Genomic DNA, 115,956 nt, shown 5'->3' with positions numbered 1-115,956 from the left:
GAACTTTAACCAATTAAAACTGCACGTGTGCTGCCAGGGGTGTTTGACACCCGCCGCACAAGCCGTACTTATCTCTCAGGAATAAGAAAAGTCGCCGCTCCTAATCACTCCCTGCTTACACGGCCGTATAAACACTGGATTAGCACTTGGCAAAGGCAAAAGGGCAGATGAGTCATTCATCCCTCGTACCTGCATCATCACAGGACAAATTGCATCAACGCACACCGCTATAACTCTGTGCAAAGGCACCAATCCTAAAAACCAACGTTTATACACAGAGAAAGTAGCATGAGAAATCAGGACCCGTTCTGCTAACCAGGGAAACATTATCACAGGAGAACTGCAGGAACTTTACCGTTTATCACAATTAGCCATATGATGCATCAGTTCTTAAGTTATTACAAGATTCTGAAAAGCACATTTAGCAGGTAGACTTGCATTATTATTACGAGCACACCCTATGCCATGTGGGAAAGTGTAACGGCGCTACCTGTGGCTGAATCTTGCAGCCACGTCTTTAAGAGATTATACATATTTATGAGGGCAACGTGCAACCCTTTAATCCACCATGAAATCAACTGTCTGATCACTTTATCTAATTAAAATGGGTTAGGTTGTGTGCACGGAATAGGATTTGTTAAATTATCTTCTTTTAAATCAGATTTTCTTTTTTTATTTTGTCTTACTTGGTGTGTGGAAATGATCAACGCACAATTTTGATCAACTCAATGTGCAAAATGTGATGTTCCTGAAAGATCAAACACGTGCTGCTAAAATGCATAAGTAATAGCTATACAGATTTTACTGACAGCTGTACATCAATTGTCAAATCCACAAATGCCACCGTATCTCTTAGCCCTGTTTTGATCTCGTTCGTAGTTTTTGCAAAATTGAATCCAAATGAATGATTCTTACTTGTTTCTATTATTTCTGTAAGGAAATCTGTTGTTTGGGACACTGATTTCTATTTTTGTAACTGACCTTATTTGAAGGTTTTCTTTCTATATGTTTCTGACTTGTGGATTGTGAACAATGACTTAATTAAACACCTTGAATGATCTCAATAATTTGTCTGTGTCCTTTATTGTATGTATTTATGTGCATCAGTTCAGATTTTTGCATGGATATTTGATGCAGACTGAATCTTGACATGTTCATAGCTGAGCACTGGTTCGATCAGGCTGGAAAATCACCTTAAATGATGACAAAACCAGTTTAGATTGGAATGGATTGTTTTACCCGGTATGTTTACTATTTCTTTGCTCATTAGACTATTTTGTACCATAGCTCAAATCACTCGTCTATCTTCTATGCAGAGCATTATTGGTGTGGCATAGTTTCTGCCTATAGAGAGTTTCCCAAATCTATGAGATTCCATGATGGTTAAATTTCTTTAAAAAATATTTTGCTGCTATTGAGGTGGGATATGGGTGAGGTTAGGCACAGGTTTGGTGGTTTATGAAGGTTTAAGGGTGGGCTAAGTTGTAAGGTATATACTGAAAAAAAATTACAAAAATGCAAGACAGAATAATTTTCACTAGTAGTTTCAGACTTAGATCCAGATGTATGTTGTTTACAAGTAATCAGCCGTGCGTTACTGCATAGTAACCTAATCACATATGAGTAATTGTAACTACTATAATAGCTGGAAAAGTTGTAGTTTCCAATGGCTTAATGGCTGCATTAATGAGTTCACGCAGTTCCTACAGTAGATCAACAGAAGAGCACAATGGCTTTCTAATAGCAGCGGTCATAGCAGGAATGGTAATTATAATAGAAAGGCTAATGAACTCTCATGAATTAAAGATTAAAACTGATAGGCATCTCTATTAGTTGAATTAGCTTTCCTGCAAGAGCATTTTCTTCCACATTTGGTGGTTAATTTGAAGCATCAAGCATCATGTGAGTCATTGTGCATATGTGACATAAGATAGTCAGTGTCCTTTTTATTTTATTATACATGTCTGTGTGTTTCATGTCAACCCCCTTCTACTGCCCACAGTCACGTGGTTGCGAGCTGGGATTGAGGGCCTGTTGCCACGGCGATAAATCAGGCAGTAATATCACTAAGCGCTACAGGGATTATTGTGCGGACAGATGGGTGAGAGAGAGCATCACTTCCTAAGAGTTCGAGCAGAGATCACGGCAAACTCCGCCGACACACGCTGTCATAATCGTTAGAATCATCACCTGCAGCCGCATACATCATCTGATCTCCCACAGTGTAAGTAAATGTCACTATAATCATCTTTGATTAGTATCATTATTAATGACCATAATTATACATTTGAAACACTGAGAAACCACTTGGAAGTTCAGATTATCATTTCAAAAGCCAACATGAGCACTCATGTGCTATGTAAAGCATGCTCCACTTGTAGCATGGCACAGCTATCAATAAATTGTGTATGTGGAGCAGTGAAATTATTATGAGTTCAGTAATGACATGTACATGCACTCTGCTTTCAGATACTGATGACCTCTATTTGACAAATCCGTGAGCAAGAGAAATGGCTTCAGTTGGCAGAACAGCTCTCTTCCGGGTTGAGGTGGCAGGCTTTGCCTGACTGCTCATATTTTCAGGACTAATAGATGGACAGATTATAGATGAAAAGGAAAGAGGTTTGCACTCTACTGAAGACTGAAGAGAAGAGAGAGGCTAAAAAAAAGTGTAAAGAGTGTATTTTTTTCCATGTTAAAATGCTTTCTCCTATATGCAGAGAATATGTAAAGCCTGACATAAAAATAAATAGTTTGACAAATCTTTTCTTTTATTAAACAGTTTGTATAAAATATTAAAAACGTCAATAGTTCAACAATTCAAAGCTTAATAGTTTTTACTGTGGGGTAACGCAATGCAATGATGATTGAGAGATGTACAAATAAGTGGTCTTCAAAAACAGGTTTTATGTCTCTTTAACACATTGTTGCACCTGCATATCCACTAACTATTAAAGTGTTAGTACAGTATTAGAAGACTGGGTTAGGGGTCAAATAAGTTGACATGTACTTGCAAAGTTGCTTATAGTCAGTAGAATATCTGTTGGGAGACAATCACAATTAAGAGTTAGCAGATATTAATCTGACAGCCTACTAATACTCTATTGAGAGTTTGTTGACATGTAAGTGCAAGGTTACTTATTGTCAACAGAATGCCCAAAAGGGACCATTAAAATAAAATGTTACCCAAAAACCTGATCACATGCATGGATAATCAAGTAAACCTTAGTTGCTTCAGTCCAGGAAGTGTTTATCTTGAAATATTGTTAAAAATATAAAATCTATTCCTAGTTTACTTCATAAAAATAATTTATAAAATGTTAACTTTAAAATAAAAGTCTTTACGTTTGGGGTGGGAGTCTGTTTGTTTTGCCAACGAAAGACAGAAGGAGTGTTCTGGAAACCTGTTTGAAAACAGTAATTATTATGGGCACTAGCAGCACAGAAATTGCATACATCACCTGAGGGAATATTTCTGTCAGTCCTCTGTCGTATGTGTCATGTGTTCCTGCCTCTTGTGTCCTTATTTAGTTTGTTTCTTGTCCTTGTCTAGTGTGATTATTGGTTAATTCTTGTCTAGCCGTGTTTGTTTAATTGTCTGATTTACCTGAGTATATTAGTCCTGTCTGTTGTGTTAGATTTAGTCTGGTCTACTCGTTACACCCCGGTGTTCCTGTCTGTGTCTGCCTTGCCGTGATGTCTTCATTAAAGACATATTATTTGAGTTACATCCTCGTCTCCGTGTTCCTTGTTCCTCCCTGCTGTGTGCACCGTGACAATTTCATGTTCAGTAAAGTTTTTTGGACAGCATCATGTGACGTGTAATTAAGTTGATGTTTTTTGAGCACGTTTCAGGGTTAATCGTAAGTCTGAGTTGACAGTGAAGGCTTATTATGTCTGTTACATATACCTTTTCTGTTCACTCAGGATTTTATCTTGAGTTTATGGCTGTTCACTGGGTTCTATATCATATTCCTAAGTGCTATATCATTTTCAGCATCATTTAGTTGTGTATGTTAGTTTCTGGAAAACAATGAAATTGCCTCTTTGTGGATAACTTTAGCACCGTGATGGCGTGAGACAACAAAGGGAGTGAAAAACAAACGTACACAGGATAAATAGAGAAAGGGTCAACAAAGGGACCGAGCTACATGAAGACAAACTTAAAAATAGGTGGCAGGCATAAATAATAATAGAGATGGAACAATAAGAAGCTGAGAGATTTAGAAAGACAGACACTGAGAGAGAAGTGGATTTAGACAGAAAGAACTGCAGTTTGAAAGAGATTAAAACAACACAGCTGCAGCTGCAAAATGGATTTTATTGGCTTTCTTCCAAAACCAGTGAGCTGCCTCATCGCCTACTGCCATAGACAGCTGTCTATCATAACTAAAATGGCATCTCATAAGTGACTGATTTGGAATACTTTGCAGGCAGCAACTGTAATTTTTTAATGTACATTTCTTTATTGGTGTACATTTAATCTACTTTGTCTATCATTTTGGATCATTTGATCTTGCAGTGCATGCTGATATTGCTTTTTTATTAAGAAAACATTTGATGCTACCTTAAAATTTAGCCGAAACAATGTCCCTTTTAACATTTTGGAACAACCTTCATGTTGAGAGTGAGCCTATGATGTCTTCAAACGCTGCATTAGTGAGATGAGTGGTAATAGCTGCAGTGAACTACCGAACATGCCAATCAAAAGCAGTGTAGCATGCCACTCGTGCCTCACACACATGTACACTTCCCCCAGTCTGGCAGCTTGGCAGCAACACTATCACACGACACTGTGCTGTGGCCATGTTTGGCCTGCAACCCTGCCCACACATGCAGAGCGGAACCACAGTGTGCAGTGGGCACGCCAAGACCCGGGTCACTCCACGTCACCATCTCCAAAGCCCTGAGCCCTCAATATAGTCACAGTGACAGCCGTAGCAGAGAGGACACACAGGCTCTCCTGACAAGACTATCCCTCCCAGTCTAACACACACACACACACACACACGGTTATGTAATCCTGCCACATGCAGCCTGCACTTTTTAAGCCGGTCTTGACTCCTGGCTTGGTTCAGTATTCTGTGTTCTTCTGACAGTATTAACTTACATTGTCTAATAATGACTAGTTTATCCCAGAGAGACTGAGAATTACGCAGACAACAGAATAATATTCTACATAAAGTAACATTATGCAACATAATATGCTACATAAAGTAGTAAACTCTTAATATAAACACATGGTAAGAATGTGGTATAATTAAAAACTTTGCTTTGCATGACTGGTATGCAAAGCAAAGAAATTAAATGAAAATTAATTTAATGATTTTAAATATTTTATGGGCTGAATTCAAGTAAAGTGGACCATTTAGCTTCCATGTGTTTATTTATCTTGTTCTAAATTTTACCACTGCCTAATATTTGAAGTTTTATCAAATATGTATTTTGTGTACCATATGCAAATAAAACTATATTAATATTGCTGTAATGTAATTCGGCTGGATTCATTCTGGCGGGTTTGATCTGCTCTTCTCCCCACTCAGTCCCTGCATTGCTTCCTGGATCGATGAACAGCAGAACAACAGAAACATACTGCTGCCAACACCAAAAAAAATGTGGAGAATGAATGAAAGAATGAATGAATCATTCAATGAATGAATGAATCAATCAATCAATCAAACAATATCTAAATATCTTCCTCTTATGTGGCTTTGCTACAAACTTTAGTGAGTCAAAAAACATTGCATTTAACAAATTTAAACTGTAATACATTTTCATTCAATTGTAAATAACATTACATTCAGTTTGGGAACTCAGTTTTTTAAGTATATAATTTCCATTTCCTTTCAAGCGTAGGCCTACTTGTTCACAAGGGAATGCACTGATTAATTATAATTGGGAGCATTTTCAATGTAGTATTAATTATTCGTTTTGCTTTTTTTTTTTTTAGCTAATTGCTTTAGTAGCATTTTCATATAATATTTTTACCAGGTAAACCAAAGAAGTTTCATAGAAGTTTTGTATAGAAGTTTCAGTGTGCAGGTTCCTGAAATGAACCCAATTTAACTTTGAACAAAATATATATCTTGCCATTAAAAAATAGTTTAAAAGAAGTCTTTATGTAAGAGAAAATGTATGACATTGACTGTATTTAACTCAGTCAGTCATGACCATATGTTGACCATCAGCTGTTATCCTTCCCCATTGAAGTCATTCTCTCAGGAGGACCAGCAACAGTTGAGACAAGGCCAACATGTCCTGTGTGAACATAGCCTAGGAGCTTTTCTGTTCACCTGTCACATCATTCATACTTACTTGAAAATCTAACCAATGAGCAATGACACTAATTATAGTGAACATGACTTTTTTTTTTTAATAGATATTTCAAAAGAGAACAGGGGTATAAAGTAAAAAAAACAAAAAAAAAACACTGCTATTTACCTAAGCATCTGGACTTAGCTTATTATAAAATGCAGGAAAAATCCCTTTTTAACACTGAAAAGGGAATCCATAATCAGATACCAGAACACCACCTAGAAACTACCAATAAAGTCAGAGCAACCACCCTAGAAACCACATTGGACCACAAAACCAGTTATAAGGGTCTTTTTTTTTTTTTGAAGATTTATACATCAAAGCTGAATAAATAAGCTTTCCATTGATGTTAGGATAGGACAATATTTGGCTGAGATACAACTATTTGAAAATGTGGAATCTGAGGGTGCAAAAAAAAAAAAAAACATTGAAAAAAATAGCCTTTAAAGTTGTCCAAATGAAGTTCTTAAGCATATTACTAATCAAAAATTAAGTTTTGATATATTTTTGGTAGGACATTTACAAAATATCTTTATGGAACATGATCTTTACTTAATATCCTAATGATTTTTGGCATAAAAGAAAAATGGATAATTTTGGACCCATACAATGTATTGATGGCTATTGCTACAAACACACCTGTGCTACAATATATACAAATGTACAAATATACCTAGAATTGTAGCGGTGAGAATTGCACAGAAAAAAAGCTCTACTCTGTTACAGTTTGGTTCCTGTTTGCCCATATTTGGTTTTGTTCCGGTTCTTCTCATTAGTTCATTATTTGTCTATCATCGTTAAGTCTTCTCACCTGTGTTCATCTAGTTTGCTAATTAGTTTCTACGTCTTTATAAGCCTTTAGTTTCTTGAGTTTCATTGTCCAGTCTTAAAGTAATGTAATATCATTTGTAACTTTTGGAAACGTTTGTTCGCTGCTCTTCATCATTAAAACTTCAATCCGTCGAATTCCTGTGTCCCCCTAGTTATTTAGATTTCACTACTCAACACAGAAATAGTGGGACAAAAACCATGTAATTTAACATCACCTATATTGGACAGAGAGTAATTACATAGTTAAATAAACATGACTTTTGTGTGGACGCAACATTCATCCATAAAGCCAAACTTATAATCACAGATGGTTTCAACTTCAACTATTGTTATGATTATCATCTTATTTCTCCGTTGAAAAATTCCAGAGTTATCTATGTACAGATTTATTGTTGAACTAATGTAATGACAAACTCCACATTTGCCTTTAGAGAAAGTGCATGAAAGCTTTCCATGACGACAGACATCAGACTCTGACATTTATTGCTGTTCTTTTAAAGTTTGCAGCAATGTATCCTGACTGCCCTCATAATCAGGCCACAAGAGAGACTTTTTTCATTCACAGTGTTTACAGTAGACTCATCATATGGACACATGGAAGGTAAGGAGTGCAGTTTTTTAAAGAATATTTTCTCCTATCCCAGTTTAAGTAAACTATTTATAGTTTGGCCTCATGAAGAGCATAAACACAGTGGCCCTGGTTCTTTCCAAACATTGCTCTGTTTGTTTGAGCACTCTGACATGTCAACTTCTGGCACGTTGAAACGTTTCTAACTCCACTACATCATTCAATAGTGTGACATTAGTTTAGTGTGATAGGACAGCATTTCTAGGAACATTCTACTTTTTGTTTCATCAGTTAGTGATGAGGTGCGATACACTACATTAAAACAGTTTAACCACCAAATGTATTCACCAGAAAACTCACAGTGCAACAGATTATGTGGTTATTTGGATATTTGTACTAAAGGAAAAGAACTAAAATTAGCAAATGGAGATTTACAAATTTTACACTAGGCTTGCAACACAGTAACCAGAAACTGAATGTTATCATAATTCAAAGTACTGTCAAGGTACTGAATTGTATTGTATTGAAATTTGAAGCATGTGTGCATATTTAGTGCATATTATTATTTGGATAATCCTGGGTTGGAAAATAGTTTGGGGGCAAACATCTGCAGTTCTACTGTAAAAATAATATAAATTTTTAAATTTGAATAAATCACTGGCATATCACACAGCGATCTAAAATTTTGCATGCATATTCAAATGTATGCATAATAATCATATGCAGATTTTATATAAATACTGCATTGTTGGATGGATTTCAAGCCAAAAGCATTTATTGGAAATACATTTTTAATTAAAAGGGTGGCATTATGCATAAATGTACTGCAGGCCAAAGTAGTTGTTTGCTCTTTGACAGCACTATAAAAATCTAATTACATACGATAAAAAATAAGATAAACCAATAAACAGCAAAAAAATGTCTACACCTAATATTACTGTCAGTCCTCTGCCCTGAGTCTTGTGTTCCTGCCTCTTGTGTCCTTATTTGGTTTGTTTCCTGTCCTCGTTAAGTGTGATTATTAGTTCATTCTTGTCCAGCTGTGTTTTAGTAATTATCTATGATTACAGAAGACCAAACCTAAACTGTAAGCGGCGCCCCTTCACCTTGTTTTGCTAGTTTTTTAAAAAGTTTTTATTTGTTCCTGTTTGTTCTGTCTGTCACACGGCATGGAAGTCGCCACTCGTCATCCTGCCTTGGCCCACTGCAAGTCGGCGTGGGAGTTCGGCAGGATCGCCGCCAGTGCCGCCGTCCTCGGCTCTCCCAAGCCCGCCAGCCCACTAGCAAGTTCCTGTGGATCCAGTCCACACATCAAGGCCAGGAGTGCTGTGCCATGTCCCCGGAGTCATGGATTTTTAGTCTTGTTGAGCCCACAGGAACATTTTAATTTACCTTGTAGTGTCGGTCTTGTCCACGGAGACTTGTCGGGGGCTAGCCTCCTGTCGCTGAGGTGGAAGCGGTTGCTGAGGGACCCTGTGAGGGCCCCTGACTCCTTGTCATGCCCAGAAGAAAACTCAGCTTCCAAACCTAGTCCAGGAGGGCTTCCTGTTCCTGTGGGCAGTCCTGTTCTTGTTTGTCTAGCCCCGGAGGGCGCCTGATACCCTGTAGCTGCCCCATGGATTTTTTTTGGGGTAGAAGGGTTCCAGCTGTAGTGGCCGGGCCGAGTGGAATGAGGAACGTTCTGTCTGTTCCGCTCTGGAGGCACCCGTCCTGTAAGCCTGTCCATGTGTCTCCAGAGCACCCACCCCCCTCTCCCCGGTGGTACTGTTATGGCGTGGGACGCGCTTCCGGGAGGAGGGAGTTATGTCAGTCATCTGTCATGTGTCTTGTGTTCCCGCCTCTTGTGTCCTTATTTGGTTTATTTCCTGTCCTCGTTAAGTGTGATTATTAGTTAATTCTTGTCCAGCTGTGTTTTAGTAATTATCTATAATTATCCCTTGTATTAAGTCCTGTCTCTTCTGTCAGATTTTGTCTGGTCTACTTGTTACTCCCTGGTGTTTCTGTGTGTCAGCCCTGCCATGCCTTGTTTGGATTTATTAAAGACTGTTATTTTGAGTTTATCCTCGTCTGCGTGTTCCTCATTCATCCTTGCTGTGTAATGTTCACTCATCAATTTAGTGAGCTCGGGGAATGATTTTTGCCAATTTTCTTACTTGACTCTTTATATGAGTTGTGAGTGGTTCACATATGGGGTAACAAGTGTACAGTTTTTCATCTGTCATGTAGCTTTCTGCCCCACTGTCATAATAACAGTCTCTCTGTTCCAGCAGAAATAACCACAGTCCACATGTACTGCAGAGGCGCTCTTATATTGTGCTGTCTGATCCTTGAGTGATCAGCTATATTATAAATATAACACATGTATAGCAGAGCTTCATGTCACATTTCACTGATCTGGCATAACATTTAAACCACTTACAGGTGAAGTGAATAATATTGATTATATCGTTGCAATGCCCACCAGTCAAGGGGTGGGATTTATTAGGCAACAAGTTAATAGACAGTTCTTGAACTTCATGTGTTGGAATCAGGAGACTTTGCCAAGGACCAAATATTAATGGCTAGACAAATGCATAAATGGATATTTAAAATGTCTTGTGGGGTGTTCCTGGTATGCAGTGGTTAGTACCTACCAAAAGTGGTGCAAGAAAGGGCATTCGGGTGAACTGGTGTCAGGGTCATGAGTGCCCAAGGTTCACCTATACACATATGGGGCGCAAAGACTAGCCTGGCCCAACTATGGATGTTATGCTGGGAAACCTTGGATCCTGGCAATAATGTTACTCTGACATGTACCACCTACCTAAAGACCACATACACCCCTTCATGTGTGTTCCTTGATGGCAGTGGCCTTTTTCAGCTGGGTAATGCATTCTGCAAAAATTTGTTTTAAGGAACATGACGAGTTCAGGGTGTTGCCTTCGCCTCCAAATTTCCCAGATATCAATAGGATTGAGCATCTATAAGATATGCTGGACCAAAAAATCCGATCCATGGAGGCCCCACCTAACAACTTGCCAGAATTCCTTGTTGAAAAAAACAGCATATGCTGCTTAGGTATGTTTTGAAGCATGGCTGCTGGTTTAAGCTGGTCCTTAGCTGGTCATGTGCTGGTCCTAAGTAACTAGCTCCTGCTCAGGACCAGCTAAAACCAGCTCATGACCAGCAGCCATGCTTCAAAACATACCAGCATATGCTGTTTTTTTCAATAGGGTTAAAGGATCAGCTGCTAATTGCATGGTGCCAGAAACCACAGCACATAAGGGGACCTACACGATATTAGGCATGAGGTTTTAATGTTGTGGCTGATAGGGCATTGATTTTTAATTTCGGTCCTGGTGCTGCATTGCTCTGGACAATTTGTATGTCTCCCTTATCAGACACACTGAAAGCAGCATTTCGGCTTTTCTGTCTTTGATACCCCACAATCCTGTGCATTGAATTCTGTGACAGTTGAGCTAAAAAAATAAAAATGGTGTCTGAAAGGTTGGTGGTTAATTTGTGTGTAAATGTAGGTTTTTGACCAACTTTTTCCACTTTTGATGTCATTTCCAGCAGAAAGTATTGTAGTAATTAAATATTCACTTAGTTATCACCAAGGCTCTCTCTGTTTTACTGAAGATCATTGAGCTATCATGCTGCCTATCATGCTGAAGTACCTTTAGTGCACAAAAACTGCCTGCAAAATCATTGTCTAAGGCATCAAGTCAGCTGCCTAAGCTTTCAGACGCAGCCACTCAGTTCAGTTCATGGAGTACTCTTCTAATGAGCTGATTATCTGAATCAATCTGATCTTAACAGAGGCATACTAAATGTGCAGAGCTGTGGGGTGTCAGGAACAGAATTGAGAAGCTCTGATAAAGGGTAAGTTGTCACAATCTAAACCTGCTGTCTTAACCTGCCGCTTCCACAAAATATGTAAAAAACACTGTTACCACCTTCACTGCACGACAAATTTGAAATGAATTGCCGATTCAAGTGTTCAACTGCTTAATTTAAGAAATTATAAACAAAACAATGTAGAAAAAAATCAAGAGATATGTAATTAAGGAAAATGTGATTAATCAATTGTATAAAATTATAACATTTTAAACTAATAAACTTTTAGAAGTTCTAATAAATAAGACATTTTTGTTTATACTTTTTCTTGTTGATTTAAAGAAATTGAAGACCCACTTTATGTTCTCAATCTTACTGTTTGTAAGGTGTAGCCTACATATATTTGAAAAGACCTGCATGTAAATATATTTATATTATGTTCTTTAATTGCATCTATAATTATACTGTTGACCCTACTATACCCTCAAACCCACCTTTAAACCTAACCACAAGACAAAACCTGTCCCTAACCTTAACTGTTTCCCAACACAACACGAGTACATTTATGTAAGTACTTTATCTCTTTCTAAGAAGACATTACATTTAAAATTAAACATTTATATAATGTTACATAAAGTATGATTACTTCCATTTCAAATAAAAAATTGCATAAGTTTTATTATGCATTCTACTGGTTGACTACATTTATATTCATTTAGCTAATGCTTTTCTCCAAAAATACTTTAAAATGAAAGTTGTATAGATTACCCAAAAATGAAAAACTGCTGAAAATGTACTCACCAAGCATTCCTTGACTTTTGCAGAAGAATCTGGTGTTTATTGCAGGTACTGGTCAGCAATCATCTGTCCAGTCACTGGGATTGAGTTTCTGGAGCACAGCACCATCTCTTGATCAGCTTTGGCGATGTTGAGTTTCCTTACACTGACCCTGTTGTCCCAAAGGTTAGAGTGACTTTAAAAATTCCTGATTAGAATATATTCACAGGGGAATTTTAATTTATCCAGAAGAGATTTCTGTTTGTTCTTCCTCTCCTGGAACTCTTGAACACCCTTGTACTGCTGTGATTTTACCTCAATATTTTGGGTGGATGTTTTCAATTAGCTTTCAGTGAAAAAGTCTAATATTTATGCTGTAGTAATAGAAAATACCCTGTTTTTAAAAATACACTGAATTCCCTGTTTTCCCTGTTCCCGGTAAAGTAGGTTTGACTACTTTAGTCATTTCCATGAGTACAAATCTTAATGTTTAAGCATATGAAGAAATGATTGATTCAGTCAGTGTGGAAGAACTTGACTGGTCTGCATAAAGCAAAGTCCTAATCTCAAGTTCTTCCACACTGACTGAATCAATCATTTATTTTTTAACCTTATACACAGAGGCACTGTCATGTTAGAATAGAAAAAGGTCCTGTCCAAACTGTTGCTATAAAATTAGAAGCACACAATTCCCTAGAATATCATTATATGCTTAAACATTAAGATTTGTACTCATGGAAATTACTAGTGAGTACAAAGATTCATGTAGGAGGGAATCGGCCTCTCACTCTTTTCTTCAAAACTGCCTATAGTGGTTTGGTCATTTTCAAGTTAGATGATTTGTCTGGCCAGGGCAAATGTTGAAGCTCATCTGGGTGCTTCAGCTGTCCATGTATTATAATCACAACACCATATTTTATGCATCTTAGCATTGGTGCCATTAGAATTTTAGAAGTTGCAGATCTTTCATGGATGTTGTTCTCTGTTCTCGTTTTTTGTGGAAATAGGGTATTCAAGATGAGAAATTGAAATTTGCTGTCCTTTTGCTGCAGTAGTTGTTGTTTGGACACAATCCTGCTTAGTGTTCGATGGGTTGCTATCACTGAGTTTCGGTTTTTGCCCATTATTCTTTTTTTGCTTGATGATGTCTTGCTGTGCTTTGTGCACACAGTCTGTTCTTCTTAAAACACCAAACAACTGAGCTGTTAAGGTTATGCTCCTGCTAAATGTGATTTGCCATTTTTGGAAGTCTGACAAGGCACCTGTTTCACCCCATGGCCTGAACATAACTTATAATAGACTCATATTCAACCTAGAGAGTATGGACAATGAAAAGACAAATAAATATAAATACTAGTGCTGTCAAACGATTAATCGCTATTAATCACATCCAAAGTTTTTGTTTACATAATATATGTATGTGAACTGTGTATATTTATTATGTGTATATATAAATACACACGCATGCAAGTATATTTCAGAAAAATATGTTATGTGTATATATATATATATTAAATATATTTATTTATAATATAAATTATATGAATATAAATATAGACATGTAAATATTTTCAAAATATTTACTATAGTGTGTGTATTTACACAATAAATATACACAGAACACACATATTATGCAAGCAAAAACTTTTATTTTGGATGCGATTAATTGCGATTAGTCGTTTGACAGCACTACTAAAAACATTTTTCACTGCAGCATATAAAAATGAAATTTACCCCTCATTATTTTCACATTATGTACCATGATAATACCATATGTGTGCCATCATACAGCCTTCTGTATTCACTCTACAGTTTCAAATACTGTATTATATTTCTAAATTTCATCTAGAATATTGATGCTGATAGCTGGATATGCATTTTCACTTGTGTGTCCTTAAGGGACCAGAAATTGTTTATCTTTTTTAGTATCAGCATGTTGTAAATGATCTTTATGGCTTTATGTTTTCCAACTGTCTCTTTCGAAAGTCTCAGCCATGAAAAGATGTTCATCTCACACCTGTGCTGCTGTTGCTGTCAGGAGGGCTTTGAGTTCAGGTGCTGCAACTCCATCTGTCTTCACCAGGTTCTTATTAAAACTCAGTCACTACTTCTATGATGTGGAGAACATTTTGGATTGGAACGCCTGGTTGAGGTCACAATTCATAAAATTCATGGTATTTTTATTTTCCAGAACCATATGAACCCCCACTTTTATATGTCATTGATCCTAAAATGTTAATGGACTCATTCAGCTTCTTACTACCTACTGGATTGCCTAAAGAGTTTAGGTAGACATTGTTAAATTGCCTCCATCGCGGAATGCTTGTGTCTCTACAGATTTGCTGGCCAGTCCGAATGGTTTCGTCCAGACTCTAGAGGAAGATTCAGCTATGACTTCATGAGCACACCTCATGCACAAATAGAGGAAGTGGATCTGAGTGGCACTCTAATAAACCATAATGGACTTGAAAACCTTGGTAATCTACGATTGTTGTATTTAAATATACATTTGTTGCATGAACTACCATGCGTCTCCAGATGACTAGGCCTTTGACCGGTCAAGTCCTTATTTGTATTTGCCGCCCAGCCAAATTATGTTCTTGTCCCCATCTCGTCTGTCACAACTCATTTTGTGCGCTCCAAATCAAACCCATGCAAAATGAAGTTTTTTCTGTGCCCCTTCTGTAGATTCTGTTTTCTAAAAAATAGATTCTAATAAATGTCCTGAGATAGTATGATATCCTTGACCTCTCCTGGAGCATTGCTTATTTGCTTTGAAAGCATCTCATAATTTCATTGCAGTTTTGGTGAACAATATAGAAATAGACTGAAATATGCTACACACGTCCTGAAAAGTGAAGCCAAACATTCTGATCACCCCATGGTGGCTTTATATACGGCAAATCCCCCTCTCTCTCCATGTAACGAATGGGATGTGAGCCAAACTAAAAATAACCAAATGACAAGTAATTATTTTAACTTTTTTTTTTTTTTTCATTTTAGGTAGTTTTTATCTTCCGTATCACTGATGTATGTTCAGATGTCCAATTTTCTAATAAGTTTGTTTTATTTGATGCTATAAAAACAGTGTGGTGTCATGGTTGTGTGTGGGAGAATGGGCAGGACCTTCATACCGAAGTGTTACCTTATGATCACTAATGCTCAGACTATGGGTCCAAATGACATCATCAGTGCAAAAGGCCATTTGGAGGACATTTTGGCTTCATTTTTCTACGTTGTTCATCTTTTTTTGCAGTCTATCCATAGATCACAGAAAAGCATTCCCTGAATCTTAACAGAAAACAAAACCTATGATAAATAATTGTTCACACAGCTGCCACTAAAACATGTTGGTGAGGTGTAATTTGTTGTCTCTTCTCAGTGAAACAGAATAAACTTCAGACTCTTTCTCTGCGAGGATGTCCTGAAGTGGATGACTGGTTCCTTGCATGTCTACATGTCTTTGGAGAAAGTCTGCTGGAGTTAGACCTGTCCCACTGCTCTCATGTCACTTTGGGAGGCCTCAGGTCTTTACTTGTGTCTTATATATGCATTATCTGGACAAACTCGATTTTTGTTTTCAGGGCGACAAATAACCCAAACATACATTGTATGTTTTTAAAAATCTCATATTCTGTGTTATTTTTGTCCCTCCACCTTAAAACCTCAGAAAGCTAGAGCGGCTGGACATTTCCGGCCTTCCACGGCTGCAGAATCCAGGCCTGGTACGGATTCTATTGGAGGAAATGCTGCCGCACTGCCAGGTCACTGGAGCTGAATACGAGCAGGGCCTGATCCAGCCAGACAGCCCAGAGCAAACAGAGGACCATCACGAAGCTTCCACACACACTGGACTTAGACATAAACTATGGGCTGCTGACAGTGGAGATTCTATATTATTGTTCGTTAAAGTGCTGTGCTCATGTATAGGCTATGTTTCTGTTTTTACTATGTAAAATACATTGTATTTGATCATTGACACAATAAATATTTGTTTAATATGCAAGTTGAGCTTGTATACTTAAATTTGATTTATTAAATATAAACTAACCAGGGGTTCTCAACTCTGGCCCTCTTGATCAAGGTTGGAGATAAACTCTGCAGGAAAGTGGACCTCGAGGGCCAAAGTTGAGCACCCCTGAACTATACTATGCTACCATTAAAAAAAAAAAAAAAAAAAAAAAAGCAGGTGACCGGTGTTAAATCTGATTAGTCAGAGAGAGTAAATCCTGTAATCCTTTTTATGGAGGTGTGAGGATATTGAATCTAAGTGTTAGAAAGACTGATGCACATACACGGGAAATGTAGATGAAGAAACCTGACTTAAGGTAATGTTTTTCCATTATGCGAATATGTAAACAATTTATTTTCTTATTTTCAATATTAGTCTTAAAACCTGACATTATTTTTTCTTAAACTGTTGCATTAGCATTGCCTTGAAAATGTTGTACAAAGTTTCCACCCGGAAGATTTGAGCTACAAAGTGTAGAGAAATATTACGTAGTAGAAATAATACAGAAGTGTGTCTAATGGCCATTTTTCAGAAAACCCGAACTGGGCCAGCATTAGAGGTCCGGAAGGTGTCTAATCGGTCAGATGATAAATAAACTTCCTGGTTTTTTACATTTACCCCCGGTTTCACAGACCAGATTTAAGCCTAATCCAAGACTAAAATGTAAATCTGAGCTGTTTCAACTGAAAGAAGACTGATCTTAAAATATATCAGTGCCTTTTTGTCTCAAGATGCACACCAGCAATGTTCATAAAAATGACTTAAATGTCCTAATTGAACTATGGCTTAATCCTGGTTTAGTCTAAGCCCTGTCTGTGAAACCGGGCCCTAGTTAATTTTGCTATTTTAACTTTAGTGTCATTCAGTAACATATTTAAGACTGCCACAGCACTGACCGCAATGCATTATCATGCGATACCTGTTACTTTTCTCATCGCTGTCAGCAAGAACCAATCACAGTCGTTTGTAATCGCTGGGGAACATGTTTTTTTTTAAACAATTTTATAGACATTGCAACAGCGGATTTTTATTTGCATACCAGGTACCAGTACATGGAGGCATTTAAATGAATATACGATTAAGCCTATACGTTTCTCCTGTAAAATAAAAATCGTCCTTTGATTTGAATGTGACTCAACGGAGGACTCGGCTCTCTGAGCCTCTATAGCGCCCCTCGAGGAACATTAACATTAGCCACCCAATGAAATATTAGCGACGCACACAAGCAATTGCCCCTTTAATAAAACACTGTTGTTGTCATCTCTTAACTTTGTGTTTTGAGATTTTTAGTACTGTTTGAAAGCGGATAGATGTCTGAAGGTAGTTTTATGCTTGTGCATTTGTTTATGTGGGTGTTATTATCAGTTAGCCTTTAGCAGAAGCTAATTGTGTATTGGAAGTTCTTCCACTGTTTATGTGACTGATATTAGCTATTATGACATTCACATTAGTGTGATATGTGTTATTTTGTGCTGTAGAGGTATCTAAAAGAGCAGAAGAGGAGGCTGACACACCAGATCTCGAGGTAAATAAAATACAATTGTGAGTAAATTTTATAACAGAAATACACAGACGTCTATAGATATAAACATTACACGTAATTATGTGCATAACATCAGACACACATTAGACTTATCATGGACATGTACCAGTAAAACCATTGTATTTGTGAGACTTTCACAAAGCTAATACCATGCTTTGTTTAGATTTTTTTGAACTTGGACCATGGAAGTGACATTGTATTCTATGTATTTATCAAAATAACCATTTGACGTAATAGTACGTTATTATTTAAAATCTAAAATGGCAATAGAATAATAATGGCATATTAATACAATTATTTAATAAAAATACTCCAACCTGTGCCAATAATTTTAAAAAGGCCACATTTTAGATTATATATTAGCTTGTTCTAGTGATTTTTACCCCCTCGGCAGTATTTTTATTTTTTTTCCCACAAAACAAATGTATGCATAGGAAATGAATGTTACATGAGATATAAACACAACACATGTAAATGTAGTAAACATCCACCATGTTCAGCACACAGTAAGCCACCACTTTGTGTATATGTCAAAATGAAAAGTATTATTTTGTTACATTTTTCTGCAGGCTCAGTCTGACGACAGCAGCGACGAGGGTGACGCTTCAGGAGACACTGAGAGTATGTGTCAAATAGTCCGTCTTAAAGTACATTTAAAGAAATCATGTGATCTAAGCTGAAGTTAGATGTGCTCTTTTTCAGTGGATTTCCTGCGCAGTCTCTTCTCACGCACTCTTGGCCTGAGTCCTGGAGAGAAAGTCTTGGATGAGCTGACCCTGGATGCGGTCGCCCGCTATATCCTTAGTGGCAAATGTGAGTTAACTTCTCAGATGAGTCCAGCCTTTAAAAGTGTGTTCAATGTTAAAATACTTTATTATATATTTAATTCAATATGAACAGTCAGCTGCAAAAAAAAAAAACATTTATAGGTTTGCTTCCTGTGTAAACACTGTGATGTTGGCAACATATTGCACCTTTATGCAGTTATTTTTGAGTCAACTTAGTGAGATGCCTATCGGTAAGTTGGATGTGTCTGACTGTCTCAACAGGCAAGAACATTATCTGTATGGTTGGAGCTGGAATATCTACATGTAAGTAGATCACTTACCATAAAATGCATTTTTATTAAACTAAGCACATTGCTTTTTAAATAGATTTTATCTTATTTTTCCTTTTATATTTAAAGACTTATATTTTTATATGGTCCTGACTATTATTATTATTATATAGCACTTTTCGTGTTTGTTGCCATCTTATGATAAATCGCAGTTTTCCTCAGCTGTAAGTCACTTTGAATAAAAGCATCTGCCAAATGAATAAATGTAAATATTATGGCTTTAATGTGTAATTATTGTTTCATATATTACACTATTAATTAACCTGTAGTCTCTTCCTCATTTAGCTGCTGGCATCCCAGATTTCCGCTCTCCTGGCACTGGTCTATATGCTAATTTGCAGAAATACAATCTGCCTTACCCAGAGGCCATCTTTCAGATCGACTATTTTAAGGTCTGATTGTCATTCTGAAGACAATCATATGTCTCATTATTTGTCATCTAAGAAGACAGCAGCCAAATTTGTCTTTCTCTCTTTCTAGAAACATCCAGAGCCCTTTTTTGCTCTAGCCCGAGAACTCTACCCAGGACAGTTTAAGGTAATATATGAATCTTTTTCTGACTTTCATGGGTCACCAATGAAATTCTGTTAGAAATTAAATCAAACCAAAAGTCAGAAATGAACAACTAATGCATATTTAATTTGCCAGCATAGAACATACATGCGTTTCTAACAAAAGAGTTACGTGAAATGCATACAGAATTTACAGAAATGCTGGCAAACCCTCCACTGTGTTATGCCACATTCCCTTATTATTTATTTCACACATATTACATGCTCTTCTTTGTCTTGTCATGAGTTTGATAAGGCACCACATACAAATAATGACACATGTAATACTGTGTTTGTCTGTTACATGCTCTTTGGTTTCTTCAGCCAACAGTGTGTCACTATTTCTTGAGGATGCTGAAGGACAAAGGTCTACTGACTCGATGTTACTCTCAGGTAAGATACTGTTTTATGTCACTTTATGCTATTATTGAAAAATAATTATTGTACATGTATTTTATAACATGTAATTACTTCATATAATACAATTATTATTGTTATTTTTTAAGAATATCGATACTTTAGAGAGAGTTGCAGGTCTGGAAGGAGAGGACCTGATTGAAGCTCATGGTACATTTCACACCTCTCACTGTGTGAGCTTGCTGTGTCGTAAGGAGTACTCCATGGACTGGATGAAAAGTACAGTATTGAACGCTGACATTTCTCTGTGCTTTCTGTTTTAAATGAGATGTGGGAATATAGTTAACTATTCACATTTCGTGTTTTTGACTCGCAGATCAAATTTTCTCTGAAGATATTACTAAGTGTGATTCCTGTGGGAGCCTGGTAAAACCTGGTAAGAGAAATTACTTCTAAGAATAAAAGTAATTGCACTCTTTTCATCAGAAAGTTTAAAAGAAGTAAGAACTCACGTTGTGTCAATCATGTTTACACACTGCCTCCGAAACTTTTATCTGTCATAAAAAATTCGGATCAGGTTTGATTTTCTGTGTTTTCGCATCCACAGCAAGCATTTTGATAGGAAAGGATGACGAATACGAAAAAAAATGAAAATTGCATACAAAAATTTCGGACACAGTTATTCTTCCAACCTTAAGAATAATGTATGATTCGAATTAAAATTTGAGTAATTTTGGCTTCAAGGTCTAGTTCACCTAAAAATGATGTAATTTCAAAGTATGATTTTCTTTCTTCCTTAAAACACAAAAGATTGTTACAACCGCTAGGGGTCAGCCGTAACAGGAAAAGGAAGAGAATCTCAATATCAGAGAGATGCTTATTTACAAATAAAGGGTTTAGCGACCGGGACAGACAAGGCCTTTTTAACACACTACACTTCCTAAATCAAAATTATAGAAAACAAAATACAGTTTCAACTTACCTGACTCCCTAAATCAAAAATAATGTGAAAAGGTATTTCAAAACCCCTACATCCCTTAACTAGCCAAAACGTATTTACAAGTCTGTAGCCAACAAGTCAAAAATCGGAATACAAAATCGTAGTCAATCAGGCGTGGGTCAAGGAAATAAGGAATATCGCAGATTGGAGACACAAGCACTATCACAAAATTACAATCACACTCACAATCTCAAACTATATACAGTCTCTCTGGTAAGACACTCAAAAACTTGAATGAACAACGTCGGCAAAACGCAAAGCAATGTACTACGAAGTCACACACGATGGCATAATGCTGGCCCAGGTTGAGTGTTTGGGGCAGTCCTTATATCTGGGTCAGGTGACAAGGAGAACCAGTCCCAGCCTTCAATTATCTCAAGGAGCCACCCATGTGAAACACAAACATGCACATACACATACAGAACACAAACAACGAACAAATGACTTGGGCTCATAACAAGATATATTGCAGAATCTCAAGAGTTGCTCTATATAGAGTTGCATAAATATAAAATATACAATAAAGGAAGTCCATACCGGCTATATAAGAGAATTTATAGTCTTCTGAAACTACAGTATATAGTGAAAGTGACGTGACATACGGCCAAGTATGGTGACCCATACTCGGAATTCGTGCTCTGCATTTAACCCATCCAAAGTGCACACACACAGCAGTGAACACACACACACACACACCGTGAACACACACCCGGAGCAGTGGGCAGCCATTTATGCTGCAGCGCCCGGGGAGCAGTTGGGGGTTCGGTGCCTTGCTCAAGGGCACCTCAGTCGTGGTATTGAGGGTGGAGAGAGCGCTGGACATTCACTCCCCCCACCTACAATCCCTGCCGGCCTGAGACTCGAACCCGCAACCTTTGGATTACGAGTCCAACTCTCTAACCATTACGCCACGATATACGCTGACAATCAGTCCAAAGTTCATTCCATCATTAAATTGATTTCATTTGTGACTAGCCTGTACTTCTATTATGATGATTTTAGCCTTTTGGTGGATGCATTTCTTCTTTTTTTTTTAGATATTGTGTTTTTTGGGGAGAATCTACCTGCCCGATTCTTCACTACCATGAAAATGGTGAGGATTCAGCTGTTAAGGTCAAACTTTCCTTTCAGTCGGTCCACGTTCCCAGTGGTACTATCATTCTATCATTCTACTGCAGGACTTTCCTCGATGTGACCTCCTCATCATAATGGGCACATCCCTGCAGGTTCAACCATTCGCATCACTAGTCAATAGGTAAGATATTCTAAAGATGTCTTTACGTATCCTTTGGGCCCCACAAAATCTTAAGATTACTTCTCATTTTCTGTGCTGATTCTGGAGAAAATGCTGTGGAATTGATGTAAATAAGGTAAAAGAACTGGATATTTTGTACTATTTAAACTATATTTAACATGTATTGCAATGATTCTGCACAAAATATGTAGGCCTGTGATTATGAAGTTTTTTTATATATATCTCTGACTCATTGTCTCATCTGCAGAGTGTCAAACAGCTGTCCTAGACTACTCATCAATTTGGAGAAAACTGGACAGGTCTGTAGCTGAATCAATGTTTAATCATTATAAACATTTTAATAAAACAAATACATTTTAGAGTTACATTTTTGCATTGTTTCTTTCCCAAACAGTCAGAATTTGGCATGGGGTTATTTGCTTTTGGAGGAGGAATGGATTTTGACTCCGACAAAGCCTACAGGTGAGGCCTCCAAGCAATGTATTGTTAAACAGTTTGGTTTCTTTAGGCCTATTCACAGGCATTATGAATTGCTGACCAAAAAAGAACACCAAAACTATTTAAACTCATCCTGACATGATACTGATTTGGCAAATGGCACACATTTACATTACTATTTACTGTATATAACAGGATGCTGAACTTAGTTACATTGTTATGAATGTAGCTCTGTTAACAACAAATCAATTATTCAATAATTTGATCAGTTTTATCTGAAATATATAAAATATTGTGTGAAAGGCCCAAGTGTGCAAACGCCTATCGTTAAAATAATTTGCAATCAATGTAATGCATCGTAAGTGAATAAAATGTTCAAAAAACTTCCAAACTTTAAAAATGGTGTGAATATTCGTACAGGTGTTAGTGGGGTTTGAGAAGATTGTATTGATTTGTATTAATCGTTCACAGAGATGTGGCTCACCTGAGCACCTGTGATGATGGCTGCTTGGCTCTCGCTGAACTGCTGGGCTGGAAAGTAAATACAGGCATATTCACACACAGATCATTTCAGACACTTTTAAGGTGTTACATGTACTTACTATTATAATAACAATTAATTTTGCATAATTGCATGCAAGTAACCCTAGGCCAAACCCTAATCCTAACCATATAGACCCTTTTAGGGCTGACGTCACAGTTACGTCACAGCGCTAGCTGGAGGCGAAACAAAGAGGAAACTGGAGGCGGCCAATTCAAACCAGTGCAGATTCGGCTATATAAGGAGCTTAAAATATAATCTTGCTGTGATGTTGGGTGCCAGAATCGATGTAGTAGAGGCTTCAATTTGAAATTTTAACGCATACCTGCTGCCTCTGCCAGACAAACCCTCGACAGCTGTGCCGAAACGAGATTAAACGAGCGGACTGGACCGAAACCACTGTCAAAAATGCTCGCGTTTACTGCGCACACTTATCAGAAAAGGTTCATAATAAGTAATGTTATTGTCTTTTGTTGTTATGGGCGCGTCTAAAGATTTCTAATGGATCTCACCACTATGTCATGTGTGAAATAATGTATGTGTGTAAAACAACAAACTAAAGATTTATATGCTTAAGTCATGTGTAATTGTATATACATTGTTGTGATTAATTGTGGCTGGAATAATAATGTAACGTTAGCTGTAGTTGCCTGTTGAAATTTAAATATATACATCTTCACGACTAGATAGACACGGTGAGTTTGTCTTTACGATACAGGTTAGATGTGAGTCACTCAACCGGAGGGAATCCTGTCAGAGCGACCATCCTTTGAGTAAAAGCATGTGCGGGTTGGCAAATCTGGTTTCGTCTGTTAAAGTTAACCTTTTCAAATAACAATCGCGGTCCCGGACAGTGAGTGACCTTACATATGCATGTAAAATCGGAATTTCTCCAGTTATTGTTAAAAAAAACGAACTAACAAACTTCATAGCTAGCATTAGTGATGTGGTCAGTGGAATCTTTCTGCCTCCAGCTAAGCTCCGCCCACAGAAAAACATCACAATGTTTACTAACAGAAAAAGGGTCTATAGTAAGTACATGTAGTTAATTAATATTACTCCGTATATATAATTACACTGTAACAAGGACACCTTCAAATAAAGTGTAACCTTTTATTTAAATCGGTAATATACAGGTCCTTTTCAAAAAATTAGCATATTGTGATAAAGTTCATTATTTTCTGTAATGTACTGATAAACATTAGACTTTCATATATTTTAGATTCATTACAACACAACTGAAGTAGTTCAAGCCTTTTATTGTTTTAATATTGATGATTTTGGCATACAGCTCATGAAAACCCAAAATTCCTATCTCAAAAAATTAGCATATTTCATCCGACCAATAAAAGAAAAGTGTTTTTAATACAAAAAAAGTCAACCTTCAAATAATTATGTTCAGTTATGCACTCAATACTTGGTCGGGAATCCTTTTGCAGAAATGACTGCTTCAATGCGGCGTGGCATGGAGGCAATCAGCCTGTGGCACTGCTGAGGTGTTATGGAGGCCCAGGATGCTTCGATAGCGGCCTTAAGCTCATCCAGAGTGTTGGGTCTTGCGTCTCTCAACTTTCTCTTCACAATATCCCACAGATTCTCTATGGGGTTCAGGTCAGGAGAGTTGGCAGGCCAATTGAGCACAGTAATACCATGGTCAGTAAACCATTTACCAGTGGTTTTGGCACTGTGAGCAGGTGCCAGGTCGTGCTGAAAAATGAAATCTTCATCTCCATAAAGCTTTTCAGCAGATGGAAGTATGAAGTGCTCCAAAATCTCCTGATAGCTAGCTGCATTGACCCTGCCCTTGATAAAACACAGTGGACCAACACCAGCATCACTGACTGTGGGTACTTGACACTGGACTTCAGGCATTTTGGCATTTCCCTCTCCCCAGTCTTCCTCCAGACTCTGGCACCTTGATTTCCGAATGACATGCAAAATTTCATCCGAAAAAAGTACTTTGGACCACTGAGCAACAGTCCAGTGCTGCTTCTCTGTAGCCCAGGTCAGGCGCTTCTGCCGCTGTTTCTGGTTCAAAAGTGGCTTGACCTGGGGAATGCGGCACCTGTAGCCCATTTCCTGCACACGCCTGTACACGGTGGCTCTGGATGTTTCTACTCCAGACTCAGTCCACTGCTTCCGCAGGTCCCCCAAGGTCTGGAATCGGTCCTTCTCCACAATCTTCCTCAGGGTCCGGTCACCTCTTCTCGTTGTGCTGCGTTTTCTGCCACACTTTTTCCTTCCCACAGACTTCCCACTGAGGTGCCTTGATACAGCACTCTGGGAACAGCCTATTCGTTCAGAAATTTCTTTCTGTGTCTTACCCTCTTGCTTGAGGGTGTCAATGATGGCCTTCTGGACAGCAGTCAGGTCGGCAGTCTTACCCATGATTGCGGTTTTGAGTAATGAACCAGGCTGGGAGTTTTTAAAAGCCTCAGGAATCTTTTGCAGGTGTTTAGAGTTAATTAGTTGATTCAGATGATTAGGTTAATAGCTCGTTTAGAGAACCTTTTCATGATATGCTAATTTTTTGAGATAGGAATTTTGGGTTTTCATGAGCTGTATGCCAAAATCATCAATATTAAAACAATAAAAGGCTTGAACTACTTCAGTTGTGTTGTAATGAATCTAAAATATTTGAAAGTCTAATGTTTATCAGTACATTACAGAAAATAATGAACTTTATCACAATATGCTAATTTTTTGAAAAGGACCTGTATATGTTTTCCCTTTCTTGAACTGTGTTTGTTGCATGAGATGTCACCACTCTCGTTTCAGGCAGAGCTGGAAGAGATGGTGAAGCGTGAACATGCTTTAATTGACAGCAAAGATGCTAAAAACAAAGACAAGGAAGCCAATCAGAGCTCCAGAAGCACTGGGGCAGAGGCTGGAATGAGTGACAAGACAGAATAACCAATCACAGCATGAAGAGGCTGTCTATGTAATTCACTCCACGTCTCGAAGCTTAGACAGGAACAGCGAGACAGACAGGAAACACTCTTGCAGGAACATGGTGTTATGCTTGGGCCTTGAGGCGGCTTTGATTAAAACAAAAGTTTGTGAAACACAACTATGAATAACAGTGCTTTAAATGTAATATTTTAAAGTTTAACTTTTAACTTATTACACTTTATGCTTTATCATATGGCTCTCACTTTATCCTGCATAAAACAGATTCTCACTACTATAATGCACCTGCAAGTTTTTCTCATAATTGTGATTTGCTTTTAAATTAAGTTAAATTACAGAAAAGCACAAAAGGATGTACAACAAATGCTACTATGCTGTATAAATACTTTATTCTTGCATTTTGCGCATTATGATAAAGATAATTTACAAAAAAATCCTGCTTAATTTTTACCCGGTTTCATGAGATTAACCATAATAACTAATGATGGTTTACGATCTTTTGTCTGACCTAAGATTTATTTTCTTTGTGCAATCATTTGTAGATTTTAGTATAATGTTAAATTTTTCAAAGGGTTAATGAATGTTTATTTTAATGAATTAATAATGATCTCTGCATTATACCAACTATTATAATATATTTTTTTTTTAGGTTTATTCATTCTCCGTTGCTTATTTTTGGTTTGGAATGATATCTACACCTATGGCTCAATTGTGTAAGAGGAAGTTGGCCTAACAGTGTTTTACAGCGTTACAAAATATGATATCTGATTGAGCCCAATGCAACCTTATGTGAAGAAACCAGAATGAAAGATGAAACCTTCAAGAGTTTTTGTACTGTGTATGCATGTGGTGTGATTGTCAAAAGGCATTCAAATTATAAAAAAAAAAAAAAAATGATGATTTATTCCTGGATGCTGATTAGTCAATATAGCATTCCAGCCATGCTAATACTGTATATATCTGTATATAGTAAATAACAGCTGTTCCCCTAGTGGTTATGTATATGACTGCATAACACACAGGTCAACTAGTAACCTGTTCATATGTCAGGTCCTTCACTTTGTAGTATGAAGTATGACACTATATTAATTTGCTTACCTGATGCTTTGAAAAAAAAAAAAAAAGATTGTGTAGTTTGTATGTTCATTTGTCTTGCTTTATTTTTAGGAACACTTGTTAGCTTTTCTCACTAAAATGTCATGTTAGCCTGCTATATTTCCAGTGTGATGAAACTATCTGCTTAAAACAACCTTTGTGATCATTAGTAGGCTACTAGATTATAGACAGCACTGAAATGTTACAGTTCTCAAACATTTATTGAAACCTGTTAACCTTTATAGATGGCTATGGGTTTGACCTTAATTAGAGTCAGTATGGATTTTATTTTAAGAGGAAATTCAGTGAGGAACAACGGGTAACTCTTCCCTTTAGCTCAGTTATTAGCAGAACTTATGTTCTCATAAAAAGAAAAGGGGGTTTAACTGCTGGCTAGACTAAAATGGAACCGTTCTGAACTGAGCTGCGTGATACTGTTACATATGAAAGTAACACTCGTTTAGCTAGAATCTTTCTGCTGTATGTGGCGTCCTACTTGTATCATTGTCAAGTTTTCACTGTGAGGTTTACCACAACCATGAATATGGGTGGAGCTTATGGCGTGAGACACAAAAAGCATCATCAAGAGTACTGTCACTTTTGAGCTCAAACTGAACTTTAATGTGACTGAAATTGATGCTTTGAACATTTCATACATCACAGGAGCGAAAGTGAATCTCACTGTTGGCGTCGTGAAGTACAGGACAGATTCGTAATGAGGAGTGTCAATAACCTCACACGTGAACCTGCAGTGTGTGGAGGTGTTTGGAGCAGCTTTCAGAGATGCTCAGGCTTTTCTTCTTGTAGGAGGACATTTTGAAGACACCACATGTGAGTTCAGCTCTGACTTCTGTTTGCATCATTACAAGTGAGTTACCTGTTCTTGAGACATGGGCCAAAATAGGCTTTAGAAGTGGAAAAAAAATAAGAAATAACGTGTACTCTATGTAGCCATAGCCTATCAAGGCATTATGATGTTCAGAGGTATTTACATGCTTCCATTTTCTACAGAACTGTTTGAGGTAAAAATAAAAAATAAATATTTACATTAAACATGGAGTATAATAAACTGAGAAGATGGGCTCTCTCAAACGGTCAGTTCCAATTTATGACAACTGAACTGACAGTTCAAGGTGATGACAAAATTGTTATATTTTGCATATGATACTCAAAAGATAATCCAATACAGAAACCCTAGACCAGAGATAAACTAATACAAACAGATAAAGGCCTACATATAAAAGAAAACAAAATTAATTTGATGTTTTGACAAGTCATGTCAATATTATTTGTATAGTGCTTTTAACAATGCAAATTGTGTCAAAGCCAGGCCCGGCTCCAGATATGAGATGGAAGGATGGGCCGGGAGATTTATTGTGAAATTATTATTATTTAAAATAACTGCTTTCTATTTATATATATGTTATAATGTAATTTATTCCTGTGATTTCAAAGCTTAATTTTTAGCATCATAACTCCAGTCACATGATCCTTTAAATCATTCTAATATTCTGATTTGATTATTATGTTGAAAACAGCTGAGTAGATTTCTTTTTCAGATTTCTCTGATGAATAGGATATTCAGAAGAGCAGCATTTTTCTGAAATACAAATCTTTTGTAACATTATAAATGTATTTTTCGTCACTTTTGATCAATTTAAAGCATCCTTGCTAAATAAAAGTATTAATTTCTATACTTTCTCCCCCTCCCCTAACTCCAAGCTTTTGAATGGTATAATCAGGGCTTGACATTAACTTTTTTGCTCACCGGCCACTGTGGCTAGTGGATTTCCAAAAATACTAGCCACTTAGCATTTTCACTGGCCACAATTTTGTTGTTGGGAAATTACATTTTATACGACTTAATACTGCATACAAAAATGTATTTAAATTGATTTCCAGGTCATTTTTGACCTATTTAAAGGACATTTTTCCCTAACCGTATTAAATGCATGCATCATCTTTCATATCAAATTCTTACATTTTTTCAATAATTTCACTTAATATAGTAAGATAATATAGGGCTGTTACCAATCATATGAAATCAGTATCTACAAAATCGATCTTTCCACTGCAGAAGAAACAGAAGTGACTGGAGCGGGATTCAGTTGCATTTACACAGACAGTTCAATGTAGCTGAAATATAGCACAAATGCATTTACACTGCATGCAAAATTATAAGAGCATAAATAATGTTGCGAGCTCGGTGTTTTAAAATATATATTTTTTAATATACAAATATGAAATGTTGGAAAAAATGCAAAGATAAGCTACTATGAAAGTAAACCAGTAGGTGGCAGAAAGTGACTGTTTTAATTAATGAGTCATTGAAGCATGCCTTCAATAATGATTCGTTCAGACAGCTGATTCATTCAAGAATGAAGCAAGTGCCTGCATGGACCACTGAATCATTGAATCGTGAGCTTCAACTGGCGCGACCTTGTTGTTACTGATTATCCATTATTAATCGCCGTTTACACCAAATGTAATAAAATCAGAACCATTCTCTCCGAAATTTCGGTGCAGTTAGATGTTTTAATCAGATTAGTTGTCCGGTCGGGCGAGTAAAATTCTCTTCTTTCACTTGCCCCTTCAAAAAATCTACTTGTTCCGGACAAACATTATTGTCGAGCTCTGTTACTGTATAGGGGAGAGTGGTTGACAGTTGCAACACTTTTTGCATTTCGTTTAGTTTTTAAGAAACTGTTTGCATTAGAAAGCCAGAATTTTAATACAATAAAGCAACATCAGTCGGCTACTCACCCACATTGCTTTAACACGTGCACATATGATTATATACACACAATTTATACTTGAATAGACAAAGTCCAATGTTGCAACTGACCCCCAACAGGGGACGGCTGCAACAGTCCACAGGGGCAATTGCAACATTCATTAGAATGTAATTAAAACCATTCTTAAATATCATTTTACAGGTTCTTTATTTTATTTGTGCATAGACATGGTCTTTAATAAGTTAAATTGGCAGTATAAAAACAAAGAATAGTAAATGGAAGAAAAAAGAATTCAAGTAACATGTAACAACCTTGTCTTGGTTAATTATGACAATACATTTGAACTGTAAAATAATAATTTAATCAGAATCAAGACACTAAAACTTAATAATAGCCTACTTCTGTTAACATCTGTGAAAGGTTACTGAACTAAGGCCAGTTGCATGAACTTAGTCACTGTCTTAAGAACTAGTTTGACCAAGTAGCAGTTAAACGAGTGTATCAATGTTGTGGTAAGGGACAGCATGTTGGGACGGTTGCAACAACATGTTGCAACTGTCCCCACCCTTGATAGCCGTGATAAAACTTGGTATAATAGCTTGACACAATATCTTTGACATGTGCTAGCTATGCCTATTAGAAGCTAAGAAAACACAGATATAAATCATATGTTCTTACCAATGCTTCACGCAAACAACTTAGTATGACAAAAAAATCTGATGATTAAAAAAAAAAATACAGCTCACTCAAATACTGAGGTACCAAACCATTCAGAGCCTTATTAGCAAGATCTTAAAATGTATACGATGTTTAATAGGGAGCCAGTGCAGTGTAGACAGAACCGGGCTAATGTGGTCATACTTCATGGTTCTAGTAAGAATTATTGCTGCTGCATTTTGAACCAGCTGGAGTTTGTTTATTAAACGTGCAGAGCAACCACCCAATAAAGCATTACAATAATCTAGCCTCAAGGTCATGAATGCATGAATTAATGCATTTGACATTGAGAGCATAGGTCGTAATTTAGATATATTTTTAAGATGGAAAAATGCAGTTTTACAAATGCTAGAAACATGTTTTTCGAAGTAAAGATTGCCATCAAAAAGTATGCCTAGGTTCCTAACTGATGATGAAGAATTTACAGAGCAGCCATCAAGTATTAGACAGTTGATCTAGGTTATTACATGCAAAAGTCTTTGGTCCAATAATTAACACCTGTTTTTTCAGTTGTTGATATCAACTATACATTCCGTTAGTTTTGCAAATTGGTAAGTTTCATCAGGTCGCGAAGAAATATAGAGCTGGGTATCATCAGCATAACAGTGAAAGCTAACACCATGTTTCCTAATGATATCTCCCAAGGGTAACATGTAAAGCGTGAAAAGTAAGGGGCCAAGTACTGAGCCTTGAGGCTCATACTGTACTTGTGATTGGTATGATACCTCTTCATTTACTGCCACAAATTGATGGCGGTCAGATAAGTACAATTTGAACCATGCCAGTGCACTTCCTCTAATGCCAACATAATTTTCTAGTCTATTTCAATCAAGATCCAGTAGCACTAATAGAGAGATACAACCACGATCAGACGATAAAAGCTGGTCATTTGTAACTCAAATGAGAGCAGTCTCAGTACTATGATATGGTCTAAAACCTGACTGGAAATCCTCACATATATCAAGGAACATAGTTGTGATGATACTACCTTTTCTAATATCTTTTGTCCCAGAAAATGTAATTTAAATTCAGACAACTTACTGTATATCTCAGAATGACATAATTGTGACATAAATATGTTGAACTTAGATTAATACGCATTTTAATTGACTTTAAGTATTAAGTTGTGTTGTAACGATGCACAATTTTATTACTTTGACATTAATGTAATAATTGTCAGAATTCTGAAAATCAAATTAGCATTTCTAATTTTTAAAGTGGATATGTTGCTATTTTAATACCAACAGAAAGTAAAATTCTGAGACAAATTATTAAAGAATCAGATAACTTTTTATTCACTGGTACTATTTATGTATCATGAAATATTGGCTAGAGTTCATACTGCGTGCTAATTTAACCATTCATACATGATCCATCCACAGTATTATTATACTATATTATTATAATTGATAAATAGCAATAATGAGTAACAATGTGTTCCCAAATGCTTGATAATTTGTTTAATGTTCAACAAGTTGGAAAGGATTTTATTTATTTATTATTATTAACATTTGTTTTGGGTCACAGCATGCTGACCATCTACTTTTAAAGCTGCTCATCAAAAATGAAACTCCTTCATATTAAAAAAAAACAAAAAAAAACGGACGTTAGATTTCACCACTGATAAAAACACTTTAGCTGTTAACAAAGAACTGTGACAAAGAAAGAGTGAACGTAAAATACAAATGAAAGGATGTGGGGTTGGAGAGAAACCATATTTCTTCATTTCCTTTGTTTCTCTATTTCTAAATTTCAACAGGGTTGCAGCCACACAGCTAAAATGGAAGAGCTTATAACAGAACAGATTTCCTGAACAGGTCCATCGCTATTCTGTTGGACCAATGATGATGAAAGAATCAAAAGATGAATTCACAACCAGTGAGAACAGGTGAGAGAGAACAAGGATACACTCTTCAGTAAATGTAATCACCATTTTATTCCATGTGCATTTTTAAAATAATTTTCTTCAATAACATGATTTAACACTTTTTTATCAATAGAGAAAATGCTGCTAGCACGGTACCCAATGGGGTCTCCAAAGATGAGATAAAACTCCTGAGTCTGCTGAAAGGTTTACGGTTGTGTCAGGATGCGTGGGCTCCCAAAAGCCCCTGGGACAGTCATGGAGCTCACGCCGCTCTGTGGGGCAGACCTGCTGGGGTGGGTGCCTTCCTTTTTATCGGTGCTTACTAATTAAGTCATTTAACTGTTTCAGCAGTATTCCAGTAAACCCTGATGTTGTCAGTAATAAAAAAATAAAGTAGTTTTAGTTAAATATGAAAATAAAATTACTTGAAATTACTCATAATTCAATAATTTAACTTTTTTGTTTTCAAATTCCATCAAATCTAGTCTTACTGAGGCTGGGGGATAGACATAAGTAGTCGTAGAGCATAACTCATGCCTACTGTGGATACAAAAATAGGACCCTAAGAATTATTACATTTTAATTTATATTATTTTGTAAAACGATATTGTGGGAAGTCACTGTTCCCTTTGGCGTTTCCCTGTTTAATATAAGCCATTTCTTTGTCTATGTGCATAGTGGAAGCATAGTTTTAGTGCACTATTAGGAAGAAGTTTATTCAGCAATTGATTTACGATAGAGGCTGTCATAATTTCCTGGTTATACCTGTGCTGTAAAACAATTATCTTTTCATTTTAAAGCTAACTTATATATAAAACTAACGCTTTGATAAACCTGTAATAATTATATAGGCTATTTTAGAGCTGTTGGGGTGGACTTTGAGGGAAACTGGACACATACAGTACATTCAGAAAGTATTCAGACCCCCTTCACTTTTTTCAATTTTATGTTATGTTGCAGCCTGATAAATGTAAAAAAAAAAAAAAAAAAAAAAAAATTAATCTACACTCCGTACCTCATAATGACGAAGTGAAAACAGAATTTTAGAAATGTTTGTAAATTTATTAAAAAGAAAAAAAACTGAAATATCACATTTACATAAGTATTACATAAGTATAAGCAACAACACTTGAAATTTAGCTCAGGTGCCTCCCATTTCTCTTGATCATTGCTGAGATGTTTCTACAGCATGACTGGAGTTCACCTGTGGTAAATTAAATTGACTGGACATGATTTGGAAAGACACACCTCTCTATAAAAGGCCTCACAGTTGACAGTGCATATCAGAGTGAAAACCAAGCCATGAGGTCAAAGGAACTGCCTGCAGAGCTCAGAGACAGGATTCTATCGAGGTACAGATCTGGCTACAAAAGGCTACAAAAAAAATTCTGCTGCACTGAAGGTTCCCAAGAGCACAGTGGCTTCCATAATTCTCAAATGGAAGAAGTTTGGCACAACCAGGACTCTTCCAAGATCTGGTCGCCCAGCCAAACTGAGCAATTGATGGAGAAGAGCCTTGTCTACTGTAGATTGGTGACCAAGAGCCTGATGGTCACTGTAGTTGAGCTCCATGATCATATATGCAGATGGGAGAAACCTACAGAAGCACAAACATCACTGCAGCACTCCACCAATCTGGACTTTTGGCGGTTTGGCCAAACTCAATCCTCTCCTCAGTGAAGACACATGAAAACACACTTGGAATTTGCAAGACAGCACCTAAAGGACCCTCAGACTCTGAGAAACAAGATTATCTGGTCTGATAAACCTCAATTCTAAGCATCGTGTTAGAAGGAAAACAGTTCTGCTCATCACCTGCAGAGTACCATCCCAAAAGTAAAGTGTGCTGGTAGCAGCCTCATGCTGTGGGGCTGTTTTTCAGCAGCAGGAACTGGGACACTGGTCAGGGTTGAAGGAAAGCTGAACGGAGTCAAGTCAAGTCACGTCACTATTATTTGTATAACGCTTTTAACAATGCAAATTGTGTCAAAGCAGCTTTACATCAGCTTGATATAAAGCTGGGTGGCTTTACATCAGCTTTACAGTATTTAGACGGGGAAATAGTTTGTTGAAATAGTGTCATTCTCCTCTGGCCAGACAAAATCAGCAGTTTAAATCTAGACTAAAGCAGAATCAGATTGTGTAAAGGACTCATCTGGTTCCTGTGGTCTTGTCCCAATGGCCGTCTAGGAAACAGGGTCTTCACTGAGGATCAGTCCCTGGGGCTCATCTAGTTGTCCTGATCTCCGCTGACATTCAGGGCTGTAGAGGTCATCTCTAGGTGCTGATCTACCATCTGATCTGGATACAGTCTGGATCTGGGTGGCTACGGTGATCTTGGAATAAGAAAGAAACAGACTAATATTAGCATAGACGCCATTCTTCTAACGATGCAACAAGTACATCGGTTGTTTTGGGAAGTGTTCCCGGTTCCGGTTGACCTAATTAATGCAGCCTAACAATCCTTTAATGGATTTGAATTATAGGAATGCGATAGTGTATTATGTGTAAGCTAGGTTAAAGAGATGGGTCTTTAATCTAGATTTAAACTGACAGAGTGTGTCTTCTTCCCAAACAGTGTTAGGTAGATTGTTCCAGAGTTTGGGCACTAAATAGGAAAACGATCTCCCGCCGCAGTTGATTTTGATATTCTAGGTATTATCAAATGGTCAGAGTTTTGAGATTGCAGCGGACATAAAGGACTATAATGCAGTAAGAGCTCACTCAAATACTGAGGTACCAAACCAGTCAAGGCCTTATAGGTAATTAGCAAGATCTTAAAATGTATACGATGTTTAATAGGGAGCCAGTGCAGTGTTGACAGAACCAGGCTAATGTGGTCATACTTCCTCTTTCTAGTAAGCTAGCTGAGCAAAGTACAGAGATATCCTCAATGAAAACCTGTTCCACAGCAGTCAGGACTGTAGACAGGGCCGAAGGTTCACCTTCCAACATGACAATGACCCTAAGCACACAACCAAGGCAACACTGGAGTGGCTTAGGGACAACTCTGTGAATCCTCTAGTGACCCAGCCAGGGCCCTGACTTGAACCCTAACGAACATCTCTGGAGAGACCTGAAAATGGCTGTCCATCAACGGTCCCCATTCAATCTGAACGAGCTTGAGAGGATTTGCAAAGAAGAACGGCAGAAAATTCCCCAATCCAGGTGTGCAAAGCTTTTTGCGTCATACTCAAAAAGACTCGAGGCTGTAATTGCTGCACTGTACTGAGTAAAGGTTCTGAATACTTATGTAAATTTGACATTTCTAAAATTCTGTTTTCACTTTGTCATTATGAGGTACGGAGTGTAGAGTAATAAGATAATAAGATAAAAATGAATTTAAACATTTGTACACTGTAAAAAATTGCTGTAAAATGTACAGTAACTTGCTGGCAATTTTGGTTGCCAGTAAGACTGTAAATTTTACTGTAAATCAATCATTTCAATTGTACTGTAAACTCTTGTATGCTGTAAAATTGTGAACTTGTACTGCTATACATACATTTTACAGTAAATTGGAGCATTTGTTGTGAAATTCAATTCACTAAATGAACTACAATTGAGATTTTTCACTGCTGTGATAGTGTGTAAACATTTTGGTTAACATTTCATTTGAGTCCACTGAGAAGAAATATTTCTTAGTATAAAACTGCAAATACTTAATGTGTCATAGTAAAATGACTAAAAACATGACTTTAATGCAAATCATTGAAGTTCATCGTCAGCTATAGCTATATGCTGTTTGTGGAGTTGTTTAATCAGATCTTGAGGGATTTAAGGTTGTCTTTTATTTCAGTTGATTTCATCTAAGGCTGTGGCTGAAGTCAGTTCTAGTTCTTGTGTTTCTCTTTCATTCAGTGATTTTTCTTGTTTGCTGTTCATCTCTGCAGCACAATCATCACTTAATTAATCACAGAATTATCTATAAGGAGAGTATATATTTAGCTGAAATGTATTATTTTGCACAAGACAGATCTGTTCATTTAGTTTTGTGGGTCACCATTGTGCTGGAGAGCAGAGCTCAGTCAATGCAAAGTCTGTGCTTCAGTCAATGATGAGCTGCAAACACTGATGTTCTGCTGCTTTATTTAAAGGAAGTAACTGTAGATTTGCTGATGCAGTGTAATGTCAGGCTGCATCATAACAAAACTGAAAAAAAGTGAAGGGGGTCTGAATATTTTCTGAATGCACTGTACGTCATTTGCCCTTGCATGTAGTTGCATACACAGGAAATAACACTGTGGAGAGGTCAGAAAGCTGAAAGTTTGTTACAAAAAAAAAAGTAACTTTCCTGCTCAGATTATACAGGTCCTTCTCAAAAAATTAGCATATTGTGATAAAGTTCATTATTTTCTGTAATGTACTGATAAACATTAGACTTTCATATATTTTAGATTCATTACAACACAACTGAAGTAGTTCAAGCCTTTTATTGTTTTAATATTGATGATTTTGGCATACAGCTCATGAAAACCCCAAATTCCTATCTCAAAAAATTAGCATATCATGAAAAGGTTCTCTAAACGAGCTATTAACCTAATCATCTGAATCAACTAATTAACTCTAAACACCTGCAAAAGATTCATGAGGCTTTTAAAAACTCCCAGCCTGGTTCATTACTCAAAACCGCAATCATGGGTAAGACTGCCGACCTGACTGCTGTCCAGAAGGCCATCATTGACACCCTCAAGCAAGAGGGTAAGACACAGAAAGAAATTTCTGAACGAATAGGCTGTTCCCAGAGTGCTGTATCAAGGCACCTCAGTGGGAAGTCTGTGGGAAGGAAAAAGTGTGGCAGAAAACGCAGCACAACGAGAAGAGGTGACCGGACCCTGAGGAAGATTGTGGAGAAGGACCGATTCCAGACCTTGGGGGACCTGCGGAAGCAGTGGACTGAGTCTGGAGTAGAAACATCCAGAGCCACCGTGTACAGGCGTGTGCAGGAAATGGGCTACAGGTGCCGCATTCCCCAGGTCAAGCCACTTTTGAACCAGAAACAGCGGCAGAAGCGCCTGACCTGGGCTACAGAGAAGCAGCACTGGACTGTTGCTCAGTGGTCCAAAGTACTTTTTTCGGATGAAAGCAAATTTTGCATGTCATTCGGAAATCAAGGTGCCAGAGTCTGGAGGAAGACTGGGGAGAGGGAAATGCCAAAATGCCTGAAGTCCAGTGTCAAGTACCCACAGTCAGTGATGGTCTGGGGTGCCATGTCAGCTGCTGGTGTTGGTCCACTGTGTTTTATCAAGGGCAGGGTCAATGCAGCTAGCTATCAGGAGATTTTGGAGCACTTCATGCTTCCATCTGCTGAAAAGCTTTATGCAGATGAAGATTTCATTTTTCAGCACCACCTGGCACCTGCTCACAGTGCCAAAACCACTGGTAAATGGTTTACTGACCATGGTATTACTGTGCTCAATTGGCCTGCCAACTCTCCTGACCTGAACCCCATAGAGAATCTGTGGGATATTGTGAAGAGAAAGTTGAGAGACGCAAGACCCAACACTCTGGGTGAGCTTAAGGCCGCTATCGAAGCATCCTGGGCCTCCATAACACCTCAGCAGTGCCACAGGCTGATTGCCTCCATGCCACGCCGCATTGAAGCAGTCATTTCTGCAAAAGGATTCCCGACCAAGTATTGAGTGCATAAATGAACATAATGGCCATTCTTTTATTGGTCGGATGAAATATGCAAATTTTTTGAGATTGGGGGGAGATCCTGGGGAATGCGGCACCTGTAGCCCATTTCCTGCACACGCCTGTACACGGTGGCTCTGGATGTTTCTACTCCAGACTCAGTCCACTGCTTCCGCAGGTCCCCCAAGGTCTGGAATCGGTCCTTCTCCACAATCTTCCTCAGGGTCCGGTCACCTCTTCTCGTTGTGCTGCGTTTTCTGCCACACTTTTTCCTTCCCACAGACTTCCCACTGAGGTGCCTTGATACAGCACTCTGGGAACAGCCTATTCGTTCAGAAATTTCTTTCTGTGTCTTACCCTCTTGCTTGAGGGTGTCAATGATGGCCTTCTGGACAGCAGTCAGGTCGGCAGTCTTACCCATGATTGCGGTTTTGAGTGATGAACCAGGCTGGGAGTTTTTAAAAGCCTCAGGAATCTTTTGCAGGTGTTTAGAGTTAATTAGTTGATTCAGATGATTAGGTTAATAGCTTGTTTAGAGAACCTTTTCATGATATGCTAATTTTTTGAGATAGGAATTTGGGGTTTTCATGAGCTGTATGCCAAAATCATCAATATTAAAACAATAAAAGGCTTGAACTACTTCAGTTGTGTTGTAATGAATCTAAAATATATGAAAGTCTAATGTTTATCAGTACATTACAGAAAATAAGTAACTTTATCACAATATGCTAATTTTTTGAGAAGGACCTGTATAATTGTCAGTCCTCTGTCGTGTCTGTCATGTGTTCCCGCCGCATGTTTCCTTATTTGGTTTGTTTCCTGTCCTTGTTAAATGTTATCATTAGTTAATTTTTGTCCAGCCGTGTTCGTCTCATTATCTATGATTTACCTGTTTATTTATAGTCCTGTCTGTTCAATTTGACTTCGTCTGGTCTACTCGTTAACCCCGGTGTGTGATGTCCGTGTCTGCCTTGCCTTGTCCTGTCCTGATGTCTGAAGTAAAGTTTATTGTTTGAGTTACACCCTCGTCTGCGTGTTCCTGTTCCTCCCTCGTGTGTGCACCGTGACAATAATATTACAAACTGGTATTTCTTATCATATTGTTTTAATTTATTATAGTTTTCATAAACACTCTGGTCTGTAGCACAAATAGTTTTACCATTTACTGTACTTTCTTCTAGTTCATTATCTACAGCGGCTAATGAATCGGAAGTCTTGCACATTACATCACAGAAAATAGCTTTAGCATATTAGAGGTCCTATATTTGTACACGGTGCGTCAAACCACATTCTTCCGTGCAGACGATGATTGCCAAGCCATGTTCTTTCAGAAGACGCATGCAATTTTATTATCATATTTTTTTTATCACTAGAGGGACTGAAGTTACATGGTTTAGCTTTACACCAATTAAATTAATATGTTATGTATGTTTAATATGTTATTGAAATTACTGAAGGAATTGTTCACCTGAAATAAAAAAAATTCGGAATATTTACTAACCCTCAGGCCATCCAAGATGTAGATAAAAACATATTTATACAGTCCATCACTTGCCATGCTGTGAAGTAAAAAGCTGCATGTTAATAAGAATCCAATCGTCCTCAAAGTAGCAACGTTAAACCGTTGCTACTGACCAAAATATGACTCCATACTCCATAATATGCTTCCTACAGTCCATCCCCTGTTGTCTTCTCACATCAAAATATGCTGTACCAACATATTTGTTTTTTGCTTGTAAATGGTGCATATTTCTCTCTTGATTCTTTCCCTGTAGAAAGCAATATTAATAGAGGACCAAAAGTAATGGTCTGAATTTAAAAAATGTCTTGATGGATTTGTTTATTACAAATATGCAGCTTTTCATGTCACACGACGTGAGTTGATGGACTGGAGTCATGTCAATTACTTGGATTACTTGGATAACTCTCATTCTGACAGCACTATTCACTGCAGAGGATCAGTTGTTGAGCAAATTATATAATGCTAAATTTCTCCAAATCTGTTTTGATAAAGAACTAAACTCCATCTTCGATGACCAGAGTAAATTTTAAGCAAATGTTTATTTTTGGTTGAACTTTTCCTTAAGGGTTGGCAGTGTACAGGCTAACTAGCACCATTAACTGAAGTTCTTGTCTAGTGTTTTCTGCAGAATAAAAACTGCCGTTATGTTGCAGATATTTGCAGCAGTAGAGTTAGATAAGCTTGCATAAAGGATGACTGCAAGAGCACTTAAAGAGAGCCAAAGTGGTGGTGTAATATAAGATAATCACTTCCACAAACTATGGAATAGGTCTTTATTTATGTTGGTGTTATCTAGCTGTATAGAATTTTACTTTGGTGTGTGTTTTTGCTGGTATAATGCTCATTTGTGTCTTTAAAAATAATGATGAAAAAATACAAAGATTACATAATATGAAAATAAATAATCAAAAGATTTTTGAATAAAGTGTACAAGAATCTAATAATAATAACTTTTTACAGAAGTGTTGACATATGTTGAAAGTCTATGTGTGTGTAACTTTATTTCTCTCCACATTTCAAAACCATGAAATACAGGTGCATCTCAAATTAGAATGTCATGGAAAAGTTCATTTATTTCAGTAATTCAACTCAAATTGTGAAACTCGTGTAATAAATAAATTCAATGCACACAGACTGAAGTAGTTTAAGTCTTTGGTTCTTTTAATTGTGATGATTTAGGCTCACATTTAACAAAAACAATCTCAACAAATTAGAATACTTCATAAGACCAATAAAAAAAAAACATTTTTAGTGAATTGTTGGCCTTCTGGAAAGTATATTCATTCACTGTACCTTGACTCAGTACTTGGTAGGGGCTCCTTTTGCTTTAATTACTCCCTCAATTCGGCGTGGCATGGAGGTGATCAGCCTGTGGCACTGCTGAGGTGGTATGGAAGCCCAGGTTGCTTTGATAGCGGCCTTCAGGTCATCTGCATTGTTGGGTCTGGTGTCTCTCATCTTCCTCTTGACAATACCACATAGATTCTCTATGGGGTTCAGGTCAGGCGAGTTTGCTGGCCAATCAAGCACAGTAACACCATGGTCATTGAACCAGCTTTAGGTACCTTTGACAGTGTGGGCAGGTGCCAAGTCCTGCTGGAAAATGAAATCAGCATCTCCATAAAGCTTGTCAGCAGAAGGAAGCATGAAGTGCTCTAAAATTTCCTGGTAGATGGCTGCATTGACTGTGGACTTCAGAAAACACAGTGGACCAACACCAGCAGATGACATGGCAGCCCAAATCATCACTGACTGTGGAAACTTCACACTGGACTTCAAGCAACATGGATTCTGTGCCTCTCCACTCTTCCTCCAGACTCTGGGGCCTTGATTTCCAAATTAAATGCATAATTTACTTTCATCTGAAAAGAGGACTTTGGACCATTGAGCAACAGTCCAGTTCTTTTTCTCCACAGCCCAGGTAAGATGTTTCTAACCTTGTTTCTGTTTCAGAAGTGGCTTGGTAGCCCTTTTCCTGAAGACGTCTGAGCGTAGTGACTCTTGATTCACTGACTCCAGTCCACTCCTTGTGAAGCTCTCACAAGTGTTTGAATCAGCTTTGCTTGACAGTATTCTCAAGCTTGCAGTCATCCCTGTTGCTTTGCACCTTTTCCTACCCAAATTCTTCCTTCCAGTCAACTTTGCATTTAATATGCTTTGATACAGCACTCTGTGAACAGCTACACCTTTCAGTAATGACCCTCTGTGACTTACCCTCTTTGTGGAGGGCGTCAATGTTCGTCTTCTGGATCATTGCCAAGTCAGCAGTCTTCTCCATTATTGTGGTTTCAAAGAACAAGAGATACTCGGAATTTATACTGTATGGATGGTCATTAATTGAAACTCAAATGCAAATATTCTAATGTTTTGAGATACTGATTTTTGACTTTCATCAGCTATAAGCTCTAATCATCAAAATTAAAACAAAAAACATTTGAAATATTTTACTTTACATGCAATGAATCTAAAATATATGAAAGTTTAACTTTTTGAAATAACTTACAAGAAAAAATGAACTTTTTCACGACATTCTAATTTATTGAGATGCACCTGTAGGCTTTCATATTTACACTCTATACAACTAGTGAGTGATGTCAACTATTAAAGGTCTCATTTCACTTCCTTTGTGGTCGTTGTAAAGGAGCAAAATGAAATGCGATTTTTATATTTAGAATTTGAATGAAAAGGTAGCTACTGTGTATATGTTAGAAGCTTATCCATAATAGGTTTTAATAAACTAAATAAATGCTAATAACTAAAGTAGTTTTCACGGTCATCTATATTTAAAATGTTTTTTTTTGGCACCTAACTTTTGTGTGCACGGACTTCCTCTTGTAAGAGTGTTTACCCACAAAGTGAGCATTTCCTTGAATTCAGTGGTTGTTGTATCGCTTATTCAAGTGAGTGCTTTTAGAAAAATATGACAATGATACATTATTCTCCATGATATTTTGATCCTCAGTGCTCTTCGCATAACAGCGAAATGACTTGAAGTTAAATAACTGTTCCTTTACACAGAGTTTCCTGGTGGTCCAAGACTCTTTGTCTCAAGACCAGCTTCTGTGTGTGTCTGTGGGGGACAGAGGGGAGCCGGTCAAAGAATTCGCTATCTTAACCACTGGAACAGGTACCAAAAAGTCTTTTCATCCTTGATTGCTGCTCAGATATGCTATACCCAAGTTTGCAATCACAAGTCAGAATTTAACATGAACTCAAGCATTTTTCATGATCAACATGTTCTCATGACATTGTCAACTCCTAAAAGATCAAATTATCTGAGCTATGCTGTCCACATTTTATAACTGCATACTATTACTGTCCAGTTGTTGTTTTTTGTCCTTTTTTAAGTTTATTTATTTAGATTTTTATGAGACGTGGGCAAGTTTCCTGACACATGAAAGAGCAACCTCAGAGCTTTTTTTTGTTTTTGTTTTTGCAAGGAAATGAATGAGCATAGGCATAGTCAGTCATAATGCAATTCTAAAGCATGCACGTTTTCTACATTTTCTGTTACAAACTGACATGGGAAGTGCAGTATGGGAATAGTCCATGCAATGTAGGCTACATGAGATGCTTGTGCAAGGTTCAGTGAACTCTTCTGCACAGTAGTTTGTTCTCTATTTGTGCATGCTGATAAAAGTCACATCCTGAACCCTACAGTCTTCCTATTTCCTCATTACATTTGTGTACTTTTGAAGTTCATGACTAGTCCAGTTTCTCTCTATTACTCATAGTGCTATAGTCTGACTTAGCGAGTTCTCTTGTCTTTTTGTTTTTCTTTCATAGGTCTTTGCTTGATGGCATCACACCTGGCTTTCCCTGATCTCTTTCAACTGCTGCACTTCTACACAGTGAGCAGGTGGGGATGAGTTATTTTTATCCAGCAGCTATTGATAAGGAAGCACGTCTGTTTATCTTGGTAACAGGATGTTATCACAGGAAACTTTGTGCACCCCTGTGTTAGATAGTGAATTATATTAAATCTTCTATGCATTGAAAAAAAAAAAAAAACTGCTAACCTGCAACGATTCCACGCATAAAAATGTTTTTTTTTGTATAAATTCATGTATATAGGTTGGCTCAATCATGTTAAATAATATTTTTTTAGATGTTTAATCTGTTTGTTTCCATTGCATTAAGCTTGTAATTTGGCACAAGATTAAACTTTTAATTGTTAAATTAAATAAATATTTGAAGCTTATTAAACCTAATTGAAAGTTTGTTTGTTGGTATAAAGGTTGTATTAAGGTTGGATCAGTGGTGTTAAATAATATTTATGTTTTTGCTTTATTAAAAATAGTTACTTTTGAAGTTACTTTGATCTGACGATATAAATAATGCTAAATCATTTAAATAATGTGTTTTTGTATTATCTGATATTTGCTACACATAATTTTCTCTCAGGGATGTTTTGCCTGTCTGTTTATTGGTTCCCTCATGGGTTTACACCCTTAAAAGTCTACCAGATCATCTTGTTCCTCTGCTTGGTCCAAGTTAGTACTTGCCCTGTCATTCACTAATATTCTCTGTACTACACTACAATTCTGCTCTTATGCAAATCAGACTCTGAATTCCAGTGATTTGTGTGTTTGACCTTTAGAGACCTGGCTGTGTCCCTCTTCAGATCCGCTGATTAGCAGTATGACTCCAGAAACACAAGACATAGCAGAAACGCCAGAAACAGTCATGTGCACTATACAGGTGAGACAGACCCTCCGAGTCAGAGATCTCTGCTATACTTCTTGTTTTCAATTTTATAATATTTGTTCAGTATTAAATATATATATATGTAACAGCATCATTCAGAACTGATTGTGCTTAGTAATTCTAATTTCAGAATTTTTAATTGGGGTATTACAAAAAGCAGACTACTGTACCTATAAAGATACTGGTTCTTGCCCATGTTTTGTTTTAAGTATTGAACTTGTTTTAGAGAAACTTACTAATCATTTGAGAAACATAATTGGTATCACTTTATCTTAGAGTGTTCTTGTTTAATGTTACATCTACTTTCTATAGAAACTATACCTTTAAAGTAAGTTCATGTTATCAATTTATATTATTTGTGTTATTATACTGTAACAAGGACGTCTCAAAATAAAGTGTAACCAAATATTTACACATCTTAGACTGTCTGGTTCACATGAATTTTAATGTGTATCATATAGATTATTCACTGAAAGATGATCATGTACCTGAGCTGCAACAACCCATTTCCAGGATTTTAGATAGAAACGTCAAGTTAGAAATTGGACGGAAATTATCAAACTTATTTGGATCAGCACCTGGCTTCTTGAGTACAGGAGTTATTAATGCAGTTTTGAATGTATAGGGAACAGTTCCAGAAATAAGAGAAGAATGAATGATAAATCAGTGATAAAAAGCGACAAAACTGACAGGCAAATTTTAACTAGTTGGGTTGGACATGGATCTAATTGGCAGGTGGTTGATTTAGATATCTGAATAACTGAAGTTATCTCATCTACTGTAGGAAGCTGAAAAATAGAGAGAATGGAGTTAAATGGCTGTGTAACACTAAAATGAGAAGAACTGACTAGATCTGAAACCAACAAAGACTGATGAATATTTTCTGTTTTTGCACTAAAGAAAGTCAGGAAGGCAATGCATAGTTCAACTGAGAACAAATGTGATGGCAGAGAATCTGGAGGCTTTAAAATATCATTCATCACAGAAAAAAAAGTTCTAGCATTACCTTCACTAGACGTGATCAAATTTGAGTAATAATCAGAATTAGCTGAATTTTCAAATGTTCAGCATACATCTGTTTGTGAACAACTAGTCTAGTGTTAATGTACAAGCGCTCCAAACGGCGACCTTGAGCTTTTAGCTTACGTAAATCAGGAGTGTACCAAGGAGCAGAATTACCAAAAGAAACAGATCTGGATTTCAGTGGTGCATGAATGTCAAGAAGTGACTGCAGCACATCATTATAGTGAAGTACCAGTTCATCTGTAGAATGGTCTTTATTGGAGAGGGTGACAAGTCCTTCCATAAATGCCGTTCAGTCATGACAACTCTCAGAGGGATTGGCATGGTTATGTACATGACAATGTTCATGTATTTTGGTCTTGGCGGAATAGATCTACTAAGTTTCTGCTGCGGCAGAGCAAGTACCGAGACTTGTGATCCACATGTACTATCTATGTGTCTCTGGGCTACCACGCCGACCGGCTTAACACTAGTGGCCTATGGCTATGTGAGCATTGGCTACCACACCGACCGGCTTAACGATAGTGGCCTACAACTATGTGTGCCTGGGCTACCACGCTGACTGGCTTAACTCTAATTAGACGCACACTATGTGTAATGTTAATTAACAAAATGGATATACGTTGCAATCTGATAGATAAGACCCCAGCATCCATCTGAGCAAATATCATAATTTAGTCATTTGATATCTGCTGTTACTTTCTACACGTCATCAGTCCCAGAGGCAGCGTTACAGCTCGTTAATTCATGTTCGTGCAATGATGAGGCGGACAAAGTTAGCCGATGCACGCCATTTACTCTCTGCTGTAGATAAAAGTTATCAGGGTTAGAGTGCACAAAACTCCTGGGTGGACTTACATGAATGAACTGAAATAAAAGCAGAACGTTCTTTCTCCGTTTTCTGAACTACACAGCAGCTATCGCACACATCACACGAGCACATTTCTCCAAACTACACTACCCATAATGCATTGCATTCAGGACTACATCAACCATAGGTGTAAGCAATAACTTTTAATTCCCTTCTTCCGCAACACTGTCATTGATATGACTGCAATAACTTCTGACGCTGTGTGCAGCTGAAATCAACCACACACTTATCACAATGAAAATCACGATGATACACAATGATAAGCGCGTGCTTCTGACGCTGCGTGCAGCTGAAATCAACCACACATTTATCACAATGAAACCTTAGAAATAGCGAACGTGAACATTGAGAATACCCCAATGCATATGGTGAACCCCAATTAAAATGCATACACAAGAATGCTTATTTTCATGTCTGTTACTAGGTGTGTCCTCAGAGCGATTACATGCTCTAAACTTCCTTTGCTCTAGCTTTATGCTAAATGCTGCTGCTAATATGCTTAATATTTCGCTGCTGCATATGAATCAAACTGCTAACATGACACTTAGTTTAAACTTGTTTATGGTTGCTCATTTTATAGTGATGTTACGTTCAACACTGAAGCTCCGAAGCTTGTATCAAAATAACAACACATTTCACATTGAAGCAGTGTATCGGAGCTTGATTCGTTTTGCAAAAAGCACATGATCTATGAAGTCCGAAGCTTCATTCACCTGAAAACCACGTGACTGCTTCAGTATCTGGTTTAAATGAAGCAAACCTCAGCGCCATTTCCTTTACATTATATGACATTATAATGTGTTAGCGTTACTTTTTTTAAATTGTAATTTATACATTAAGCTCAAATGAACTTTGCCCATTAAACAGGCTAAGGACTGAGGCAGAGTTAAATTAGACAGTTTAGATCATAGATTGAATTAATGAATTTATGTTTCATTTATTTTACTTATTTTAGTGGCAGTACACTGACACGAATGACCTTGACAATGACCATTATTTAAATACAATAAAATAAAGAATCATTTGTAGAACCAGATGTGAAACCAACATCTTTAATGGAACACAACCCTTTGGAAGTTGATATTCATTTTTATGACCAATAGATGGCCACAGCATGAGCCGTTTTGAAAAAGCTTTGAGTAATGAACCTTTTTCTAATACAATTGTGTTGAAAGCATCGCTGGTTCAGAACGCTTCACTTCGCCATCACTATCATTTTGTATTCAATTAGGCAGACCACGCGAATATACACAGCAATATGGATTAAAAGAGCATTCACTTATCTTAGATGTTGATTTCAGCTGTTCTGAAGTGTGCTGCCAAACTACTACAGCAAACAAATGCCGGGTATTTGAATATTGAGCAGTGAGCTCATCGGCTACTGATGCAGGAGAAAACCAATCAGCTGTGCCATGTGATAATGATGTCATTAGGTCAGATTGAGTTAGACCTATCGGACTGCACCATCTAGAGTTTCATGCCAGAACTCTTTATATATATCAATGTTCTTAATATTCCAGAATGAAACGGTACGAGGTTGATTACACTTGGACAACATTAAGCAGGCTTTAAAGGATACCAGCAAATGATCAGAAAAGGATAAATCAGAAGCCGTGCAACTAGTAGTACCAAAAAATCCCTTTGTGTAAGCATTACTTTCATGATCAACATGTATATTAAAATCTCCAACCACAATCACAGGGGATAGAGAACAAATGAAAGTTAAAAAGGTAGAAAAGTCTTGATGATCTTCGGTGGATGGTAAACATGAACAAGTACAGTCGGAACTGGACCATTAATCTGTACAACCATAGACTCAAATGAAGTGAATTCAGCCAGTCGGCCTTCCACTTCTGTTTGAAATGACTGCAAGACCTCCGCCGTGACCTGACGCGTGGGGCTTACAGATGTAAACATATCCCGGAGGGGTAGACTGATTAAGATGTGCAAAGTCATCTTTAAGCTGCCAAGTCTCAGTTAAACAAAAAAAGTGAATAAATGTGAATATTTGCGAATAAAGCACCATTTTCATCCAGTGAGTTGAAGAGAACAAAATCTTCACTTCCTGATTAACTTGCGCTAAATATCACAAAGAAAATTTTATTTGCTGCAGTAAGTAATAATAATTCTAGTATACAATAAATTACGCGCTTTAGAGCATGCAGGTGATACACGGTCGTGTTATCTTATTTTCAGAGCCTGCTGTTTGGGAAAACAGTTCTGGGAGTTAATTATAACGAAGCACTTTGGCGAGACTTTGCTCAAGCATTTTAGAATGACAAAACTAGCATTTTAGATGCTATGCAATGAGATCAGTCTATTGGTTGGACATATCACAAAGTCATATGTCTTTTTTGATGCACATTAAGGAAGTTTATGTGCATGTTTTCTTACCGGATAAGAAATGTATTCTACTTAGTTGAGTGCAGAAGTTTTTATGCACATTTTTTGAATTTATGCCCATCTTTCCTTTTCCATCCAGCCTTTTTTACGCGATATCCCAAAATGCACATAAAAATAGGTGGATGGAAACAGCTACTGACAATAAGTTATCAAAAGGTTGTAATCCGCCAAATCAGTTTGTAGGCAAAAAAACTTTGTTTGGATGTGGTCTACAATGACTTGTTGAACTTATTGGACTTTAATTTATTTAATTTGTCCAAACATTAATTTATGGTGCTTTTTAATGTAAGAAAATCCCCAAACCTGTATAGCAAGGTTTTTGAAATGTATCACCGTAACTAATGTATCTATTAGGATTCTAATCTTTTATTATTTGCGACTATATTCTATGTGTGGGAGGCAAGACCTTGAAATTATTTCTGCTTGTTGGTAGGTTACAGCTGCCAGTGGTGCCATGTGCTTCATCAATCCCTTGTACCTTCAAGAGCATGGTGATGATTGGCTTACTCATTCTTCAGCCAGCACAGTCAGTCTTCCAATGAACTTGAGGCGAGAGAAGCGGTTAAGTACCACGAGAGCATGGGCAGGGAGAGGACTCAAACAGAGGTCATCTACACTATCCGACGACAACTCTAGCAGCTTTGACCATGACAGAGGTAGTGGCTGTCTTTTATTTCTGTCAGCTATCTTTTACTTCTATACTTTAAGGGATAGTCGTGGCCTAATGGATAGAGAGTTGGACTTGTAACCTGAAGGTTGTGGGTTCGAGTCTCAGGTCCGGCAGGGATTGTAGGTGGGGGGAGTGAATAACCAACACTCTCCACCCTCAATACCACGACTGAGACCCTTGAGCAAGGCACCGAACCCCCAACTGCCCCCGGGCGCCACAGCATTGGCTGCCCACTGCTCCGGGTGTATGTTCACTACTGTGTGTACACTTGGATGGGTTAAATGCAGAGTACAAATTCCGAGTATGGGTCACTATACTTGGCCACACACCGCTCCCCCTTTCCTTTCAGTTTTATTTTCAGTTTTCTAATCTTTTCATGTTTGTCATTTTTATAAACTTTTATTTTTTAGTTTAAATATTTCTATTTAGCTTTAATTTATTTCAATTTTTGTTTTGGTAATTGTATTACTGCAACTTAAAACTTATTTTATTTAAGTTTGTTTCCAAGGCACATTCCTATAATTTAAGTTTTTGAAATTTAATGTGAGACACTACAAACAACAACACTGTTTTTGAATCTATTTTTGAAAAATCTTGTGCATCTGTCACATATCTTTAAAGCCTGTTTGCTCAGAATGCTATTTTTCTCCTGCACTGACCCAAAAATCTCCACTTTAGTAGCACTTGTATGTTGGTAGTATTTTCTTATTTGTGGAGTGAAAAAAGAAAGAAAAAATACATATAAAATGCCCCATCTGTAGAAACCTTTAACTCTAATACCCCAGGTTTAAAAAAATTAACTTCCATAATATACTTAAAGTGCTCTATTTTTACACACTAATTTTGTACTTAATATACTAAAAATTATACTTTTGTACTTCTTAAGATCAACTAAGTGTACTCAACTTTGCTATTTTGGGACACCACGAATATGAACCAAATTTGTGCTTTCTCAATTCAAGTCACCTTTATTTATATAGCGCTTTTAACAATACAGATTGTGTCAAAGCAACTTTCCAATGTCAAAATAGGAAAATAGTGTGTCAATAATGTAAAATGACAAGATTAAACTCTCAATTTTCAGCTAAAGGCATTTCATTATTGAATTCAACGATGTCATCGTCCAGCTCAGTTCAGTTTAAACAGTATCTGTGCAATCAAGTCGAAGATATCGCTGGAAATTAAGTGTCCCCAACTAAGCAAGCCATTGGCGACAGCGGCAAGGAACCAAAACTCCATCGTGACAGAATGGAGAAAAAAACCTTGGGAGACACCAGGCTCAGTCGGGGGGCCAGTTCTCCTCTGGCCAAACAAACCAGCAGTTTGTTCCAACTGCAGCACAGTCAGATTGTGTAAAGGACTCATCTGGTTCCTGAGGTCTTGTCCCGATGGCCATCTAGGTGACAAGGTCTTCACTGCGGATCTGTCTCTGGGGCTCATCTAGGTGTCCTGATCTCCGCTGACATTCAGGGCTGTAGAGGTCGTCTCTAGGTGCTGATCCACCATTTGATCTGGATACAGTCTGGATCAGGTGGCTACGGTGACCTCGGAATAAGAAAGAAACAGACTAATATTAGAGTAGATGCCATTCGTTTTACGATGTAACAAGTACATCGGGTGTTATGGGATGTGTTCCCGGTTCTGGTTGACCTAATTAATGCAGCCTAACAATCCTTTAACGGATTTGAATATTAGAAGCGTATTAGTGCGTTATGTACACCAGGTTAAAGAGATGCATGGGTCTTTAATCTAGATTTAAACTGACAGAGTGTGTCTGCCTCCCGAACAGTGTTAGGTAGATTGTTCCAGAGTTTGGGCGCTAAATAAGAAAAGGATCTGTCGCTGATTGATTTAGTTGATTTTGATATTATAGTTATTATCAAATGGCCAGAGTTTTGAGAACGTAATGGACGTGGAGGACTATAATGCGATAAGAGCTTGCTCAAGTATTGAGGAGCTAAACCATTCAAGGCTTTATAAGTAATTAACAAGATTTTAAAATCTATACAATGTTTAATAGGGAGCCAGTGCAGTGTTGACAGAACCGGGCTAATGTGGTCATACTTCCTGGTTCTAGTAAGAACTCTAGCTGCTGCATTTTGAACCAGCTGGAGTTTGTTTATTAAGCGTGCAGAACAACCACCCAATAAAGCATTACAATAAACTAACCTTGAGGTCATACATGCATGAATTAACATTTATGCATTTGACTTTGATAGCATAGGTCTCAATTTAGATATATTTTTAAGATGAAAAAATGCAGTTTTACAAATGCCAGAAACATGACTGTCAAAGGAAAGATTGCTATCAAATAGCACATCTAGGTTCCTAACTGATGACAAAGAATTTACAGAGCAGCAGTCAAGTGTTAGGCAGTGTTCTAAGTTATTACATGTGGTGGTTTTAGGTCCGATAATTAACACTTCTGTTTTTTCAGAATTTATCCAGTTTTTTATATCGACTATGCATTCCATTAGTTTGTCGATTTGGTGTGTTTCGCCGGGCCGCGAAGAAATATGGAGCTGAGTATCATCAGCATAACAGTGAAAGCTAATAATTGAAAGGATCTATGACTTCTGGAAGCACCTCTTTTAGTAGTTTAGATGGAATAGGGTCTAACATACATGTTGTTGGTTTAGATGATTTAACAAGTTTATACAATTCTTCCTCTCCTATAGTAGAGAATGAGTGGAATTGTTCCTCAGGGGATCTATATCTGATGCGATACTGTAGCTGACGACTGCATGGTTACAATTGTATCTCTAATAGTATCTATCTTGGACGTAAAATAGTTCATAAAGTCATTACTGCTGTGCTGTTGGGAAATATCAACACCTGCTGATACTTTATTTTTTGTTAATTTAGCCACTGTATTGAATAAATACCTGGGGTTATGTTTGTTTTCTTCTAAAAGATGAAAAGTAATCAGATCTAGCAGTTTTTAATGCTTTTCTGTAGGATAGGGTACTTTCCTGCCAAGCAATATGAAATACCTCTAGTTTTGTTTTCATCCAGCTGCGCTCCATTTTCCGGGCTGCTCTCTTTAGGGTGCGAGTGTGCTCATTATACCACAGTGTTGGACTCTTTTCCTTAATCTTCCTTAAGCGTGAAGGAGCAGCTGTATCTAAAGTGCTAGAAAAGTGAGAGTCAATAGTTTCTGTTACATCATCACGTTTTTCTGCGCTGTTGGATATGCTGAGGAATTGAGATAAATCAGAAAGATTATTTACAAAGCAGTCTTTTGTGCTAGAAGTGATGATTCTACCATACTTGTAACAAGGAGCAGAATTTACCATTTTTGCTATATAGAGTTTACACAAGACTAGATAATGATCTGAGATATCATCACTTTGCTGCAGAATTTCAATACCATTAACATCAACTCAATGTGACAATATTAAATCTAGAGTATTATTTCGACAATGAGTAGGTCCTGAGACATGTTGTCTAACCCCAATAGAGTTCAGAATGTCTATGAATGCTGATCCTGATGCATCTTTTTCATTATCAACGTGGATATTAAAATCGCCAACGATGAAGACTTTATCTGCAGCCAGCACTAACTCTGATAGAAAATCAGCAAATTCTTTAATATAGTCTGAATGGAAGCGGTTCATTTTTATAACAGTAATCTTGGGGGGTAGACTCGTTTCAAATAATGTATTCATCTGGTTTTAGCCAGGTTTCTGTCAAACAGAGCACATCTAGGTTATGATCATATCATTTACAAAAAGCGCTTTCGTAGAAAGAGACCTGATAGTCAGTAAGCCAAGCTTTATCATTTGTTTCTCTGTATTATATACATTTTTTATTTGTTGAACGTCAATTAAATTGTTACTCTTAAACTGGTTTGGACGTTTTTTTGTATTTTCTAGTTCGGGGAACAGACACAGTCTCTATAGTGTGATATCTAGGTGAAAGAGTCTCTATGTGCTGAAAATTAGCTAACTTCTGTGACGTGAGGCGGCTAGCAGATGGTCGGTTTAGCCAGTCTGTCTGCTTCCTGACCCGGGCCCCAGTTAGTCAAGTACGAACTCTTAAGACTATGTGCCATATTTCTAGAGAGAAGAGCAGCACCACTGCAGTAGGAATGAAGGTCTGCCTCAAAATCTCGTCCAATTGTCTATAAAACCTATGTTATTCTGCGGGCACCACTTAGACATCCAGCCATTGAGTGACGACAGTCTGCTATGAATCTCATCACCCCGGTAAGCAGGGAGGGGACCAGAGCATATTACATTGTCTGACATCGTATTTGCAATCTATCTCTGTTTTTAAAAAAGTTATTTAGTTACCACTTGTAGTCATGGTGTCCCAAAATAGCACAGTTGAGTACACTTAGTTGAACTTAAGTTTATCTTAAGAAGTACTAAAGTATAATTTTTAGCATATTAAGTACATAATTAGTGCACAAAAAAAGAGCACTTTAAGTACATTATGGAAGTGTAGTTTTTTAATCTGGGATGTCAACAAAATAAAACAAGAATTTTGAACCTGGCTTCATCGAATGTTCAGATTTTTTTGCAATTTAATGCATATTTAATTATATATGTATAAATATATGTTCTTAATGTAATCAATCAACTGGAGATTTTTTTTTACCCCATTCGCCTGCGGTGTCTTGCTTTAAGTTTTTCATTAAATATTTATATTTTAAATCATTTTAGTTAAGAATAATAACATTGATTTCAAGTAGCCAACATGTAATATTTATGTACAGCATCAGGATCTTTTGATAAAAAGTCAGATCTCAGTTAGATAGTGTTTTGTGGGTTAATGTCTTTGTTTCTTCTTGAAGGATCATTTGAGAAGAATCCAGACTCTCCAGCTACCCCAGGTGGAGTTGTGCTTCGAAGGGCGAGTGGCGCCAGCAAGGAAGACTCCATAAAAAGAGCAAGTGTTGACTCCATTCAAAGCCCTCTCCCTCAGTCACCACACCGTGTGTCGTGGATAGAAGACAAGATATGGCTGAACTCGTCACTTCCTTCCTCTCTGCTTCAACCGCCCGGCTTAGAGCTGGACTCGCTGTCAGTCAGCAGTATAGAGGAGGAGTCTGAACCAGCTTTAAGCCCCTCCCCATCCCTGCCTTCTCCCCGCTTCCATCTGGCAGATAAGATGAAGAACCGCCTCTCTGCCGTGGGTCAGGCTCTAGGTGGACTTGTTTCGCCACAGCGAAGACTGAGTAAACGTGTTCAGGAGATGGCGGAACGGAGGGGTGGGGCTTTTGCAGAGGCTGTCAGGGGATTTGTTGAGCAAACTCTTGCAAGCAGGGTCAGTCCTGGAGTGACCTGCACTGAGATGCTGCAGGAAGTGCGTTTGTCTCTCACTGCTCTGAAGGAAGCCCTATTTGATTGTCCAGAGATCCAAAGCATCACAGACAGTGCCGGAGACACTCCGGATTTTGAGCTGGGTATGACCTGTAGATGTGTTGGGGATAACATTATAGGCGCATTATAAAATAACAGCTTATCAGTTTATCTGTATTATTTAATCAACAAATACAATTAAATTACAACTGAATCTTTGATCCCCATAGGGAGGCCTACACAGTGAACTTTCTCTGGTCACAGGCTTTCTCTGGTCACACTTAGTAAGAGTGGTAATACTTTAGTATAGGGACCAATTTTCACTATTAAATAGTTGCTTATTAACATGCCTATTTATAATATATTGGCTGTTTATTAGTACATATAAAGCATATATTCTGCATGACCATATTCTACATCCCTAATCTACCTAATTAACTATTAATAAGCAGCAAATTAAAAGTTTATTGAGGCAAAAGTCCTAGTTAATGGTTTGTTCATGGTGAGAATTGGACCTTAGAATAAAGTGTGAGTTTTGCTAGTATATTAGTTATTTTGAAGGAGAGTACAGTGAAATTTAATGGAAAATAATAGAGCCATGCAGTTTAATTAACAAGTAAGTGAACACACTGAATTCAGCTATTCAAGTTTCATTTTGCTGAGTTACAAAATGTTCTACATCAGAACACAATTCATAATGCATTATACATTTCACAGCTGCATCTGTTTTTTATATTTGCATGTCTGGAATTACAAAAAAAAAGCAAAAGCTGCAAACTGAACCATTCTTGAGAAGAAAGTGTGTCCTTAAAGAACAAACTAAATCTGATGTTATGTGGTTAACAATAGAAAACATGTTTGGTCATGATGATACAGTTCATAGCACAAAACTTTCTAGCAAGAATTCCATACAGTAGCAATTTTTATTTGCCTCTACTAAAACCAAATTTATTCACAAATCTGTTTTTCTCTCTGCCCTTAGATGCTATGCTGGAGCTTGCCTTACATAAAGTAGCTCTGAAGCCAGTTTACTCTCACCTTTATGTATGTCTAAAGACAGCGCACAGGGATGATGGCACTCTGCAGCGTTTAGAGGCCAACAAGAGCACCCTGGAGAACCGCAGCCTGGAGGAGCTGGAGGGCGCAGCGGGGGCCGGGGTACCTGATTCCAGCATAATGGAAAAGATCCAGCAACGCTGGACCACAATGCATGAGGCCTATTCACCCAGTAAAAAAGTTGACTCTCTGCTCAAAGTCTGCAAGAATATCTACCATAGTATGAATGCTAATGCCAAGCCTGGTGAGTGAAGTAGTACTGTAGAGACATAAGTGAAGTGAAGTGAAGTGACATTCATTCAGCCAAGTATGGTGACCCATACTCGGAATTCGTGCTCTGCATTTAACCCATCCAACGTGCACACACACAGCAGTGAACACACACACACACACACCGTGAACACACACCCGCAGCAGTGGGCAGCCATTTATGCTGCAGCGCCCGGGGAGCAGTTGGGGGTTCGGTGCCTTGCTCAAGGGCACCTCAGTCGTGGTATTGAGGGTGGAGAGAGCGCTGGACATTCACTCCCCCCACCTACAATTCCTGCCGGCCCGAGACTCGAACCCGCAACCTTCGGATTACAAGCCATGCTGCGGCGCCCGGGAAGCAATTGGGGGTTCGGTGCCTTGCTCAAGGGCACCTCAGTCGTGGTATTGAGGGTATTAAAACATACTGTATTAAAACATACTATTGCTGCACAAATAGCATATAAAATAACCCGTAGTACAGGGGTCGGCAAGTAAGTTTGGCATTGGGCCAAAAACAAATTTTGCCACTAGATGGCGGGCCAGAACATAGTCAAAAGATAATTTAAGAAACTAATTGATAAAAAATGCAACTAGAATTGCCTGACACAGATTGTTACAGTGTCTTTTGTAAGTGGTAGTGAGCTGTTAATCTGTGTTAAATCCTGTAGTAGGACAGTCATTAACAAAAAGCCACATGTGGCAGTGTCCGGCAGAGTAGGCTATGTGAGCAGAGTGGAGCGTTAACAATTTCCCCTCCGCGCTTCGAGCATTTAATAATCACTCCGCTCCGGGTTCACCATTTCCCTCTCCACTCCGCGCTCACTGATATCAGAAACACCGCTCCGCATCTAAATTATTTCAGTATGTTTGAAATATCACAGTTCTGTTCATAACGTATATTTAAAAATAAATAAAATAACAGGAGCGTTTCAAAGTGGAACACTAGTGTGCAAACTTTTTTCCTACCACATGACAAGCTAATAACATGGTTGTCAGCATTAAAAGGTATAACTGCTGCTTTTTGTGTTGCAAATTTAGTTTGTGATGAAAATAACTACGTTTTCGTCAGTTATTTTACCTACGGATCGATGTATTTCTTACAGATTTCTGCTCATTCGGAATCGGATACAGATGAAGTAACACTGTAAGATAACATTTGTTTGAATGCATTATTGAGAGAGCGATTGCGTGTGAATAAGTGTTGTAGTAGTAGCTACTTGTTTATATCATGCTTCAGCTGAAAATATTCAGTATCTAGAAAGAACAAATTCCTTGTGAACTATCATAGCCTTCACATTCTTTCTGATTTGAGGGATCCTTCTCTATCAAGCTAGCAAAATATGTTTAACGTGAATTCTTGCTAAATATGCAGTTATATTATGGGCTGTTGCCAAGAATTGTACTCGGGATGGAGCGGTGGTGGAGAGCGAGTGAAAACCACGACGCTCCGACTTTTTAAAAATCCGCTCCTCGCTCCTGTCAAAATCACACCGCTCCACTCCGCGTTCTGCTCCGCTCACGTACTCTGATTGCGAGGAACCGTTGCTGTCATGACAGATCTATTTCAGAACCAGCTGCTATCAAAATAATCTGGCTGCGGGCGCGGGCCAGATATTATTTTTGGTGGGCCGGTTTTGGTCCGCGGGCCGCCTGTTGCCGACCACTGCCGTAGCAGATCTATACAGGTGGAGCTGGGGAAGGTGGAGGGTTTCAGAGGAACTCTGAAAGCGCTGAAAATGCTCAAGTGAATCCTACCAGCCATTTGAATGTAAATCCGCAAGCTCATTGGCTGCATACGCAAACGTGAACCAATCAGTTTGTGCCAAGTTGTTTAACTCTATGAATATCAACAGTTACGTTAACAACCCATGAGCCTGCGCCATCTTGAGTTTCATGAAAGAACTAGACATTAATCCAGTGAGACTTTTGTAATGTTTTGACAGCGTCTCCAAGATGCTTCAAGAAACCTGCCTGCAAAGCTACAGTACTGTTTAAAGTTTTAGGTACTTGTGGAAAAATGCTGTAAAATGAGGATGCTGTCAAAAATAATGTCACAAATAGATTTTCTTTATCAATACTTCTATTAACTAAATTAAATCAATATCATTTGGTGTGACCATCCTTTGCGTTTAAAACAGCTTTTGCCCTCGGTGCACTTGAGCATAGTTTCTCAGGGAGCTTTGCAGGCAGGTTTCTTGAAGCATCTTGGAGACATTGCCTCAGTTCTTCTAGATTTAGTCTGTCTCAGTTTGTTCTGTTTCTTCATATCATTCCAGACAGACTGGATGATGATCAGATCAGATATCTGTGGGGAGCACTGGCTGTTTCCTACTGACACACTACAGCAAAAGATAGAAATAACTGACTTGAAGCCATTTCTTAGCTGGTGAAAATACTAGTGTTCTGATAATTTTGGCCATACAGAGATTTGTCCTGTACAGAATAACCAGCAGTTCAGAACATATGCCCATAGAGCCATTTTTAAGAACTTAAAACATCTAAAAACCTCTGTCATTAAGGTGTAGATTTATGTTTCATGCTAGGTACGGTCTTTGGGGCAGATGACTTCCTGCCGTGCCTGACATGGGTGTTGCTGCGTAGTGATGTAGCTACACTTCAGGTTGACACTGAATACATGATGGAGCTGCTAGACCCCATGCAACTACAAGGAGAGGGTAGGGGGTACACACACATTCACACCCATAAACATGAAGTATTTGCTGTACTAGTTTATATGCAGTGACATTTGTAAGTAATGCATTGGTAAGGCAAACACTGTCATGCTTTAAAAGCAATGCTCAGTCCAGCATGTCAGCTTCTGGCTCAATGACAGTATGTCTGGACCAAGAAAGTACAGAGATGAAGAAGAAGAAGAAGAAGAAGAAGTTTTATTTATATAGCGCCTTTCCATTGCTCAAGGTCGCTTTACATAGAGCTATAAAAAGCATTTACATACCCAAAAGACAATACAAACATATACAAAATAAAGCCACATTATCCAAAATGCAAATTAAACAGGTACGTTTTTAGCTGAGACTTGAAGGTAGATAAAGAAGATAAGTTCCGAAGTGTAAGGGGTAGTGAATTCCATAATTTCGGAGCGTTGACACTGAATGACCTACCACCTACAGTGGACAGCCGATAACGAGGAATAGACAAAAAACCAAGCTCAGATGATCTGAGGGGCCGGAGTGGAGAGTAGGAGTACAGTAGGTCAGACAGATATGGAGGTGCAAGACCGTTTAATGCCTTAAATGTGAGAAGTAATATCTTAAAATGTTTACGAGATGCCACAGGTAGCCAGTGAAGATCATGCAGTAGATCCAATCGATCCAATGCATTCCCATTCATCTCAATGGAAGGACCCCTTCTGTGTGCACAGTCTCAAGCCCTCAACTACCCTGAAGTGTGTCATACATTATAAAATAAAACATTTTTATTTTTCTGTTTGGACTGGAGCATCCACCATTCAGATGACTGTGTTACAAAATCATAAAATCCTATTGTGCTAACTTTTTAAATTTGCACCAAAATACTGAATGTGCCTTTAAACATTTACAAACATATAATTTTTTTATATCTATTTGTTGCTTGAAGAAATTAATTTGTTGTGTTAGAATAATAAAGTGAATGACCGTCAATGGAATTTTCCACCAGGGGGGTGTAGTTTAGCAGTTTTTTTAAAAACATTGTATGTGTAACGTGTCTTTCGGTCTTTCTCTCAGGTGGATACTACCTTACGTCTCTCTACGCTGCCCTTTTTTACATTAGCAGCTTCCGGCCTCGTCTAGCGAAACGGCAACTTAGCGCAGAAGCACAGCAATCTCTCAGCCAATGGCACCGCAGACGCACACTGCACTGCAACCAATCACGCCGTAGCAGAAATCGAAGGACCATCCGGAGACATGGGCCGGCAGATGGAAGCTGTATAACATCAGACGAACAGAACTCTTTTAATGCGAGCGCAGACTCCAGCAGTCTGACTGATGTCATGCCAGCCTCCTCTAACGTGCAAGAAACACTCCAGGGTTTGGATGAAGAGTTAGAGGCGGTAAAGGAAGAAGAGGAGAGACAACAAATACAGTCAACAGAGACATTGCATCTCACCAGTTCTAAAACAGAAGATAAAGTGGGAGGTGATGGAGTAAGCTGGCAAGAAGATAACTAAAATGAGGAATGATGAAATGGTTAACTTTTAACTTAATAGATATGCTTGTGAAGGCAAAGCCTGTTAATCAAATTTCACCTCAAATCATGCAACTGAATAAGTCAATTCAAGTCGTCAATATTATTTTTATAGCTCTTTTAACAATGCAAATTGTGTCAAAGCAGCTTTACATCAGCTTGATATAAAGCTGGGTGGCTTTATATCAGCTTTACAGTATTTAGACGGGGAAATAGTTTGTCGAAATAGTGTCATTATCCTCTGGCCAGACAAAATCAGCAGTTTAAATCTAGACTAAAGCAGAGTGAGATTGTGCAAAGGACTCATCTGGTTCCTGTGGTCTTGTCCCGATGGCCGTCTTGGAGACAGGGTCTTCACTGGGGATCAGTCTCTGGGGCTCATCTAGGTGTCCTGGCTGTAGAGGTCATCTCTAGGTGCTGATCCACCATCTGATCTGGATACAGTCTGGATCTGGGTGGCTACGGTGACCTTGGAATAAGAAAGAAACAGACTAATATTAGCATAGATGCCATTCTTCTTACGATGCAACAAGTACATCAGGTGTTATGGGATGTGTTCCCGGTTCCGGTTGACCTAATTAATGCAGCCTAACAATCCTTTAACGGATTTGAATTATAGAAATGCGACAGTATATTATGTGTAAGCCAGGTTAAAGAGATGGGTCTTTAATCTAGATTTAAACTGACAAGAGTGTATCTGCTTCCCGAACAGTGTTAGGTAGATTGTTCCAGAATTCATGCTGATATTTCTCTAAGCAATCAGATATCTGATTTTCACTTGTTAAATGATAATATAAGTGAGTGGGGGGGGGCTAACCCTAGCAAACATCCACAATACCCTAAAATCATGGTTGTGGTGCACTCACATTTTCTTAAGAAGTATAAATTAAAAATATAGTTATTTAATCTTCAAATACATACTGTACTTTGCTTGACATGGGCCAGTTTGCAGCCCCTCTAGCAACCACTGTAGCAGGGTTATGCAAAATTAAATTGAGAATGCCTTTTTAGTGAATATGGATTGAATTTAAACCGCTGGAAGTGGTTTCTAATACGTTTAATTTTTCACTAAGAATTACTCATGCACTTATCATCACACAACACATTTTCTATATATAGTGTATTGCTTTATATTTAATAAATTAACTTTCAATTGAATTACCATGTTGGAAGATTAATTTTGTCTTATTTTGTCCAGGACTTATGAAATTTCTCTGTTGTGTGACTGTGTTGAGATTAACAATTAATGAGGGATGGTCATTAATTGAAACTCAAATGTAAATATTCTAATATTTTGAGATACTGATTTTTGTAAATGCTCTGAGCTCTAATCATCAAAATGAAAACAAAATAACTTTTGAAATGTTTTACTTTACATGCAATGAATCTAAAATACATGCAAGTTTCACTTTTTGAAATGTTACAAGAAAAAAAAATAACTTTTTCATGATATTCAAATTTTTGAGATGTGCCTGTATGTAGGCCTACTATTAACTCGCTGCCGTTCATCGTGGCCACTAGGGGGAAGTATTGTACATGTTTTTCTAATTTTTTATTTTTTTTAAACGGTAGGTATTTATTATTTATGCCATTTAAATTGACGACGGTATATCTTATCTAATTTTTGAACAGACAACATGTAGTTCACCCCTAGACACGATTATCATAAATGCATCATACAATTACATTTGAAAGTGCAAAAACAGGAAACTGTGTAATAATTCACATTCTTTCTTTACACTTACAGAAGCGTTCTTTCTTTATCACTTAGTAGTACATTATAAATGGTGCACAGAAACACACTCATACAGAAACACATAATTGTTAATACATTCTTAAAAATGCTTGTTTATATAGAATAATCCATATATAAACAGCCAACAAAACAAGATTACAAGCCTCATTATGTATTCAGACATCTTGCACTCTATTAAGGCTGTATTTCAGCCACAACAACATCTTAAGTCATCATTTAGAAATAAACAATTATGCATTTTTCACTTCATGCAGTGGATTATGTGTAGACGTAGTGAAATAATACATCCAGCACAGGGCATAAATTAGATATATGACCTTCTCTTGTGTGTTGCTGAATGGTTGAAACCTGAGCTATTTAAAGACTAAAGACAGCAACAAAGAGGAGCTGGCTTTCACATACACACATTCTGAATTTGTGATGCTTTGATTGACAGCTTTGTAAGGAGTGTGAGTTATAACAAAGTTGCAGTTAATGGAGATAAATAGAGAGGTGCCGGTGGCAAAATGCACCCCGACACTTTCAAACCAATTATTCTCTGCATTAAACCAACGGATGGATCATTAACAACCTGCCTGGATTTTTCCTTTCTGTCTCACTTTCACACTTCTCTTCAGTCACAGACCCAAAAATGCATGTATCACTTCTTCACGACAATTTTGCTGATATTGTGCTGTGAACAGTGACGTATAATTATAAAGTGGAGCTGCTTTAGTGTGCTCCAGCTAAATAGCGTGGTATTATATGACAATAGCGATCATTCAACAATATATATTAAGCAACAATATATAATACAATTTAAGATATGATTTTGTTAATCAGCATTGTTGTCTTGATTTCCCATATAATTTTGGAACATCCCTAAAATTGACAAATATATTTTGATAGCAAAAATTAGTAAGGTTTACACTCAAGACAAGAATAGTGCCAATGGGATACAAAATAAATAAAAAATCCACAAAATGAGTATTTATTTTATCAAAAAAAAATTTTTTTTTCACTGAACAATATTGTAATATATTCAGAATTATACTATAACAGAACATGTGACAAGCTATTTTAAGATTTTGGAACTCATACGAGTTCAGGTTAATTTTCAGATTAATTAATGCAATGGTGAAACCAGTGAGTACATCCAATGATCAAGTCAGTTTTATTGGTGAAATAATAATAATAATTGAGCTTGTATTTTCAATCTGCTTTTTCCATGAGTTAAATCAGAACAGATTCTAGCCTTGCAAATGAATATCAGAATTAAAAACATGAAGAAAGCTAATGTTTCTTATCAAGCTTAAATTGAGCCAAATCAGTGTCTTTCCTATTAATGGATAAAACATTAAATAATCTAAATGGAAAAATGTAATACAAAGGAAAAGGAGAAGAAAAGCTAGTTGATGGTGAAGAAAAATTAGGAAAATAAATTAAAGTGGAGGGACTTGGGTGACCTTAAGGGGTCAGAGAGATAGGCCTCTTCCTGTTAACCCTTCAGTGAACCCTGACCCCTGCTGCAGGCTGAATCTATCACACAAGACTGGTTGGCATGTATGGGGGGTGAGCATGGAGCCAGAAAAGCACTGATGCATGAAAAACACTTTGGTAGAGATTTGTGATGACAAGGAAAGTAAAAACCAACCCAGAAACGTTTATTTGTTTTATTTTGTCTGCAGTTTAGTTCAGCTTTTTGATACGTTTTAAACAAAGAGATACAATAGATAAAAATTGCCCCTAAAATGCCAAAAACGACAAATAAACAGTGGTGATTTTATTAAATTACTTGTAATGTTCTCTCAAATTCAAATGTACTCTCTTTTTAGTCTCTAATTGATTCATTTAATTTTAAGTCTTTTTTTTTTTTTTGCCAGGAATATCTCACTTTTCCATTTGTGGGGTGGGTTTGTTGTGCTTTATAAATATTTCTGGATTGAGAAATGTGTCTAAATAAATATGGACTGGTCATTAGTTAAATTGACTTTAAATTCCTACAAATTGTAAATGGCCAAAATAAATATTGTGTCAGTGTTTGAACTTAATATTTTGTATATCAACAGACATGTCAACAGTCACATAATATGAATTAATGCAGACAGGGGAATGACAAAAAAGAGCTCAGGTTTCCAAGATTGAAGTCAAACAAATCTCCAAAAAGTATCGTTAGATATTCTTGTATTCATTAATACATTGGTACTGTGTGATGACATTGGGTGAAATATTGGTGATGATGTGAGTCAGGTCCTTTAGAGCAAACCAAAAATGTGCCTGTCGGGACCTCAGAAGGTAAACATTCACATAAACTTCAAATAACTGAAGAACATATTCACTTCTTTATCAAATCGAGATATTTAAAAAAACGTGGCACTCTGATTATTGTAGCTTTAAAGTTTTGGAGTAGCCATAGTTCTGACACAGATAAATACAAAAAAAAAATAATAATAATAATAATAAACAATTTTTATTTTTATTAAATAATGTGTTAAACTAAAAGTGAGACTGATTTAGCAGAAGAACTGAAAGAAATGTATATGGCCCTCCGCTAGGAAGACAGACTCTTGGCTCTTTGACTTTTTACAGGTGAATCTCAAAAAATCTCCCAGGAAAATGTCTGTGATATCACCCCAAAATCAAAATAAGACTGGCATTTTTCTTCCAAGAAAAACAGGTTTTTACTGTATGACTGTATTATGGGAAACTAATGAGAATAATAGGAATTTAAAAACACATCCAGATGCATTACAGCAATGAGATTTTTGTGGAAAATGCAATTCATAGAAATAAAATCAGACTACAAAATGATTCCTAATTCTCTTCTAATAATAGGTGTCTTGTACAAAATGCCTTTTGATTTTGGGGTGAAACGTGACGTGGTTTCATGAGCTTCACCTTACATTTCATTAACCATGTTCAGCAGTTATGTTGTAAGGATTTGGTGCAATTGTTCATCTCAGAAGACTATTTCAGGACTTTCTGACATGTTGGGTCCTGACTGAGGAGGTATACGCTGTGTTTTTCCGTTTGTGCTCCTCAAGAGGGTTTTCGGAGGCAAGGCAAGAAAGGCAATGAAGGCCTTAATGTCAGATTAAGGGAGATTTCAGCTCACCCCTAAGGCCATAGGAAGACGTGGGTGTATCAATCAAACGCAGCAGTGTGCATAAAAACTAGTAGATAGATGTATTAAGTACAGTGCATTCAGAGCATTGTCATGAGGAGATCAGATAGCAATAAATGGTTAAGGAATATAACAAGTCTATCAGGAATTTGAGATGGGCATTGCATGGGAGCTGAGTGCATAAAATGGACATTTTGATACATGCCAGGTCTGCATTTAAGACATTCTCAGAGTCATTATGTGTCGACCACGGTGATGCCCTGAAGGTTTGGTGAGAGTGATGGGCTGTGGTACTGCAAAGTCAATTTACAATGTACCCTTCCATCCCATTTCCAGCGCACCCTCCCCTGATCTGCTCTCAGTTAGTGGGCATGGATGTCAAGGCCTTGTCCTATGAGGGGTTCAGCAGGGTGGCTGTGGGGTGGTGGATGGAGCAGCATGGCAGTGTGAGGGCCGGGGTATGAGTGCAAGGATGGGCCAGCGTGGGGGTATCCCGGCTGGGGCAGAAGGGCCCCGGGGTAATCTGTGGGCAGGGACGGCATTCCCTGAAGTCCTGACAACGGAGAAAGAGAGAGAGTGTGAACGAAAGCCAGTATAACAGGTATATCAGTCCACTCCGGAGCATTGTTTTGGTGGCGTAGCTTATGAAAGCTGTTCTCACCTGCTGTCCTAAGACCTAAATGAGACTGTGCATCTAACCCATATCCTCCTAGAGCCGCCCCCTCCGGACTGTAAGGAGCACTCTGGCCTGATAAAAAAACATACACACACAGATATGTGTCATTCAGTGCACAGAGCCACAAATATTCATTTTACAAATCCAACCTTATTTCACCTGAGCGATTTGATTGGTCAATCATTGGCTGGACTATTCTGCGTCTGGCATTTATAAACCTGAGGGGAGACGGCGAGAGCATTTTGATGAATTCAACAGTAGCTGCAGACCAAATGAGAATATTTGAATCCATTTTGCAGTAATTAAAAATACAGAACAAAAATGTAAATACAAGACACATACACACATTTGAACTTTTAATTAAATTGCTCATTATTTTAAGTATGTGAATATGATGGCGTGTAATGAGAGAGGTTGATTATTGGTAAAAGAGAGTGATTACTAACCAGTTATTGACCTGCAGTATAGTGAGACCCGTATCTTGGGAGAGCTGTTTCTTCTGTTCTTCAGACGGGTACGGATGCTGAGAGAGGATAAAAAGGTAATACACGATCAAATACGTCTAGGTTAGTGGTGTGACTATATTGTGAGAGCACAAAAATATTGTTATAGAAAGTGCTAGGGGTTACCTATTTACATATTCATACTGAATGTTTTTTTTTTCAAGCATATAATTTTTCAAATAAGTATGTTTTATCTTTTTCTTTTTTTTTCAATAAATACCTATACCAGATATATTTTTAAAGGAACAAGTCCTCAACACTAGTTATTGTTGTGCATCTTTGAGGTAATCTGAGAATGCTCTTTAATAATAGGCTATCTTTATTCACTCAAGTCAGTTTGTTACCCGCATTGTTTTTATTCTTGTTATTATTAGTAACTTCTGGATCTTCTGTCATTTGTAATTACAGAAGCATCATTAGTTTGCAATTACCATGCTCATTGCTACTTCTACTAAAGCTTTGCTCAATTCAGCTGTGCTCATCTATGCAATATTAATCATCAAAGAGTTCATAAATTCATGGATATTATCTTGAGATGGTCAATAAAGATGACTATTTTCATAATACCTTTTCCAAACCTTTTATCACATCTTCTATTCTAAGCTTTCCTCTTGTCTTTGTTAACGTTTTTCAAGCTCGGTTTGCTGTTATGTGTTTTTCTGCCACCAGTTTTAGCTCCTAATGCTACTGTTTCTCTCAACCCTTATAAAAATTTACCATAGCAACACGATACCACAGCTTCCACATTTATGCTGTTATTTTTCCATGGAACACAAAATAAAAATGTTGTTTTTAAGGATGTTTTTAACTGTGTTTTTTAAAAGTATGATCTTAGCTGTAAATGAGTTGGTTTTCTCTCTTACCGACAGGTGCTGGAAGAGCCAAGCTCTCATAATGTTTGTCGCAACTTTGGGAAAGATTCCTCTTTTCTTGTTGTTTCGTCTGTCTCTATCTGTTTCATCTTCTTCTCCCGTGCTGGGAGATGCCACACTTCCATCCAACCCATCACCTGACACAGAACAACACAAGCATAATGAAATATCTTGTTGGATTGGATTGAAAATGTAAAATAATATATGTTTTTATCAGTGTTGGGGAGTAACAAAATTAACGTAACTATAATCTGTTACAGTTACTGAGAAAAAAATGTGTAATTAGTTACTTATGAAAATGTTAAAGATTACAAACATCTCAATATTTTCTCACATTTGATTGATTTCTTTCCCAAAGATTAACAGCCAAAGCATTGTTAGATGTCAGTGTTTCCTGTTTCCTTTGCAAAGATTTGATTTCAAAAACAGTACTGTAACGAGGAGGCAGTGTCTTTAAGATCCATGTGCAGCTTTATTATCACACAAGAATGGTCATACAAGCATAAGTCAATCACAGGCGTCAGGTATCACGTAGGCAGGGCAGAATCATAAACAGAGTTCGGGCTAGAGGTCTGGGCAGGCGGCAGACAGATAACAAAGCAGATCAGCAAGGCAGGCAGAGTTCTTTCATAAACCGGTAAACAGTCCAGGTCGGCAACAGGAAATCAAACACGGGATAAATGCTCAGAAATGTCTGCATGGCAAGAACAGGACTTTGCAAAGAGAGCAAGGGTGGAGCAGATTAAATAGACCAGTCAATGGGGAACACCTGTGCAGGTAATCAGTCTCAGGTACGGGGTGTGATGGGAAATGAAGTCCAAATGACAGAGTTAATACTCAGGTGAGGGTTCCCTCTGGTGGTGATCGGAAGGAGCCACAGAGGCTGAGTTCGTGACAAGTACCATAACTATTAAACTATATCTTATTATTTTAAATCTGTGTTTAACCTCAGAATGATCTTAAAGTAAAAAGAGGTGTTAAAGTCTGGTGGCTGTGCTTTACAATTAAATTATTATAATCTTAATTCAACTGAGGAAGGATTTTGAAAGTCAGTGATCAGTGTTGAGTCCTACTGTAAGGTTAGCCCTGCCTGCTTTAAATGTTTTAAATGATTAAGATTTGAAAACATTTATTAGAAATTTAGAAAAGTAATCAAATGTAATCAGTTACATTACTTGAATAAAGTAATTGAAATAGTTACACAACTTATTACATTTTCAATAGGGTAACATGTAATCTGTAACCTATTATATTTCCAAAGTAACCTTCCTAACACTATTTTTTTTATTTCCAAGATGATAACAAGATGCCAATTGTTGAATTAAACATGCAAAATTGTAGCATTTATCACTGCATATAGTTTACACAATTCCCATAAGATTTTTATAAAACAGTATGCAGCAAAAATGCTAGACTTCACTATAGTACTTCGTTTAGAACATAGCCGTTGTGTGTAAAATGATAAGTACCAGCATCGCTGCAGTTCTCTGCACTGTGTGAGGTGAGGCCACAGGAGGCACTGGGGGTGCCCGAGGGGGTCGACACACAGTCATCCGGATCTCTCAACCAAGACTGATTCTAGATCAGGAGAGACAGGTCCAGTTAGACAAACACACACCCAGTAAGAAGGAGCAACCAGCTCCCTGATATGTGTGAGATGTCTACTGACTTACTTGTTCTGACAGATTGGTGCAAGAGCCAGTGAAATCTTCCATGTCAGATTTGGATCCACCCTCCCGGTCCTCCAACACCAAATCAGTGGGCATCTTGCCTTTAAGACAGGTGATGTACCGATGGCAGAAATTATCACAGAGGTCATGAACCTATAAGAGACAAGTGAAGATGTCCGGTTCATTGACATACTGTATATATATATATATATAAAGCTAAAAATTCATAGCATGTTCATGCTGCTCTTTTGAATACAATAAAAGCTAAGAGTATAGTGAGAAGAACTGTCTATCTCTAAAAAGGAGCCTGGTACGCCTGGTTTTAAAACATGTGAGCATGCTGTTTGGTGTCACTGATAGCAAGCCTATAGTATAGTTTGACATGCCACGTTTGAATATGGGGAAGCATAAGGGCTGTCCTAAGGACGACTGCAAAACAATTTAATAAAAATAATAAAAGTAAATTAAATTAAACAAAATAAAAAAAGGATAAATGAGGCAAGTAAATTATAACTGGATTTTCATTGAAGAAAATCACACACTAAATAAAAAATGAATAAATGAGGCAAGTAAATTACAACAGGATTTTTAATTGAAGAAAATCACACACTAAATCACACTACCATGTTTTTTTAGGACATGTTCCATGAAGGTTCAGCTTTATAAACATGTTGTAAGAGATAAAAAAAAACATACCTTTTCTAGCTCTAATAGATGAAACCGTAGAACTTGAATGGCCTGGATCATCTGTGCAGAGATCATATGATTAGAAATGTAATGCTCTTTACAAAATTACACAGAACCACTTATTTAAAAGCTCATATATATCTTACCAGATTGTCCAGTTCTGGATTTGATGAAAAGATAGGTTTCTCTGACCGAATCTAAAATAATTAACAGAAAAAAATTTACATATACTGAATTTGATGCAGGTATTTCTCTAGTAAAGCCCAGAAAACACCACTACAATACATAAGCCTCTTGTCTCTGAAATGTTAAACTAGTCTGAGACAAGACGTTGAAAATACAAAAGGCCTATAAACTGTCGGATTGGGTTTCAATCAAGGCTTTGTCAAGCCAGAATTCAAAGTTTGTCTTGACAAACTTTGCTTTTATAGTTAAAATATACAGTTATATGAATTACTTTTTAAATTCAAATTTGAATTATATGCCTGCATCCTACCTCAATGCAAATTCAATTTAAGAACTGAATTGGAATTTAAAAGTCATAAAGGTCAATACACAGCACGACGGTCTTCAGTCTTGTGGCATGTGCGTGGCTTTAATGTGATTGGCTTGGTAACTCACTTGTTTGGCAAAGGCCGCGATATCATCATTGAATGATTCAGAGGAGCAGACGTCACTGTGAATGGTCATGCCAGGAAGATGGGCGGAGTTTGAGATCGAGTCTCGTGGTGAGCAGGTGGCAAGCTCACACTTCTCAAATACCAGAGCCAGGAGTGGAAATAGAGGATGACTGCAAATAAACACACATACGCTCCATGTAAGAAAACACAGCAGGGTAAGAAAATGCTACATAGCTAATGCAGTCTTAAATTGATAAGTTTTTTATGCTTAAAAAAATTACTGCCACCACAAACTACTCTGGATTTTCTGAAAAGGTGAAGTATGTAATTGTTTTGATGTTATATCCTTTCTTATTTCTGAGCTTAATGTGGATAGATAGAAGACTATAAGTGAACTGTGCAGATTGGCGTTCCCTCAAATTGCAAATAAAATGGCTCTGAGGCATATTTCAAACATTGCTATTTTTGTTTGAGTAGCCTAAATCATCAACGCTGGCTCGACCAATCAAGTGAGTTTGGGGCCAGAATAATTCATCTGACCAATGTCAGTGTTCGGAAAATCTGAAAATTAAAATTACTTCCATTCCAATTCCATTTGGTGCCTCTAGTGGTGCAAAGATTACGAAGTTCACCTTTAGTGGGGAAGTCGTGGCCTAATGGATAGAGAGTTGGACTTGTAACCTGAAGGTTGTGGGTTTGAGTCTCAGGTCCGGCAGGGATTGTAGGTGGGGGGAGTGAATAACCAACGCTCTCTCCACCCTCAATACCACGACTGAGGTGAGACCCTTGAGCAAGGCACCGAACCGCCAACTGCTCCCCGGGCGCTGCAGCATTGGCTGCCCACTGCTCCGGGTGTATGTTCACTACTGTGTGTACACTTGGATGGGTTCAATGCAGAGCACAAATTCCGAGTATGGGTTACTACCATGCCACACACCACTTCCCCCTTTCCCTCTCCCTTTACGACTGTGCAAGGCATTTTTTTAAGTTTTTTTTTTTTTTTGAGCTAAAAAATTAATATGCATGTGAGAAAGTCAAAGAATTTAAATAAAAAAATTGTATATTACTGTAATATAATTCTAACAAAAACAACACAAGATGCCATAATTCTCCTTGTCAGAACTAACCAAGACCTGAAGGCAATATATATTAACACAAGCAGTGCTTGTTCATGTTTCGTGGGAGGTAACAGATGGTTAAAGTAACCAGACTCTGACCCGTAGATCTGGTCCCGGTGGTGTTTCAGGGAGTCAGGCACAGTGTGGCCGTAGTGAGGCAGAGGAAGTGACCTCATGGTATCCCTGTAGTCTCCCACAGGCATGGCGTCAGAGCCTGGGTACTGCACCAACTCCTCATACTAGATACGGAGAGACATGATAAGACAAATTTATAAGATAAGACATTGCCTGCTTCAGCCTTATGTTAGTGAGATGTGCTTCTGTGTGGGAAATTTATTAAGATACAGGATTGACAGTACATTTGAGTATGTGAGCTAGCGCTAGGCTGTTTGAAGTCACTGCTAATTGTATCTCCTCCTTAATAAACACTGGATGCGGGGAGGCTTTGATGTGCGATTTTTCAGAGCGCCAAGCAACATTCACCCAGGGACATAAACTCCAAAGAAAAACTTTCCAGCTGATTTATAATTAACAGCCTTACATACAAATACATAAAGTCATCCAGCCTTCATTTATACTAATTAGGTGCTTTTACAGTCAGCTTTCTGATTAATGCTGTAGTCAGATAAATGATCAGAAAAACAACACAGAAGTAAAAGACCTACACAATACTTTCAGAATAATCAATAATAAGAAAAAAGTCTTATTTCTCACACTGCACAACTATAAATTTCATTTGAGCAATTTCCAATGACTGCTCCCCTATTATTGAGATGGAAGTTGTATTAATCATTACTAATAGCATTACTTAATGTAAGCCACCTCTGCAAAGTGCATTCTAACTAAAAAAAAAAAAACATATTTAAGTCTCTGTAAATAATCAGGATTTTCTGTAGCATATAAACTCCATATTTACGAGTGATATACTTATTTCTCCATGTGTGTTTTCACCTGGGCATGAAATATTTCATTTGGCTCTGAAGTTGCAATATTCTCATATTCATGGTCTTTAAAATATTTCCAATTAATATTCTGTTATGAAAAGAAAAAAGATATCTAACTAAACATTTAGGACACCGCAATTCATAATAAAATTGATTAACCAAAAAGACGTTCTGAGCTAAAATTAAGTATGCCTACTATAAAGACGGACAATGTAAGAATTTTAAAATATGTAAAACACATAAAGCAGAGCATCCAAAGTCTTGAATGTGATAAATTATGTTAGTATTGTAGCACTTTATAATAACTTCATTTAAGAAATTAGCAGACATTATATAATGCTTAACAGAAAAATTGCTCAAATACATATATAAAAATTTGTGGACCAATGTTTGATGATTTTTCTTTCTATTGACGGAAACATAATCAAACTTTGATGAACATATTTTGATTGGTAATCACATAATGATTAGTAGTATAAATGAGTAAAGTAGACAATCTACAACCAATTAAAAGCAATAGAGTTTCAAGCAAACTCAACAGAATTAGACATAAACAGAATATATGTAATTTTGTATGTTGCAGCGTTGCTTTTTCTAAGGAGCGTGTACTTCACAACCTTAAAGGTGCAAACGTAATGTAGAAGATCATAGCAAAAATATATTTTTGTGAGACTTACCAGCATAAATTTTTAGTGATGCCAATTTTTTTTAACTTCAAATCAAACAGGCTTTTACAGGCAATAAAAACACCAATCAGTGTCATTGAATATCCTGGATCATTTCACACATGAGGACAAATATTGTGGGGACAGATAAAAGAGCTTATATTTGAGATTGAACAGACCGATGCCAAATTAACAGGATCATAACTACCATTTGTAAGTAGACAGAAAGCAACAAGAATTTCCATTTGGCCGCTCACTGTAGCACAAATGTTGACCTACTTACCGACTTCATCTGCCTTACTAGGGCCTGTATGCTATTTTCCTACACTACTCCATCTGATGTTGGCCTTTTATTGCTTTTCTGAATACATGTAATTGATTATAATAAGGATAAAACTGAGTCGCTAAGTGTATAAGCACCTTTGTGATCTGTAAATGTAAGCCTACATGAAAATATATAAATTAAACTTTAATGATAGCCTACTTTATACTATTTGAATGAACATTACCTAATGAGCATCAATTAAGCATCACATAATGGAATAATGTTTATTACTGACTTGAACGTTGGATTGGAAGTTATTATAAAGTGTCAGCCAAAAATCTATCAATTCCAAAATAAGAATTATTTTTTGGATTGTACACTATACTGCTTGTACATCTCAATAGTTATTATCTTTAGTTATGCTTACATGTTATTCAATTTGTTTTTTTTTGGTATCCACATGATAGCATCATGTGCATCAAAGTAGCAAAAAAATGGACCTGGAAAATCAAGGGAAAAACAGGACCTACCCTCTTCTCCATGCGATACGGAAGCCGAGCTCACACACTCACTGACGGATGACAACACACACCAGAGCGGCAGATAAGACACACTCTCTACAAGAACTAAAGCATAAAAAACATTGAAGAAAACTAAGCATGCATCGTAACAGACATTTACTGATACCATATTCAAATTCTGGTCTAAAAGCATTTGGGGCATCATAAAATAAATGCGAGCACAGAGTAGGGGATAAGATTGCTTTTCACTTTATAAGTATCCACCAAAATAGCAGCTTAAGTGTTCTAGAGTGAATGAGAAATGCCTATGATAATATTACATTACAAAAATACAAAATGAATAACAATTTCTTTATCCACGTAATGTTATGGAAATTGGGTTATATTATAGATATGATGAGAAGGCGTAAAGATACCCCACCTTAATAAGACTGTAGCAGATGAAGCGTGGACCGGGCCGAGTATCCAACATTAGCGGCGCGTTTTAAGATGATGTCGCGTCCTTTCCGCACTATCGACGTCCATGAAGCGACGCGTTGGGCTCAAATGCGTCTCTCCACAATAAGCGATGAAGCTTTAAACCAAAGAGAGAGAGAGATGGAGACTGGGAGTTGTTTAGGGGGCAAAACACAACGGGGTCTCTCACCCCCACCTCCTTATCACACACACTCGCGCATCACAAACGCAGAGGCTTTCGTTTTATCTGAAGGACGCGCGCTCTCTCTCTCTCGCTCTCTCTCTACACACAGACCGTGCTTACCGAGTTTCATCATCGCTATTCCGGTGAAAAATCATTTTGTCTGATGATCGGTAGGCTATCATGTGCAGCAGATCTGTTCTGAAGCATGCACTGGTGAATTTACACACATGCGTGCATGCGCGTCACATCATATTTTACGCAATACCACCAAAAAGTATATGTAGACTTATACTGCATTTTAAAATGCATTACAACAAATGGATGCAAACACACGATAGACCTTTTCTCAGAACTAACTTGCCATCTTTGCATATTAAACAACTGGTGTCAAGGTGATTTTATGGTGGATCTATGAAGACAATTACCATTAAGTTTTCCAGGTTGACATAACATTTGATAAACAGAATGAATCAAAATCTTACATTTAAAATAGTGTGTGAAATTAGTAGGCTATTATACGTGATCACCACCCTCCTCAGGGGACAGTAAAAGTTGTGTCTGTGTAAGCATATAAAAGATTTACATGAATTAATAAATTAAAGAAATAAATAAATAGGCTAAATAAGGTTGAAAAACGTCTGAGCTATAATTTGATTTGCATTTAGCCCTAACTCTCAATAAGAAATTACAAGCATCAGAATCAGCTGATTTTCTTGTTGAAATTGATACGATTTCTAGTTTAAATTGATAGGATTGTTCAATTTGTTTGCTGTTTTAAAATATAATGTCTTACATCTCTCTTTTTTTTTGTATTAAGACACTAAAAATGAAGCAAGGTTAATTGGGGGAAGGGATTGATGGGGGATGATATATAAGAAAATCATTAAACTAAATAAATGTGTGTAAACACCTGAGGTCCATGTTTTCTATTAGTGTTACAACCAATCCCACCCAACTGTTACAACTCACCCGGCAGTGGGATAGGGTGTAACAAACTGCACTCTTTGCACTTAAGAGTGATTTAAAAGTTTAAGAATAATTGACGACAACTTCAACTTGTAGTAGATAAATGTGGGAAAATATTAAAAAGTTAGAGATATATGTGCAAAATAAATACATAAATAATACAAAGTTACATTTACAAACTACAGCAATAAGTGTTACATTTCCAGGTGTCCTCTATATAACTGTAAAATTTAAAACATACTAAATTTCTTAAAATATTTGCTTGAAAGTTAAACTTGTGCTTTCTTTCTTTGAAATAAATAGCATGACAACTAAAGCATTGGCATTCATTTGTGTTTCTTAAGTGTCAAAATAATTCTGGGGGACCACTTTATGCTGCAGAGACAAGAAATAGGAAAAAAAAATGCAATGAAGTAATCAGCTGATAATGCTAACTGCCAATTGGCAATTAAACTTACCATAATAAATAACAACCACTACCATGTAATTGTTTTAATTGCAGGGCAAATTACAGCAATATGTTTCTGTTATTTATGACTGTCTTATCTTTGAACCATAATAAGACCAATGGTAAATTACACAATGAAGATAGGTTGTAACTGAAAGGTTGTTTTTCAAGACAGGGTATTTTTTAGATAAGACTGGGGTTAAGTAGTCACTCACATGTGCTTTATATATTTGTATACAACTTTATACAATGCATTCGTTACAATATGAATAATTGTTTTGCTGCTTGAAAAGCCATTAAATAGTCTTTAAAACATTTTAAATACAGGGTGTGTGTGATACGTGAATGAAAACAATGGGCTTTAAATATGTACCAAGTGGCATAACAATCAGTTAGAGCAACCAGTAACAGGAAAACAGTTCCACGGCGGACCAAACGTGGTCTTGTGTTGTAAATCACCCTTAAATAACATAATAATTATTCCACACGTCCCCTGAACTCTCTTCTCCCGCTGAGAGAGCCCTCAACAGGCGGTCAGGACTTCAATCACCGCGGCCCTCTCCAGCGCGCTGCGGCCGGACCGACGCGCTCTGTGGGCGGTGGGCGGCGTGACATAAGCGAAGCAGAGGATCAGGCGATCTTCGGCCTTTCAACACCATGGGAGGGCACTGGCCAACAGAGATGATCATAGCTAAATAAAGGCATTAACAGTGCAACAACAGTGATTGTAAAGACGCTCAATGGAGCAACGCCCTTTGAATGCGGCCTTTAATCGGGTATTTCCACTTCTAATGCGTTGTCATACGCGGACAAAATGCCTTATAACTAATGCAAGGCCTGTTATAATATAACTTTTTTAAAGAATTCAGATAAATAATTATAAATATTTTGTCAAGTGTTCTGGTCTAACTACATTTATTTTTAAATAATTTGTTATAACATCTTGGGCTATGCAAACATTTTATACATACAGTATGTGGTCGGTTGACTGTTGCCATGTTGTGTTTCATATTAATTGTGTGTTTTTGTGGGAATGAAATTGAGGGCAGGTTGTTTTTAGAGAATAAGCTCATTAGTATTGTGGTGCGAAGCAGGTTAGTGTGATTTTTTGTTTAATGTGGCTGTTTGTCACATCCTCTCAAATTGTGAATGTTTGTTTAGGGGCATTTGTCACAGTATGTGTGTCTGCGAGTGTGCATGCCATGTGAGAGACATTCAGTCATTAGTCAAGGCATCAGGAGCCGAAAAAGACTCCATAGAGAAGTGACAGTACTATTTTAGATGCAACAAAACTCTCTCACACTCTCTCATTTCTTGCACTGTGTAGGCTAATGATGACGCTTAATATTAATCCAGAGCTTATTGATCTTATGGTCCTACATTTACAGTTTATGATGCTAACGAACTGACCTCACAAATTAACATCCCAACAACCTCACACAGTCTCTTAGGCCTGACCTTTGACATCTGGATCTATATCTGCTGCTGTGAGCGTTGTGTAGCCCTGAGGGAGTCGTTCTCTGGTGTCCGTTCACCACAAATCCTCAGGTCAGGATCTCTCTGTCAACATTTTTGGTGCCTTTTTATGCTTTTTGTTACTTCTTTATAGCTCTCATGGCACTGCTCGTGTTACACAGTACATTTACATGCATTTTGAAAGTTTGATTTCAGTAATAGTTTGCCTTTTAAAATGTCCTGTAAACATTTTGCGAAGTCAGACTTGCAGACCAAATGAGATTGTAGCATGTGTGCTTATTAATCAAATTACAGTTGGCTTTGGCATTGTGCGCATCCTCCGAAATACAGAGGTGATGTGTAGCATGTATTTAATCCTTCAAATATTCAATTATGCATTGTGTCATGCACACAGCTAAAGATTGGAGCCCTCCTAAAAAAAAAGCTTGATGTTAAATGGAAACATACTCAATGACTGAATCACTTATGGTGTAGCGTTCTCTTTTTGGAACTGGCTGATACAGAACAAGATATTTAAATAATTTACATTTAAGAATGTTTGTATTACCCAGTTACAAAGCTTTTGGTATATATTGTAACTGACACATATTACAAAAGCCTTTAAACATAATATTTGAACATCGAAATGTTGTTTGGTTGTGTACATCTGCAGAAAAGTTCGCTTGTGTTGGCAGCTCAGGGATGGCACAGTTGACATGACTGTTAACTGTAATGGCCAGTGTAACCCTGACCAGTGCCGTATCTACCATTGAGGACACCGAGGTCATGTCCTCGGTATTTTTTCCCGAAATTTCAAATTAGTCAATCCAGCAGTGATGATCAATGCCAAACACAGAACCCGGTCCGTGTCCGAATCCATGTCGTCTGTATTTTCTCCCAATTAAATTCACATTCTCCGTCTAATCTCTCAGGTGAAATCTCCGCCTCTATCTGTCTTTGCAGGCAGCGGCACTTGACGTCACGTTACCTAGGCTACAGATTCAGAGAGGCGGGAAAGCCGTATGTTTTTTCACGTAAGCTAGTACATCGATCGTAGTGTGGTCTTGAGCGAAATGCAGACATGAAGAGGAACTTGCATCAAACTAAATTAAGTTTTAAAAAGCCAACAACAGAAGGGCAGGGAAAGAGTAGGAGAGAAGGTGAGCCTGTGTGTGTCAGTGGCAGACTGTTCAGCACTGTCAAGCGCTAAGTTTCATTTGTCATTAGAATCCACTGATCTATAATAGAGAACTGGATAGCTCATGACGTCATAAAAGTGAAGCCACCGCACCGGGGTGTGTGTGGGGGGGGAGGGGGGGTTAGAAAAAATGACCTCGGTATTTGAAAAATCCTGGCTATGGCCCTGACCCTGACATGCAGCAGGTTAGTGCAGTGCAGCATGGAACATCAAAGACAAGTAAGCCTATAGCTACATATAGCAGTGAGGCAACAACCAAAGAGGGAGGTAAAAAGAGAGAGGAAGAGAGTGCTTTTTTATGAGCATGCTCCTCTCCAGTTACTTTGTCGTCTGGCCCAGCACCCATAAATATTCTTTCACTTTTTCGATCTTTCACATCAGGCCTCTTATGCGTGTCATATATGAGTTCACCCTCTGCCTGAACTTTGTTTGAAATGTTTACCTCCTATAGATGTTTCTTAAGTACAATAAAGCTGAATATTTATCTTAATTACTTTTAAACAAAATGAATCACTGTAAATGATTAATATTATTTATTGGTGTTTGGTAAGGCAAGCATCACTGTTGGTCATTCTGAAGATTTAGGCTTGCTGGCAAAAAAAAATAAATCACAAATATTTCAGGAGAAATCAGAATGTCACATACTGATAAAGAACCCAAAGAGAATGAAGGGACCATAAAAACCCAGGGATGGTTTCTTTGGACTTGGGCCAGTATACAAAAAAAAAAAAGGCAATGCATTTTTAAACAGAGATTAGAAGATTCATTTACTTGCATATTTTGTTCAACGGTCAATATTTTCCCTTTTCTTTCTTCATCAGTTTATTTGTGTAGGTCTTGTTTGTTCGTTATTTCACCACATTTGGGAGCAAAGAAGCCATGGCAGGCTTTCCTTTCTTTCTCTAGAACCCTAAGTTTGTCTTTCTCTTCATCCTCAACTCACACAATCTCCCTCCCTCCCTCTCTTTCTTTTTCTCTCTCTCTCTCCCTCCGATAGTCTTCTTACAGATGGAGATTAACTCCGAGCCCAAGCACCATCCGTTTCCCTGACTGTTTGTTATTAAAGAGATGGATGGTGGCTTGGAGTGCCAGCCCGACACAACCGCAATTACAGCAGGGCCCATGATAGATCGAGGGAGAGAGGGAGGAGATGGAGAGAAGGAGATAGAGAGAGGCATCTATCACGCCCCTTAATCTACCTGTCACTTGGGGGAGGCAGGAGAGCAGAGTGTAGGGAATGAGTGAAAGAGAGAAATAAAGAGGAAAGATTTTGGTCTGGCGTATCTTGCAAATATAGTTCTGCTTTGCTTTGTCCTCTCTTTAATTGCAGAAAACATCTCAAATACAGTACTTTTAATCATAATCTTAATATTATACATTCACATCACATACAATTATGAGGAGGAATCTGAAGGCTCAGTTTAGATATTGTGATTTCTTGATAAGGTCACTAAATGCAAATAATGGCACACAACTAAGATAGCAACATAAACAGGCTTACCAACTTTTATCATGGAGAAAAAGCTTTCCATATACAAACACATTCAATATACATATACTGTATATACTTTCCATATTCAAATTGCTGAGGATTAGCATTCTTTATTGTGAAAACAATTACATTTAATCAGTTTAAACGTAAAATATGGCTATAGCTGTGGAACAAGCAGTATTCAGTTAGTTCAAATCAATGAATCCTTACCTGCTTCGACGTGTGACTGACAAATATGCATCACATTAAGTTTATTAGTTTGCTTATGTTAAAAATGTGTAATCCAAATGGATGGTATTCAAATGCAATTTAAATATTTAGTGCATTCGAACCACAGTATTTTTTCACAAATTAATTTGACAGAATCGTGCAAAATCTGGATAATGCCAATATGGAAATGCTATGTTTAGTGTAGTGAATTACTGCCTGTCAAGAGCAATATGAAAAGGAAGACATATTTATAAACCAAAATTGTCCATTTTTGAATTTTATTTATAAAAAGGTTCAAAACTTTGTTGTGATGTAAACGTATGGATGCAAATGCAGATTTATGATTATCAACCTAAAGTATAGTCTACTTTGCAAGTAGAGTGTCCGCAAAGTGCCTTAAACACAACTCTTTCCATCATACAGAATGAAATCTCAGTCACACTCACATATTCAAGCTCAACATTCAGCTCTTTTAACTTGAGGTGAAAGGGAATAATTCACAATTAAGTTTTTGCCACTTTTGTTTACAGACAAATGAAAGATGATATGTAAGAATGAAGATAGCAAAAGGTTGAACATCAATCTATCACCTGCATAAACAATAAAGCTCAACGTGTCTTAACACAGGTGCTAAACGCATGGCATCGTTTCAGTACATATGATGGTATATCTTGATACAGTGACAACTTTTTCATGACTTCATGATATGCCCTCAGACAACCAGCTAAACACACACAGACACTCCTGCAGTGAACCCAGAGCAGCGTGTAACGTTTGTGCATAAGTTTGCTGTAATGCAATACAGTTTTTCTTTTCCACTGTTACAAAAATGTTATGAAAAATCCAAGGTTCTCCCATTTCCTGCTCTCCCTCTCATCAGTCCCGAGGAGTGAAGGATGGGGTGGAGGGATTAATACTCTTCCGCTGGCCACCGAGATGATGGATGGACAGATGTAGAGAAGGACAGAGGGAGGTAAGAGAGAAGGCCAAGGGAGGAATGCTAAGCCAAGTGCTCGATAAATCTAATGGAAGGTCTGCTTTGCATCAGGCACTGACAGACTGTTGCAGAGGTGTTATGATGAATGACTGCTTTACCGCTTGCTGATTGGACTGAATTTCATGTTTTTGCTGTATGTGAAAGGAGAGGAGCTCTCAAACTTTCGTCTCTGCACATAGCGTTTTACTGTGGGAGTTTATGAGCCTACACTGATTTTCTGAAGGACCTGCTGACCTGGGAACAGTTGTTGTTTGAGGAGGGGTTTGAAATGGGACTGCAGTGTTTGAATTTGCCAGCCAAAAAAGGGGGGAAAAAACCCAGTAGGGTTAAGCATTTTTCTAAATCGCTATTCTGATATCAGCATTTTTTGACTGTGATATTACTGACAAAATCATCTCATTTAATGCTGAAATTATTATGGAGAATATGATACTGTCCAATCTAATCATCAAACTTATTTTATTGTATAAAAGATAGATAGATAGATAGATAGATAGATAGATAGATAGATAGATAGATAGATAGATAGATAGATAGATAGATAGATAGATAGATAGATAGATAGATAGATAGATAGATAGATAGATAGATAGATAGATAGATAAAAGTATTAATTTCTTATAGTTGTGTTTATTGTAACAACTTTCTTTTTAACTTTTTATCAAAGAATCCTGAAAAAAGTATCACAGGTCAATATTTCCGACTAACTCCTCTCAGAGCTTTCAAGCTACATCCACTAAACTCAGTGCAGTGCTTCAGTCTGTTCTGACTTCTATCTTGTCTAACAGATAAGACTTTTTGGTTCTTAGTGCAGCAATCAAATGGGCCACATGCAGCTATCTAACCCTTAATGCTGTTTATATGCTTAATAACCTTGAAACAAATATTTGTCATGCCAACATAATTCTATTTTTCTATGTGATAGCATCCTACCAAACAGTTTCATGCCAAAAGTAAGGTGTAATTCGAATCTGTTATAGGACTTAATTTCATAAGCAGAGCTCTTCTTGACACGGGACGTGTCTGTGCCACATATTTGTACATTGTAGCATGGCATCCCTATTTACACATGTGTGTGTACTTTTGTTTCAGACCGCATGTGTGTTTTCAATCAGCATCTGTAGTCATCTGTAAGTGTCCTTGTGCTGTGACCTGGCTAAGATCAGATAAAGTATGGCTTCACCCCTCCCCTCCGCCTGCCGCCCTTCTCCATTTGTTATGGAGTAGCTGTCGGGGCGCTGTGATTGGTTGTTGTGGTAGACAGATAGCCGATAGGCCCTGATTAATAGTTGTGGCTCTGGCACTTGCTCATTGATCAAGGGAACAGGCTAAAGAGAGAGAGAGAGAGTTTTCTACAACAGACTCTTAGTTTCTGCTTATCTGGTTGCAGTGATGAGATACAGCCTGTGTGCATGCTGCTTTGTTATTATTTACAGTACAGAATGGGTAAAAATATATTAGCATGTGTTTTGCTAACAAATCTGAGCATAAAGTGTGTGATGTGTGTTAATATATTATTGGAAACATAATACTTTGTACTATGCAGCAGCAGAGAATTTTCTTTATTTTTATTCATTTACAGTAGCCTATCTTTAATTTGTAATCATCAATGGACAACAATAAACAATATTTGTAAATGCCTGTGAAATAGATAAAAAAAGCAAAACCAAATAAAGTAATAAAATGCAGAAATTATTATTAGTTTTTCATTAGTATTATTATTATTATTTACATAATCATTATTGGTTTAAAACAAATTTATAAATAAAAAAAAAAAAATATATATATATATATATACAATGTTTAAATATCTGTAAAAAAGATTAAAAAAAACATTAATAAAATACAAACACTAAATAATTAATTGTAAAGTATATGAATAATTATATACATATGTGAACTAAAATAGTAAAAAAAAACAAAAAGAAAGAAAGAAATGCTTGCATGCTTTTTAAGATTTTTAAGATTATATAAATATGCTTTATTAGGATTATAAAATTAACTGGTTGTCATTCAATGTAAAAAAAAAAAATGTCTTTCTTACTTTTATTTTTCTTATATATGGGCAGATGACATGACATGTAACAGCAGTGTCCTGGAGTCTCGCTAATGAATTTTTTAAAGTACAAATATTACATTTCTATACCGTTATAGTTAACATAAAACCTTATCATGGACAATATTGTTTAAAAAAGTTTTAGATGAAGCAGAGCATATCACACTACAGATACTGCTGTTCACATGTCATATTTAAGACAGGATAAACGGTCGTGGTATATTGTATATTGTATATTGGCTAGTGTATATGTATTCATATTCATATAAGGGGGAAAAGACAGCCAAATGGAGTGAATAGTGTGTGTGTGTGTGTGTGTGTGTGTGTGTGTGTGTGTGTGTGTGTGTGTGTGTGAAGGCAGGGTGCTGAATGAGCTCTCTCCGAGGGGGGGTCAGTAGTGGGAGGTCGTGACCTGGTCGACCCTGAGGGAGTGGAGATCATCAATCAGCGAGAGGCAGGACCAAACAGCAGGAGCTGAACACACCCCCTGTCCCCTAAACCACCCCCTCACACACACACACACACTGCCGCCAAGCAGATGGCCTTGTAACAACTGGCTCTTGCTCACCTTACACACACTCATACATTCACAGATTGAGTATGATTGATTTTCTGTTTCTGCCGTTGTTCAGCCAGCACTTCACATGCCTCTATTTGTAAATTATTTGCATAGAAACAGTTGATTACTCCTGTAATGTACAGATCATGCAATAGGAATATATGAGAATACCAGGATAATGTTCTTGTTCTTAACATCTTGCATCCCAAAATATGTCTCTTGGTCCTGGAATTGCATCAATAAATTGGTCAAATGTATAGTACAGAAAGTTTTGCAAGATTCGTCTATTATATAAATTGGATCTACAATTGAAGCAACTGCACTACACCATTACTCATGCAATTATTATTATTTTCATTCTGAAAGGTACTTACAGATCAACCCTCATCACATTTTTCTGGCTAGAAGAAATTGTTAATAGGAGGGGGTACATAATACCAATAGCGCCTCCTATTGTATAAGACAAGCTGGTGGCTTTTCATCATCGATGTAAATTGCCTATTATACTTTTTTTCTGAGGTTAAATTTCAGAAGTTCAAATTTGAGCAAAAATGGCATTTCAGCAAGGCCTAATGAAACAGCAGGATCATTTCTACCCCTGGAATACACAACCAATAATTATTATTTTTCATGGTGTGAAATTTACCACATCTGTATTTTACCAAAGAACACAACAACACATAAATTATTCATTACACATACATTTTATTTTTAAAGGTCTTTGGTTAGTATGGAACTTATTTTACATAAAGGGGGGGGGGGGGGGCATATATAAATATTGAGCCGACTTTATATAACTGTAAGTGTATTTAACTATTATGTACTTACAGTACATTAATATTTTATTCAGTGTACGATAAAATACTATTTAAAGCACTTGTGTGTAATTGCTTATACAATTGCACTGCTGACCAAACCTCAACACAAAATGTACCCCTGACCCCAAGCCAATGTGAATCTGGTTAGTCTCTCGACTCCTAAAGATTAAAAAACCTAATGCAGAAGAGATTTCAAGATTTCAAGCGCTCAAATATCTATTTTTGCCAATTAAGGATAAAAGGAAACTCAGTTGGCATACTTTGGTCATATATGATTATCAAAAAGACATGCTGATCAAATCTTATGGTGCCAGTGCTGCACTTTTGAGCCACATGGCCACACGTCTTCCAATCTCCTGTGGGGGTAAGAACATGAAAACTGTGAGAGAAAAAAGGCACTTCAACTTCCTTATTTTTAAAATGAAAATGATAGAAATTATTAATTAATTCTATATAATCTAATTTTTTCCACATTTAGATTTTTACCTTCCTGGCTTGGTGCAATGCAGGTTTATCCATTGATTTATCTGAGTTCATGTCCCTACAGTGGGCGGTGCCATCGATAAGAACGACTCTGTCATTGTCCACCATAGTGTCATTCCAGACCACGCTTAGCTCTGTCCACGGGTCAATGTTTCCTTGGTCAGAAAAACATGTCTTAATGAATCACATATCCCATATGGCAAAAAAAAAAAAAAACATTTTGTGGCCAAAATATATTTGAAATATATGCTCAATATATGTTGCAAACAGTGAAGCTAAATTAAATATATTTTTGAAATAGGAAATATATTTAGTTTCAAACTTCATATGTCGATTGAGGCTCTAATGTAATCTCGTTGTTTTACAACAATGACAATAAATTATTTATTCATATTCATTATTCAAAACATATTTTTTAATGTATTTCTGAGGCAAGAAAATGCATTTTCTTGGACTGAAATATATATTTAATGTATGAATGTAAATTAAAAAAATATATATATATATATATATATTTAAATGCTTTTAACAAATTAAGAAATATATTTTTTGGCCATTTTTGAAATATATAAAAAAAAATAGCCGATAGGCCCTGATTAATAGTTGTGGCATAAATCTAAGTTGAAAGTATATAAATAAAAAACAGCTGTTTACACACTTATAATAATTATAATTTTTTAATAATAATTTTGATGTTTTTTAATAAACGTATTAACAGTGAAACATGAAAGCCAAACTTCAACTACATGCTTACCATTGATATAGAGCACTCTTTGTGTTTGGGGCCGGTTCCCTCCATAGTACTGGTTGGTAAAGTCAATGTGGACAGGCAGACGGTCCTGAGGGATGTCAAAGATTTGAGAGCAGAGCTCAGTCTGAGATTGGATGGTTGACGTATGTGAAAAGGGGCAGCTAGTGTCCTCACATGTCTGATCTGCTCCATAAACCAACACAAAAGGTACAAAACTGGATGATAAAATAACTAAAAACTATAGACATCACATAAAGTAAATTTGGAAAACACTTGTAAAAGATTATTCAATTAGCTTAAATACACAGACATTACAAGAATTTGGCTGCACTCAACAATTTCATGAATGTCATAGCATTACATATGTCAACCCAAATGCTATTTAAAGATAGCATTAACACAATTCTCAAGCAAATCATTTCACAAACATGTTTGTTAGTTTTTAATTCATGCAACAATAGATATACTGTTCAAGATAAAGACAAAATGTAGTGTGATACAAACATTAGCCAAACATGTCCACACATATAAACTACACCAGTGGTTACTATAAAAATGGCTATATAGCAATCACCTTGACGCTAGTTTGTTAAAAGTCAATGCAAAATGGAAAGAAGATGAGAATATTAGAAAATGTTTGTTTGCAGATGCCACTTGGTTTGATTATTTTTTGTTTTCTAATGTAATGACTTTCAGACAGAAGTGTGAAGATACTCCTGGGGCTACTGTGTAGGTGTCTGTGTGTGAATATGTCTATAGGGAATTTGATTGAAACCCAGAAATTTGAGAATGATCAGAAAGAGCACTGTAGGCTAGATACTCACAGAAGCCAAACTCAGTGCAGGTCTGGTAGAACCACTGTCTGTAGCTGGATGTAGCTGTAGTGTTTCTGAGTTCAAGCACAAGCTTTTCACGAGAAACATCCAGACACGGCACCTTCTCTCTGGCACGGTACATCTGAATAAATGGCAAAAATCTTTTTCAATTGAGAATTTGTTTTATTTATTTTGTAGCAAGAGGAAACATTGTAAAGGCTTTTTTTCACAGTCATTGATGCCCTCTGCTGGTTAGATATGTGCTTTTCATTTTAGTTGCACAGTTCAGGTTATGTGCATAGACCATAGAAGGTTATGTGCAGAATATAACACTAATAACATGATGCTAGTGAATACAGCGTATACTGTCTACTATGAAATTGAAAGCATTATAGGATAAACTTTTTCAAATACTAGTATGATAATTGTTGCCATATGACCTAGTTTACATTCAGCATACTGTGCATTTGTAATTCAATTTTGAGTAAAACATATCTTACCATTCGAAAGATCAAAAATTAAGTCAAGAAAAAAGATATTGCAGCTGATATTACTTCTAGCTCATTCATCACACATTGTGGGATACAGTATTCCACACAATGACTATATACCACAGAAATAGTGTACTGTAAGTCATATGCTAGTATGCTATTCTAAGTGTCCACCAGAAGTGTTAAGAGTACCAGAAAAACATACTTGAGTAAAACTACAGATACCTTACAGTGAACCAAAATAAAAATAAAACCAAAATAAAACTGAACACCTGAAAATTGCAATAAATAAATAAATAAAAGTTATTATTTTTTTTATTTTTTTTTATAATATATCAAAGTCTTCTTGCACTGGATGTACTGGATTGGGCCTCATTGCCAGCTGCAGTCATGTCCTTATATAAAACACCTGCTGTGATTCACAACTACTTGCTAAGGAGCTCACATTCTTGTAAAGTAGCCTTGTTGACAAGTTTAGGTGAGCAAGGGCAAAATGCAAAAGATATAGTACTTTCAGTGCCATGTAGCGCCCACATCTTTTGTAGCAGAAATAAACTGCTGCAGAAAAGCTAGGTGCCATGCAAAATGTAATATGTAACTGCAACACTCTAATGTAGAGGAGTAAAGAGTACAGATACTCATTCAAAAATGTAGTGAAGTTGAGAATAAAAGTTGCTAATATCTTTGATACTCAGTAAAACTACAAAGAATCCGAAAAGATACTCAAGTACAGTAATTAGTTACAATTTACTCCAATACTTCACACCTCTGGTGTCCACTGGACAATTCTTTGTTCATTTATAAATTCATTACATTCATTTCAGTAATTGTGAGTTCAAGGTAAGTATACCAATGAAATAACTTATATAGCCTGAATTAAATAATACACTAAATTAAGTGGATAGAGAAGTCAATCAAGCATAATATTATTAAAATAGCAAAACGTAATAAATAAATAAATAAATAATCAATCTGTGGTAATAAATACTGTTATACCACACTTTTAAATACATCCTAATGCTTAAATTTTGTTTTTTGTTTTTTTGCATAAAATTTATTTGAACCAAATAAAACACCCACTGCTCCGGGTGTGTGTTCACGGTGTGTGTGTGTGTGTGTGTGTGTGTGTGCACGTTGGATGGGTTAAATGCAGAGCACGAATTCCGAGTATGGGTCACCATACTTGGCAGTATGTCACTTCACTTCACTTCATTAAAACTATAACACCAAACAACACATTTACATAATATGAGATCAAGAAATGTTACCGCCACAAGTTTGACCAGACGGTCATACACCTCCTCCTTCTGTTCATTCTGTTCACTCTTATTGGTCATGATGCCACAAAGTTCTGCGATGCTGAATGCAACCCCCTCCTCATTGTATTGGACGGTTCCCATGAAGATATCAGCCAAACTCTGCAAAAGTTCCATCTTGTCCTCTTGTTTGATAGGGGTCTCACAACAGCCAAAGTCTTTTCCCACCTCTACCTCATTCCCCATTAGCAGAGCTGCCTCAACTGCTGCAAACACCCCTTTCACTTCTGCTACACACTGAGGACACACACACACACAGAGAGAGAGAGAGAGAGATAGACACTCAAACACACACAGAGAAATTCATAGTGACCCTAAATGTGCTCTTACCTTTTTAGAGCCGCCCACTGCCTCATTCATAAGACTATAACCAACCACCTGCAAAAATGAATAAATAAATACCAAACTATACAAGTTATGCAATAATAATGTGCTCTAATTGATAAAATATCTCCCACGTGTGTTTTACAAACCCATACCCTATTATAAGAGCTAAAGTCCAATTGAGCTTGAACAGGGGCAGAGGATGCCACTGCTCCATAGATAAGATGAGGAAACTAAAAGAGAAAGAAAGTTTGAAAGTTATAATATTTGTTATTTATATGTTCACTGAAGCAGTCTTTGGTGACACAGGAAAGAATAAACGATGACAGAATTTGGTAACACTTTACAAGAAGGTTCCATTTGTTAACATTAGTTAACTACATTAAAACTAAGTGAAAATATGTTATTCATGAATTCTAATTGCAACATTTTCTAACACTTTATTAAAAACAAAAGTTGCATCTTTAAACATTATTTAGTGGACATGAGCATGGACATGAACAATGAACAGTTGTAGCCTAATGTTATTGACTAATGTTAACTAAGATTAATCAATACTGTAACAAATGTAATGCATTAACCTACTACTGGAACCTTATTATGAAGTGTTACCCAGATTTTTTTGCTTTCATTTATTTATTTACTTTTTAAGGTGCAGTTAATAGAACTGGTTGAGATTTGATTGTCTAAAATAGTTTGTTTGAATGAAAGATGTAGATTTTTTTTTTTTTTTTTACTAAATAACAAAGATTGGTTTGAAACAAACCTTTCCTCTTAACCAAGCTGAGAGAGCTCCAGCATAGGAACCACCGAAGCTGATCCAGGTGTTCTTATGTGAGAGGCTGAAACGCTGGCTGATATAATGATGGAACGCAGCCAGGTCGGCCAAACTGAGATAGAAACCACATGTATTATAAATGTCACTGTGATCATCATTGTGATCTGAGAAACGGTCTTTCAGCATCACTTACGCCTGCTGGCTGGAGAGATCTCTCAGGTTCTCTGTCTCTAGACCATCGGGGTTGATGCTCTGCCCATAGAAGCGGTGCTCCAGGGCCACCAGCAGTGCTCCATATCTCTCTGCCATGTCCACATGGTGGCCTAACAATTTTTCAATATACAGTATATATTCATCTCTGTATCATTCATACTTAAAATGAAATGGAAATGTTTTAGCCTGATTCCATTACAGAATCTTGTAAAATGTCTTTCACTAGGCCTTGAAAACGATCTGTTTTTCTATGTTCATCTTTGAACAAACCAATATGTGACCCTGGATCACAAAACTTAAGTCACTGGGATATATTTTGTAGAAATAGCCAAAAATACATTGTATGGGTCAAAATTATTGATTTTTCTTTTATGCCAAAAATCATTAGGACATTAAGTAAAGATCATGTTCCATGAAGATATTTGGTAAATTTACTACTGTAAATATAGCAAAACTTCATTTTTGATTAGTAATATGCATTGCTAAGAACTTCATTTGGACAACTTTAAAGGCGATTTTCTCAATATTTAGATTTTTTTGCATCCTCAGATTCCAGATTTTCAAATAATTGTATCTCGGCCAAATATTACCCTATCCTTACAAACCATACATCAAAAGCTTATTTATTCAGATTTCAGATGATGTTTAAATCTCAATTTCATAAAATTGACCCTTATGACTGGTTTTGTGGTCCAGGGTCACATATGTTGATCTAGAGAACTAATAATGATACATTAACTCCAAAACATAACTGTATAGTTACCATACCATATATTAATTAATTAATTTATTTTTGCCCACATTTTTTATTTTGGGTTTCAAGTTTAGTTCAATTCATCATCATAGCACTTGGCCGGCTGGTCTATATACAGTCCCAGAAGTTCACAATCTGCTGCCATTGTGATGTTCCTCATTTGTAAGCAATTGCTTTGGATAAAACTCGTTGCTAAATTAAAATCAAATGTAAATGCAAATTATCGAGGCAACCAGTGAATGCCATGTGACTCATGATTGGAAGTCTTTTCAGCTGATAGGGAAAAATAATAAAGTTACAAAAATATTTTGTACTGTAACTGATATGTGAAAGATGCTTTTTATAGAGCTTAACTTTTACTGAAGCAGGAACATTCCTGAGAGTGCTGAGTATGCTACCTGTTATGGATTCGAGAAAATAAAACCCGCTTTTGGTGCCACCCAGTGGACATGTTCAGCTGGACACGGCAGGGATGTGCAGGAGGAGGTAGCATGACACGTTTTTTTAGCAGATCAGGTTCAATGTAATAATTTGTATGATTTTAAACAAGGAAAACTGGTACTAACCGAACAATACACTGAATTTAGAGAGTGGGCCCTCTCCTTCTATGTAGAGAAAGACTGGTCCATCTGAAAGCTGCCAATAAACGTCGTTCACAAAGAATTTCTGCAGATCAAATAGGCCTATTAATGAATAAATTATGATAGCAAAATAATTGGCATGATAAATCGTTCATTTTAATATAATTAAAATAACATTTTATAATAAAATAATAATCATTATTAAGTCATTTGTGTTATATTTATTTCACATAATTATTTAAAACCTAACAATAATAACACATTATTCAAAATGACATATTTCTTGTTCTTGTGCCACCCTGATGATATCACATTTACTGAAAGAGAGTGAGTGTAAGGTTGTGTCTATAATTTGTACCTGTGGGAAAGTTTTGTCATTTTTCCTATCAAAGTGGTTCAGGGGTTGGTGAATTGTGCCTGTTTTGGGAATGACAGTGGAAGTGTGTGTCACACTCTGTTTTATTCTGGCCTGTTGGATTTTATGCACATGGTCCTTCATTCTCCGTAGAATTTGACCTAGAAAATATACCATATATCTATATGAAAACAAAAGTGTGTGAGTGTTTGGTAATGTAATAATCTGATGGGGTTGAAGCATATTTCAGTTGGACAAGAAGGAAGCGTTTAAGCATATGTTGTTTCATTTTTTGTCAGACATTTTTTTCCATACAGGATTCACTTTAGATTTACTAGATTTATATTTACTAGCAGCACTTGTTAGTTTTATAGTTTATTTATCATGCTCATACATTTTACATACACACACACACACACACACACACAAAGCTTATCTGGACTTGTAGGAGCCAAAATTGAGTTAGTATTTAAGTTATATTTGATGCATTGGTTACTCTCAGGAATCATGCCTGAACATGTTTTATATTTATCTCATTACTCAACCATTTAGCGCTAAATTATTTCAACCACATCGATCAAATCTAGTAAAGCTTTGGTGTACCTTCACAAAAGTCACACACTAATTGAAAGAACATTAATAACCCAGTGAGATTTACAGTGCCCTCCAAAAGTATTGAGGCCAATTCCTTTATTTTTGCTATAGACTGCATTTATAGTTAGTTAGACGTGTAACCAACATGAAAACCATAGAGGTGTCTGCGGGTGAAAAACGAGCAATTGTGAAGCTGAGAGAAGATGAAAAATCAAACCATTGCACAAACTGGCAATAGCAAGTACAACCATTTGGAATCTCCTGAGGAAGAAAGAAACCACTGGTGTACTAAGTAACACCTCAAACGGGTAGATCAAGGAAAACATCTGCAGTTGATGACAGAAACATTGCGACAGCTGGAAAGAAAGACCCTAAAACAACTGTTAGTGACATCAGCAACAACCTCCAGAAGGCAGGAGTGAAGGTATCACAATCTACTGTTCGTAGAAGACTTCATGAACAAAAGTATAGAGGCTACACAAGAAGATGCAAACCACTCATTAGCAAGAAGAATAGGAGACGAGCCTCAAAAATTCTGGGACAAGGTTTTATGGACTGATTTTATAGATCAAAGTGATGGAAAGGCTAAAGTTTGGAGAAAGAACGGATCTGCTCTTGATCCCAAACATACAAGTTCACCTGAAACACAGTGTACACAGGTGTACATTATAGTACACATTACACAAGTAATGTAATGGCTTGGGCTTTCATCGCTTCTTCTGGGACAGGCTCATTAATCTTCATTAATGATGTAACACATGATGGCAGCAAAATTAACTCAGAAGTCTACAGAAATATTTTGTCTGACAATTTACAGAAAGATGCAACCAAACTGACTGGGAGATCCTTCATCGTGCAGCAAGATAATGACCCAAAACATAGTGCCAAAACAACAAAGGAGTTCATCAGGGGCAAGAAGTGGAAGGTTTTAGACTGGCCAAGTCAATCTCCACACTTAAACCCTGTAGAGTATGCATTTTACCTGCTAAAGAAGAGACTGAAGGGAGTAACCCCCCAAAACTGAAAGAGGCTGCGGTGAAAGCCTGGAAAAGCATCACAAAAGAAGAATGCAAAAGTTTGGTGACGTCAATGGGTCACAGGCTTGATGCAGTTATTGAAAGCAAAGGATTTGCAACTAAATATTAAGTCTTTTTTCACTTTAATCTATGTTAATTCTATCTGTTCCAATACTTTTGGTAACATGAAAAATAGGAAGGTTCAAACAAAAGGTGCTATCTTCTAAGTTGTGTATCAGATCCAGATGAAAATACCTGTAAATAAAAGCTGAAATGTTCATCTCTCATCTCATATTCATCTTTTGATGTCAAACCCAAATGTTTTCAGTCTACAGCAAAAATAAAGGAATTGGCCTTACTGTTCCAATACTTTTGGAGGGCACTGTATATCTCATAACATGTCAAGAAACAGAACAGTGATTTCCTCCAGAAAAGTCAACTGACTCAGAGCTTGATAAAGACAATAAGTGTAAACATACTGACAAACTTAAAATACAATAATGTGGTGAAATACTGGAGATGATAATGCTGTCCCCTTTGAAGGGGAACCGTTTCGTTTAAACATGTCAGAAGGAGCAGATGAGAAAAAAACAGATGAAGTGACAAACTGCATTCATAAAATGCATAGAGCACTTTAGAAATAAAAGCATAAATTGCTATACAAAGCAAAATGAGAAAAAGTAGAATTCAGTCTTACTGCATATAACCCATTATAATAATGATGAATGGGAATTGGCTGATCTTCAAAATATATATATTTTTTTAAATATAAATATTACATTTTAACAGTTTTATTTTAAATTTATTTAGACACTAAAGTTCTATAAACAATCTTCTCAATTATATAAATTAATCATGGGGGTGTAAATAAGGGAGAAATGACACTGCTTCCAGAGAGTATTATCTATAATAATAAGAGAAAAATTGCAATGCAGAATCAGTCTTACCAGAGCAAACCAGGTCAATAAGCAGAATCACTGTAAGCCACCTCATCACAGACATCATTCTACCTAATTATCTCACAGATGTCAGTCTAAAAGAACCCTGTGGTTTGGTTGTAGATGATGGTTTCCAGTGTATACAAGACTGGAGCAGTATTTATACCCAACTGGGGAGCCAGTAATATGATATGATGTCCACAGTACTGTGAATAACTTTAGTGTTGACAATGAACACCTGAAACCTGGACGCGCAGAAAAATACAATATCCAAGCTGTGACGAAGTTCATATTTCAAGACCAAACTAGTTTCTCTTCACAAATCACCCATACTGATATGACTATGTTCTACAGTAAACACTTATTTTAGCATTAGTTGTTTTATTGAGATGCAAAAATATCACAATTGAAATTTATACAGATTGTAACATTTCATGTCACACAGAACATAAGTCACTGATAAATCATAAAACAAATCATAAACTACAAAAGCAAATCAAACCATTTACCTCCATTCCATCTTAAGGTATTTAGTTTTACCGCATTCAGCACTGAACGTTTAGCAGTATTTTTTGGTTAATTATTTGACATTTGTGAACCAGCATTAAGGCACTGATTGTGAAGACAGAATTGAAATATGCAAAAGCAAGATTCTCTTTAGTTGTAAAATTCATGTCGATTAAGAGGACCAAACTTAGCAGGTGTTTTTCATTAAAGAAGCAGTTATTTGTAAGGGAGAGTGTGTAGACTCTCAGAGCTTTGAGAAAGTAACTTCTTTGAGGTTTTTCCTCTCCATCGCTGCCTGAGCTGACTTCATTAAATCTTGGGTTTGAAGCATGCTCATATTCCAGGTGTTCTGCAAAAACAAACAGGAACAGAAAGCAAATAAGAAGAGTTTTCAGTTTTATCATTGAATGACAAATGTTGTTACTGTTTACCAAAAGACACAAACTGTCTTCCTCAAAGAAGCACTTGACCGCTCAGAAACTGAATCTTACAATTGTTGTTGGTTTATAAATTAATGTGCAAATAAGATGAAACTTGTTTAATTCAATATTCAGTACAAGATCTACAAAAACTTTTCACATACACACACATATATATACACACACACACAGTGGGGGAAAAAATTATTTGATCCCCTGCTGATTTTTTTACTTTCGTCCACTGACAAAGAAATCAGAATCAGAATTAGCTTTATTGCCAGGTATGTTTGCACATACGAGGAATTTGTTTTAGTGACAGTAGCTCCACAGTGCAACAGGACACAGATAATAAAACAAATTATGTACAAATATACAAAACGGACAATATGCAAAATAGCACAAACACAATATACAAAATAGACAATTCAGTATGGGGTTTCTCTTGTAGTCCACGATCATCTCCACTTTTTTGAGCGTGTTGAGCTCCAGGTTGTTGAGACTGCACCAGACAACCAGCTCCTTAACCTCCTGTCTGTAAGCAGACTCGTCACCGTCCTGGATGAGGCTGATCAGTGTGGTGTCATCTGCAAACTTCAGGAGCTTGACAGAGGGGTCTTTAACTGTGCAGTCGTTGGTGTAGCGGGAGAAGAGCAGTGGGGAGAGAACGCGGCCCTGAGGAGCTCCAGTGCTGATCGTACGGGTGCTAGATGTGTATTTTCCCAGCCTCACTAGCTGCTGCCTGTCTGTCAGGAAGCTGTTGATCCACTGACAGACGGAGGTGGGGATGGAGAGGTGTTGCAGTATGTAATGCAGTCCCATGTTGACTGCATCATCCACAGACCTGTTTGCTCTGTAGGCAAACTGCAGGGGGTTCAGTGATGTCCTTCAGATAAGCCAAAACCAGTTTTTCAAATGACTTCATGACCACAGATGTTAGAGCCACAGGTCTGTAGTCGTTAAGTCCTATTATCTTGGGTTTCTTTGGGACGGGGATGATGGCGGAGCATTTGAAGCATGAGGGGACTTCACACAGCTCCAGTGATCTGTTGAAGATCTGTGTGAAGATGGGAGTCTTCAGGTGGTCAGCACAGGATTTCACACAGCCTGGTGTCACACCGTCTGGGCCTGGTGCCTTCCTTCTCTTGTTTTTTTTGAAGACCTGGCGCACATCATCATCTCCTATCTGCAGTGCAGGTGCGGGGGAGAGGGGGGTTGCAGGAGGTGTGAATGGTGTTTTTTCAAACCTGCAGTAGAACTCATTCAGATCGTCTGCCAGTTGTTGATTCTCCAGAGTGCTGGGGGATGGTGTCTTGTAATTGGTGATGTCTTTCAGACCTTTCCACACTGAAGTCGTGTCACTGGAAGAGAACTGGATTCTTAGCTTATCGGAATAATTCCTCTTTGCCTCTCTGATCTCCTTTTCCAGTGTGTATTTGGCCTGTTTATACAAGACTCTGTCCCCATTCCTGTAAGCATCTTCTTTGGCCTGACGGAGCTGTCTGAGTTTAGCAGTGAACCATGGTTTGTCATTGTTATAAGGTAGATGAGTCCTGGTAGGAATGCACATATCCTCACAGAAACTGATATAAGATGTTAGTCTCTGTGAGCTCGTCCAGATTGTTGTTGATTTTGGTCTCATCTGACCACAACACTTTCACCCAGTTCTCCTCCGAATCATTGGCAAACTTCAGACAGGCCTGTACATGTGCTTTCTTGAGCAGGGGGACCTGGCGGGCCCTGCAGGATTTCAGTCCTTCACGGCTGTATGTGTATATATGTATATACACATACATATATATTAGTGCTGTCAATCGATTAAAAAAAAATGAACTCGCAAATTTTTCTAAAATTAAATTGTGATTAATCCCACCTAACATTAAAGTTTTTAAATATACTTTTATACTGCAATAATTTCATATTCAATCTTCAAATGTATAAACATAAAGACAGTATATTTTTAATATTTCTATAATGGCATCTTTTTTATGATTGAAGGCCAGCATCACTGATATCAGTACTACTGATGTCTCTATAATTTTTTTTTTTTCCCTGAATAGTTAACCATTGACTGTAGCCATTCAGCATTACAGTATAACAATATATACAGAGCTATCAATTTTAACATTTATTAGACTTAACTTCTAATTTAAGTGAATTTAAAACAATATTCACATGAACCCATTATAATAAATTACATATTTACCTACCTGTGCCCTTCAGCAGAAATATACAGAAAATGAATAGTTACCAAACACTAAATTCTAAATTAAATATAGATGAACCCCTTAAAGCTATAAAAGTTATTGATTTCCTCTTTTTTTCTTTTGTTCTTGGATTAATAGACATCACAGCAGCTGGTTATTAGCTTATTTTCCTGCTATTGCTTTAAAAGCTGCTGCTGCTGAACGTGGCGCAGATCTGACATGCATCTTATTTTCTCACAAATCTCTTTACCTTTTCTGACCCACTTCAGGTCTAAAAGTCTCTACTAATGAGCGGACGAGTTGAATCGGGTGTTTTAGATGAGGGAGACAGCGCTGGGAAATGAAAACCATTTCAGTGACATGTTCTTAAATGTGACATATATAACCTATTGCATGAATGCACACAGTTTTAAGGCAGCTTTAAATCACCTTTTTGGTAACTTCATGCCTTACTTCATGGTAACTGACGGCATAACTACGACATTGCATGCACGGTGCAGTGTTTCCCACAGGATTTTGTGAGACTTGTGGCGGGAGGTGATGTCACATATTAATTGGCATATTTATAATGTCATTGCGTCAAGTTTGTATTCAGACGAGTTTTGGCACTTCAGATCTGTTGTACTCTATGAAATGTCACATACTGTAATACAACTGAATGCAGCCAAAAAGCAGCCAAAAGGGTCTGAAAGTTGCTAAATATTGTGCTAAAGTCGCGCTCGTGTGTGAAATCAAAAGTTTGGAAACCACCAGCGACACCAGTAACCAACAACGACCTGATCGGCTGAGAAAATAACAGTAGTTCATGACAGACAAATCATAAAAGCTGTGGAAATGAATCTTAAAAGATGTGTCTGTAAAATCACCAACAACTTCCAGAAAGCTGGGGTGATGCTCTGACAATTTACTTTCCTCAGGAGACTTTGACACAGAATTACAGATGCTACACCTCGAAAATAGAAAGGCAAGATTAGAGTTTGCAAAAAAGCACAAAGGTGAGCCAGAAGAGTTTTGGAATGGTGTTTATGGACCGATGAGCCAAAGATGAACCTTTATCTAAGCGATGGGAAAGCAAAAATGTGGAGAAAAAAAGGGAACTGCAATGATCCCAAGCATACAGCCTCATCTGTAAAGCATGGTGGTGGTGGTGTCATGGCATGGGCATGGGCATGCATGGCTGTCCCTGGAACAGGCCCTCTCAACTTTACTGATGACTTAATGTACAGTCAGGTCCATAAATATTGCGACATCGACACAATTCTAACATTTTTGGCTCTATACACCACCACAATGGATTTCAAATGAAACGAACAAGATGTGCTTTAACTGCAGACTGTCAGCTTTAATTTGAGGTTATTTACATCAAAATCAGGTGAACGGTGTAGGAATTACAACAGTTTGCATATGTGCCTCCCACTTGTTAAGGGACCAAAAGTAATGGGACAGAATAATAATCATAAATCAAACTTTCAGTTTTTAATACTTGGTTGCAAATCCTTTGTAGTCAAATACAGCCTGAAGTCTGGAACGCATAGACATCACCAGACGCTGGGTTTCATCCCTGGTGATGCTCTGCCAGGCCTCTACTGCAACCGTCTTCAGTTCTTGCTTGTTCTTGGGGCATTTTCCCTTCAGTTTTGTCTTCAGCAAGTGAAATACATGCTCAATCGGATTCAGGTCAGGTGATTGACTTGGCCATTGCATAACAGTCCACTTCTTTCCCTTCAAAAACTCTTTGGTTGCTTTTGCAGTATGCTTTGGGTCATTGTCCATCTGGACTGTGAAGCGCCGTCCAGTGAGTTCTGAAGCATTTGGCTGAATAGGAGCAGATAATATTGCCCGAAACACTTCAGAATTCATCCTGCTGCTTTTGTCAGCAGTCACATCATCAATAAATACAAGAGAACCAGTTCCACTGGCAGCCATACATGCCCACGCCATGACACTACCACCAGCATGCTTCACTGATGAGGTGGTATGCTTAGGATCATGAGCAGTTCCTTTCCTTCTCCATACTCTTCTCTTCCCATCACTCTGGTACAAGTTGATCTTGGTCTCATCTGTCTATAGAATGTTGTTCCAGAACTGTGAAGGCTTTTTTAGATGTCGTTTGTCAAACTCTAATTTGGCCTTTCCTGTTTTTGAGGCTTTACATCTTGTGGTGAACCCTCTGTATTCACTCTGGTGAAGTCTTCTCTTGATTGTTGACTTTGACACACATACACCTAACCTCCTGGAGAGTGTTCTTGATCTGGCCAACTGTTGTGAAGGGCGTTTTCTTCACCAGGGAAAGATTTCTTCGGTCATCACCACAGTTGTTTTCCGTGGTCTTCCGGGTCTTTTGGTGTTGCTGAGCTCACCGGTGCGTTCCTTCTTTTTAAGAATGTTCCAAACAGTTGTTTTGGCCACGCCTAATGTTTTTTCCATCTCTCTGATGGGTTTGTTTTGTTTTTTCATCCTAATGATGGCTTGCATCACTGATAGTGACAGCTCTTTGGATCTCATCTTGACAGTTGACAGCAACAGATTCCAAATGCAAATAGAACACTTGCTATTTGGGAGGCACATATGCAAACTGTTGTAATTCCTACACCGTTCACCTGCTTTGGATGTAAATACCCTCAAATTAAAGCTGACAGTCTGCAGTTAAAGCACATCTTGTTCTTTTCATTTGAAATCCATTGTGGTGGTGTATAGAGCCAAAAATGTTAGAATTGTGTTGATGTCCCAATATTTATGGACCTGACTGTATGAGGACAGTAGCAAAATGAATTTGGAAGGGTACAAAACCATCTTGCCTACCAATATTCAAGAAAATGCCACCAGATTCATTGGGAAGTGCTTCATATTGCATCAGGACAATGACCCAAACACCCTGCCAGTTCAGTCAAGGAATTTATAAGGGCAAAGAAATGGAAAGTGTTAGATTGCCCAAGTCAATCTCCAGATTTAAATCCGATTGAACATGAATTTCACCAGCTGAAGAGAAGAGTAAAGGCAGAAACTCCCCAAAACAAGCAACAATCGGATTTGGCTGCATTAAAGGCTGAGAAAAGCATTTCAAAGGATGAGACCAGTCTGGTGATGTCTATGGGTCACAGACTCACTGCTGTGATTGTGCGCAAGGGATCTGCAACTAAATAATAGCTTTTAACCTTTTATATCTGCCTTATGTTCAACTGTCCCAATACTTATGCTCACGTCAATGAGTGGGATGAACTCTAAAAGTGCTGTTCTTTTTATTTGGTAAAACATGTATGTGTTGAAACGGCTAATAATAAAATGTGACATTCTGTAGTTTTTGTCTCATATTCATCTTTTAATCATATTTGCAAATGTCTTGACTCCACAGCCAACAGAGCAATTTTGTCTTTACTGTTCCAATACTTATGGAGGGCACTGTATATATATATATATACTGCTTTGTAAATAATCTTCCTGACTTATCTCCATTCCTCAGCATATGCAATAGCTCAGAACAACTTGATGTAACAGAAACTATGGTCTTTCTCTTTTCTAGCACTTTAGATACGGTTGCTCCTTTACGCTTAAGGAAAATTAAGGAAAACAGTCTGACGTGGTATAACAAGCACACTCGCGCCCTAAAGAGAGCAGCCCAGAAAATGGAGCGCAGCTACAGGAAAACAAAAACCAGAGATGTTTCGTTTTGCATGCGGGAAAGTACTTTCTCTTACAGAAAAGCCTTAAAAACTGCTAGATCTGATTACTTTTGGTCTCTTTTAGAAGAAAACAAACACAACCCCAAGTATTTATTCAATACAGTGGCTAAATTAACAAAAAAAATTACATCAGAAGGTGCAGACATTTCCCAACAGCAAGTAGTAATGATTTTATGAACTACTTCCAAGGTCTATGCTATTAGAGATATAATTGTAAGAATGCAGCCATCAGCCACAGTATCTATAGTCCTCCTGAGGGAATATTTACACTCATTTTCTTCAATAGGAAAGGAATAATTGTATAAACGTGTTAAATCATCTAAACCAACAGCATGTATGTTAGACCCTATTCCATCTAAACTACTAAAAGAGGTGCTTCCAGAAGTCATAGATCCTCTTCTGAATATTATCAATTCATCATTGTCATTAGGATATGTCCCAAAGACCTTCAAATTGGCTGTTATTAAGCCTCTCATTAAAAAAACCACAACTCGACCCCAATGAATAAATTAATCACAGACCGATCTCGAATCTCCCTTTTCTGTGAAAGATACTAAGGTAATATTATCACAACTATGTTCCTTCTTATAGAAAAATGGTATCTGTGAGGACTTCCGGTCAGGATTTAGACCCCATCGTAGTACTTAGACTGCTCTTATCATTCGATCGTGGTTGTATCTCTCTATTAGTGCTACTGGATTGTACTTATCGGACTACCATCAATTGGTAGCAGTGAATGAAGAGGTATCATACCAATCACAAGTGCAGTATGGATTACCTCAAGGCTCAGTACTAGGACCGTTATTTTTCATGCTTTAAATGTTACCCTAGGGAGATATCATTAGGAAACATGGTGTTAACTTTCACTGTTATGCTGATGATACTCAGCTCTATATTTTTTCGTGGCCCAACGAAACATACCAATTAGCAAAATTAACAGAATGCATAGTTATTAATAATATCTTACTGTTAAATTCTGAATAAACAGAGGTGTTAATCATAGGACCAAAAACCTCTGCATATAATAACCTAGAACACTGTCTAATACTTGATGGCTGCTCTGTCAATTCTTTGTCATCAGTTAGGAACCTAGGTGTGCTATTTGATAGCAATCTTTCCTTCGAAAGCCACGTTTCTAGCATTTGTATATTTATAAATGTATCTTAAAAATATATCTAAATTATGACCTATGCTCTCAATGGCAAATGCAGAAATGTTCATTCATGCATTCATGACCTCAAGGTGAGATTATTGTAATATTCTATTGGGTGGTTGCTCTGCGCGCTTAATTAACTCCAGCTGGTTCAAAATGCCGCAGTTCTTACTAGAATCTAGAAGTATGACCATATTAGCCTGGTTCTGTCAACACTGCAATAATATTAATAATAAATAATCCAAAAAATAGGAGTAGACTGCTACAGTTGTAAGACTGTCTAACACACCTTTAGTTTTTTTTATTATTCTATTGTTAGCCTATGTTTAATGTATTTGTTCTATATTTTTTCTGATTTTATTCAATGTTTTAAATTAAAAAGTTTAATAATTAGTCATATATAAGTTTGATTAACATTAAAGGGTTACGCCTCCCCAAAATGAAAATTGTCGTCATTAATCTCTTACCCCCATGTCACTCCAAACCCGTAAAATAACATATTTTGGATGAAAACCGGGAGGCTTGTGACTGTCCCATTGACTGCCAATTAACACTGTTAATTGTTTGGCAGTCAAAAAAGACCCAGAAAAGTATTAAAGACATCGCCAAAATAGTCCATCTGCCATCAGTGGTTCAACCGTACGTAACATTATGAAGCTATGAGAATACTTTTTGCTTTCTAAATTTGTTTACGCTTTGATTTGAACGAAAACAGTGTATCCGTGCGGTGCAGCTGGCACAGAACAGTGTACACAGTTAGCGTCCAGCGGATACTCTCCAAACTGGTGCTACACTGAGGAGAAGAATTGTTGAATAAAGTTGTTATTTTTGTTTTCTTTGCGTATAAAAAATATTCTCGTAGCTTCGTTTCGTAAAATTACGGTTCAACCAACTGATGGCAGATGGACTATTTTGACGATGTCTTTCATACTTTTCTGGGCCTTGACAGTCAATGGGACAGTCACAAGTCTCCCGGTTCCCATCCAAAATATCTTAAATTGTGTTTAAGATATATAAACAACATATTACAAAACTAAGACAGCAGTCTGCTACATTTCTACAGTAACTGAATATATTCCAAATATAAAGTAAATAATGAAATACTATCAAAACAATTAGACGTAGCTGAACACCTACACAGGTGTGAATCTTTCAATTTCATTAACATTTCTGAACAGTAAACTGCTGTCATTCTTGTTTTGTAAAGAAATGTTACAAAGAATACAATGTATAACACCACCTGTTGTTAGTGTTTTTGGTCATTGTTCTGTGAGTGACAAACTGTGCTTGTTGACTGACAATTTTTGCTGGTGTTATAAAAGAATGGGTTGATTTGAAACGTACTCTATGAAGTGCTTTGGTAGTTTTAGTGCATTTTGTATATGTAAATATGTGAAATTTTCACACAGATTGTTACAACACACTACCCTACACAAAGACAAACACAAATACTGATTAACCCCTTGTTTGTCTTAGGTGCATTTCAAAAGGTCTTAAATCAAATGGATGTACTGTTGTAAATGGATGTAAAGTTGTTAGTTAAGTATTTTTCCTACTTTCATTACATTTGTGTTGATGTTATTTTAATTCTCATATCCCAACTCAATTCATGCTTATGTGTGTTTTTCTTTATTATTATTATACTTGTCACTTTGTCAATTTAAATCGTTTTACTTTACAATACTCAGTTCAGATCTTACTATGTAATTCAGGGCCTCTGGAACACTGTGGTCTCTGGAGTAAATGAGATTGACTTTAGTTCCCTGGACTGCTACAGGACTTTTCCTGGCAATGTCTCCTGCCATCTCCAGAGCTCCTGCCATCATAGTCTCTTTATCCGGGAAAATACGACTGTGTGCAACAAAAGAGAACACACACACACACTCATATTTACTAAAATGTATAATAAAACTTGAGGCTGTTCTATATTGTGAATACAGCTGCTATATCATATATTCAAAATAAAGCATACCATCTCATATTTTATTGTCTAAATATCTCACCTGACCAGTCCACAGCTCTTGGCTTCATCAGCATACATCTTCCTTGCAGTGAAAGCCAACTCATTCACTAGACTGGAAGACATTAGTATAAAATGTTACTATCACTTGTTTAAACACAGGGCACTGCTACTGGATCTATACCATGCTTTAAATTTAATTTTAAGTACCTTCGACTTCCAATCACTCTGGGGAGACGCTGCAAAGTCCCAACATCAGCTGCCAAACCAATGTCAACCTCCTGAACAGGAAAGGCTGATTGATTCAAGCATTCAAGTTCAACGCAAACCTACGTTTATTCTAAAATGGTATTAAACAAATAAAGGGGGTTCAAGTTGGGACTACGAAGAGCTTTACAGAATTGATGATTAAAAAGCGGTCAGTTAAAATGAACAACAATCTAAAAATGCCCACACCTTGACCTGAAACCAGGCATCCTGCGTACACAGTCGTATATCACATGCTGTGATTAAGTCCACCCCTATAAGGAAAAAAAAAAGACACAAAGGAAAAATATTTACACATCTTGATTTATAATTTTTTTTTGCTTACCAGGAAGTTTGTAATCCATTATTTTTGGAACAATAAAATTTTACTGGTGGTGTACTAAGGAAATTATTACTCTAAACTGTTGCTCTGAAAGATTTCAATAAATCCCTAACCCTAAGAATTAAACTACTGCAAAATTTGTCCTATTGATATTAATTATACCTTGCATTGCATGGTTCAGATTTCCATCTGATGGATGAATTAGCTGGGGGAAAATCTATAACATCTATAAACTTGCAATTAATAAGACAGCAAAATATCATAGAGACTTGGCAATGGGCTCTTTTGGTTTGAGCCAGAAAACAACCGCCTAGACACCATTTAGAACATTCTTGTAACTGAATACTAGGTTAAACTTGATTTTTATTAGATCACCAGGGAGTTTGTAATCCATAATTTTTTGGAACAATATCTATTGTGAAAAGTGCTATACAAATAAACAGAACAAACCTTCTATCTGTACTATAAACAAGATAGAAAGTATAAAATGGCAACCTCTGTACACAGAAAAACTAACCTCCTCCAATACATGCTCCATGAATGGCCACAATCACTGGTTTTGGACACTGTACAATGAAGCACAAGAGACATTATGAAACATATGATTTGTGCATACGAGATAAAGCCTATTTCGCAGTACATTTCTAAATCCATATCTTGGAATGGTCTGATAAAGCCAAACATAATGTTCAACAATCTTGTAATCCTCTAAACATCTTCTTGTTTTCCCTTATATTTCCCATATTACCTAGATCTCATTTTTTATTTTGATAATTATCTGTATATGCTTTCACAGAATGATATTTAAAATAGCAACCTTTTCAATAACAGAGAATGTCTCTTGGTATTTAGTTATGATGCGGCGCACGTTCCATGAGATCCTGGCTGTGTCATCGCCTTCAGGCTGAAGAATATCACTGGCCATGCTCATGAGGTCAATACCTGTGCACAAATTATTACATATGGCATATAAAACATAAGCAATGCAATCTTGTTATCTTCACAAATGCCTGTCTCCAGTTGCAGTTAAATATCTAAATTTTAAAAAAGTGTTAGTGGTGTGTGCTAAGGTAAGTGTTGCTATAACTAATGCTCATATTGAATGAGTTCAATATGATCATTTCAATAAACCCCTAACCCTAAGCATTAAACTACCGCAACATTGTGCTATGGATATGAATTATACCTTGCACTGGGTGGTTCAAATTTCCATCTGATGGATAAATTAGGTGTAAAAAATTAATTTGTGAAATTAAGGAGACAGCAAAATCTAGAGACTTATTTTGACTTTTGTCAGAAAACAACCACCGTCACAGCAACACCTTGACAATCACTTATATGTAGTACCATGGCACTGAGTATTGCACGGGCAAGCAAAATTCTGTAAAAAAAAAAAATCTAGATCTAGATCACCGCAAAACTATTTGGTCAAATTGAAGAATGTTCTATTCGGTTTCCAGTGGTCTAGCAACTGGTCATATTTAGCAAGATGTCTGAAAGCTTTACCTGAAGTGAAGACCTTTCCAGCACCTGAGAAAACCACAGCACGACACTCCGAGTCCTCAGCGATCTGATTGAAGCAGTCAACCATTTCACTGCAGGTAAAACAAAAATACAGTAATTGAGCACAGCAAAGAATTAACACCAACACACAGTAATTCAGCACAATAACTTGTATATCGCTAAGCCTGTCTTGGCATGATTGCAAATATTTTAGATAACCGAGATCATTGTGCACTTTAAATTCTCATCTCATACCACCATTCAAATAAGCACATTTTAACATAGAAATGGCATAAAATGGACACTCTTTCCAGTATAAATGATGAGTCATACTATGTAAACATTTTAATAGTTAAAATATTACTAATGTCATTCTGTTCTTGTGAAATGATTGCTTATGAAGCATTACAGGAAATTTTAAAGGAAATTAACTGAAATAAATGAATTATTCATAGTGTATGATATGAACATGGATATCATACAGCCAGAATGCCTTGTTCATTGCATTGCGTTTCTCCGGGCGGCAGAACTCGACGTGAGTGATGGTCTCAGCTGGCCGTGTGACTGACAGGGTTGTGAAGGGGGGTGTTGGCCCTCCTGATGAAGACATTCCTCTAACAGCGTTCATGAACGGTATCAACAGAGCCTGTTCTAATAACAAAACACAGACCAGTACACAGGTTTACAATTACAGGTTTAAAATTAAACTACTAAACAGGTAAGGAATATTTTAACACTAATTAAATGTACTTTAGATATGGATCTGGATGTATAAAGCTCCTATTCAAACAAGTGTTCTAGCACTTTAAACGCAATTCACATATTTCAGTTCAAATAAGGTCATTAAAAGCAAATCGTGGTGAGAAATTTGCCCAGAGGACAAACATTTGGAATAATAAAGAATTATTTAAGTTTAAATGAAAGATATGACATGTCACATGATCCTACAGTAACCATTCTAATATACTGATTTAGTGTTCAATACTTCTCTTATTATCAAATTTGAAAACAGCCTTTGCTGCGTTTTTTTTTTTTTTGTGGGAAAAAAAAAAGTTAGAGGCAAGAATATAAAAAAAATAAGACATTAATACTTTTATTCAGCAAAGATGCATTAAACGGATCAAATGCTCTATTATTTACAATCTGATCTTTAATTGTATTCACAATTAAAGTATTCACATCAAAATTGGAGGAAAGGTTAAGGAATCACATCTCTTTAATATGTACCTCCCCCCTTTTTCAAGGGATCATAAGTAATTGGACAACTGACTCAAAAAGCCACTTCATGGCCAATTGGGCGATTCCTTCATTATTTCTACATCAATTAAGCAGGTAAAAGGTCTGGAGTTGATTCTAAATTTGCATTCGGAAGCTGTTGCTGTGAACCCAAATCATGCAGTCAAAGGAACTCTTCATACAAGTGAAACAGACAGTTGTTAGGCTTCAAAAACAAAACCATCAGAGAGATAGCAGGAACATTAGGAGCGTCCAGATCAACAGTTCGGTACATTCACAGAAAAAGAAAAAGAATGCACTGGTGGGCTCAGCAACATAAATGACCTGGACGTTCACGGAGGACAACAGTGGTGGATGATCGGAGAATCCTCTCCATGGTAAAAAGAAAAACCCTGTCACATCGTCCAGCCAAGAGAAGAACACTCTCCAGGAGGCAGACGTGCCACTGTCAAAGTCTACAATCAAGAGCCGATTCACGAGAGCAAATACAGAAGGTTCACCACAAGGTGCAAACAAGGCCAGATTAGACTTTGCCAAAAAACATCTAAAGAAGCCAGACCACTTCTAGAAAAGCATTCTGAAATTAAGATCAAACTGTACCAGAATGATAGGAGGAAAAAAGTATGGAGAACAGCTCATGATCCAAAGCATACAACATCATCTGTGAAACACGGTGGAGCGGTGTGATGCATGAGCATGGCTTTCAGTGGCACTGGGTCACTGGTGTTTATTGTTGACGTGACAGAAGACAGAAGCAGCCGGAAGAATTCTGAAAAGTGCAATATGGGAAAAATGGGAAATACTGTCTGTCCAGATTCAGCCAAATGCAGTTGATTGGGCGGTGCGTCATAGTACAAATGGACCATGATCCAAAACATACAGCAAAAGCAACCCAGGAGTTGTAGAAGGTAAAAAAAGTGGAGGAATCTTCAATGGCCAAGACAATCTCCTGATTTCAACTCACTTGAGCATGCATTTCACTTGCTGAAGACAAAACTATAGGCAGAAAGACCCACAAACAAACAACAACTGAAGTCAGCATCAGTAAAGGCCTGGCTAAGCATCACAAATGAGGAAAAGCAGTTTCTGGTGATACTTGCATAAAGGATTCTCAACAAAATATATCCTTTAAATGCATTTAATTCTACACTCAAAGAGAGAAATAACATATTATTGAGTACGTGACCTTTCACCCAGTTAACTGAACTCAGTATGTATGTAATGACACATTCAGCTGAAGTTACAGACAAATATAATGTTTCCATTACAACGTCAATGTAACTGTCATTAGAACAAAATTATTAACAAAACGAACTTTTACAGTTTTGATCCTTCCATCCAGTGTTCACAATAACATATACAAACAATGAATACTGTTAATGAGAGTATTTAAACAAGTGCAGTTTGATGATCAAACCAGGTGACTTACTTCTGAACGCAGAACCCAATACAAATAATGCCATCGGTGCCCTTTGACCAATATTTTCACAATCACAGAAGACCTGTTTGTGAAAACGATCACAATGCTAACTTGTGGTTTTTCTGTTTAAGTGGTTAATTGAAGTAATCGTCACAAAAAAAACGAAAGCACGGATCATATGTAAAGCTGTCTTTAAGGTTGTTTTATTCTGCAGCTTTTATCTTTTAGGACGTCGCCATGTTTTTCCTTTGACGTACGGTGGCTCTTTAAGGACAACGCACAAAGATTATATTATTAACAGAGGAGATGCCAATCTGTACGGCAGTAAACGAAACGTTGGCTCGTATGGGAGGATACCAGAGTCAGTGGAGGAGAGACTTTACTATGCTGAATAATATGCGTAGGGTTAGGATAGGATTCAGTTCACGGCATTTATCATTCATTTCTATGGTATCCGTAAACAGCGATTGACTCACTGACGCACAAAATTCTGACAAAAAATATGTCATGTGATTGGTCATCACGGCACACGTGATCTAATTTGGCCAATATGCTTTCTCCAAGGCAGAGCTGCGGACTTTGGTATCTCCCAATAATATGACCATCTCTGATTAAATCTCGACCGTCACAAATGAATATGCAATGCTGTAAAATTAATTATAAATGTTGCAAATTGTTTCCTTTTATAAATCAGCGATATTTTGAACACTCCAAATATAGCTCATTCTAAACTTAATAAAAGAGCGTACTGAAATATCTTCTCCATTGACATCTATTCAGCAGGACTGCTTTTTTTTCCCTTTTCGTGAACACAGCGGCATTTTGTAATTATTTTCCTGATACAATATTTATTATAGTAAAAACAAGACATTTATTTTGCTAACATCACTTTGACTTTTTTTTTTTTTACTGTACAAATGGGTATTTATGGATGAAATAATTAGATAACAGATTCCTGCAAACTGTTGTTTTCTATCGACATTTACAGGCTTTGCCCCATCTTTTGACTGATTCCATTGATTGTAACTTGATGACAACTTCAGGAATTTACTCACCACCAGATCAGACTGAGTGAGAACTCACAGCATTCAACAGAAGCATTATAACATGAAAAATGTTCTGGTGCTTTCAAAACACTGGGTGTTTGAGCCAAATACTTGCTCAATCCTTCAGTAGTGTATATTTGAGGTGGGACTACCTGTTTTTGTGAGCAAAAACAAGAGAACTACTCTGATGTCTACATTTGATACACTTGAAAAAATGTCAAAGAAACTGTGTTAATATTTAAATAAAGAAACCGAGACCTTCTATACAAAAGATTTCTTTATTATGTACAGAATGAGGCCATATTTCAAAACTTGACATCAGCATTTGAACTATATGATAGATACTTCCATTTATAATGATCATTGTTTCCAGTGTTTTAACACTTCAATGTATTTAAGAAGAGCTCAGTGCTTTGGTCTGTTCATAGGTTTGCACCGCCAACTCGATGAATCCAGCTCTATTTGACTCATACTGGGCATAGATCTAAGAATAAGGGGGAAAACACAGGAAAAACATCAGACATGCACATACAGTATATACAGTATATGTACAAAATGGATTACCACAAGCCTATCTTAAAAAATAAATAATATTTTGTTTTTGGATTTTTATTACTCACCTTGGGTGCATGAGGTTTGTACTACACACTATTATATATATATATATATATATTTTTTTTTCTCTCTCTCTCTGTTTTTTTCATTTGAAATTTTAGCTAGCTTTAGTAATTGTGTCATTTTACTATGTTTTTTTGTACCTGTATGGTTATCACATTCATTTATTTATTGTGCGTATTTAGTTTGAGTTTTTTTTAGTACTTTAATTAAAATAAGATATTTTGCCTTAGCAACAATGAATTTAAAATGTTTATAGTAGTGCTGTCAAACGATTAATCGCATATAAAAAAGTTTTTGTTTGCATAACGTGTGTGTACTGGTTATATTTATTATGTATATATAAATACACATACAGTATATATTTTGAAAATATTTACATGTCTATATTTATATTCATATAATTTATATTATAAATAAACATAGCATAATTTTCTGAAATATATACATGCATGTGTGTGTATTTATATATACACATAAATATACACAGTACACATATTATGCAATTAAAACCTTTATTTTGGATGTGAATAATCACGATTAATCGTTTGACAGCACTACTTTTTAGTTTTATAATAACTCTGGTAATAACTGCTGTTGGATCACACACACAATCCTACATTTACATTATCTGTGCATTATTCTTTTTTTTAGGTAAAATTATGTCAACATGGTGGCAAATCCACTCCATATAGAATCAAACAGCAATCGAACATCTTTGTCTCGTGTGAGTCTAAATCATTTTAATTTCTGTGTGTAAATTGAGAAAAAACACAAAAAAAAACCACAGAATGCACCTCTGAAGTTGGGCCGGCTACATCAACTGGATTGACTTCCTGGCACAGGGGTTAAAGGGTCAGTGTGACATAAGACAAGGTTAAGTGGAGTGTGCACTAAGCAGGAACCGTGACTAAACAGTGGCCCCTCATCAAATCTACCATGCTTTCCCATTTCCTTTCAAAGAACTTAATATACACACTCTCTCTTACACACATTAAAACCTGTCACTCCACCATCTCTACCAAATTACTGGTGGCATCTCAGAATTCGAAAATATATTTTTTTGCCCTTTTTTACTCCATGCACTCTGAATGACGTCCTTGCATGGGTTAAAGGTCTAACCACAGGCTAATGGGAAGTGATGTACCCTGGACCTGACCCCTTATTCCCTGTTTCTAGAGTTGTCAAAAGCACACATCATTATTGTAAGAGTGTTTTTTTCCAACAGTGACTGAACAGGAAGAGTTTTGCTGACGGCGCTGCTGATCTTTTCTGCAGGTATGTGAGCTGAATAGCATGGCTAAACACTTAGTGATACTTGAGTTAATATCTCTAGTATATATGTGGATAATCTTGCTCTCTAATTAAAAATGCAGTTTTATTTTAAGGACCAATTCTCACTATTAACTAGCATGCTGTTTATTAGTACTTACAAAGCATGTATTAATGCCTTCTTCTGCATGACTATATTTTAGATAACTTAACTACCTTGCTAACTATTAATAAGCAGCAAATTAGGAGTTTGAGGCAAAGGTCATAGTTAATAGTTAGATAACAGTGACAATTTAACCTTACATTTAGAGATTCAATGTATTTATGATTACATGTGTAAATAACCTGAGCAATTAGTTACAATTTTTAATTGGCTTATTTTTATCAACTGACACATCTTAAAACAAAGAAAAGGCTCACAGTCACAGGTTTTTGGCATATGTGCACATATAAGGTCACGGAAACTTACAGTAACCACAGGACATATTTTCATGCACATTAATTAATAGTAACAGTAAGAAATGATAATAGAAAACCATAATTTCAAACCATTATAGCTATGCTTGAACTGTAGTTAAAATTTGTGGTTACAGTAACAGATGTGGAACTGATATGCACAATAAAAACACTGATGACCATGTACTATGTATTCACCTTGAGCAGGTCCAGGCCAGCAGCCTGTTGTCTTTCAGCTTGCTGTGCAGACTCACTCTGAGGATGAACCAAGTTGAACAGACGCACCAACCTCACTGCATCCTGCATTCTGTAACCATGACAATATATGATCATCATACAAAGCAACCAGACTTCAGACACAATGCATAATTAAATTAAAATTAAATGTGCTGGGGAGCAATGCCTGCAGTGAATTTAAAAAAACAAAAAGCTCCCTCCAAACTATACTGATGTTCACTCATCTTGCTTCTTTTGTGTTTTCTTCATTTTCCTTTCATGTGATACAGTACATGCAATGATACCAGAAAGTGAAATGTTGTAACTATGTATAAGGCACATTTTACAAGGTGCAAACGCTTCCCCGCTGGAATTATATCAGCAATGCAAAAACGCACACTTGAAACTCTTCAAAAAGGCAATTTCTACACCAACAATAAAGATTGCTATGGCATAAATCGTGTGAATAATACAAGATTAATTTCTGCTTTTAAACCATCCGGTACACTTGTCCAATAGACATTCAATGCAAGTGCAATGCTCTAAGCATGTTTTCATTCTATTTGTTTTTACAAATCAATTATTTTTTTCTCCTGTGGAAACTGACTCCATCTGCTTATGCACTGAACTCAGATCTTTCCTTTTTTCTCACACATACTCACAGGTCTCTCTGCAACATGTCCACAAGAAGGCCATCAATTCGCCGGCCATTAACCAGATGCCAGGCCAAACCACCAAAGAACCTTGTGGATCTGAGCAGATCGTATTTCCCATGCTTTTCAATGTCTTCATAGCTCAGCATGAGCACCTAAAAGACCATATAAATATTATTCTCTCCAAGAATAACGTGTTCATGCACTGGTACAGATTATCGCCCAACCCTTGTATACATCTGTCTGTCAGCAACTCACATTCTTAAATTCTGCAGAGTCTGGCTCGAATTGGACAATGCATTGGTTTAACGCATCCTCGTGTCTATCCTGTTCAAAGACCACCTGTAGAGAGAAGGAAACACTTGTCAGAATGAATACATATGCAAATCAATAAGACTTAATCAGCTTTTGCACTTTCCATACCCTAAGGTTTTCTTCCTTAAAGATGGGTGGTGGTGTAATCTTACGACCCTCTTTGGGGAAATAAACTTGTATTAACCTATCTCTTTCATTCCATGTTGCTTTTCTTAGGGTTCCACTGGGCTCTCTTACAACAATGAATCTTTCCTTTGGAATAATGGTGAGAGAAACAAATTCCAACAGTAAAAAAGACAAACAACACATTACCTCTGTATAAACACAAAAAGATCCGATACACTGAACAATGTCCTTTTCTTACTCGATGTGGGACGTTAAAGTTGATGTCGGTGAAGACATATTTAGCAGTATCCATGCCTTCTAGCATCTGATCTTCAGAGAGCACATCATTTATGGGCTTCCTCTCAGGCAGGACCGGTGGCAACTTCAGCAAATGTTTTGCCTGTTCTTCTGCCTTATGCACCGCCTGCTCAGAAGCAGAACACATGAACCCAATTAAGACCGCAGTTTTTCTAGCAGAATAACTGTACAATCACACCACAAATGCTATCTGATGTTATTCCCAAATGCCATACTGAATCTCTTTTCATCATGTATCTCATCCCCTCATAAGCCCTATTCTGTCATATAGCCATCATCTCACAAATCCCATCATGAATCCTGAGCTATCATGAAAAATCTCACCTCTTCTAATTCTGTGTCTGTCATAAGCTTGTATTTAGGAGGTGTTAGCTGCTGTCTTATGGGTCGGAACGCTTTCTTCAGGTCCAGACCTGTGATTTTGGTCAAAATGTCTTGAACCTCTGTGTCTGTGAACTGAGCTTTAGGTACATCCACAAAGCCTGGAAGAAGAAGGGACAATCAATCAATCAATCAATCACTGACTGATTGAAAGAATGAACAAACACTGATCAACTGAATGATGCTTAGATTAAGTTATGTTATCGCATAATAATACAAATGGGACTTTGAAATATACCACACTACTTATATACTTAATTACCATATACAGCACAGTATTTATATGCGTAAAAAATAATTATAACGTTAAATAAGAATAACAGCGAAGTATAAAACAAGGTAAATGTGGTAATTTTGTTATCTACAGCAAAATGGTCATGGAACTGTAATTTTTCGTGAGTTTTCATGAGTTTCGTTTCCGTGTTCTAATGACTTCAAAGCTATTTTATATTTAGTAGCCATATGAGACATTAAAACTGCAAAACATTAAACGGGATATACAAGGTCAGCTCAACACTATTGAGAAGCACAGAGCCATTGACGTCTCATTTACTATCACCATAAGTTACTTACTACTGCGTGATGCTGATACACAGAACATTCGCGTTGTTGTTTGCACATGATCTGCACGTTTAACGTAAAAGTAAGACCTTACTAAACACCTTGTGAAACTAAACGCAGCCATGCTGTAAATGACATCACTGCGGCTGTGTATTGAACTTCCGCCTTCCAAAGAACCACAAGGGATGCTGGGAGATGTAGTAAATAACATCCGAGAACAGCGTTCCAAGCGAAATGGACAGCTTTTTCGCAGACCACCACCATTTTCATTCAAAAAAAAAAAAAAAAAAAAAAAAAAAATATATATATATATATATATATATATATATATATATATATATATATGTACCAACTGAAACCACGTACGCAAAAAAAAAAAAAAATAAAAGCTATAAAAGCTATAAAATTAAAACAAAATTTTCTGTGCATTATGTCCTAAAAAACAACATTTATTTTGTTGTAACATAGCAATTCCCAAAACAATATGTTTAATGGTAAATGTGTATAGAATAGGCAGATAGACTGTCAGTTCAAATGCCTGCGTACTAAACTCTGTAGGCTACTGAAGACTCTCTTCCACTGACAAAGGGCAAAATGTCCACAAAAAGATAAATTCATATAAAGGTAACATTTTAAAAGAAAAAAAAATGCACCATATAAAATGTTCTAGCCATAGGGTAAACTATATACATATTTGTCCCAAATAGTTGTTAATCTAATGACAAACTATGCAAGTGCGATGAACAAGATGAGCGCATCATGCCAGGACCTGCCAAGACTGTGTAAACACAGAGTTTAACAAGTAGCCTATCAAGATTATCATGCAGATGAAATGGCCACTGATAAGATTGCTAAATGGCAGCTCTACCTTCATGTAAGGGGAAAAAAATAAGAACAAGAAAAGCACAGGACACATTTTCCTATGTGTTGCAACACTGATCAGAATTCTGAATTAATGACAATAATGAAAAGAGGATCATTGATCTCTCACTTGCATTTTAATAGTACAATATTACACTGTCAAATTCGCCAATCATTTGTAAAATAATGATAAACGTGAACTGTATGTGAACTTGTGGCCAGCCAGTAGATTCATACCTCAAGTGGGAGATCTGAGAAATGTATTCAAATATGGTTTGTAATTAGACTTTAGTTAAAATACAGAAACAAATATTCCAACAAAATATGAACGCTGAAATGTTTTGTGTTCACCATACATGTTGAAAATATTAGGCCTATTAAAGCCCTGCATTTTTAGCCTAGGTTAAACCTTTTTTTGTCGCAAGATAGCGCTAGATACTTTGACCTTACTAGCCAAAAAAGCTTATAAATCGGTCAAATCATGTTTATATATAAATCCAGTGATTTGCACAGGTTTCTCTTTAGGGATATTATCTGGGGCTGTGGTCAGATTAGACCATAGAAAATATTATAAACTTGTTTTAAATCCACGGAGATGTCCTCGCAAATAAAGTAAAACAAACATTTATTAGACTCCAACATATGCTCATAAGCATGTATTGGTATACAGATGGTGAACCTGTATACAGGTCAAATCATCTCCACGAGATGAGAATACTTTACTCAGTAGATGGCGCCAGAGGTTTACAGTTTTCCGTGGA

At 37.1% G+C, this 115,956-nt stretch overlaps 7 protein-coding genes across 13 annotated transcripts; 3 read left to right on the top strand and 4 right to left on the bottom strand.

Annotated features, from left to right (window-relative positions):
* Nucleotides 1–8,883: 8,883 nt before the first annotated feature.
* On the top strand, nucleotides 8,884–16,266 carry LOC306854131 (distal membrane-arm assembly complex protein 2-like; the record flags this gene model as incomplete). The annotated part of the gene is made up of 5 exons (XM_079391958.1): nucleotides 8,884–9,037; nucleotides 14,297–14,462; nucleotides 14,648–14,787; nucleotides 15,693–15,847; nucleotides 15,973–16,266. The coding sequence occupies 5 exons, from the start codon at nucleotides 8,884–8,886 to the stop codon at nucleotides 16,264–16,266; spliced, it is 909 nt and encodes a 302-aa protein (XP_079248084.1).
* Nucleotides 16,267–16,553: 287 nt separating this feature from the next.
* LOC306854498 (NAD-dependent protein deacetylase sirtuin-2-like) lies at nucleotides 16,554–27,172 on the top strand. Of its 5 annotated transcripts, none has more exons than XM_079392586.1 (16): nucleotides 16,554–16,638; nucleotides 17,801–17,847; nucleotides 18,435–18,486; nucleotides 18,568–18,678; nucleotides 18,915–18,956; nucleotides 19,268–19,374; nucleotides 19,463–19,519; nucleotides 19,858–19,926; nucleotides 20,040–20,169; nucleotides 20,267–20,326; nucleotides 21,928–21,983; nucleotides 22,069–22,145; nucleotides 22,393–22,444; nucleotides 22,540–22,607; nucleotides 23,055–23,121; nucleotides 25,903–27,166. In XM_079392586.1, coding segments are annotated over exons 3-16 (1,032 nt in total). In that variant the 5' UTR covers nucleotides 16,554–16,638; nucleotides 17,801–17,847; nucleotides 18,435–18,485; the 3' UTR covers nucleotides 26,038–27,166. The 5 variants fall into 5 exon arrangements, 4 of the variants coding, with proteins under 4 accessions (XP_079248712.1, XP_079248711.1, XP_079248713.1 ...); XM_079392585.1 differs by lacking the exon at nucleotides 16,554–16,638 and adding an exon at nucleotides 17,312–17,642 and having other exon boundaries at nucleotides 25,903–27,172; XR_013782844.1 differs by lacking the exon at nucleotides 16,554–16,638 and adding an exon at nucleotides 17,492–17,642 and having other exon boundaries at nucleotides 17,801–17,864; nucleotides 23,055–24,249; nucleotides 25,836–26,912.
* A 352-nt stretch (nucleotides 27,173–27,524) lies between these two features.
* On the top strand, nucleotides 27,525–61,495 carry LOC306854497 (ras and Rab interactor 2-like). The gene is made up of 12 exons (XM_079392584.1): nucleotides 27,525–27,960; nucleotides 32,341–32,469; nucleotides 32,582–32,741; nucleotides 42,626–42,734; nucleotides 43,394–43,466; nucleotides 44,012–44,100; nucleotides 44,208–44,308; nucleotides 49,045–49,267; nucleotides 54,080–54,691; nucleotides 55,570–55,887; nucleotides 58,436–58,567; nucleotides 59,618–61,495. The coding sequence occupies exons 2-12, from the start codon at nucleotides 32,423–32,425 to the stop codon at nucleotides 60,058–60,060; spliced, it is 2,307 nt and encodes a 768-aa protein (XP_079248710.1). The 5' UTR covers nucleotides 27,525–27,960; nucleotides 32,341–32,422; the 3' UTR covers nucleotides 60,061–61,495.
* Nucleotides 61,496–65,298: 3,803 nt separating this feature from the next.
* Nucleotides 65,299–71,258, bottom strand: LOC306854059 (homeobox protein meis3-A-like; the record flags this gene model as incomplete). The annotated part of the gene is made up of 11 exons (XM_079391852.1): nucleotides 65,299–65,489; nucleotides 65,598–65,684; nucleotides 65,772–65,830; nucleotides 66,059–66,135; nucleotides 66,979–67,124; nucleotides 68,457–68,565; nucleotides 68,661–68,810; nucleotides 69,354–69,404; nucleotides 69,491–69,541; nucleotides 69,966–70,134; nucleotides 71,182–71,258. 11 exons carry the CDS (start codon nucleotides 71,256–71,258, stop codon nucleotides 65,299–65,301), a joined length of 1,167 nt encoding a protein of 388 aa, XP_079247978.1.
* Nucleotides 71,259–84,618: 13,360 nt separating this feature from the next.
* On the bottom strand, nucleotides 84,619–91,321 carry LOC306854130 (thymus-specific serine protease-like; the record flags this gene model as incomplete). Its single annotated transcript, XM_079391957.1, has 11 exons — nucleotides 84,619–84,672; nucleotides 84,803–84,954; nucleotides 85,554–85,733; nucleotides 86,375–86,507; nucleotides 88,125–88,409; nucleotides 88,503–88,550; nucleotides 88,652–88,729; nucleotides 89,263–89,386; nucleotides 89,468–89,597; nucleotides 90,808–90,907; nucleotides 91,181–91,321. 11 exons carry the CDS (start codon nucleotides 91,319–91,321, stop codon nucleotides 84,619–84,621), a joined length of 1,425 nt encoding a protein of 474 aa, XP_079248083.1.
* A 2,754-nt stretch (nucleotides 91,322–94,075) lies between these two features.
* On the bottom strand, nucleotides 94,076–108,903 carry LOC306853938 (delta(3,5)-Delta(2,4)-dienoyl-CoA isomerase, mitochondrial-like). The gene is made up of 10 exons (XM_079391653.1): nucleotides 108,406–108,903; nucleotides 106,223–106,391; nucleotides 105,744–105,832; nucleotides 105,055–105,179; nucleotides 104,755–104,803; nucleotides 104,105–104,169; nucleotides 103,859–103,929; nucleotides 103,692–103,763; nucleotides 103,389–103,539; nucleotides 94,076–94,581 (listed from the first exon to the last, which is right to left on the bottom strand). The coding sequence occupies exons 1-10, from the start codon at nucleotides 108,437–108,439 to the stop codon at nucleotides 94,477–94,479; spliced, it is 930 nt and encodes a 309-aa protein (XP_079247779.1). The 5' UTR covers nucleotides 108,440–108,903; the 3' UTR covers nucleotides 94,076–94,476.
* Nucleotides 108,904–109,703: 800 nt separating this feature from the next.
* LOC306854334 (small ribosomal subunit protein mS22-like) lies at nucleotides 109,704–114,506 on the bottom strand. 3 transcript variants are annotated; one of them, XM_079392257.1, is made up of 8 exons: nucleotides 114,347–114,506; nucleotides 113,717–113,874; nucleotides 113,334–113,498; nucleotides 113,078–113,221; nucleotides 112,913–112,996; nucleotides 112,664–112,809; nucleotides 111,984–112,092; nucleotides 109,704–109,926 (listed from the first exon to the last, which is right to left on the bottom strand). In XM_079392257.1, the coding sequence occupies exons 1-8, from the start codon at nucleotides 114,456–114,458 to the stop codon at nucleotides 109,837–109,839; spliced, it is 1,008 nt and encodes a 335-aa protein (XP_079248383.1). In that variant the 5' UTR covers nucleotides 114,459–114,506; the 3' UTR covers nucleotides 109,704–109,836. The 3 variants fall into 3 exon arrangements, 2 of the variants coding, with proteins under 2 accessions (XP_079248383.1, XP_079248384.1); XM_079392258.1 differs by having other exon boundaries at nucleotides 114,436–114,498; XR_013782825.1 differs by lacking the exon at nucleotides 109,704–109,926 and adding an exon at nucleotides 110,124–110,321 and having other exon boundaries at nucleotides 110,650–112,092.
* Nucleotides 114,507–115,956: the final 1,450 nt, after the last annotated feature.

This window comes from Barbus barbus, assembly GCF_936440315.1.
Source record: "Barbus barbus genome assembly, chromosome: 34".
NCBI classification, from domain to species: Eukaryota; Metazoa; Chordata; class Actinopteri; order Cypriniformes; family Cyprinidae; genus Barbus; species Barbus barbus.
Note: the sequence above shows the minus strand (reverse complement) of the source record. Positions and strands in the feature narration are given on the sequence as shown.

What these genes read in the sequence shown, in the direction of transcription:
- LOC306854334 (XM_079392257.1), bottom strand. Translation starts at nt 114,458, where the DNA reads ATGGCTGCGTTTAGTTTCACAAGGTGTTTAGTAAGGTCTTACTTTTAC. An exon ending in TGTATCAGCATCACGCAGTA is followed by an intron (nt 113,875 to 114,346) that starts GTAAGTAACTTA and finishes TTCTTCTTCCAG; the next exon opens with GCTTTGTGGATGTACCTAAA. An exon ending in ACTTTAACGTCCCACATCGA is followed by an intron (nt 113,222 to 113,333) that starts GTAAGAAAAGGA and finishes ATTATTCCAAAG; the next exon opens with GAAAGATTCATTGTTGTAAG.
- LOC306854498 (XM_079392585.1), top strand. An exon ending in TGGGAGCCTGGTAAAACCTG is followed by an intron (nt 20,327 to 21,927) that starts GTAAGAGAAATT and finishes TTTTTTTTTTAG; the next exon opens with ATATTGTGTTTTTTGGGGAG. An exon ending in ATTTGGAGAAAACTGGACAG is followed by an intron (nt 22,445 to 22,539) that starts GTCTGTAGCTGA and finishes TTTCCCAAACAG; the next exon opens with TCAGAATTTGGCATGGGGTT.
- LOC306854497 (XM_079392584.1), top strand. Translation starts at nt 32,423, where the DNA reads ATGATGATGAAAGAATCAAAAGATGAATTCACAACCAGTGAGAACAG. An exon ending in TATCTTAACCACTGGAACAG is followed by an intron (nt 42,735 to 43,393) that starts GTACCAAAAAGT and finishes TTTCTTTCATAG; the next exon opens with GTCTTTGCTTGATGGCATCA. An exon ending in GAATGCTAATGCCAAGCCTG is followed by an intron (nt 55,888 to 58,435) that starts GTGAGTGAAGTA and finishes GTTTCATGCTAG; the next exon opens with GTACGGTCTTTGGGGCAGAT.
- LOC306853938 (XM_079391653.1), bottom strand. Translation starts at nt 108,439, where the DNA reads ATGGCATTATTTGTATTGGGTTCTGCGTTCAGAA. An exon ending in TGGAAAGGTCTTCACTTCAG is followed by an intron (nt 105,180 to 105,743) that starts GTAAAGCTTTCA and finishes ATTTGTGCACAG; the next exon opens with GTATTGACCTCATGAGCATG. An exon ending in AAGAGCTGTGGACTGGTCAG is followed by an intron (nt 103,540 to 103,691) that starts GTGAGATATTTA and finishes TGTTGCACACAG; the next exon opens with TCGTATTTTCCCGGATAAAG.